Below are 103,480 nucleotides of genomic sequence, written 5' to 3' on the forward strand. Positions count from 1 at the left end.
TTCATCTACCCTCCGTGATAAGGAGGAAGCAGAAGTTCTTACTTCTGCATCCCCTCTAAGGTCAGGAATAGGAGCAGAGTAAAAAGCCATGCCATTTCCAGAAATTGGGCTGAGACAAGATGAAAGCACATTAATTCTGTGACTGAAGTTTCACCACACAAGGCTGCACTAAAGCCAGCAATGTTTATGGTAGCACTGTTCAGCTATGGTCAGATCTTCTGTATTTTTAGATGCAGGCACACCATGCCACTCTCCCCAAAACGTCACAAACATCTTCAAAATCCCTTGGTTTCCAAAGGGATTAACCACGTAGAGACTTCTGCTGTTTGAAGATGCACTCTACTGAGCTGAAGTCTCCTTTCAGCTCTCATTCCCCTCACTCAAGGAGTGCCTCAGGTCTCAGCACCCTGCAGTGAGCACCTGGTGGGGCACAGCTGGGGCTGGAGACCTCGACTCCTTCCCGTGCTACCTGCACCCCTCAACAACATCATTTCTCACCAGATCTTTGGAAGAAGCTGAAGTGTGCTAGAGTTAGGGAGGATTGAGAGCCAGCTTCTTCCAAGTACAGCAAGATCTGCTACTGATCACTGGTTGTCACCTCTGGAGCCCACACAGGTGGCAGGCAGATTCCCAAAGCACCTCCTAGAGAAAAGATGCAAAGAGAGGCTGAATCTGTGGTAATGGTCCAATTTTTCTCAGCTAAAGTTAGGCTTACATCTGCAGGTTTTAATGGGGACAATTTGTACGTTTTGAGTCAACATGTGTTTTCTGGCTGTTGTGCTCAGCTGTTCCCTTGGGCCTTGTATTTCTGTCATACTGCAATTAGCCCAGCCACATGGATAGGGTCACTGTCTTCATCATTTTGGGCTGACTCTATCCAGAATCCATGCAAATTATGGAATTTTCCTGTTAGCACACGTATCACAACTCTGAGCTGTAAAGGCAGGTCTCACACCACCCAAGAATCACGTGAGAACAGATGTCCACGTTGCTGGGGGGAAAACCCTCAGGGATGTTCTCCTATTTCCAGATGGAAGAGGACGAAAAAATAACCAAACTTGGAGAGTACTGGAGGTTAATGACAAGCTCAGAGTCTTGTTCCCATCTGCAGGAGGAGCTGGAGGCTGTTAGCCCGTTGCTGAGGGGAGGAGCACATACAATCACCCCTTTCTGCATCTGGAGGATTTACAAAAAAAACCAAACAACCAAACAAAACAACCCACGTGTAGTATATTAACATCAGGTGGTATATGCTATAAATTTGTTCTGTATACAGAACAATCCTCATATGGTTTGAAAAAAGGATATGAAATTAGCAGTGTCCTTTGTCTGCATTCATGTATATCCTCAGAGGGACATGATCTGGCATCTAAAGACAGCAACCAGCTTGTTCTTGCAGCTTCAGAGTTGAGATAAAAAGAGAGGATGGGTTTGTTCCCTCCAGGTTTGAGGGCTGCTCCATCTGGCAGGCAGTGCAGCTCTTCCCAGCTATCTCAGGAGTGCATGGATTCAGGCACACCGCACGCACAACACGCCATCAGAGTTCAATAAAATAAATCGGAAGGAACCAAAGTAATTTTCAAAGTACAATTCAAGGGAAGCACAGGATGATTTACAGAAGGCAGAGGCTTCAAGCAGACAGGAAAAAAGCTCCTCACAAATTACTTATCTTTCAGGTCAGTCCACCGAGAGAAATATAGGCTGGTGAAGAATCACTACCCAAGGTGTGATTTGTATGCAGAAAGGCTGCTGCTCATTTCCCTGCTCTGTATAGATTTGCAAGCCAATACTTTATGACTGAAAAGGCCAAAAACTCAGAAAAAATGAGTATATCCTTTTCCTCTGCTTAACAAACCAATTACATCAGTGTATTTGCCCCTTTTCCACTCAAGTTACACAAATTGGTACAGGGTATAACTTGTTTTTTGACCCTTCTCTGTGAAGGGTTCTCAAAACATTCCTAAGAGTCATAGTAAATAAAAGTTACAACACACAGAATAAAACAGCAGCAAAAACCTGTAGCAAGGGAAAACACTCATCTGACAGCCACCAGGGGAAAACGTACAACCTCTGCCACAGAAAACTGTGCCTGAAAAACAAACCTCGGGCATTTCAACAATCAAACACAACATGGTGTTACTAACCTGGGCATTCAGCATCCAGGGCTGCACCTCTGCTCTGCAGCTCCATTTGTCTCACTTTTCAGAGATGACGTTGATAATAAAACCAATATTTACCTTTTCAAATTAAGAGCCGGAATATCTTATTTTGGCATTATTTATAGCACATGTCCCTTCAAATTTAGAGACAACAGTTCACTTTAAAATGAAGAAAAACAAAGAAACAGCTGCAATCTTCACTGATTAACGTTTATTCAGGATTTTCTGAAATGAGCAAGAATTTAAGACGCCCATAAGCAATCAAATACAGCCACAAAAACCCCATACTGATCCTAAAGAAGAAGCACTATGAGAAATACACAATATTTCATGAAACAATACTGTACAGCAACAACCTTTAGGAAACAAACAACTTAAACCATATGCTTAGTTTACTCACAATATAAAAAACTTTAACCTTTAAAGAAAAATATAGATTCAGTCCAATTGTAGGATCCAATCCCATGCCCACTGAAGTCAATGGAAGTTGTCTCATTGATTTCAATGTTTCAAGGATCATGCCCTTACTTTGCCTCAAGAGGCACTTTAATTATTATACAAGGCCTAGCCTGAATAACTATTACAAAAATGTCAAACATCAACTCAAGAGTATGTTTTAGCAACTTTCAGGAAATAATGGAGAAATAGGTTATCTATCCATGCATGGAATAAGGCAAAAGCTAATTCATTCAGATTAGGAATAATAATTTTTACTAGTTTCTTTTTCACAACACAAACATTTTAGACTTTTTTAATTAATGGATATATTATATATCATATTATGCTTCACATTTTTCCTACCTCTACTGAGAAAGCTGGCACTGACATGTCATAAAGAACTCCTCGTTAATTATTGTTTTCTGTTCTGTAACAACCACAAGAAACTCATCTGGGTTTAGTAATAGTGTCTACCAAGAAAAAAGCACACACTATCATAAGCTTATAGTTTATAGAGCTCAAGGTACATTAAAATGTAAATCATGAAGTTCACAAATTCTGTTTTAAAATATTTTTCCAAACTAAAAGCTGCAGAAAATCGGTTCTTAAATATTCTACAGAAAATTCTGAAGCATCTAATGGTTTAAATTACTTATGCTTTCTTCTTAAAAATATTTAAATAAGGTTAGTAGCCCATCCTTTTGAAAAATAATCCAAAAAAAGATACACTAGATTACAAATCTTTTGTCTTGATCAGTGTAACCAAAGGTTTATCATCTGGGCTGTAATCTTCATAAGCAATGGGGGTTGCATCATACATTGCAGGTCGTGATTTCTTGCCAAACCTGGAAACAAAAGAAAACTTCTGGTGACAAACAGAAGTGTTAATGAGTTCGTGGCAACAACGGACTGAGCTATGGAATGTGATCAGAAACAAAGCCAGAGACCTTGGATGAACTCTAAAATTGCATTGCAACACGCCAGAAGCACAGAAGTTTAAATATCTGAACTAGGACTCTTGAAATATATGTACCAACTAAAAAAAACTTTAGAAATCTTCTTGCAAACAAGGAACAGATTCCAAAGCAAAGGCTACAGGAACTCTGCTGGGGAATTCTGCAGTATCAGAATATGGGAAGACTGTAGAAGATGAGAGGGCTGGATTTTATTTTCGAGCCTGCTCTGACAACCAATGTTGTTTTTCAATAAAAAGAAAACTCAAACAAACAAACAAAAAAATCACGGGAAGATGAGGCAAAAAATAGTCAAGTATTTTTTCTTATTGACCTGATGCAGGGAAAACAATAACACAGAAAGACTTATTTATGCAGCCATCCACACTAAGGATTTTTATCCATTTATGTGCTATAAAAGGTCTCTATTAATTTAAGCTGTGCACACTGGGAGGTAAAATCCTGAAAAATTCAGATTTTCAGGATAATATTTAGCTCAAACCAAAATTAACTTGCTTTTCTTCTAACACATTTATGCAGCTTCCTGACTTCCAATTTAATTCTTGAGTGTTTTCAGTGATCTAGAACTGCTGACAAAACTGAACTGGGTGAAAGCATTATGATATATATGGTGAACATTTCATTTTTCAAAGTACTTCAGCTGCCAGTAAGGCCAAACTAGATACATTCCCATGCATGAATGTCTGCCTTCTTCTATAGTTTGTTTTAATAAATACACACAGAGCTCATTTTCTCATCAGCAACAGGGCGGATAAACCTGATTTTCAGCAAATGAGATAAAAATTTCAAGAACTGAATGAAGGAATCAAGTTAATGACATCTTACTAAACCAGAGGCAGCACCGAATTCTGAATCATCCTTTTCCACCGTCATTTTCACGGATTTAAAAGAAACGGAGCTCTGCAGAGACACAAGTGATGATGAACATTCTCCAGAAACGTAAGTCAAATTTTGCCCTTTCTGACAGGTAGAGAACACGTGGCTCGTTGCACACAGTGAAGTAGCAGAACATTTATTCTCTTGTACAGGTCAGGGTTGACACGTGCCCCTAATTAAAAGAGGCTGAGAAAAGACCACAGCACACGTGCAAGCAGCTTGTGGCCCGATGGAGCCATTGACCACACTGCTTTATCGGGTGGCTCCAAAGGCAGTTCCTGCTCACAACAGTAAACAGAGTCAACACAAACCTCGGGGGTTTATGTTAAAGACAGAATTGTTAAACGGGAACTCTTCGTTCAGTGGGTGTGCATCTGCACAAGGACGCTTTGCTATCATTTAATTGACGGCATAAAAGAACGCGTAAAACAATTACCAGCACAATCTGCAAGAGGCAACGATTCCAGGGGTAATAAGAAGTGAAAAGGTGCAGGTCCCTGCCAGAGTGTGTGCTGCATCAATCAGTCACCTGCTTACAATGAATGCACATACAAACAAGTGAATAAAGATTTCTTCCAGGGCAATCAAACGTAAAATTATTCACCTAACAAAGGGTATACACCTTGAGGGGAAATCTTAATCCTGGTAAGTAGTGAGCCTGGAAAAAGACTGGAGGAACAAGATGGATAATCATGCTGACATTGGCTTTAGTGCCATACTGTGTCTGGAGAGCAATTCTCTGCTTGGATCAGTAAAGAGGGTGTAGCAGTAGCTCCAGGGAAGTTCTACAGCCTCTACATTTAGATTTGCTGCGTCCATTCATGGGAGATGATGATGTTCCAACATCTACATCAGAGATACCAGTGGCACAGGGATCATCACAAACTAAACTAAATGAAATAAGAATTGGAAAAGCACTGAATAAGAGCGACCTCTGTGTAGCTTGAGAGAGATCAGGGGTTGTGTGACAATTCTGCGGACAGTACACATTCCTTATAGGAATTCTTGGCACAGGTAGCTCTGCGTGTGCTTGTGTGACAGAGACTGCAAATCTGCTTCACGTATGGAACAGTCTTACTTACAGCAAGTACTGGATTAGTTAATACCAAATTTTTAAAAAAATACTGAATAATATGAAGAAATCATTTTAAAATAACTTATTAAATATGCAACAGGCATCCACGCTCCCTGGACACCTACTGACTTTAACAGAAACCTTGCATTTAAAGAAAATAATTTACTCACTTTTCCTTAGGTCTCCATTTTCTGAAATTACCAGTATGTTTGGATATCTCACTGTGAAGGGAATTATTTCCAGAAAATGCTGACTTTTCTATTATTGAAAGTAGATTTTTTAGATGCAGCAATTCTGAAAATTCAGATCTTGGTATTTATATATGTAGATTTAGGAGTTTATGCAAAAAAAACTATGAAAGTTGTGTTCCTTGTCCTGGATTGAATTTACCAAAGCAGTGGTTTATATCTTTCTGAAACCAAAATAAACGCAACAATCTTCACACTAAACCTCTGTGAATTATCTGACTTGGCAGCTCTACCTTGGATTTTTATAGGACATCCATTCTCTGAGAGACACAGAGAATTATTTAGAATGAAAACATTCATTTTCGTTTGCATGAGGTAGAAACACCTTTCCCGAGATAGGGAAACCATTTATTGACAATAATGTAATTTCTAACTGTATAATAAAAATAAATAAAAAAAAAAAAAAAACATGAATCTATCCCAGCCTAAGAAGTTTAACTTCCAAGTTTATTTTACCATGATGATAACTTGGGGTTTTTTTAAACTTTTGCCTTCAGTAATAAGCAGAGTTTCACTCACAGTAATCTAGACAGCAGCGATAAAGCCCTGAACTAACCCAGCTGCCAAGATTAGAAAGGTTTCCTACAGGAAATCTTTTATCACTTTCATTATCTGCCAGTGAAACTGTAAAAGGCAAGACAAATTCTGACTGCAAAGAGCCTGCCTTGCTGGTACACTTTTCCTTGGGACCCTTAGATAGAAAGCTGTCACATTTGCTTTAAGAAATCAGTTTAAAAAAAAAAACCCAAGTGTTTGACACTTTCTCAGAAGATGAATTCCAGCCCTTGGGGAAGTGCAAAGCACAACTTCAACCACTGGTAAGTGAAGAGGACTGGCACGCTCAGCCCTGCTGCAGGAGCAGAGGGAGGTGTTTCATTTGAAAGATGAACAGCACAATTTTGCACCTTGCTCTCCACCCTTGGAGATGTGTAAGACATAAATGTAGACTTTCAGAAGGCCAAATAATAATAAAAAAAAACTTTATATGGGTGATAAAGTCTGTCCTCTCCCAGTACAGTGCCAAAGGAAAAAGGAGTTCCCAGGGTGAGTACAGTGTGGAGATGCTGAGATTCTACTGGGAAAGACAAGACTAAGTGACAAAGGGGCCTTCAAGGAAAACTTCAGAGATTTTACTGCTGTGCTAAAATAACTACACACATCTTTCTTTTCAGAATATTTACCGACTAATGCATTTTGACAATGAACAAATGTTTTACTGTAAACCTAGTTGGTGCACTTTAAAGAGCTACTGCCCAAAGCTGTGATTGTGATTAACTGAGTCTGTGGGAACATCTCATCCACTTCAGGTGACTGGCAATTCAGGAAATGAATTACCAGCCATCACCAACCAACATGCACACGTTCCTCCAATCAGTGCAAAGGAATGTGTCTCCCTCTGCTCTTTTAAGAGCATTTTAATGGTAGCACCCACAGACACTGCGTTTGAATTTGAAGTGATCTTGACAAACTGAAGAAATGGGAAAAAGAAGCAACAAAAATGGAAGTTCCACCCTATTAAGAGAGATGTCAGACACTGACAAAACAGACCTGACCGGGAAGCAAAATGACACAGAGGATCTTGGGGAGAGGAAAAAGCTGTCATTACTGTAATGCAAATTAAAAAAAAAAAATAAAACAAACCAACAAGCAAGTTTCCTTTTCAGATGTATGAAGAGGGATGCCATAAATAAGGTGCAGAAGGTGATTATTCAGTTTATTTAGTTCATATAAACCTTCATACAGAGAACTACTTCTAGCATTTAGGGTCCCCCCATCCAAATTAAAACAAGAAAGACAATGTGTGTGTATCCAGGAAGACAGTGAAGAAGCTGAAATTATGCAGGAGGAGATACTGGAAGAATGGGTTATTAGGTCCAGGGAAGAAAAAAATTCTTTTGCTTTTTATTATTAAAAAAAAAAAAAAAAAAAAAGGGCGGGGGGGGGAGATCATCATCTGATGTACAAGTGATACAAATAGTCATAAATTCTTCCTCCTGGCAGCCTGAAGAGCAGTAAGAAAGAAGTAATCTAGTTCACAGCAAAGAAAATCCAGGTTGGATTTTAGGAAAGCTTTTTTAACTCTATTCAAGTCCTTTGGAGATTTTAAAAGACAGTTGTTGGCAGGGAGCTAGGTATATTTAATGTTATATCAGTGCAATGGCTTACACTTCAGCTCCCAAATCCCTTTCCAGTTCTACTTCTGTATAATTCTGACACCCAATGCTCTGTCTTGCAAGTGCTCCGTTAAAATTAAGAGTTAAAAGAATTTCCGTCTCTAGGAAAGCAAGTAAGAAAGGCAAACAGGAGCACAAAAATCAGTGAGGTGAAGAGAGTCTCACTAAATAATCTGGTAAATTAGTCACAAAATTGAACGTGCCTTTGCTATCTGATCATGTTGCTTGTGTGTATCAGCTAAAGGATCTGGCAGGCTGAGAACCCTGCACCTGTCCCACTTTACCAGTTACACCACACAAATCCAGAATAACTCCGTCTCTTTTTAAGGAGTTTTGCTGTATTACCACACTTCAGATGAGAACAGAATAGGGATCAAAAAAGAACTACCAGCAATGCCAGTGATCCCATCTTCTCCCAGTGATGCTGCCCATTCATTCTCTGCCAGCAGCAGTCAGATGCACCGTGCGTGGACCGAAATTACCCACTGCAACAGATTTCTCTCAAATCACCGCCCCCAGAACGAACCTGGCATGTCGGATAGAAGCAATTGCACTGCTGAATTCACTGTCAATGCTCCTGCAGTTGTAAAATTCTTCATAGGCGGGTCTGGAAGAGCCCTGGTATTCGATGCGGCTGATGCGACAGATCCCCACAATCAGGATGATCAGCATCAGGACAAAGGCCACACACAGGGCCCCGATGATGATGTAGAGGGAGTGACGAGGCATATTTGTTAGACTCTCTGCCATGTGCCCAGATTTCCACTGCAGATCTGCCAGGAAGAAATAAAAGTTTACGGTTAATTAGTATTTTACATCCATCCTGCTGAATTGGAAGAGTTTTATGGCGTTCATTTTCAATATTGCTGGCTTTTGAAGGTGGGGGGAGATGGAATTTCTCAGGCTCTGTTACTGATACAGCACCATGCCTAATATGCCACAAATTTGAATAGGACTATCCTAAACCTTCAATCATATTTTTTTGCAGATTTTGAGGTAATATGGGAACACCTGTCTAGTTCCATATCCATCTCCTGCATAATGCAAGTCAAAGAAAGTCATGCAGTTATGCTTAGATTATGTTATTTTATACTTCAGGTTCTCTAAAGGCAGGTTAGTTTTATGCAAAAGCTTTTAGTAACCCAACAATTCTCTGTGCAGGTTGTTTTAATTGTGAAGATTTCCACTAAAATCTTTTATTTAACCTGCATTAAACATGCTTGGTATCTAATTCGAAATGCAGGCTTTTTTAAAGCCTTTCTCCACCAGGGTGCAGAGACTTCAAAACCAGCATTTCAAGGATAAAAAGGGTATCCCATCAGGTCCCACAATAGTGAGCCCACCAGAGTCTTTTCTCAAGCATAATTTCCCTGAGAGTCTCAAAGCAGACCTCAAAGTAAAGCCAATGTGGAAGAGGCTTCTTGTATTTATGTATTCCAGATCTTCTCCATAAATATTCTTCATCCTCAAACTATTGCCTACCAATGCCAAACAGATTTTCTATCAGTTGCTAATGCTCTCAGATCTGCTTTTCTCCAGCATGGGTCAATGTATTTCTAATTAACCTGTACTTCCCTCTAGGGTCCGTTTCTGGCAGCCTTTTAAGCCTGTGGACTCATAAATTATTTCAAACTAGGAACAGAATTGAATCCTACTGACTACAGAAATCTGACACTCTGCAAAAGTTATTTCTAGCAGGTGACTGTTCCCTTTTCAAATGTTCTTCTGCTTTGCTCTAGTTTAGAAACTCCCTGTACTTAACCACAAACACTCTGGGAACAATAAATGCTCTGTACTTGTGCATGCTCTGGGACAGTTAAGATATTCTCAGAAGGCACCTCTCAAGGATGCTGATGATGGCAGATAATTGATTCAAGCACCTGAGCTGGAATCACCAGTTTAGTGGCATCTACAGACAAAATCTCCATCTACTGTGGAGATACAGGGGGATGTATAAAGATAGAAAAAGAAATCCATTTTAGAGGAAGGCAGTGAGACAGTCTGAAGCTGTAACACACCCAAGTGGTGTGGAGAAATGGCTGCTCTTTGTAACAACAATAAAGGCTGTCCCAGAGCACCTCTCAGCTTGGCTTGCTTAGACTTTTTGTCCAGAAACGTGAGCTGAGCTTACAGGGCTGGCTGCTCGTTTGGGTTATCTCCTTCAGAGATCAGTAAAGTTGTGATCAGCCTGAATCATTCAGTGATTAAATGCTTCCAAAGCGCTGTTGCTGCAGTTTGCCCAGTCGGGATGTGAGGGAGAGAATACAGCTGTACTGCGTGCAGAGTTTGGGAAGGGTTTCTATTTCTGTTCTGCAGCACATTCGTCACACCCAGTGGCTTCTGTCAGGTTGTCAGACTGGGCTGAATTCAGATCTAAAGTGTTCAGATACATGGCAAGACAGCTCTGATTTAGATTCCGTGTCTTCCATCCCTGGATGACAAAGATGAAGGAAATGTCTTCCCTTTTTCCCTCACCAGATCAAAATACAAAGATTAACAGTATATTAGAAAATATTAGAAGGAAAATATGACAGCTCAAAATCAGAGTATTTTCAGTTGTCATACAATGTTTGCAGAATTAAGAATTAGGTTTCAATGCACACCACACAGTCTGTAGTGGAAATTCTTCATAATGTTAGTTTTCAAGTAACCACGTGGTTTGGCATCCCTCAGCAATTACATTAATAATTACAAAAATGGCAAAGGTAATTATATAAACAAATAAGCAGCAGGAATAGGAGAATTCATATGAGATATTTGTAAGCATTTTTACAGCGAATGCTCCATTCACTTTTTAGGCAAATGCATTTTGTTGTGAAAGGAAGACTATCCTCTTTATAATTAAGACCAATTTAATCCTATTTAATTTGAATTACTAATACAGGGAAGGACCATAAGACAATATAATAAATATCACAGTTCATCCAGGCAACATACATGTCGTGCTCCCCACATCCCACTGGCTCCCTGCACACGGGGAAGTGTGGGTGCCATTTACAGAGGCAACAGAAAGGCAGTGCTGTCACCACCTCTGAGCCAGCTAGCAATGGTCTGCTGCAGTCTTTGCTTACTACAGAAAGCACTGGAACTGAATTTACTCGTTCAAAGTAAGGACTAACATCAAGAACTGAATCAATTTTTAAAAGCTGTCAATATGTTTAAGTAAAGTTTTAAGCAGCAGAAAGTAAAAAATAGAAGCTTCCTATGGTTCTCATGTAAATGAGATATAGAAAACATTTTTTACTCCAGTCTTTGTGTTTTATTAACCTATCAGCTATCCCTGCACCATTAACTGTGCTAACAAACTTGTATCTCTGTATAATGGCTCAAAGGGATATATGACCACAGTGCCTGGAGCATTCAAGCAGTTAAATACACAGCTAAATTCCCCAGTAGAGACAACATCTCTAGCCCAGGAACAAGACATCAGGGAAATACGAAGCAGCTCTGTGAGCAGCAGAACTAATGAAGCCTAATTTCCGTTTTAACTCTTCCACAGTTCATTCTTTCTGCCTCTCATGGACTCTCCACTGCTCCACAAGGGTGCCCTTACAGGGAAGCTTCTCTCCAAACTGAGAATCAAGATCCCATTGAAGCTGTTCCTTCCCTAGGCCTACCAGTGGAACCTCTCTAAATCTTACTAAATGCTTTGGAAATATTTTGGTTTGGAGCCCTTCTCCTTTGTAACAAATTTGGTAGAAACTGGCCTGTGGTTGGAAAAGTTATTCCTGGAAGAGTTGGTAAGTGCACAATTACACAGAATGAGTTTCCCTAGGTAAGCAAGTTCAAAGTTGTTCTGCTGAAACATCACTAGAACTGCAGGTGCTCAGAAACTGAAACAAATGTCAGGACAGTGCTTATAGTGCTATGAAAGTACACTCTACCCAAAGTATGAAAGTAAGCTCTGAGGCACAAACACAATTAAAAGGCAAACTGCTTTGTGCCCAGCTGTGAGACAGCATCTCTGACAACCTAGTCCAACACATCTCAAAATAGGATGCCCAGAAACAGAATTTTTTAACTTTCACCACCTCTTCTGAAATGTTATGGCCTACAACAAAATGAATTTAACATGATTTCGATAATTTACACATGATTCAGAGTATGTGTGCAGATAAGAGACAAATATAAGTTTCTTTAAAATAACCTATAATTTAAAGGCATTTTCAGAGAACGACAAAACTTACGTATTTCGCAGTTTGCACCGACCCACCCATGAGGACAGTGGCAGGTGTAGCCACCAGGCTGATCAATGCAAGTTCCACCGTGGTGACACGGGTTGCTGTCACAGTCATTCACATCAACTTCACATTCTTCACCTTACATAGGAAAAAAACCAACAAAACCCACAGTTTTATAAGGCAGGTGCCTGACACAGCAAGTTCATTGTCAGCCATGGAATTCCTCTCTTGTTGCAGAACACCTTATAGTGCAGCAGCATCTTCATTCTCAAAACATCAAAATGCTGTACAGTAGAAAGCTAATTCTTTCCCAAAGAATGCCCTTTAATTAGCACAGATCAAACCCCACAATTTGATACCTATAAAAGAGTTATGAACGGGTTTATCTATTACTATCACATTAGATATCACCTTACATGATTAACAGAGCATCAGGTTGTAAATTATCTTAGCAGCAGATATTTGGATTACACCAACCATGTCGGTCTAAATACAAGGCCAAAGAATTAAATGGGCTTCTTACCAGGACTCTGAAAGTGTAAATTGATCCATAAAAAGCACTTTAAGGCTTTTAGCAATTGCATATTAAGGTAATGGAGTGAGTTGTTTCTTGAGTGCAAAGTAACTAAGGTTGATGTTAAAACATTTCCCAGTTTTGACAGTGTCCAATTAGTGTATTGGCTTACCTGGAAGTCTCCAATATTATATTTTTAAAACACAATCTAGTCTCAAGTAGTAAGGTCGCAAGGCACATTAAACAGCTGTCAGCTCAGGAAAGACTCTTTAGTAACGGGCTTTTTTTTTTTTTTTTGCTACAAAGTTCAAAGCAGCTGTAAGGAAAACCAAGAATTTTTCATTCCCACTAGACTGATTACAATTCAGCAACGTCCAAATTAACGTGTTTCTTGAAGAGACGCAATCTTACTTGGTATTTGTCCTCTTTTGGACCTGGTGAACACTGACAGCTAGACGTGCTGTGTAACACACAAAGCACTTGCCTGCATATCCAGGTGCACAAACACAGGTTGCATTTAGACCTTCACTGTCACAGGTGCCACCATTCTGACAGTTCATGTTAAGACAAGGATCTTTGTACAGTTCACAGTGCCTTCCTGGAAAGGAAAAACCAGGAACTGCCATTAACATGAGTGGTATCACCAGCACAAAATCAGTACGTGCAATAACGTGATTTCACCTGCACGAATGTGCAGTCTCCAAACCTGCCCTAAGTCATAAGACTAAAGCCATGTATTTTATGCTAAACTTTATGTATTTTATGCTGCCTAAACTTTTTACACACTCTCTGCCCTTCCCACACAGAGGCTTTGAGCTAGGAGAGGTAGGGCAATTTCTGCTAAGAACTGATGGATGTCTGTGAAAAACCAGTGATATAATAAAGTATAATCTGATCACTTAATTACCTTATATTCTTCAATAAAATGTAAAGAATAACTGTCTTGTGCAAGAATTTTATGTAATAACTTATGTAATAAAACACACAAGCATTCTGATGCCTCTCTCTCTTAACTTTTTCAGGAAAAATGAGGAATAGAACTAAGGCAATAAAAAGAAACTAATTTATTCAAATGGCTAGTCAAAAGTGAATAATTGGGTGGCTCTCCTTCATGTCACTTTCTTCATTCTTCCATGCTCGGTGTAGGCTATGTGAATTCAGCAGCTTTGCCTTGCAGATGACAGTGCAAGCTGCATCTGGCACACAGAACACAAAACTCAGCAGATTCCCACCAGGGCAAAGGCAGAGAGACTCCACTGCCACATGCATCGACCTCTTGGGATCTACTGCTCAGATAAAACTAGAAAAATCAATACAGGAAGGATCTAATCTGTGCACAGATGGCACTGAAACACACACGTGAATAATGAATGATTATTGGGACTTCATTTATAATGTCTCTACTACCGTGAAATTAACTTTTACTTAAAATATCGGCTTAAATTTATCCATTAATTTAAGTTTTAAGTCTAAATATATCTCTTCTTATGATTCTCTGCTTTGGAATGAATCCAAAGTGACCACAAGGTGACTACTCAGCTAAAATCCTAAGATATCTTCAAGTTTTCCCATTCTTATACCTCCTGAAAGAATTTCAACAAACTGGAGAGCAGGGCTGGGTTCTGAACGCTTCCGTGGGGTAATGCTTAAAAATTACACACACACATTTTTCACTTTATAAGGTGATTCACGTTTCTAAATGTTTACAGTCCTGCAAAGTGTAAGCATGCACAACCCAAAAACTTCTGTGATTCTATGTTGGTCAATAGAAGCCTAAACTCATATTGTTTATTTTATATCAAAACCACAGCACAGCTTTGGCATCAGGAGAATGTTTCTAACAATGAGATGGTGAACGATTATGATGAAAGCTCTGTAATCAGCAAGGAGTGCTCCCAGGAGCAGGTCCCCTGCTTTCATTTAAAGCATGGTGTGCTGTGTGATTTCAGCTGCATGGACAGGTTGGACGAGAACAGAAGATGAAGTCATAACGTTGTGGTTTAAGTGCTGCTCAAACTGCATGAAAAGCTGAGGGTCATTTCCTCACAAAGCCTCTGAAATGATGAATTCTGCATCTATTGTCAAAGAGCAGGGCAATCACCAGCATGAAATACATATTTGGCCTCAAGCAGCTGTTAAGTGAGCATTACTTGTCCACACAGCTAAGAATGGATATGCTTAATGAGAAAATCCTAGAGCAAAGTTCCTTAAAACATAGCCATTCTGTGTAAAATATAAGTATTTTTTTAAATGCTAAAATCATATAAAATTACATTAAAAATGTTCTCACAGCATGACTCCAAACAGAATACACCAAAAAAGTCTCATTTCAGCCCTCCACAGAGGGATGTCACAGACCAGTGACATGTGTTAATGTGTTTACAGCTGAAATCTACTGCGAGATAAAAGATTTTCTACAGCCAAACATATACTTTTCTCATCTGTTTAATAAATTACTTAGGAAATGTCAAAGACCAATTCCATTTGAACATAAGTAAGAGTAGCTGCAGTTAACATGGGAAACCAGTCACAGACCTACTACTCTCTCTGGGCTTTCCAGTCTTTTAAATGATCAATCAAGATAAAATTTTTATTTCTACTTCTCTGTGCTAATCTATTTTAAATACTAATCTTTTATTGTTATTTTGGTTTTAGCTCACTTCGCTGGAGAAAATGAAGAAGAAAATAATTTGGAAAGCTCTCCATGTAAAAGCCCCTAAAAATAACTGATGAAGAAGACTGTTTTCTTTTAAAAACTCATCACTTTCCAACATATCTTAAAACCAGCAGAAAAAAAAGCTACACCTACCAAGAACAGAGAAAAGTCATTTATCCCCAGACAAGGACACGCACTCTCCCAGGCAAGATAAATACGAGCCAGTCATTTAAACAAAGACTACGGGATCAGGATCTAAATTAAAGTTTGTTCATGTTAATTTGACACGAGGGATTTATTTCTGCTCAATGGAGGATGTCGTCTACCCCTAAAAAACGCAGAGAACGATTGAAAAGCCAAGAGGCAAAGCCCTCCTACCTTCGTACTCAGCAAGGCACACGCACTCGTAGCTGTTGACGAGGTCTCTGCAGGTGGCTCCGTTCTGGCAGGGTGCAGAAAGGCATTCATTGTATTCCTCCTCACAGTAAAGGCCATGGTAACCTAAATCCCACGTAAAGGGAAATAAAACAAGCCATGAAACGCTTCCCAGGTAAGATTTACAGTTGGGCAACTACGGGCTGTGGGCAGATGCTTTGCTAATTGAAATACGCTGCACAGACAGACACGTGGCAAGACAATGGTTTTAAAGGAATCTGTTCCCAGGGTGAAAATTACCAAAAAAAAATATTGGAAGCACAATGTTCTGAGAGAACCCAGCCCCTGTGACAACCCACAGGGAGGCTGCAAGGAGGGAGAGGCCACGAGCAGCAAGATGGATACCCACACTCTGATGGTAAAAAGGACTAAGGGAATATTGACTGATCTCCCAGTTACCTTGGATCCTTGCATCAGAGCCACTTCTCATCAAAGAGGTGATATAATTGTATAACAGTAGTTAGAATGATAACATGTTTTAACTTTAAAGCTGTACAATGTCAAAACGCTGTAGAAGCAGTAAAGTGTTTCCATTTTTACAGTGTTGCCAAGCCATAGGCAGGAATCACAGCCTGATCAAGCAGACACAGAAAGCAGAGGCAGAGAAAAGCTACCTGTTAACAGCCACTGAGTCATTTGTATCACGAGGGAAGAAAAAGGAGTTAATCCACTTGAAACAGCACTTTTTTCATTACTTAGTGGGCCATACAATCATTAGTTTCAACAGAAATTGAAGTAGTCAACATACAAACCACCAAAATCAGAAAACTTAAAAGAAAAATAGATGGGAATTCCCAGTGTTCGAAGGGAATTTGTGACTGAATACTTGACTGGTTTCCAAAATCGATATGAACTATGGTATCCCCTGCTCAGGCTGCAGGCAGCCCACGCTGCCAGACACTGCGCACAGCAAGGGAAAGATGTTTTCTCTCTCCACGAGAGGGCAGGTCTCGCCCACACACCATCCCACCCTCGTGGTGCTCACCCTGGGGCCAGCAGCTTCGCTCTGCTGGAACTGCTGGGATGGAGGAAGTTCTGCTGGTGGTCCAGGCACCAGAGGGAGGGTCTTGCCTCTCCTCATGGGGCTAAGAGGGACTGTATCGCTCATAATGAGCATTTCTCGTTGTATTACTGCTTTGAAATTATACTGATACATAAACCACGTAGCATACTGAACTCAGATATGTATCTTCAAAAAGACTACACAAATAATTTCTTTTCTTCAAAGGATTTAGACTGAAACAGGCAAATTTTTCATCAATAACTTCAGAATAAAGGATTCTGGTGTAGTCACTTCCTCCCTTTCTAAAAACATTACAGTTCTGCTGCTTTTATATTCCCAGCCAACGTCAAACACAGCTCTTTTGTGGTGTGTAACATTTCTGTGGACATATTCAGAAAGAAAGAATCTATTCCTACATTAAAAACACTTCTCCAGCTACTGTGTCCTGAATAGGGAAAAAAAAAAAAATGCATTAGGCAAAGCAGCTTCAAAAAGGGCAATTTCTTTTTTCCAGGTCACTTGAAATTGGAAAAGCCTTCAATAACATCCCCTTCATGAACTCAAGCAGGACTCAACAATGAAGGTCCCACTCTGATTTGCTCTCTTCAGAGTCTGGGGAATGGACAGGGAACCTGGGAAAAAAAAACTAAAATAAAGATGTCCCTACGTTACCTCTTTTGCCTCTACGTGACTGTCCCCTGCTACTGGTCTTTACAAGGGCACAAACAGATCTCTCCTCTCGATTCCCAAGTTCTTCCTCTTTCTTAAGCAACAGGGAGGCTGCCTTGAAGAGGTCAGGTTATCTTCCTGATGCTCTCTGGCATGGCCCTCAGAGAGCTGCCTGCTGAACTGCACTGCCTTTGCATGTGGCTCTGAAAAACTGCAGGAGGAGGAAACGGCAAAGGAAGCAGCAACCTGTGTCATCATCAGGCTGATGAGCAGAAGCCATGGGCTCTGTCAAAGCCTTTGAGAGCATGGAAGGTTGTCTTGATGTAGACATGGAAACAAGACGAGGAAACAGAAGCAATAAAGGGCTCGGCTGGGAAGACAGTCAGGAACTGGAATTCACCTGAAGTCACTTCTGCTGGAGCTTGCATACCCTGCCCCAGCCCCAAAATGTGAGAAGGGAAAAGATAGAGAGAAAAAAAAAAATTCCTACTGCTACAGACAAACGTTACACTGGCCTCTGCAAAGGCACTGAGATAAACCAATGTTCCAAAAACACCTACTAAGTTGCAAAAAACCATTTTTTAAAAAATTTCAAAACATGGATCTACACAAAAGAGTTCAACTAAGTAAGTGCTGGATGCAACCTCTACAGAGCTTCTCATCTGGCTAACTTTTAAATGCACAAATATTATTTAAATAAGTTCCTGTAACCTGGGAGGTCTAAGACTACTTTAAGTCCTGAGAGACACAGAATTAATTTGAACAAACCTAACCATCAGCTTCTAACCAGGCTTAGGTGAAAAAGTTAAGAAAAAAAGGTTTTATTTCTCCAAGAAGATTTAATTAGCTTTTCATTGTCTGAACCACAAGCAAAGAGTGTGCTAAAGAACATTATAAAACTTCCCTGGTTTACTTGTAAAGAGTTATGTCTCATTTTTCCTCCTGTGGATGAGTGGGGAAGGGGCACTTGTGCTGGACAGCTCCCAATGCTACAGAAATTGGGAACAGTTTTCAGAACAGACATTCAAAAGAAAAAAATTTTTTATACCACTTCAGAAATTCAGGTTTCTGTTGACTTATCTTCCCATCACTTATACAGGTAGAGTATCTCCTCCTGTGTTTTGATTTTTACAGTTCAAAGCACGTGAATCCTGACAGTTCTTTTCACAACTTACCAGACCATACACAGAACTGGGGATCTTAGAAATGCTCATCACCAGCCTGGTTTTTACAGTCAGGTCTTGTTTCAGCCATATATTAAAAACTGCTTAAAGATCAAGATATATTGATACATTCTGATAATTTTCCTTGTTGTCCAGCATTAGGCAGCTCCTCAATTTGTTTGTTTTTCTACCTAGCTGGAAAATGGCAGTTTGTCCTTGTCCTTTTCTCTAAGGATTCCTCTATTATGCAAGCAAACAGCAAAGGAATTAAATATTTAAAAAAGGAAGACTGAATATTTGCAATGAAAGATTTATCATCTTCACGAAATACCTAAAACAAACCTCATATTAGGAAATACACTTCTGCACTACACAATGCCATTCTTCTCTTGAGATGGAAAAGTGTCCCCACAAATATTTGAGCTGAAAACATTTGAGGTCACTTTAAACATCTGGACCTGTCTTGTCACAAACATCTACCTACCCTCTGGTTTCTGAAAAGTTGCAAGCATGCAAGAAGAAGAATTGAGGGTGATGCTGTCCATAAAATAGAGACTGCTTTTTTTCCTTGTTGATGTTGTGGTTCAATACATTAATATGTTTCAATGATTGAAGTTTTTAAGCGAGATTCGTATAATCTTGTATGTATAAATTCACAAAAGCTGTCAACAAATTAATTACAAGATAACACTACTGTGGTATGGTCTTGCATTTCACTTTCTTATTTTTCTCCTTTATAAAGATGTAATTTCACCATAAATCTGTCCAATCCAATACTAAATTCCACTGGCTTCCTCTCATTTGTGAGTACCTCCAAAAAAACTTCTGAAGGTCCCTTGAATGTCTCTTAACAGCAGTTAAATTCTGACACCTTCAAAAAATGTTGCATTATAAAATTCCCATATTCACAAATATACACAAATATGAGATTGGATCCCTGCACATCCCGTAACTGAGAAGGAAGGGATGGAGAATTTTGACTGTTTTCCCACATGACAACGGAGATTACTGGGTTTCACTCAGCAAGTCCTTAAGCAGAGGTGGATGTAGCACAGGGTACCATTCACTCCAACTGCTACTTCAGCGATTAAATATCATTTTTAAAATGCATAAGGGGAGCTCTGAGAACCCCAATACTCTGTTACATCGGTACAAGAAGGAAAAAAACCCTTGGAACTGTGCAAAAACGCTCCCCAAACCACTCACTGCCAGGCTGAGTTGCCAAACAAGTCCCAGCTGTGCCCACCTCAGCAGCACCACTGGAACTTCTGAAGAGAGACAATTTATGGAAACATGGATGGCAGGACTAAACCCTTTGGAGTAACCAATTTTTTTCCTTCCCTACCTTTGTTCAGCCACCTTGTTTGTTTCTGCTCCTTCCCTAGTGAACAGTGTCATATTTTCCATTCTCTGCACCAGATTTTGTAATCCCAGTGGCACAGATACCTCACCTTAAAAAGATTTATCCTGCAGGCTGTGGTTTTGTAATACAGCTGTAGTGATTAACCAAGCCATATGGATCTCAGTGGGTATTTTCAGTGCTCACTCTGCAATTTTTGGTTTTCCAAACGGAATGTGTAATGTGTAGGTTCCTATCGTTACTCCAAACAGATAAAACATCTGTTCAATGTGTTTTATAGACCAAAGAGAAAAAAAAAAAAAAAAAAGTAAATAATTTCAAACTATATATGGAAGCTACATATAAAAATAATGCAAAATTTACAAAGCATGTAACTGTTTGTACAAACCAGGGATACAGAGGCATCTGTAGCTGGTTCCAACACTGCGACAAATGCCGTGTGCACACGGGTTCAGGGCACAGAAATCAATCAGCTGAGCACATGTAGGTCCTGTAAATCCAGGACTACAACTGCAGGAGAAGGCAAGTCTGTCTGCATAACAGGTCCCATTGTTCTGGCAGGGAGATGACGCACAAGGGTCTATTTTGTCTTCGCAAGAGGTTCCTAAAAACCCTAAAAGAAACAAAGGAGTAAGCACTTTGGTATGTATACAAGTTTAATAACTAAATGATGCTAAAAGTAAGCCGTTGATATATCTATATTCCTTTCTTTTTTAATTCTATCAAAATTACAAAATTCTATGAAAATTACAAAATTACAAAAATACAGACTTCCTATATAATAAACTCTAATTTTGCCCACTAAAGATGCTTCAGGTAAAATCATCCTCTGATATGATTAAAGCAGTGAATTGAAAAAAATATTTGTTGACACTGACAGTGCTTTCCTGCCTTCTGAGGGGACCTGACTGGAAAAGCAGAAGAGATTTTCTAAAGATCAGGAGCTGACTAGCCTGGAAAAGAAAGAAAAGCCAAAACTGACCTTTTTTTCGGATCTGTTAACATGCACATTAGTTATAACAACCTCTTAAACAGAACATGGGTTTACTTAAGCCTCAATAATTTAAACATCTTTTATAAGAACAATCTTCTCATTAGCAGGAGAGACAATGATTTATTGAAGCAACACCAGGCAAAAAAAGAGTCATAATATCCTTGCAAGGAAGCTTTTTTTAATCAGATGTAGAGAAGAATAATATTTGAGCACTAACTACAGTTTGTATCCATACATACACACACATCATATGTGTAGTAAGACAAGGCATGGTTATTGCACCCAAAAGCAAGTCAGAAAAGCACCCTTCCAAATAAAAGACCAAAATTTCCTTTCCAATCCGTTCTAATTTTTTTTTTTTTTTTTGCTGAGTAGTTGGTCCATTTGTACAGACCCATCATTTTTCAGGCTTACAGTTCCCTGGGTTATCTTACATTGTAGAACAATTATTAACCTTACAATGGAATATTAAACGAAGGTGAGTGACCCACACAGAGAGTACTACAGGGATCTACTCCCACAATTAACAAGACTTAGATTACTGTAACTAAGAGAATGTGGAAAGGCCACAACTCTTTGTGAGTTTCAGACAAAACTGGGGCGTTCTTGGCCACTGTTGGCAGCAGAATTTTAGTGGCATCTTCAAAATATTAAGTCCTGGACAAGTGACTTAAAAGGTCATGTTTCCCTCATATGTCAATAAGTATCACATCAGAGCTATGGAATGAAAAACATGGGAAAAGTAATCCAATGAACAAAAACAAACAAACCGAAACAACGACAACAAAGAACCCAGGGAATTCAAAATGTTTAAAAAAAGAAAGAAAGAAAAGAATCAACGTACAGCTTGACCTTTTAACAGTTTAGTCGTACATAACTCAGCAACAGATCAGGAAAGGAAAGCAGGTCTGGCAGGGCACAGGAGAAGAACAGGCAGGACCCTTCTGCCCTCTCCAGGCAGGATTTCGCTATCCTATGGCTCTAATTCCTTCATGGGCTTTGTCAGGACCACCTGCTGACCAGTGTTGAACAGACAAGAGCTTAAAAACAGATACTGGGATAAAACCCCAGATACTGCAATCCTGTATCAGAGGTCCCTCCTGCCAATGATAACTAAGCATCAGAAACTGCAAAGAACAGAAACCCTCAGATCAAGGATCTAATTCCAGCAACGTTTCACTGACAAATTAAAAAAAAAAAAAAAGCCTGTTATCATAAAATCTTGGTCAGATTTAAAAGAACCTGTGAGGGCTTTTAGGCATTACCAAGAGGAGGTCAAGCAATGAGTCCAGTGAAATGTCCATATTAACTCTTCAAAGCGGATTGAAGAGGATCAAGGAGATCTGAGGTCAGCCAAAGACATTAGTGCTGCTTCACTACAACCTTTGCAGTAATCTTGCCCACAAAGAGGAGCTCGCTGGCAGATGGCTAATGTTTCAAGTGACAAAGCACTTCAGGAACATATGCAGGATTAAAATACACCAAAACATGTTGCCCTTGTGCTATCTTTGACTGCACTGTGAAATGTGTTTTGTTGATTCTGGAAGCTGAAATCCTTGGTGTGAGTTAACTATCTGAAAACGCTCAAAGCAGCAAATCTGGAAATCTATTATTTTGGTGTTTCTGAATGTGCATTTAAATCCACACCGGTACAGTTGTTGAAAATAAATAGTGCAAGGAATAACTTTAAAAATCAAATGCAGAGGTGTGTTGATTGAAAAACAGAATCAAATACTGGAGGAAAAAAACATCAGTATTATTTATCTGCAGATAACTATCCCCTGAACTGCTCTTCAACCAAACCCTGCACCTGGGTCATTGCTGGTGTAACAGGGACATGACTGAAATGCAATCACTGCTGGTGATTTAAGAGATATACCGAAGGAATAATGCAGAATGTAAAGGGATTTTAATTACTTCACTATTGAAAGCAAAAGAGCCAGGTGCAAATCAAGGAAGTTATGCATTTTATGAATGTTGTGTTACACCTAATTCCAAGCATTCCAAAAATGTGAAAAATTAAGTCTGTGAATCGCTAGTGCTTGGGATTACAAAGCCTTTTAATGTGAAGTACAGGGATAAGTAGTAAAAGAAATACAGGCAATTTATTATTTTCCCTGTAGAAATCTGTCTGGTGAGGAAATAGAAATTGAGGGTATTTCACCAGAATTCTATAAAGAGAAAAAAGATGCTCATCAGATGGATCAAGAAATCATTAAAATGTAGCTGTGAGATTTTGATTGAAAATCACCCTTGCTAAGTCTTTATGGATAAAGATGAATCGAGGCTAAATCCACTCAAGCATTAAGGAAAAGTCTATTTAGAATAAGAGCAATCTGGGAAGGTGCCAAGTAAAAACATCAGATTAACAGAGAGTACCAGAAACTAAACTGCCATAAAAAATTTTAATTAACAACAAAATGTTCTTCAGGTAAATTAAACTCTCTTGTGGCAATATGAAGAATTCTGCATTCTAATCACCAATAACCTTGGGAAATCTTCCACGTACATCAGCTGTGTGACCCACTTTCCCAGAATCCAGATAGTAAACAGGTTTATTTAATGTAAACCTAAAGAAGGTGGAATCACATCCTCAAGATGTACCAGAGACAAAGGCTTTCACGTGAACAATGAAGGACAGAAAAAAGCGAAGACCTTGAAACTTAAAACTACTCTAAACCTGGGCAAATAACTTGTGTTCTGCCAGTCAATTAAAATTCATGGTGACAATGTGCATTTTCTTGCTGCTATTGCAAATCAACACGTATGAATCACAACTTAGCATCTTCCACAGCCGTCAAACTCTTGGGTTTTTTTTTTTAAACCACAGAATCTGTAATAAGAGCATTAATAAATTTCTTGCTTTCCAGTATTTTCAGAAATACCTGCAGGTATTTCAGGACACTTTTGCTCAGTGCGTTGCCAGCAGTTAGTTACCTGCAGCTAGTCAAATCAAACCGTCAACAGTAAAATAAAATCCACCCTGAGATGTTAATTTCGAGTAATCTGTATGTTAAACTCTTAATCATAAGCATGGTTTTCTCTCTCTGTCTTCTCCTAGGGGATGGCTCCGAAATCCATTATTGCTGAGGACCATTTCTCACAAAATATTACCCTGAATGAAAATATCTCTGCCCTTCTGTCAGAGCAGGTGACCTCACACACAGCAAGCGGCAACAGCCCAAGAAGCCAAGCCCATTTTCTGTGGTTGGCCAGCTGAACTCGTGCCATTTTAAACAAAGATTAATATCTTCCTGGGACACTGGATGCAGTTCATCTGTACTCATTATCAGGACATTAAACTTGCATGGAACACAACTTCACAAACATCTCACGACAGAAGTTTATTCTTTTAATATAACTGAGCTGCACTTTGCTCATTTTTCCCTGGTTTTGTTCAAAACCATCGTCCACTACCAATTTATTTTAATATTATCTCCTGAGCAAAATTAACAAAAGCTCTCCAGATGCTTAAAAAACATAAAACCAATATATACACAAGAACCAAGTCTTTCACTCTATCTAATTTTACAACACTTGTGTGTGGAAGTAACACATTTTCCCCCCAGTCAGGCAATTTCCATACAAGGGTGGTTTTTTTTTCACTTTTAACAAAGATTTGCATGAATTTGATAATTACATAAGCAAGGATAACTAGTTCCTACATTGTTGAGACATTCTTATCAATTTAATAGCATTTGGTTATTAATTCATTGTAATGACATTTGCTTATTTCAAGCAGGGTTTTTTTATGTTTCCAAAAAATTTTTAGCTATATTTAATTCCATTTCAGGGTACTTTGGAAATATATATATAACTTCTCAGTGACATAAAGAAAACGAAAAAACCAAGTTTATAAGTTGATAATAATATTTGCTAAATGTATGTTTATTACCATGAAACTTTTGAGAAGCCAATCAAAGATCCCCACCCCACTGTAAGCACAAGATCCCAAATACCCTTTTCAAATTAATAGTGTCAGAATTTTAAACAAATTCTTTGGTCCTTAGTATTGCTTAAGCAATAAATATGAGTGTAAAATCCAATTTTCTCCTTAGTAAGACTCAACAACTTCAGGTAACAGTTTATTTTCTGATATATTTTGAACATTAAAACCTACAACGAATCCCACAGAAAATGGAATCTGCAAGCATAATGGAATTCTCTTTACTAAAGGAATCTTTAAGGCGGCAAAATTTTCTAAAGAATAATCTTGAATTGTTCACATCTGAGATAAGCTGCTTTTTCAGGGCCTCAGATCTCACCTTCTGTCAGTTATCACATCCTTCTCTCACGAACCACAGATCTCACTTGTAAAAGAAATGCACAATCTCCAGATCATTCCTCATTGTTTCCATCTCATTCCCTATCTGCCATCTTTTCCTTTTCCCTTTGTGACACCATATTTTCTTATCCTTCTCTGCCTAACCCCGTCATATCTCCACTCTGTAGCTCTTACACACACATAAGCTCCTTGGCCCCCTTTCTGCAGAGTGCTGAATGAGCACTGCATAAAGAAAAGCCTTTTCTCAACAAGCAGTTACTATCAAGCACAGCAGGAGAACAGCAGCAGGGCAGGAGACCTTAAATTAGAAAACTGGGGGGCTGGTAGGGGGGTTTTTTAATGGAAAATTTGAAGAGGTGCTAAAAATAGCAAATGTGCAAGTTGCTGCATCTGCAATTTTCAATTAACTATCCTTCGTTGTATTTACAAAAATTACCGGTTTTCTTCAAAACCCAAACAAAAGCTCTCACAATATGCCTCTAGGAGAGGATAACCCCTGAAAAGAAGTAAGAAGGATCAAGGGACCATCACTAGTACATGCAGATAATATATTTCTTCCTAAGGGAAAAAGGATCCTGGAGAGTCCAGAAAGTGATTCCTGAAACACTCTGTCTCCTCCAAAGCCTTGCTCTGTGTTAGTAAATAATGCAGGTCAATACACAAAACCTGACTTCAACAAGAGGTGTAGGTGTATTTCAGTAAAACTTTTGGAAATTATACTGGGAGACCAGGACTGATAACTCTGCAAAGGAAGTTTCAGAAAGATGGCCCAAAAAACGTGTTTGCCTACCAACAAAGCCTAGAAGCAGAGAGGTACTTCTTGAAGTTGCTAACTTTCAGCTTTTTCTCTCCTCTGGAAGAGTCAAAAATCACAATATGTCTTTAAGGAAAGGCCATAGAAAACCTCAAGATTCCAGGCAGAAAAGGGGTACAGGGGTATAACAAATAATAAGTATGAAAGTACCAACAAACAAAAGGATCAGACTACTGAAAAAATGATCCCACTGTGCTCAGAAGGAAAAAGAGCAAAGTGTAAACATTAAGACAGTACAATAACTGCCAAAGTAAGGCCACTCAGAGCAGAGCACTCAACAGAAACAACTGGAAATTTATCAATCACAAATATGGATCAGTGGAAAAGAAAGGAGCAGAAAGACTGAGGAATCAAACAGCTCAACACAGAGAGAGAGCCAAACACGAGCAAACAGGGACAAGGAACGCAGGTGACTTGGTTCTCCTGCAGCAAAAAAAAAAAAGCTGCTACCAGTGGGAACGCTGCACATCAAGCACTGGCACATGGAGGAACCTCTCCATCAGTCTGCCTGGGGAGGGAGGTTTTGCTGCCCTGTGCTGCAGGTCTGCCCTGGCACAGGGGCACAGCGAGGGGCCCTTGGCACAGCCAGCAGGGGCGTTTACAGGAGCAGCACGGGCTGCCTGCAGCGCCAGGGCTGGCAGGCCAAGCAGGGCTGGCAGCCTCCCCACTCCTCTGATGGGATAATTGCCACTGGCACCAGCTCCCTGAGCAGGAAGAGCAGCCACAACCCCTGCAGTGACCCAGGCAGGAATGCCATTCAGCGGCACAGGGAGCAGGGCACTGCATCCCAATCACAGCCCCACAGCACAGGAGGGGGAATGTGGCCATCCAGGCACCTCAGCCCCACCAGCAACCCCAGCCCAGGGCCAGTGTCACAAATGGTGGTAGGAGAGAAATCAAGGCATGGTCAGCACATTCATTGGCAGCTCATCAGAACCAGCTGAGGTACACCACACACAGGAACAAACGGGACTGAGCTAAAGCAATCCAAAATCCCAACAGCTTTTTTTCCTGACGTTTATTATTGGAAAGATAATTTCCTACACAGCATCCTTAAAGACTCTTGAACAGATTTCCTAAGGAAAATGCAAGCAAATTCTTCACCAAGCCTAACATCTGATATTTTTCTGGCTGAATTCTGCTACTAGTTATAATGGAAACAATCCTCAAAATTCTACCAAATGCAAGATCTGCACTGCTGTCAAGATGTCAGTGTCTGTGTTTCAACACAGCTGTTAAGTGTTAAAGCATGACACTCGAGAAAAGCAAGGAATCAGTCTAAAGAATCACAAATAATCCTCATTATTGCGTGAGCAGATATTACTGGAGCTGTCATCAAAGACTTGGACCCCTGCAGCAACCATAAGGTGCTGGCAGAACAATAACAACATCCCCAGATCAAGCAAGGACAGAAACACAATTAGTTCAAAGCTCTAATCTTAATTATAACTAACTAATGGAAGGCTTCCTAATTGAAAGCTTCCACTCACGATAATTTTTTAATACGCAATTTTGACATCTGTCACTGCAGTCAGCTCAGTGTTACGAAAGCACACACACCAGCACTGGGGTGTCCTCGTTTCACACAGTCATATTTACAGAGTTTACCAGTGACAATCAATGACAGGAACTGGAAGAAGTATGAATTCAAACGGGGGACTGAAATAATCCCTTTAGTTTTGAGTTATTCTTACACATATTTTAGCCAGCTGGTCCATGTACAGAAATGTGCAAATTCTACAAGGGAAGCATCTTTTTCTCACGCATTTAGTGGACAACATAAAAATCAGATCACATCCTAGATCTCCTCAAATTCTCCTTTCTCACAGTGCTGGAGCCTGATTTCTCCTGTGGAATGAAAGAACATTTCTGCACCACATATCCACTGAAACACTCAGCCCTTGCCACACTTCATATCCTGTTGCTGATTATACAAAGCATTTCTCATCTGGATTCTCATTTTTTTCTGCTTACAGTTACGGGCTAAGGCACGATTTAAAAAATATTTAAATACACACATCAATATGACTGGAAATTTGGGCTGAGTACACACCACAAAACACCAGTTTGTGTGAGGTACTACAGAGGTGTTTGCTGTTTTACCTTCTGGGCATTGACAGGTGAATCCGTGGATGTTGGATGAGCAGGTACCTCCATTCTGGCACGGCTGCTGGATGCAGTGATCAATCTCTGACTGGCACAGCTCTCCAGTGTAACCTACAAAACACACACTTTATTCAGAAAACTGAGCAAAAATGAGGGTTTACCATCAAATGTTTTACCAGTCATCCAAACAGTAACATTACTTTTCTTGAATAAAACTGACCAAAATAAGCAACAGAATTCAGGACAGTCTTCTAATTCTTTATAAAATGAGATTTCTAATTAAAATGTATTCTTCACTGGAGAAACATAAATAAGTAGCACAAACCTGGAGGTTATATCAAGCATATTTTAATTGGAGCAATATTCTAACAGCACTAATAATAATGGAGGTAGGTGCTCAATCCTCATCAGCGTCCACATAACCAAAAAAAATAAGTAATTTTGGGAAGATTTTCAAACACATCTTGAATCTCAAGTCAATAATCTTTAAACAGAACTTGACACTACAAATTATTTGTGCATATGCTGAATGACTGTCATTTGCTCCTACTTCTGGGCTTCAAAAAGAGTGTTTATTTTAAGTGGGAGCTGTGAAGAACTGCTCAGCACAGTTGCAAACTCCTCCAAATAAGCTTCTATAAGTTCACAAGCTACAGATTGTGTGTACTGTACTATTTGACCATAAGTCTGCTTTGTTCCATATGTCTGATGTCTGTGAGACATCCCCAGAAAATGAACAAACTTAAAAATGCAGCCTTAATTATTATACACTCTAAAATTAAATTCCTTAGCAAACACCACACATTCCCCCTTTGTAATTTTTATTCACCACCAAGAAACTACCTTGAATGCATGACTGAAGAAGGAACTAAATGCTACACAAGGACAATATTTTTTTTTAAAGGAATCCTACATGAAATTGTAAATATCTTCCATAACAAGCACAGTTAACTCACGATCTGGTGTTGAAGACCAGCAAGCCATGACCAGGTGACACTGTTAATACATTGCTAGGAATGGGTATAGAAGACAAAGACCCCGAGGGGAAAAAGAGGACATACCTGGACAAGGATTTTGCTGATGCAGGGGAAAAAAAAAAGGAAAAAGAAGGGGAACCAAACCAAACAATAAGGGGGGAGGGGGGAATCTTATTATTTTTAATGCAATCAAAATTAAAATTTATGTGCCTTTTTGGGGCAGGTTAATACCCAGACCTGTTCAAACCCACTGGTATTACCATAAAATAGCTGTCAGCACAGATTGTTATATTTGGAGTTGCTAGAGGACTACTGCAGAAATCTTCCACTTTTATATGCTATAGAGAGCTGAGTTATAAACCTGCTCTCTGCAATGCAAAACCTGAAGGAAATAGCTCTGTTGTGTGTTTCATGTCATACGATTCTAGGAAATCACCTAAACTGGAGAAAAATAATGAAGCTGAAAGGCAGAACTGTGGTCTCATCAGGCAGCTCCTCTGCACCAGGTTGAAGCACTTGGAGGGCACTTTCCAGCCTCACTCTGGAAAATCAGTGATTTTCTGCAATTTCAGTTGGTCTCCAACAATGAAGTGTTACAGAGGACTACATCCATGGATTTCTTTCATCTGTAGGCTTCACAGCTTTTCAAGTTCTCACATTCAGCTGATTATTTTTGTCAGTCATAACATCAGAGTATTGAATATGCTTAACTCATTATACAATTTTTTTTGCATCTTTTAACATTACCGAGTTTGTGAAGGTTAAAAATTACCATGGAATTCAACAGGTATCCAAAAGAGCACAGCACAGAAAGGCAAAAATCATTGTGCTGCTCCAAAGCCTGCTGCAAGAATCCTGACTTCCTGTGATTGCCATTGCAGCTGGCAGCAAAACCCATCAGAGATAACATTTTATGACAGATTTGCAAAAATAAATACGTCCTATCTCGTTATTATCTATAGGGTATGTTTTGTCCTTTTGAAAGACAACAGGATTCAGGAATATCACAGCAATTATGTCACAAGGGCTAGAAAAGCAGAGGTGCTGAGCAATCACCATGGGGAGGAGGGGAGAGGGGGGGAAATTTCTCCCATTTGATTGGTGCAACATATAGGAAGAGTTTACTAGTTCCAATGAAAGCATGTTTATTCAACAGCTGGTTTTAACATAAAATCTGAAAACCAGGAAAAAAACCTGATTAGCAAAAAGCTGATGTAAACAACATTTTGCTTTTGTCTTCTTAATAAAGTTCTTTTAGTTCCAAACAATTCACTCATTAGGTTATGGTTTAAACATATGCTTTTAAAGGTGTTTTTCAGATGAAGAAAGCAGAAGTCCATCATTCAAGGTGTGCCACAGAACCTACCGGGCAGGCAGCTGCAGGTGAAATTGTTCCTGTCGTGTTTCTGTGCCACGTCGGTGCAGGTCGCGTTGTTCTGACAGGGCTGGCTCTGACAAGCATCAAATTCTTCACACAGGGAACCCTTATAAGCGTCTTCACACTCACAGAAAAACGTTGCCTAAAAACAAACAGGATATGTTTTCAAAGGTTTTGTTTCATTTCATAGCCTACTGAACGTAGATGTTTGGGGTTTTTTTCCAGTTCAGAACAACAACAGCTGCCACAGACACATCAAATACCAAACCTGCACTAATTCTTCAGCTGAAATTTTTTATGGTGTCGGGTCACTTCATCCAGGCAAGGAGCCTGGGATCAGATCCATAATATCTAAATCACTATAAATTTTTTTCTTCCGTTCCAGAAACTGGATTTATAGGCTGAAATAACTGTCAGGAGAAGTAATGTGCAGATTTACTGCAAAAAAAGAAAAATCCTACTACAAATATGCACCCTTTAAGGGAAGGGCAGGACTGGCTCCCAGGGGGTCACTTCAGTGGTGCTTCAGCAGTAACACCCCCCCCCTTCAATTTTGTTTAAATATGTCTTCTTCCAAATGTATTCATTCCTTTTTCCAAACCCTGCAGTTTAATATAAAAACAAGACCACTGCACTTGCTAAAGGTTTAAAATACCTGCAGAGGGCACGATATGGCACGTGTTTTTTGGTAAGAAAATAATTAAAATTAGATTTAAAAAACCTTTAGGTCACTGATATTGCCAAGGCAGGTTCACAGAAAGGAAGCAAGGCGAGTTCTCTCATCTGTAGCATAGATTTAGATTAAATATCTACCTCAATTTGCTCAAGAAACACTAGATGGCAACATCACTCACTCTCACGTTTCAAAGGCAGATCATCAGGGCTGGAACGCAGCTGTCCCGTGCACAAACATTGTAATGCAAAGTACAGAATGTGCATGGAAGCAGAAACAAAAAGAGGGGGGTCTTCTATTTTTTTACTCGTGTCTGCTTCATACAAATAAACAGCTGTGGCTTAAGGAAAAAATAATCATCTTCACAGAAATAAAAACTGCACTCAGTGAACCCCGGATTTCAATTTTCCTCACAAATACCTCACTGGGAGAGTTATGCAAGGATCAATATGATACATCCCTAAAATTCAAAATGATGGGCACGGTATTTATCGGGAGTGCAAGTCCTTGCTAAGCGCTCTAAAAGTACAGTCTATAAATGTTCTGGAATTTACCCAAGCCTCTTCACAAAACAGCTCTGAATATCTCCCATATTAGGAATGACAGGTTTCCAAACAAGGCTGCAGTTCAACAGAAAGTCAGGCAAGCAAAGCAGAGTCAAAATTATTATACTCCCGTAGCACAGTAACTTACTTTAAAGATAATAATTCATATGAACTGCCCACAGAGAAACAAGCAGCACTAACATCCTGTTACAGCAATATAAATATCAATACATTTAAACAATGCAACAACCAGTCAGTGCTTCACCAATATTGATTAAATAGGAAGCGAAGAAAAGCTCAGATAATATTGATATCTCTCTCTCTAAGAGTCTCTTAGAGGCGTCAATTTACCATAAAGAGCAGTTAACCAAATGGGGTTTGAAAGCTGCAAGAGAAAAGCATCGTAATGCTTCAGGCTGAAATGTCTAATGACAGACAGCAGTTCTGAGACGCTGACAAGTTATTCTATAGGGAGGATTAGGTGTTATTGTCACTCCCCCCAGCTGATAGTATTACTTTTTCCCTGCATAGCTAACGCATGCTAACATATTTGAGGAAAACTAAGTCAAGAAGCAGCTCCACACTGCCACACCACCGCTATTAATGTCACTATCTAAGAACTCTAAAACCATCTACTATCAGTAAACAGTTCATCTGTGTATTTATTTGATTAAGAGAGTGCAAATCTATCATATATCACTTTGGATGGCAATGAAATAAATTTTTTAAATAATCTGCTATTATGTAACATGTATCATATTATAAATATAGTTGGAATATAGTAATTTTTTTCCCATTTTAAGTAAGCAGAGTAATAATTTTTTGAGCAGTAATTTTTTTGACTATAGTGAAAAAACTGTTAAGAAGACCAGAATAAAATTAATGACTACTCTTTTACTTGCTGAGAAAGACTTTCAGTATTTATTACAGCTCCCAGTGAGTTGCTGTAATATTTGAGCAAAACATTGCTGTATGATAATTACATACTTTGTATTTAGGAGTATACTGGACTTAGAAAAATAAGTCCATCTGCAGGGCAGGTGTACATAAGGGTTTCTTATAATTTGTTTTTTTAAAAACTATAATCAGATACATCTACCCCAAAGCTTCTGGCCCACAGAGAAGACATGGAAACCATTGCTATTCCTTTCAATTATGTGATTTCTCTGTGCCAGCAGAGGGCAGTTATTTTTGTGTAAATCTCATGGGTTCTGCATCTAGCAATAAAATTTCATGTTTCCACAGTCAGCTCTTCCATATTTTACATGGCAGAGCTGGAGTTGTGGAACAGAGCAATATCTAGGAAAGAAACAACTTCATCCCCACTTGCAAATAAAGTTGTGGCATTCAAAATGAATGGGTGGGCAAAGTTCACTTCAAAATCCTCCATGAAGTCAGAAATTCACACCAGACAAACCTTTTCCCTTTGGGTTAATACAAAGATCTTTCTTTTCCATTAACACCTAAATGGTTTGAGGACAACTTACTCTGGTGTAAAGCTGAATATACGAATCTGAAAGTCTTATTTATATTGTAATGATACCAAGACAGGGTTGTACTTCTGACACATTCCTGCCTCCCTCTTGTGGACAAATGGCAAGCACGGCAGGAAAACAGAGGTACAAAGTTCATACAGAGCAAGGAAAAGGCATCACTTGGACTCAGCATCACCTCACAGAACTTTGTTCCAAGTGGTGAATTTTCCGTTGCTTTCAAAAGCCACAGTAATTGAAAAAGGAACTCTGCATTAAAACTTTGCTTTTCATACCCACAGTCTATAAAAAGGATCTAGCTGAGTAGAAGCCAAGTTATGTATCAGTAAGGAATGAGTAAAGGCTGTCCAAGACTCCCAGGTTAGACCACAATTCATTTGTTTACAGTTGTATGCACTCCGTAGATAACACTTTGCCACTGCGCTCATACCACTGCAGATTGTTAATTACATCCAGATCTCCCATTAAGCAGATGTGTTCCTGCACTCTTCTACATTAAACTAGGTTTGAAATAAAACTATGAAGTGCATAAAACCCCAAAGACAACTCTATAAATCTTCTTGGCACTGGAAGCAACGACTACAGCCAGCAGAGCTCTGAGATTGTTCATGGTATTAGGTCTTTTATGCATTCTTCTAAAAAGTTCCTTTGCATCCTGCAGGATTAGATTGGGCAAAACAGAATGAATTATAAATAAAACTAACAGCAGATCACGAAGGACTCGCTGTAAACTTAAAGAAAATTCAAGTTTGAGTTCTGCAAAAAAGAACTGCGTCCTGGGAAACCAACACAACGGTTGTACATGTCAAGTGTGTAATTCTGGCAGTTGTTTGCTCCATCAGGGAAATCATGGAGATATTTTAGGGTATATCTCGCAGAATTTGAGTTAAACAAAGGCAAAAACATCCTGCTTAATGAAATACCCACCTTCTATTTTTATCTTAATGCCAGGCATGAATCAGTTTCTCAGCTGAGAATAAATTCTCTTATGCAACCAGTAGGCTGAAAAGCAAAGAAACCTCACGGATCTAAACAAACCCCATGGACAAACAGACAACATGGCATTTTTATTCTCCTTGGACGTAAATTATGTACATTTTGGTCACTGTATCTGAGGTTTTAGTGAGCTGGTTTAGCTCAGCAGGCCACCTGGCACATGTTTGACGGCACTCGAGAGGATCACTGGGGACATTCCTCATTTGTTCAAGTTCTAGAAAACTCAGGAGCAGTTTATAACGTGTGAAAAATAGAAAAAATTGCATTTCTTAAAAAAAGAAAATAATATTTGAAGAGAAAAGGTATTCAGATTTCTTCGTGCAAATATATTTACGTTAAATTTTATGTATTGTTTTATATTTAGAGATATTGAGAATGCTGCTAATTGCAGATGTCTGACTGCCATTAATCGACAGACACATCTCCAGAAGTGAACTTCAACATCCAAAACACTGCCTTGATAGAACTTCCTGTTATGAGATTCAGAGAAGGAAAAGTGGAAATGCAGGAACAGTCCTACATTTTTCTATTCATTTGCCAGAGAAAACAACAAATCCCACGTGCACAACTAGCTCTTCCAGTTTTAAAACATGAATTTTTCAATGCCAAGGTTACGAGTACAGATACATAAACACTGATGTTTGTTTGGGGTTTTTTGAGTGAAATAATTACTCCTCTTTCTTTTTAAAGAAAATTTTACTTTACTTGCTGTTTCTTAAATAATTATAACACATGGATAATTATTAAAGGCCATATATGCATTTTCCCTAGTACAGAAAAGCATTAATTCTTCTGCATAGATGCAGGAAATAATTTATTTTTATTTTGAGACATGTGACATGCAACAAGAGAAAAAAATTAGTCATAAAAATGGACAAACAACATGAAAATATACAAATTAAGGCTATTTAGCAAAGACTAACTCTCAAATTGACAAAAAAATGGAAAAAGACTAAATTTTGATATGATGTTATATATAGTAAAGTTGAAGATATTATTTACATAGGTGAAGTTCAAGATGCCAAATTTACAAAATAAAAATTATAAATATGGTAAAGCAGAAAAACTAAACTGGACCACGAAGCAGAACGCTGTATCTGAATGAATAATTTATTTGGATACCAGCCAGCTGGTATAGCAGAGTAGCACTTATTGCTAAACACATCTTGCAATAATTATGTTCACACATTACCTCCAGCATTTTATAAAATTCATTTTTTGAGAAATAAAACAGATAATTATTCCAGATGTTAGCACTGCCTTGTATATAGAGATTACTGTAGCAATTTAATTATAGTTGTTACAATTCAAAACACCATTTTTCTATCAAACACGCTTATTGAAAATTTAAATCAGAAAATGGTAGCAGATGAACTAAGAGTGAATTCACTAAATATGCCAAATTTTCTGTGCTCAGAGTAGGCTCACAGCTGTTAATATTTACTCAACAGTTACTATGGCTTTTATCTCCCAAATGAATATTAATAAAACCAAAGATTAACTGCGCATATTTGTGCTGTAAATTACTTTTAATCCATGAAATAAAAAAATAACATGTATAGAAGGTAACAGAGTACACAGGATCTAAATCACTGAAGGCCGGTCTGGTTTCATAAAAGCAGAACACAGGATGCAAATTTAACAGATCTGGTTCTTATTTCCTCACATTACTGGATCCCACAGAAAATCCACAGTGACCAGTGGCACTGACATTGTCATCTCTCAGTGCAGTATTAAGCAAAAGAGAAAGAGGTACAGGAAAATTCCCAACCAGTACCAAATTACTCTGTTCTGTTTCTTCTCATAATTACGCTCAGATAATTCCACTGCACTGACCAGTGTGTTCTGAGTCACCAGTTGTTAAGATGGGTAGAGATGAGCACCAGATTAAATCAGACCCAAGACCAAAACAAGGTGGAAGACTTAAACTGAGACACCTTGGTCTGGAGATCGGAGATCCCAAGTGGTTCTTTTCTACAAAGAAACTTTCTCCTACAGTGCCAGTAGGATGCAGTACAAACTACCTTATACCTGACTGGAATAATTGTTTTTACTGCCAGGGCAGGGGAAGAAACTTTGCATCTATCTGTTATTTCCTCACTTCAAGCCCTTTATTTCTAGACACAGCAAATAAAAATATTGTTGTTACCCAGTAACACCTGTGGGCTTTAGCAGGCAAGGCATGCACACACTCAGAGGACTGTTTATATTGTGGTGGAATTGCCACGCCACAGGAAGGTCTCGGTAAGTTCACTTTACCTCATCTGGTTTGGTGATGCATTTTCCTTTCCCCGAGCACTGCAAGGTCTCTGAGTGGCTCCCCACAGGCAGGCAGGTACTGACTTTCACTACCACGGTCAAGCGCAGAGCCACGATGCATTTGGTGACTGAATCGTTCAAAAAACCTTTAAAAAAATAAATTAAAAAAAAAAAAAAAAAAGAAAATATTCTCACTATATGACAAAATACATTGATATATATTATTGCTCTACAGCTGGGCAAAAAAATAAAAGTCATTTTTCATTTGAAATAAACTGTCAATCAAGAATGGCACTTAATACAGACCCATCTGACTTCAATGCACGTAAATACAAATTAGAACACAATTCGGAGACAAAGCTCATTATACTGATTAACAAAAGAAGGGCAGGATGGTGAAACAGATACAATTCCAGACCTCTAATCTGCAATCATTTTTTAGGTCTCGAATAACCAAATGCTTACGCCTGCCATCTTTTTGACAAGTTAAAAAAAATATATATTTTTTAAAGTTTTTAAATGACAAGGAACATTACAATCAAATTCTGTGGAGGAATGCATTTAAATGAATTCATAAAAGTTACTTCATAGTTCAAAAGCACACACTGGTAAAAGATGCAGAATCCCTTTGGCTCTATTTTATATGAAGTTTGTGAGAATATTCATACAGAACTTGACAGCATTTCCTTGTGTATTTGCAGTGCAAGTATTATTGAATGCCTGATCTGATCTGATCTCTGTATAAGGTGATACAGCAGGTGGAGATGAACACAACAAGAAAATGGGAACATTTGACAAGGAAGAGGGAAATTCATAAATAAATCTCTGGCTAGCACCTGTAATTGGGTGGAATTATAAACATTGCTGGTTGGAAGCTACTGGAGCTTAACAACAGCACTGTCACCCATATTTCTAACAGAGATATCTGGAAAATAAAATAAAGGACAGCAGGAGAAATAAAACAGTGTACATGCACAGCTCATGGCATTTACAATGAAGTCAGAGCTCTTTTCAAAGCACTCCAAAGGGTATGAGAGTGTAGCACCTGTATGGAACGTTACAGACACAGCACCACTGCAGGATTATTCTTTTCTTTAGAAATCAATACAGAGAGAATCTAAGCAAAAAATTGATTTTTTTTTAAATATAAATATCCTTAATTTTAAAGAGAATGACAGTAACTAGATGCAAGAAGTGTATGACACAGAATGCTTGTTTCTAACATTTTTCACTTTAAATTCTAAAATCCTAAACCTCTAAGGAGCTCCAAAGATGCAGTCTACCTTCTTGCATTACAGGCTGGAAATAGCAAGACGTTTAGTCAAGCAGAAAAAAAAAATAGCACAAAAAACATTCATTATGAACAGGAATAAACAAAAGTTTTGTGGAACACTTAGAACTTCGAGTGGATTTTCTTTCAGAGCAGCTGCTAAGCATTATTACATCCTGCACACGGAAGTGCCAAGCATGACTAATTCTGCAAATTCCACAGAAAATCATATGGAAGACTTCCATTCTTTGTCCTTCATTTTTTAGATCTCACTTTTTGAAATGCTGCCTTCTTTCAACAATCAGTTGTCTACGATCCCCGAAGCCCATCTCCAAACAGAAAAATCCCATGTCCAACATTGAGATCACCAGCTTGAGTGTAGCCTTTATGAGTTCGCTAAATATTTTAAAGGATCGGATTAAAATAAATAAATAAATAAATGCAGATGTTTTTGGTATGGTTCCAAATGTCTAATGGTCTGTTTTTGCTAGTGAAGATTATTGTAATCTGATGCCCTCTCCAGAGCTGGCCAATTTATTCTGGCCTCAATACATACCCCGTTTTTACCCATCTGTTCAAAGATGCAGCCAGAATTATCTTCTTTGACAACTGAATGCAATTGTCACTGGCAGTCCTGCAATTATGTGAATGCTTGGGAGAATGTGGCATTCAGGAAATGTCTTTGGGTTCACATTTGCTTGTCTGAAGCAGATTGTTACATATTCTTCAGGACAGTTCCCTAAAGAAATACTAAATCAACCTTCTTTGTACTTTGAATCTTGTTACTATTTTGGTATCAAAAGCCCTTTGGCAAACCACTGAAAAAATCATTATTCTCACTGGAGTGCCACGTATCTTCCTGTAATCTCCAATTATCTCACCTGATTTCCAAATACTAGAAAAATACAAACACGGATATTTATTTTCACTCTACAGAAGTTGCACACAACTTTCTGAGATCTCTAGGTTTTAAGGCTAAGAGAAGCTTGTCAGACCACCTAAATATAACTACCTGCTTAACTCAGGTCACAGCACTTCAATTAATTCCTTCCCCAATTCCCATATCAGCAACTGAACTTGAGGGAGTTTTAAGTTCCATTTTTAACTTCTAGGTAGGAGAATAATTTCAGAGGCGTATTTACAGCTGCCTTCATCTACAGTCTGGAGAAAAACACGACAGCAGTTTATATCAAAAGGTAATTTTGTTCAGTTCGACCTAGCTGGTTTTCTGAAGCTAGTTAAAACATAATGACATCAAAGCATTTTGAGTTGCAGAATTCAGGCTTGAGTTATTTACAGCAACGTTAGGGAAACAATTCTAAAGTCTAATAAATCACAGTGTGACATGAATAGTCATTTAGATTGCAGAGGAGGCATTTTCAGGCTTCGTGCACACACATTTGATGGTGTGAGAAAGGCCTGCACGATTTCACCGGCAGTGTGTGTGGTAAAACACACTACAGCTCATCCCTCCCTGGTAGTTTCATCTACCTATATCCAGGAGCAGCAAATACATATGCTCCCGTTTCACTCACATCAAGAAAGTTCAGAATGAAAAACAAGGAGTAAAGTCAAAACTAAAGATGAGAGGTGCCATCATTACGCCCAGGCGCTTTCAGTCAGGTCATATCATGCCACTCAGATTGCCACTGCTTGAAATTTCTAGAATGCACAGACTGATTTCCTTCTTCACAAGCTGCGTTTCTGAACAGCACTCTCCTCCTAGGCACAGCAGACTGAGGTCAGCAAGCTGGGCCATACTGGACAGCCAAACTAAGGAAGACTGAAGCCGACAGACCACCAACTGAGATCATTCTCTTATTGCACATAACGGTAATGGAAGGCACAACACTTCCCTACAAATGGTTAGGTAACTCTTGGGGTGTACCCAAAGCTCTGACACACACAAACACCTGTCTTTTGCTGTTGGCTCAAATGTATTTCTCTGTATTCTACACAGTGAATGGGAGTATTCCAACAGATTACTTCAACCTGTGGTTGAAATAATAGATCATCCTTTCAGTTTCATTAAAGTTCCAGTTCACAAAAATATAGGTCTTTCAGTCCACCTAGAGATTTTCTTGGATGAGTGAGAATGACTGCCAAGGGGACTGGGCACTCACTCACAATGAAGTATCAGTCCTCAAGTTTCCAACTTATTTTTAGCCTGGTTTCCCAAGGAAATGAGACAGCAGTGGGATGTCTATCAGTTTCCATCTGTTCTCTTTTTCTCTCTCAACACCTTCCCACACCAAAAGCTTTTGGGGTCAGTAGCCGACTTCAACATTTTGCAAAGAAGTGAAGTTCTTAAAGACACCAAGTGCCTACAGCTCCCCTGGGCAGGATACAGCCCTGGCACCAAGGGCATTGGCAAGTCAAAAAGGGGAGGAAAACAAAAAAGGGCCCCAGAATAAGGTGCACGGTACAGTCAGCTCTTCACTGTTTGGGAAATGGGAAACTGAGATATATTCAAATGGAAGAAAAGCAGATACTATCAGGCTTCCAGGAGCAAAGCAGCAGTGTTTGGTGTGCCTGCACCACACTTCAGTTTATGTTAGAGCTTCACAATGAAGCTACAACACTTCCAGATCAGATTTCAGCTTCTAGAAACAACACTGCTGTCATCAGAGCATACTGAACCATAGTTTATAAGCTTCAGGATAGAAGCTGCAGGACAGTTCATCCACAGATGATGTAAAGTCACAGAATTACCCTAAAGTGTAAAAGAGTCAAGAGGAATTTTCTGTTTGACCATATCTTTCACATCACAAGAGAAAACATTATCCAGCGAGCTAAACAAGAGTGGTCAATATGCTCAACGTTTTGTGGTCACTGAACTTTGCAGACATAATAATTTAAAGAAAGGAAGCTGGAAAAGAAAGAGAACTATATCACCAGAAAAAGAAAAAAAAATAAAAAAGAAAAAGGGATACCTGAATTCTAGTTCTTTCTCCTAAAATGTTTCATGTCCAAGTTTTATCCAAAGATTATTTCATGTCCATAACACTCACACTGTCCAAGAGTCATTTGGCTACCATTCAAGACAATGACAATTACTATGAAAACAGGAGTCCGTACTAATCATCACCAAGCTTCAGTGCCTTCTAGGAATCAAGTAGTAAATTGATTTTAACTACATAAACCAATTTTCCTCTCTTATGGCACTGCATATCACAATCTAAAATAGTTATCCATTGAGCAAATCTAAGCAGGTTCAATCCTTCACTTGTTCATGGATGTCACGTTCAAGTCCTTTTAGAAACCTAACAAATTAAAAAACATAACAAGATGTTCTCATGATGCAATCGATTCTGAAAATTCGCCTTTACGTGCTGAAGTAGTAGAGACCTGCTTTTGATTTACAAATGGACAAACACTTCTCACCTTTTCCATGACCCTAAAATTCAGGGTCATTAAGGTCTATCAAGACCCTCAGCGCCCTGGCACCAATACTGCTCTACAGAATTGGGAAAATGGGTCAGGAGTCCTTTCCTTGTCTGCTCAGGATTATTATCACACATAAGCAGAAAACCAGAAATGAGAAGCAGGTAATCAATGCCATTCTCAGTCTTTGAGGCAGTACTTCAGTGCCATCAGCACCGTACAGAACCTCTGAGATCATTCTCTAACGACGCTGCTAGGCAACACAGCATCTGGGGACACAAAAATACAGCTGCAGTAAAGAGATTGCTATTTTGTCCACAAACAGCACTATTTATAGGTGGCACAGCTCTCCCAAATTCTATACAGATCAGCATGCTTACGGGGTTTTATCACAGATATTGCTTTTGAAAGTATATATAGATTTTAGTGAGAATCAGTTCAAGACCTGTTTCAACTATTTTGTTTTTCAAAAATTCACATTGAAAAAGCAATTTAAAGAATTTTTTTTCTGGTTGCTGGCAAGTGACTGAAAACCTTCTTATTGCATTTTTTCTGTCTTCTCCAATTTGATATCATAGTCACAATAATCAGTTTAAAAATAGATATGCTTTCTTCCTTTGCTATTAACACTGAAAACTCAGCCTGGGCTCCTAAAATCGAACATATAACTTTCTTCTCAGGCATAACCACTTGAAGGTACGCAAGTTGCTGGTCAAGTTAAACTCTCAGTAACATCACTGCAATTCCACCAGAGGCAAGTTGACAAGGACAGTGTTACACTGGAGCAACAGAAAGCAAAATTTGGATGTCAAAAAGCTATTACCAAAATTTTGGGAAGAAACAGCAGACAGCTTGACTTTCAAGCTGGAGCTCAGTTTTGCAGGACTGGCAGTTTAAATGTGAGCAGATGAACCTCCAGACATGGATTAGAAAAATATTTTCCCACTGTTACTTGCTAGAAGTAGCAGTGAATAAAAATTAATTTTGATACTTTCCCAACTGAAGATTACTCTAAAGACTAAAAATTATTTAAATTCTAGCTTAAAAGATAATACAATGTAAATAGTCTAACGTTTACATCTACTTACCTGGGGGATGAGGTACATGCAACTTGATCATGAAGGACAGGATATTTATTTTATCATATTTATAAATATCATATTTATACCAGATCATGGCACTCAGTGCCACATCCAGCCTCGTCTTAAAAACCTCCAGGGGCGGTGAATCCACCACTCTCTGGGCAGCCCATTCCAATGCCTGATCCCTCTCTCTGGAAAGAACTTCTTTCCAATATCCAAACTACTTCTTTCTAGTAGTTTCCAACCTGTCTGAGCACTCCAACCAGGGCACGTGCAGGACAGGGAGAGTTAATTTAGTCCCCGGTGAAAGAAGGTTGAGTCAAATGACTGCACATACGCCACGGGCTGGGAGCTCACACAGACGCTCTGCTGACACAGAGCCACTCGGCAAAGCTGGAGTAACTTGATTACGTGGCTCTCGCTGAACTCAGCTCACACATCTCCTGTTGTGGAATAAAATTGGCCTATTTAAATTTTTTTGTGTAAGTGAAAACAATTTCAAGACACAGTAAACTGTTTTCTTTTGATGTGCGTTTAAAGGCAGGCAACAACACAAAATGCAACATCCCAAAGCCCCAGTTACAACCTGCCTCCTAATCTGCCAATCTACATCCTGATCAAAAGAGCTAGACAAGGCTGACTTATTTCAAAATATAGCTCTAGATAATTTATTTTTCACACCACATTGTTTACACTGTTTCATGTTGCCTATTAAATATCACTGCAGTCATACTAATGGTGACCACTTGTTCATAATGCATGATGAGGCCTTGCAAGGAAAATTCATTAAATAACCACAGAGGATCAAAAAAGTAAATAAATTTTCAGGGCAGAGGTAGGAAAGAAAATACTTGGTTGCATTAGAAAGGCAGAACAGCATTTTGGACGGCAAAATATTATACTTTCTGACACAGAACCATATTGTTCACACACTTATTAAAAAGCAACAGATCTCTTGTGTTTCAGAAGCCAAGAATTAGTTTTCCTTTTCAAGCAAAAAGCTCCAAAAAGTTTTGTGGAATTCAAGCAAGCTGCCTTACAGGGGCTGGCATTTGAGTGGCACCAGAATTCATCTCAGTGTAAAGATGTTAGAGCATCCCTTTTCCAGTGAATTTGTGCAGCTACTGATTTTATTTAAGGAAATACTTCTGAAATACTTGATATAAGTGTCGTTTAAAACTGATGGTTATGTTGTATTGATCTAAAATGCTGGGCATATCGGATAAAAACCAGATTTCACACCTGGTCTACATCACGTTTTGTTTGCTGTGATGAAAATAACCATTATAGTTTAAAGATTGTGCTGGAGGATTTATTTTCTATTCCCATAAAAATATTAATTCATATAAATGTTAAACCTTCTGCCTTACTATCTGCAAGGTCTTATCTGAGAAACAGAAATTTTGCTTATAACTTTCTTCCTCTGATTTTATAAGCAGACAATCAGCTAAAAAGCTAATGTACCAATATCTCACGAAAGTTGTTTTTTAAGCAGCATCATGGAAGAACTAAATAAAGCACAGAGACAGAAAGCAAGTAGTTTCAAGCTACTTATAAGCATTTTTTTTACATTTATAGATATATAAACTTTTTAACATATTACCTAGGGGAAATGAAGGTAAAATAATAATTCTGAAAGAGCTCCCACCATTGCAGCTTCAGCAGTGGGCACACCAAGGCAGAAAAGCAATTTTTTCCAGCATTTTATCGTGAAAGCTGATGAGAAGCAGGTTTTTTTCAACAGAAAAAAAACATCCTTAACAGACATGATAAAGACCTGAAAACATAATTTCATTTTTTAATCTTGTTAGGAGAAAGAAAGGAAGTAGGCTGTGTGCATGCAGTCAGCACTGCCAGCTTCACACTCTACGTTATGCCCAACCCCCCCCCAAATAAACCCTCCTTAAAACTAAGTAATGATCACACAATATGTAATTTTGTATTGGTATGAAGAGGAAAATGGTGTCAGGGGAGGTCTGGGTTGGAAATTAGGAGGGTGGTTGGGCACTGAACAGGCTCCCCAGGGCAGTGGGCACAGCTCAGAGCCTGCCAGAGTTCAGGAGGTGTTGGGATGATCCTCTCAGGCCCATGGTGTGACTCTTGGGATGGTCCTGGGGAGGGTCAGGAGCTGGACTTTGATCACTGATCCTGGTGGGTCCCTTCCAACTCAGGGTATTCTATGGCTCTGTGAATGATTCCTCAATCTCCAAACTCACTGGGGAAAAAAAAAAAGGAGATCTGGTGGTTTTGTTTATGAGCTGTTAACTGGACTGTTAAATACAACCTGCTATCTGCACAGCCACACAGGTGTATCCATACCAGCTCTCCAAGGAAACTGGAAAGGGTGTGAAATTAGAACAGACTGACTGGAAGTCTCTCAGCCACAGGTGTGTCATTTGATACAACTGAAGCACAGAACTGTTGCCTTAGTGAACAGGTATATTAATTTAATACCAGGAGGAAATAACTGGCTCGTAAAAGAAACAGATGGTCTACAATCGCTGCAAAACAGCTAAAACCCAAGCGTTAAAATAAAGGCATTAAAATACTTTTGTGCATGTTGGGTTTGGGGTTTTTTTCAGTATTTGTGCTCTCATAACTAATGTTCCAATTTTCAATCAGAGTGTGATTTGCATGCAAAAAGTCACAGGATATCTATGAGAGAGCAGCCATGTCCTTCAAAGCCCTTCAGCAAGGCCTTTTTTACGTTTTGAAGAAAAATGTTAGTGCACTATTTTTCTCAAGAGAGCTAATATTTAATCAAAATAATAAATTTTATGTGTAACAAGCTTGTCTAGAAAAATATATCCATGTTCCAAAATCCAGTATATTATTCCCTGAAAAGGGAGAAGTTCACAATGCTGAGTGGATCAGGATTCTCCCCAAAACATGTAACAAGCAGCACTTTCAACTCACCGCAGAGATGCTGAGCTGTAACCTATCAGCATTCATGAGAACTCCAGTCAGAAAGGTTTCTGCACAGACTGACGGTGCATCAGGGAACTCTTATCTCATTTTTTTTCAGACTCGTAAAATCTATTTCATCTGATTTCAATGTCTCGAGATGTATTGCAATGAGGAACAGGTGTGTGACTCTAACAAGGTAAAGTTTGGCAGTTAACTCATTTCCAAATGGTCCAGTACTGTTGTTGCAAGCATCAATACGTGAAGATCCCAAATTGAAACAAATACGGTGAGACATTTTATAAATATGATAAATAGTTTATGCAGGAATCACTCATTAACTTCCAAGAACATTGGGACAAATAGTAGGAATCTATAACTCTACTGATGTAAAAAGCAAACTTTCCACGAATTAATGTTTTAGATGTTGAACCCTTAATTGGGATCCCTTATTTAAAGGTATCATTGATTCCCCCCTGCTTCACTTTCTAACTCTATCTTTGACAAATCTTGATGCCCATCCCTAGAACTCCACAGAAGAGAAATTCTTCTGTACAGATATTTAAAAGCCACCTTGGGATATGGAGTGTGCTTCACTGTACCCCTAAACCACCTAAACTACTGAGTGAGTCAATACTTTCAGGGGTGTTTTCACTTCAGAGCATGAGCCATATTGGTCTTTTTTTTTTTTTTCCCCCCATTGGCTAATAAGTACACTTGCTAATAAAACATTATTAATTATTTTAGAAGACTGACATGTAGTATCAAACCTTCCAAAAAAACTCTACAAATCCTCTAAGCAAAGCACAGAAAGAATGTGTTACAGAAGGTAAAAGCCCAGTCTTCAAGTTAGTCCTCTTTGCCATCCACTGGGGCTTATTTTAACAGGGTAAATGCTGTAATTTACCAACACAATCACGCTGCAGAATCACAGCACCACAGCTCTTTTCCTGCACTTCAAAAGACGGTTTGGCAGCTGCAGCAGCCATTTCATAAATCCCATTCCAGGACACACAGATTGCTCCTTTCCCTTCAGTTGTGCTGCATTCCCTCCTTCATTCTCACCCGCTGCAGGTCCTGGCTCTGGACTGGAGGGGTCTATTTTTAGCTGTCAGAACAGCATCCTTCCCAACCTGCAGACACTGTGCCCTGGCCCACAGGATCAGCGAATCAGCACATCACTGCTGACTTCAGTGCCTTTTCGATCTTGTCTGAACAGCTTTAAACTCGTGTCGCCACCAGGTACCACAAAACAAATAATATTTCCCTGAATGTTTTACCTTCGACGTAAATAACTTGTTTGGAAAGATAAATTACCTTGCTGAGTTAAAAATAAAAACTTGGAGGCAACACAGTGAGAAGTGACTCAAAAGTGACTCAAGATGTAGATCAAAAAGACACATACAACCAAAAAAAAAAAGAGAAAACATCACTCAGACCTCCCTCATTTTTCCTTTATAGTTCTCGTTAGAAATTTTTTAAAAGACAACAAAAAATACCATTGTACAGAATTCATAACTTAAGAGAAGAAACCTTTAAAAACTCATTTGAATAAACAGAAAAAGTGGGGGAAGGAGGGAGAAATTACAAAAAGTAAATAAATTCACTGTCTTGGTCCACAGTCTGACTGTGTGACTCTGTGTTTACAGCATCCTACAGTATCTTGTGGCCTCCTATTGCTCTATCTTAAACAGCATCAACAAAAGCACATGCAATATTATTGGGGTTTTATATATAATAATCCAGTTTAATTTATTGTACCTTAGCACAAGCTTGTCATGCATATCAAGAAACACATGGAAAGCTCTCAGAAAAAATATATTCACGTGACCTCATTGAAAACTAAATGACTGAAATCTGAAGACCTGGGAGGCACCTCAACTTCACAGACCACTGCCATGCATCTGCATTGTATCAGAAGTAAAGATTAAATTATTTTCCTGTAAGTCTTGGCAGAATTGCATTTTTTCAGTTAAGATAATATTCAGCATTTTTCGCAGCAAATAACTGAGTTACTTTTAGGTTTTGCACCCAAGACACTTCACTGGAGAAGAACTGATGATGGGAAGTAAGCAGAATATTTCCATATAATTGAGAGGGAAATTCAGAGGCTATTCTGTTTTCTCTTTCTTGAGCTAACAAATTCATGTTTCAGTGTCTTCATTGCTTTAATATTTCACCCTTTTTCTGCTGAAGTGTTTTAATAAAAGAAATAATTCTGGGAAAAGCTATAACTAAATTAAGACAATACAAAATAATTCACTCTGGAAAACAGTTGAGTTACCTCATTACTTGATTATTTGATAGTGCAGAGTTGCACTATCAGGAAATTAAAAAGAAAGACCAAAGAAAATATCAAAAGCCACATGGAAGTAAAACAAGAGGTCTCAGAAAACTTGTACTGTAGGAAATAATCTATTTTTATGAACTAAATTTGCATCTAAATCTTTTGAAGAAAATAAATAAACATCGCTAAGAGAAACGACCGCTGGCAGTAATTAAATTATTATTCTAAGAGGGTTTCAGCAGTATCTTTGCTAAGTGATAGCTCAAAAAGGAGAGAACAAGGCACTACTGCTGCATTTGGGGTTTTCTATATTAGCAACACACTTGGATTTTGTCCTAATGTTTCTACAGCAGAATGTTTTTAATTTTACATTTTATAAGCACGATAAGTTATTGAATAACAATTGTGGCAGCTTATAGTTCATTATAAGACATACAGTATTTCTAGCATGATAATAATAAATGCTGTTATTACAATGACTTTGGTTTCATGTCACTGGTATAATAAAACATCTGCCCAGAAATCTCAATTTAATTAAGTCTATTGCATCTATGCATAAATATTGCATTAAACCAGTATTATTTCCCATACACTTAAAAATAACGTATCAGCCTATTTTCACTACACTCCTTCCACAAAGATGCTTAACATTTAATTGCCCAGTGAAACAAATAGGATATTTCTAAGGTTTCACATTCACAGAGACAAAACTAGAAAATAAAAAAAAAGCAGTGCAATTAAACATTGTTAAAATATAATAGGAAATCTGATCTTCTAATGTAATTTTTTTCCAATTTTACTGTGTACAGGCTTCAGCTTCTTCCCAAAGTACCCCAAGTACTCTAGTGCCTGACAAAGGAAACACCTCATGCAGTCGGTTATACGCTGTAGCATTTACCAAAAAGCTTTACAGTTATTAAAATAGAACACATGAAACATCTTGCATCACGCAAAGGTGTCAGGCCAAAATGACCATCTGCATTTTAAACTGCATGGTGCCACCTGTGCACGAATCCAGTGCGTTTCTTGGCTGGTTTGAACGGACCCCTGTCTAGAGCATCGTCCCAATAGCCCACCTGGATCTTTCAGCAGCAATTAAATGAAAGGAATTACTCTTGTTCTTCCAAAAGCTGGGTAAACCACTGGCTGTCACCTGCAGGTGATGAACACCGAGCCTGTCACTCACCAATAAAGTAGTTGTTTCCCAGTGCAAGCATTTCTTCAGAAAGAACAAGTCCACCCAGGGCCTGGAGCAGAGTGACACTTCTGCCATCGATGAGTGAACACTGCTTAAATCCAGTGCTGGTGACTTTCCACAGCAGAATGAGAGAAGCAGAAGCATCTTGCCTTATTCTGAGGAAAGAAATAACGAGAATATTACACCGAGGGAAATGTGTGTTACTAGGAAATACATCACCCTAGAACAAAAGTTTATCAATACAGAAGGAAAAGTTAAATCTAGCAAGGATGGAATCAGAAAAGACCTGAAGATTTTTAGCACGTCCACAAGGTTAAAAAATGCTTCAACTGTAAGATTTGCATAATAATATATGTAATAGCAGATTCAATCATACAGAGTCCCAATTTCCAACACTCAAAGGTCACCATCTCACTGCCCAAGAAGACTTTTACATAAATACCACGTAATAGTAAAGGATCCTTATTCAGTCTTTGTATTTATGCCTTTTTGAGTAGTACAACCCTTCTACATCTGCAATGCCATCATTTTCTGCAGCTGAAGCACATCCAGGGCTCTTGTTTACTGAGGAACATTCAATGTTCACTCCATACAGGGAGACAGATCTTTGCAGAAACCCCCCTTTGTTTGACACACCAGATCGAAGAGTCAGGACAGTTTATCCTTGTCAATCAAATGAGTCATGCAATGCTCCCAAGGTCACTGAATCCATGGGGTCTTCCTAAATATTGACAGATTGGATATAGGGTTTACTGTCCATGTGCACTGTCAGCTCCATTAGGGAGCACTGGACTCTATGCCACTGTTTCTGTCCTCTCAGGATATATTTTTTCCAGCTTACCTCCAACAAACAACAAAAACCTGTCATGTTTCTGGCAAGTTCCCAGATACTTGGGCATTAATTTCCTCTGAAGGAATGTGAAATGAGTTTAAACAATCCTCCAAAAATTCAAACACAACTACATCCAACTGCTAAGAACTGATAATTCCCTCTTGCTGAAAGCAGACATCCAAATACCTAGAGATGTTCTGTTCCGTAATTTTCTGTAATAAAATTATTTTAATCCTGCTCAAAACACAAGGCAGTTTATCCCTTGTCATTTTTTATTTGACTTCAGAACAACAAAGTTTCGTAATCGTGCATGACCCAAGCTGAAAAAAATGTTGCAACTAGACAACATAAGAAACATTTTTACAGTATTTTGGGTCCTCTTTAAGGACAAGCCCATCGCTGACCATCTGACTTTTAGAACAGGATAGAAATAAGTTTCACAGTTTAGGTCTACCTGACAATCAAAACAAAACTTATTAAACTGAAATGATTTTCCTAAGTAGCCATTGAACAAAATATGTTACTTAGGCCTTTAACACAGGAAATAAAATGAAATAAAGATAGTTTCCTTGACCTAATCTACCCAGCTAAAAAACACTACTAAACATTTACAGTGTAAAAACGATCCAAAATGACTGTGTGCTCTGCAGCCTCCTTTAAAACGGGGTCCCTCCAATTTAAATAGAGCTTTAGAATCCACAAATGCCAGCGTTCTCCTGATTCCAAGAAAAGCCACTTGTTTGGCTTTCAGATTCCAGCCAGGCAGAGCCTCCCCACTCACAGATCTCTTCCTGGCTGGGGCTCATGAATGAGCAGAATTCAAAGTGCCGTGGGAAGGGCAGGACAGCTCTCACATTTAACAGTTACTGCTCCCAACTGTCTGCAGCTTCTCTGCTCCCACAGGTTTGTTTTTTCCTGTCAGCGTGGCCTTTTTTAACAGAAACCTGGGGTTCTGAAAGATAGGATGACAGTGTGAGAAAAGAGGGCTATTTTGGGAAAACCTGAGCCTAAAATTGCAGTAAAGCTGTGAGCCAGAGAGCTACGTTGGCAGATTTTTATTTAAAATCAGATTTCCAACAAGAAGATGCCTCATCCCAGCTGACAGAATCAGATCTTTCTAGGAAGTCAGGTTCTGTTAATTAAAAGTAACAAAGCAAATATGTGATGGAAAAAGCAAGAGTTTGAAGAGCTCTTAGAACAAATTCAAATTTTTGAGGAACATGGTTTTGTAGGATACACAAAAAGCTGATGATGACACCCAAAGCAATAACCCAGCAGTCGAGTACAAATGCACAAAATACCTGCATTTATATAGTCAAAGATGACACTTTCTACCGGCAAGTTCATCTACTGAGATTAAAGGGGATAAAAAGACCTGTTCACTGCGTGGAGTAGAGAGGAAATGTCACATCTTCTTCAAACTGACATCATCAACACGTCTGCCCTAATTTCTATTGCCTTCTGATAGCCCAGAGACAGCTTACACACTTACATCTCCTAAAACATTAAATACCTGGGGAAAATTATGCCAAGCAAAGTCTGCCTGCAGTTCTCTCTTAGCCGTCTGACAGATCTGCCTGTCTGAAAAACTGTTGTCTGAAATACCCAGTCCAATGAGGAGAAAAAGCATTTTTGCATTTCGTCCCACAGAAGGAATTTTCTTACTTTACTGATGTATTCTGGGGGACTTCAAAGGAGATGAGGCGGCCTCCAGCAGAGCTGTTGGAACTGGCGTTTCCACAAGCCACATCCGGGGTTATCTGAAAATAAAAATAGCTTGAGTTAGCACTAAATGAGGAAATCTGACCAAATAAAACATGAAAGATTTTTTTTTTACAAGTGACACAAATAGTCCAGCAGTCGTCTTTTAAAAATCCTCAGGAAGGACCAAAACATTCACCAAAACCTTTGCCAACAAATGTTCTGAGAATTTACACAACTATCCTTTTAGGTCTTTATTTTAACAAAAAATTCCTGCACATAAGCATGAATATGTTTAGAAAGAGATGGATAGGCTTTTGGTCTTTTAAAATAAAAATAGATCTATAAAAATTTGCCATATCCAAGAAATACTGTGTCATTTATTGTCAATATTATTGTCGATTATGTCAATTTATCTGATGTATGCCATCTAGGAGGATTTATAACAGCAAATAAATCGTCTTTCTACTACACTGAAATATGGGGTTTTTTTCCAAACATGTTTCCTTTAAAAAACACTCTCCCACTTGCCCATTGCTGCTCTTTGCAAGTGAAAGTTGCCCAGACAAACACCGCTTTCAGATGGAAAAAAAATGACGATCACAGTTGAGAGTGAGAGGATGTGTTTGCCAAATCCAGGGATGCCTACCAGGCACAGAAATCACTTACTTCATTAACTAGATCAAGACACCAGAAAAGATGTCACACAACACAGAGGAATCACAGACAGGCTCATTAATTATTCAGATCTTCAAAAGGAGTAATTTCCTGAAAGCGGTTTGAAAATCATTAATGTTTCCAAGGATATATTTATTTCAAATACATAATATTTTATGTGGCATAACTGAGTCTTTTCGTTACTTAAATTAACATCAGCGGTAGTTTTAAAGGGCTAGTTTTCATGTATCTTCATCAGCTTGCCTATGAAATATCCCCCTGTAAAAAGAAACCAAATAAACTCATTTAATCTTCAAATTCCTAGGAAGAGTTTGCCATGTTATATATTTTTGGTCACCACGAAAATGTGTGCAAGCTTTTTACATCAACCTTGCTGAAAAGGCAAAAAAAATGCAACCTGACACCCTTCCATGAATTATTTTTACATCAAAGAAACAGCCAGAATCCAATTTGTAAGGTTAAATAAAATTCAAATTCACATTCTGCACATTACTATGAAACAAGTGTAAAAACATGAACAACAGAAGTTCCAGAATACAATGCAAGTAATAATTTTTTAGGAGACTCAGAGCTTATTTTGATTCAGGCAAGACAAACACACAGTATTGACATTTCCCAATGTGAATGATTTCCCAACGTCTAGATTACATAATTCATTGCTGAATTCCCTGGAACAAATGATATGAATACAGGTAGCTTATGAAAATAAAGTGAGATGCAATTTTATTCTATTTGTTCAAGTGAAATTTGAAAAAAAAAATAATAATATCCATTATAATTATTAAATCTCTTTAAATCCCCTGTGCCAACAGAAGAAATATCCCCATTTAAACTTCCAAAAATACAGTTCTTTTATAGTATTTCTATAGTTTTACAATTTCATGCACCTATTATCTTGGAGCCCAAGTGGGAAAACTGTAATTTATAAATTTCATTTAACTTACTGTTTAATGTCAGAAGTTTGGGAAGTAAAGGGTATTGATTTCTTTGAGACTCAAATTAATAAATAAATAAATAAATAAATAAAAATATAGAAGCAAGAGCTGAACAAAGTGGCTGCATAACAAGAGCTGAGATTTGACCTTGAGAAAATGGAAAAAAAAAACAAACAAAAAAAAAAATACTGAGCAGAAAACTTTAGCTTGCAAACACATCAGAATTTCGGATTAATCAGCAGGAAAAGCACACATAGGAAACACTGCAATGATAATCAGAGGAGTGAAAGGCAAAATGCAGGACTTTGACTCTTTTATTAAGAGATCTGTAATGTTTGATGTCTTTATCTGGGAACTCCATTTGTAATTGGCCCTCACTTCAAGCTCTAAGAATCTGATGAAGTAATCATTTAAACTAGAAGGACACTAAACCCAGGATTTTACAACAGCCAAAATTCTGATTTTTTTTTTTTTTTTTATATATTAAAAGCCCTGATCCTTGGATCAGACAAAAAAAACACAGGCAGAAGCAGCAGCTCTCATAAGGAACAAGAAATGGCCCCAGCAGTGTCCTATTTCAGGCAAATATTATGGAGCCAAAAATGACAGCTTTGACACCTGAATTAAGAAACAAATTGCACAGTTTTTCCACAGCTGTGAGAAGTTTGTATAAAGATTTTTAAGTTTGTCATTTCCACGTGTTAACAGAGCTCTCTGCAAAACTAAGCAACTGAAGAATGAGGTCAAAGACAACCAATACATCACAAAAATTAAGGACACTCAGAAGGTGAGACCAATCTGTAATTTTCATTCCCAAAAATAAAAATAAATATTAAAAATAAAAAAAAATTACACGTAACTCCAATGACATCAAACTCTTCTAAAATTCCTCTGAAGTATTCAATAGTACAGAACCTCTAAGACAGCAAGGAAGTTCCTTGGAGAACAGACTTATATCTGTAACACAGATGATGCAGTTACTTAAAAAACAGTCACCAAAGAAAACAAAATCTTCATGCACCTGCCAGAGCCTGCAGAATGTTTAGGAGCTGATTACAAAGACAAGTTCCTGTGTCAACAGAGAATACATTCAAGAGCTGTTCTTGACTACCTTACTTAGAGTTTAAAATTATTATCAAATTGTTGATTGCAAATATAGAATTCATCTCTACATAACTTTGCTTCTAAATGATTTCATGGTTTTAAAAAGATAACATATAAAAATTAAATTTCTGCTTCAAATGTTTTAAGACTTTACAGAGGTGAAAGGGCAGCATCATTTGAGAAAGCAAGAGTGAAATCTTGAGAAGCAGAGTTCCTCCTACAATCTCGAGGCACCACTGACATTTCCTCACCAGGCCATAGCATTAGTGTAGATGGGATTGCAAAGAAAATCAGGCGTGGCACCTAAAAAAGAGAGCAAAGGAGTATTCTTCCATGTTACAACTTTCCTGAAGAAATTAAATAGTGTGATTGGCACAGCCACTCTCCTGCCTCATACAACCCAGAATAATGAGCTCTACACTTAATTCAACAAGTGCTGAAATACATCCATAAATCCCAAGGCAATATTTTTACATGAGTGAGTGCCTTTATTACACTGATAAGTGTACTAGACTTTAATTCAATGAGGTGAAGAAGAGTAGCACACAGACATTAAGTCTACATTTATGCAGCCTCTCAGTACTCGAAATTAGTCCTTTGAAGACAGGTGTATGAAATTTCATAGTACCCTTCTTGAAAAGCTGAGCAGACATTTGTCATTCTACAAGAACTTATCAACGTGGGCAGACTAATCCTGAACGGTGCAAATTCTGCCACCCCAGCACGTTTGCATTTCTTTTGTATCTCCACCCCCCGAGTTCACAAAACTGCAGAAGGCTTTTACTTCTTGCAAAATGTGCCACACTTTCCTCAAACTTCAAAGTGGTCTGTATGTAAGTGGAATGGCCGAATTCATGGGAGCTTTAGAAATTCCTCGCTACCCTATTAACAAGATGCTAAAGATTAGTTCTGAAATCAAACAGATACTTCCAAACGCTGAAAGGGGCTGCCCAGGTATCTTCTGGACTCTTCATCTTTTGAGTTAAGGCTCAGCTGAACACAATTCTGAGCAACCTGCTCCAGCTTGATTTGAGCAAGCAGTTTGGATCAGAGAGAGAGAGATCCCAGAGATGTCCAGAGATCCCTCCAACCTCACCTACGCTGATGATGTGAGTGAAAATTCCCCCAACGAGCCAGCTGCCCACTAAGTCTTAGCTGGAAATTGCCGTTGTAACGTCAGTGACACCACAGCTTTCACAAAACCCCACTCCAGCACACAAGAAGAGTGTTTCATTTCACTCAGATGTCCCCAAAGCATACACCACTGGGTCTGTGTGCACACTCATGCACACACTGACAACACCTGGGTATTTTTAATTGAAACCTTCCTGTGTTAGCTGAGAATGTTCTCTTTATCTCTTATCTTCCCACCTCAAGAAGCTCTTCTCCTGTTTTTAACTCCTGATGAGGCAAGAAGGAAATCTGCGTGGTCTTACAGTCCAAATGGGCCAAATTAGTCTGGAATTCAATAGAATACATGAATGCACACATCATTCTTGAAATAAATAAAAGAGATGGATACAAACTCATCTTACAGCAAAGAAAAGAAAAAAAAAACTATGCTTAAAACGTTAAACATATTTGAAAAGACATTATGTTAATGGAAAGAGCAGGAAAATGAGCTGAGGAAAGGGGTGGTGTCCCATGAAAACTGACTGACTTGTTCATTAAGAAAGATAACCTTTCAGTTCTTCAGTGGCACAGAAACTGTCAAGATAAATGCATTATCAGGAACGGTCTTGTAAATGCTGCTTCTTTCAAATCTTCTTCCAAGGGATTTCACGTTAATTTTCAATTCAATAAAGCAAGTTTCATCGTGTGCAATTCGGCTTTTCTGAACACAGAACCACTTTTCTATCAGGACAGGACCTGAAGGATTTATTCTCTCCCAACCCTCTAAGAGTGGCAAGAAGTACCCCTAATTTTTTAAGAAATATGATGTTTGGCAGTCTTCCTACCTTTTAGGTATGGCTGAATTATTAAACTGTCTTTACCCCCCATGAGTTCTTGCGCTTTCATCCTTCCAATTCTCGTTGGATGGAGGAGTGAGCAAGTGGCTGTGTGGGGGGTTTGGTTGCCCATCCTCTACTTCCATCACAACACAGTCACGCAACAAATATTACTTCCATGAACGATTAATAGTCATGTATTATTCCAAAGGGTAAGGAGATAATAAAGGTAAACGCTGTATGAAGAACCTCATCAAGCAAAAATTTCAAGCAGTCAAATCTTTCCATGCAGTGCATGAGCTCAGGCCACTTGAGAGTAAATTGGGATGTGCATTTCAACCAAAGACTGTCAAGTCAGCCAGAGATATTTCTGCACAGAACTCTGAAAGGCAGTAAACACATCAGGCTTTTTGGTAATTTTTTTCCTCCTCAGACTCTCAAAGACTTCAAGACAGGATGATTCCTGAAGGAGGAGTTAAGAATCCAGCTACTTTTTTTTAAAGGCATCTCTGGACAACCAGAAGTCCAGAGAGAAGTCCTCCCCACCAACGTAGCTTCAGACTTTGGTATCTTGATGGAATTGCACTCACTGGAATTCCCTATAAGGGTATTTCTGTCCTTAAAGAACTTTGATTTTAGGAAAGCTAGTATTTATGACCATCTAGTAAACATCATTTAGCAATGGAACATAATAAACTAATGCTTTGTGAACTTCATGTATGCTTTATTTTAGCATACTGAGCTTTTAGAGACATTTAGGGTTTTGCTTTGAAAATAATTATAATAAAGACTACCACTTATCCAGAGATGCTTACATCAAGTTGTCTGTCAGAATGGTGTTTGTAGAGAAAATTCCATAAACAAATATTGTAGAGAGTGAAGTTACAGATTTATCCTAGCAGAAAGTTAAAATGATTCTAGCAAAATCTGTTTCCATCTGTCTCCTTATGTGTCTGTAGGATATCTTTTTCTAAAAACAAACAAAAAAAAAGAAAAAATAGAGATTTCTAAAACAAATCTTATATACAGGTAGAAGATCTGTCTTAAGTCAAATCAGAATTATACATGTTCCAATACTTTAACAGCAATCATAAGAGGGAATGTCAAGAAAACCGGTTAAGAAAAGGGCAAGCATTTATACTCCAGCCTTCACCCATTTCCATGACAAAGATCTTCCTAAGATGCCATTCCTACAGATGGAGTTTCTGTTCTGTATTTAGCAATCTCAAATGGCTCTCTCTTCCACGATTCCATTCAGATTCTGTTCTGTTCCTCCTTCTCTACCGACATCATACCTTGTCAAAAAGTGCACAAACATTTACCAACACATAAAGTAGTCAAGATTCAAAGGTTTCAAGCAGAATTATTCCTTGACCATATTCCATTGTTGCAGAGGAGGAGCACTCCTTTTTCAGGATTTTCCACTCCACTCAGCCATACTCCTTTTTAAGGCTGGTAATTTACTGAATAAGGACACATGAAAAACAAATGCTGTCCCCACTGCAAGGGGAATTAGAAGTTTATTGTAGCCTCTAATCAGTAGTTCCAAACCCTTAAATCTGAGCACAGAACTGCAGTATAAATAGAAGGTTAGGCTGGGACTCATGTGCTCAGCATTCTAATTCCTGGCTGTGCACCTGGCAAATCACTTCGCTGTTCTGAGCTCCAGTGACTCCATCTGTAAAATGGGAAGAATACTGCTGATTTCCTTTGAAAAGAGTTTGAAATCTACTATGGAAAAGTCATATATAAGAGTATGGACTATTCTTGTACACAGAAACCTTTGCTAAACCATTAATTGAGTCAGATTAATGAGATGGTTTCTTTTTTCTTCTACTATTGGCTGATACAGTAGATATTGTAGATATTGGCTCTTCTACACTGTGACAAAAAGATGATTGAACTGGAGAAATGTGGACTGTTAGTTGGATTTCTCTTGCAAGTGGAATAAGGTAAATTGCCCCAAATAGGCAAAGGAGTTCTCTTTCAGTAGCTGAGCACTAAGACAAATTCATATTATACTAAAGAAATCAACCGAGAGAAAATATTCTTGTCTAGAATCTGTGGTTTTACTCCTTAATCTGCATAGCAGGAAAAGATTAATTTCCTATACCGAGACCTCTAAGAACTCAAACTGCATGCAAACAGATCTGTGTGCTGTCTACTGCTCCAGACAATACTGAGACAGTTCATCCAAGCAAACAGTGCTAAATATATCCCTGGGATCAAGGCATGCCCAAAACCTGTCCAGCTGTAAGAACACATCATGCATCTCCCAGACACTCTGCTTCTCTCTGGCGCTCATGTTTTGAGTTGCCAAAACTTCCTGGAAAAGCTTCCATGCAAACTTCGTCTTCACAAGGTAGCGAGAGCTCTCAGTTGCAAAGATTCAGGCACAATTTCTCTCTGAGACAAAAGAGTCCGAAGAACAAAAGTTCACCTGCAGTGTCAATATAGAATAATTTGGAAAACAGGCTGTTGCGGAAGATTTAAAAAACAAACAAACAACAACAAAATAGTATCAGCTTTTGTTGTCCTCTGAATCTCAACAAGGATCAAAACGGTACATTTTTGCAGTACGAAATCTACAGCTACTTTAATTTTTTTCCTTTTAAGAGAGCAAGAAAGGATAAGCTTTGCAAAGCACTTAAAGCTATGAGGAAAGGCAGTTTTTCCTTATTAACACTTAACTTTTTACTTTTGAAGCCTCCACCAAAGAGGCTTTGGAACACAAACCTTCAGGCAAATCAACTCTCTTCAGTTTAATATAGATCAGAGAGAATGCCTTGAATCAGTAACTGAAATCCCTTTGTTTCAGATAATCATCCCTCTCACTGCAAATTCCAAAGAACAAGGGTAGAAGGTCATTGTGCCACACTGGAGAGCTCGTGAAAAACACAAGACCCATCACAATATATTAAAAACATATTAACCCAAGCAATTTAATAATAGGGCAACAAGAAATTTCCATTTTAGTGCTCATGGTGCAATTGCAGTTGATAACCTACACGTGTTCCTCAGGAAGAATACAGAAGACAAGCAGAAGGGGGACCTTGAGCTTTTAAAAAGCACGCTTGCAAACAATCTGCTTGACTGAAATTCTGCAGTGAACCCACCCAAAATGCAAACCAGGCAAAAAATGTTACTTATACAATACCAGACCACAGATTGAGGGCGACACACCAAGGAAATGTGGTCCAGGGAAGAGCATGCCCTTAATTGATCAGGACATATGGAGCCACCATGCAGAGATGAGACTGCATTTAGAGACTAAGCAATAAGAGCAGATCATTGTTTGTTTCTGCTTCAGTGCTCTCTCCAAACTCCATTCGTGGTGCCTGACATATGTTCTACTGAAAAATAACAGATAGGGGAGCTGGAATTCCAAGAAATACAGCTTTGTGCTCCAGACATTGCCTACCAGAACTCCTACTGAAATGGGAGACAGCCCTAGAAATACTTACACCTCAGATATAACCTGAGGGTCATAACACATCAAATATATACTTTACATATGTTGATTCTACTTTGAAAAATTGATTTAAATGAATCTTGCAGCAAAAACATCTATACATTTGTTTGGGCTAGCAAAGAATGATGCAAAACACACTTCTTCCAGGATCAAACTCATGCCTGTTCACTTCCTCATCAGGTACTGTGTGAAAACCACCTCAGGAGCATCAAACTCATAGAAACACGTGTCTTCAGTCCTCTCACGTAGACACCAACGAAACGATGCAGAACGACAACCCAAAAATGGTAACACTTTCAAGGGGTTTGGGGTTTTTTTTTTGTGCATTTTCATTTAGACAGAACTCCTCTCACCTCTGTTTCATCCCATTTCAGCTCCACCACCTTCTGTCCCGCTCGTGGCTGCCACGTGGGTAACGTCACGGTCGCTCTGGAGCGAGGCAGAACCACGTCGGGTTCGGGGGTGGGTGAGATGGGGCTGCTCTGCCGTGGGGATGGGGACGTCACCTCTGTCCCTCCAGACCCTGGAGGGCTGGGAATTGAGCGCTCACAGTTTGTTCCCTCGTAGCCTTCGCTGCACAGGCAGAGGTAGCCATCGCTGCTAGCGCTGCAGTTGCCATGGTGACAGGGGTTGCTGGCACAAGGATCCGAAACAAACTGGGAAAAAAAAAAAAAACATATCATATAGGTCAATTGCTGATTATAAAGGATTTATTTCTGAGTTTTAAAAAATACCATAGAACGGGATTCTTTCGCCCTACTGTATTTATCTTCTGAACGTATTTATAAACCAAGCTCATCTTTGATGTATCTTCAAGGAGGTAAATTCAAAGGATTAAAGGAGAATACAAATCAATCTATATTAACTAATTTCCTCAGACCATTTATGCTAATTCACTGTTGCCACACTCAAGCAAAGAAATAAGCATGAAACAAGAACATGGCCACTGTTCATTATCAGGAATTTTCAGAAACAGCCTTAAGAGGGTAACCTATTCAGGGAAAACAACAGACATCTTGAAACTCGAGGGAGTAACAGAAATAGGAGTGGGGCACAGAACTCGTACAGACCTCCAGGTCACGAAGCAGCTCTGTGTGCTCCGAGTTAACCACATCACACAATCCTATTCATGGACACAGCTTCCAAAGGAAAACAGCCAGGCCTCTTCCCCACACCTCATTTGATGGACAGCGGTTTCAGAATGCAGGTCATTTTGGTGCTGAAAACTTTCAGGAGTTAGAAAGTAGGGGCAAAAAGGGGCCTGCTCTTAAAACAGCATTTGTAGTAGCTGAGTGATAGAGGAAATATCCTGCCCTAGCCTTGCATGCCTGTAATTTCTAGGTTAAATTTACCTACAGCTCGTTTGTACTCAGTTTCTTACATCATCATTGACTTTCAGGTTAAATGTCTTCCCTCTTCTGTGCTGATTTTTACATCCATAATGTATTTATAGAATACAGGTATAAACTCTCCTCAAGTTTCGTCTCCCAGAAAAACAAGCCCTGCTTGCCCAGTCTCCTCTTGCCCACTCTCCTCCTTCCCTCCAAACACATCCTCATTTTCACACCTGGGACTCCAAAGTTTAGCACTGCCTTTTGGAAATGCACACCTTATATATCATAAATGTCATAAAAACATATATTGGGTGGGTCTACACTAGGAATTTTACCTTTTCATCAGTCCAAAGGTCCCAAGTCAGGGATAGCAAATCCTAATATTACACTTTCTTATTTAAAATAGTACTATTATTGACCTCAGCTTCTAGACCTCTTCTCCACGAAATAATATTTAAGTGACAGAAAAGAACAATTTCCAGGAAGGAACAAAGCCAGTTCTGTTCTATGGTTTGGCAGTTACATTTCAAGCTTGTTCCACTGCCAAGGACCAGAGATATTCACAGAAATTTCCTCTTCCTTTAAGAGTAATGAAGATAAAAAACGTTGACATGTGAACAAAGCCCAGCTCAAAAAATTATTTGCAACAGTTTTTTCATATTCTAGTTTCTTGGGCTGGATTTGAGTTTCAAAGACATGCAGATATTCTATTGTTGGATAAGCTCCTTACTCACGCTTTCACAATGAAGCCAAATTCACATTAACCCACTTTTTGTTAATAATTTAATTGCTCTTGTCACACCTAAAATGTTAAGGTTATTATTTGCAAACCCAGGAAAAAAAGAAAGTAAAAATAACATTTCAAACAATCACAAAAGGGCACTTTTTCCCATTAGTGAATGCCTCCATCCACTTTACCAGTAAAATAATACAAAATGCTGTGTGAAATATCATCTATTTTTGCATATGCATCAATTTATGAAAGAGATGGAAACAGATTTAAATCTTTTACTTAGCAATTACAATAAAGATTATCTAGAAATGCAATCTCTTTGAAAAAATGGTTTAATTATTTTCCAACTATTATTTAAATTCATTCTCATTCAATCTTTTCCACAGTGGAGCTGTAAGTCCCATTCTAGCACACATTAAATATTAGTGCAAATTAGGACATTAAAGGCAAGGAAAAAAGATGAATTGAATAGAAGAAAAAAAAAAACAAACAGAAGTTCCAAAAAGTACCCACAGAAAAATCACTGATATGACTACATCAAATAAATGCATTTTCTTCTGTTTTGAGAAAAGACTGTCTTGTGAGTCAAGCAACATATCTGGGTTCAATTTCTGGCTCTCCCAGAGACATCCTGTGTGACCTGAGAACAGTCAGACTCTCTCTCTGCCTCTTTCCCAAGTGGAAAATGGAGATTACACTTCCCTTCTCACACTGCCCGTGTTGTCTGGTTAAAAAGCAATTTTTATTTTTTTTTTTCAGTATGGGAAGCTCAGAGACAGATGTAGATAGGAACTCTCAAGCAGCAGTGAAATACAAATAAATACAATCAAGAAATTCAGAAATTTCTTTCCAGCAAACTTAAAAGTTAAGAAAAAAATCACAAATTACATCACCTCTTCTAATTAACCCATAAATGACAGAAAAATAATGCATCTTTAGACACTGTATTCTTCCTCAAAACAATATTTACTTGAAAACAAGCAGGTTGAAGAATATATTAATTTTCCAGCTGTGACCAAACAAAATACACTCTGCTGTGTAAGCAGGACAAAATATTTATATATAACATAAAACATCAATATGGCAGCTACGTCCATTTCAGTTAATAGGAAGTAACTACAAGCTGCAAGACAGCAGGGGAATTAATCAAGATTTAGAAGGCTAAGGCCAAGAACTGTGTCATGCTGAAAATATAGTGTAAGCAACTTCTGTCTAGAAGTAAACATTTACTGTTTTCATTTAGCAGTTCGACTCAATGCCCCAACCCATCAAGAAAGCCATCAATAAATCTAATAAAGTGCAACCTTTATCAGATAATTCAGAATAGGACTCTTTGAAACACCATTAACAGTGAGAATTTTGGATTCCTTCCAAGCTGCAATTCTCATTCCACGAGTTTTGAATATTCACAGTAATGAAACTGCCAGTGAACGTAATAAAGGGATATAAACCATTTTTTTTTTCTTCAGTGAAGCAGCAAAAAAAAGGCCTAAAGAAATTATCTGTTTAATTGCGAGCCAAAGCATGGCTGCCCAAATCTATCTGAACAACCAGCAAACACAACAAGGCAAAATTTGAACAGCGTGATGGATTTTAAAAGCAGAGCTCCAGCAAATGGCTAATTTACCCTCGTGTAATAGGTTACCAGTCACCAACTGCTTTGCTCTACCCATCCTCAGGCACACTGAAATAAGTGCCAAGTAAATTGAGATCACTTGCCCTCAGCAAAAGGAAAATCTCTGCTTCACACCAACCACACAACTGTCAGATGGCAGCAGGTACATGAAGTTATTGATAAGCACCTTACAATTTTTCCTCAGCTCTTCTCATCAGAAAACTTTTCATCCTTTCTTTTTGATACATATTTGCCTTTTTGCTGTTGTGAAAGGACATCCAAATTGTTCCATGTTTGCCTAAATACAGTGGATTTATAATTACACTCCAAGTAGGCAAACTAAGCCAACTTACTGTGATTTTAAGCAAAGACACTTTTTAAAAAGTAAAATGGAGTCAGAACATCCATCCTGGAAACAGTCAACTGCTTAATTACCAATAGATACGTAAAGATTAAAACATCGAGATTTTTTTATTGCAGCATCATCTCATTTCAGTCCCAGTAAGGGTTGGCACAACTGTCAGATGGAACCCCAGTGGGCCTCTCGTTGCTGGTGGCAAAACTAGGGGGTAATTCTGAAGGCAGAGCATTGCATCTGTTACAGGGGCACAGTGCATTTGTTTGTTTAGATCTTATGCTATTATTTCGTTATTAAAACATCACACAGTGAAAGAACTATCAACAGTGTCTTTATTAATATTGTTTTCCGGTTTTAGAAGCAATTTTTTCTTGAGCAGCAGCAGGGTGCACAAAATATTTTTACGAGAGGACATTAAGATATGTAATGATATGAGAACTAATAATATTTTTTTATTTCTTGAATGAACTAGTGAAAAGCTGAAATTAAGTAAATATGCTCCCTTAATTATTCTAGAATCACTGACCTAAGAAACGGCAGTAGAAATCCATAAAAAACACACGAACAAGTGTTGCACCTTACATGCAAAAGATTTTAATTTTTTTTTTTTTTTTTAACAGGAGATGTATTAATTTGAATTTAATGAATTTAAATTCACATGAACTGAAGTTTGAAGTTAAGTAGATGGGTCACAGTCTAATAAAAGGCTAATAATAATATTTCATCATCTTAAAGTTCGGCCATGAATACTGTAAGTTATGGTGGGCTCAGGACTAGACCAGGCAGGAATACAGTTCAAATTCCATTATGAAAAAAAATAATCCCAAACAATCTGCTACTGGAATTTTCAAACTCAAATAAATTATTTAACCCACTGAGAGTAAGATTTTCTTGAACTTCTAAATCTTTAGCTGTTTTAAAAGCAGTAATGTGTTACAGCCTCCACAGTAATGCCAAGTTTTACACTTTATCTGTCCACCCTTACAAATACTGACCCCACTGACCAAACCTGATCTGACAGCTTTCTAGACATCTCAAAAACAATTAAAATTTTAATTTTGTTGACCAGGTAGAGGATCAAGCGTATGTAATTGTTCTGAGTGTGCACAAGCCCACACTGGATCACACACAGGACAGAGCAACCTCACAAAGTTCAGCAGTGTGTCCTCATTTCCTTTAGCATCAACATCAATCAACCTCAGGACACAAATCCACCTAAAATAAGACTTTGTTAGTTCAAGTGCTAATGGCATTTCTCGATTTATAAGTCTGAGGCTTCAGACATTTTCTAGATGAGACACAGCAGAACTGACACAGCTCTTGTAAGAGCAAGAGTGGGACTGAATAACACAGTGAGTTGTGAATAAAACTACGCAGCTGAACCATCAACACTGCACCAGATCCTGAAAAACTCTGCATGTGTGACAAGTGGCTACCCTCACAGCCTTTTGCCCACAAGAGGCTGTGAAAACAGGCAAAGAATGATAAACACATCCATAAGGTATTTAGGAGATGTGATATAACCAGCAGCTCACGGATGTCACATTTTCAAATCAAGTATATAAAAAAAAAAAAAAAATTAAAATCTGGGGAGTTTCAAAAGAAACAGTTGTCTAGTTGGAGAAATATGGAAAGAAAGATGAAAATAACAGTGACCACAGTGACCACCCAGTACACTCTCTCTGGTCTGCTGTGCTGGGCAGTGTTACTCCCCAGGATGGGCATTTTAAAAACTCTTTCCTTTGTATATTAATATAGACTTGATTTTATTTGTTTGAGCTCAGGATTATGGAATTCCAAAATCCAGCTACATTTTTATATGGTTACTGGGGGTCACATCAAGAACTAAGAACACTTAATTAATTAATACACTTAAACACACTGTGCAGAACTGACACCTAAAGGGAATCAATGAAAAGTGACGCCAGGGTGAAGCATCTGCCTTCAGCTCTCTCATTACAGCAGACAAGGACTCACAGCCTTCCTTATTGGATTAGGAACCAAACAGCTTTCTGGTCACAGGTGATTTTTAGATTTAAGACAGGGTTGAAAGCATCTTTATCTCAGAACAAAGCACTGGCTGCACATACAAAGGAATATCCAAAGAGTTTCAAGTCAACATCCACTTACTAATCCCCGAAGAATTTATCACTTTCCTGCAAAATAAGTAATTGGATTAAATATTTGAACAATGTTAGGACAGAGATAAAAGCCCAAAATTTCTCTGCTCCTCCTTGCTTAAACACCATCCCTCCCTCATCCCATTGTCACACCCTCCATCCCTGTGACAGCACTTTAAACTAACATTATACCTCATGTTTCATGACAGGGGGAGTGATCTCAGCTACTTCACGGCAGCTCACCCCCAGTAACTGGTTAAGGTATGAAAACATCAGCATATGCCTGAGCCTCGAGAATAAGCCAAGCTTCAGATGCATAAAATAGGTCATTATATTCAGTGGTGAGAGGCAGAGCAGCTTCTTTTGGCCTCATCTGAAACAGCAGTTTTGCCCGCTCAGCAGAAAAAACCTTTTCGGGGTTATTTTTTTTAAAACCATATTGATCTTGTGGTCCAAAAGACCTTCTAAAATTGGTACTAGAATAGGCTGGATTATTGTTTTCCCCATGCCATCCAGTAACAACTGCTCAGGGTTTTGCCTTGCTAGCCTGTGCCAACACCATTTTGCTCATGTCAGGTTTTGATTATTTCCTATTAATTTCAGCTACTCAATCGCTCTCACAACTTCTAATCATACACACAGACTTTTAATTTCCTCAGCACAGAGGACTGTGCTTTGCTGCCAGGACAATTCAAAAAGGAAACTACCCCTAAAATCTCTAGGTCTAGGGAAATAAAATCTGGAGTACAGCCAGTCTCTCTGGGACAGTTGCACACAATCTCCAGGCCTCTTGAAGTGAGTTGCAGGGAGCTTGTCATTACAAATAAGGAATTACTTCTCAGTGGGTTTACTAATTTATTTTTTTTCACATCACAGATACCAAGCAGAAAACTTGTTTGTTGTAAAATCTTTCTGGTGTCTCCCAAGATGTCACGCATAATCATTGTTCAACATGAAAAATACACGCAGGAATATAAAATGAGTGAAGTTTTAGCCCAGCAATGAACTCATTATCTATCATTTTAAAACTGCCCTAAAGACCCTAGCTGTTATCAAATGCATTACAATGTTAATGAACAGCTCCTAAAAGAAATGACAGGATTTGTGTCCCCTCTAGATGAAAAGGGCACCAGTGAAAGGACCCTGTCCCTTCAGGGAATAAACTTCTTTCGCTCAAGTCTCTCTTTCAGTTGGTCTAAACACTGGAATCTACAAAATCAGCCAATACCAGGCAGCCCATTTCTCTAGCACTGCAGAAAGCAGGGGTGTGACCTCAATAAGCTCTCCTATGGATCTCTGAGATAAAATATCAAAAGCCTTTGTATCTGCCATCAAACGACACTGTGTGTACACTGTCAGTTTGCTGTACCCTGTAAATTCAACAACTCCTGTTTAAACAACACCATTCTACAGTTCCTCTCACTGGCACAAAATTCTCTTTTGATGGTCCACCCTCATGAATTACTCTGTATGCAGATAAGTGGGTATTTACATCACAGCTCATTTCCCATATTATTTTCTTCTCCAAATATACCATGACTATCTTTGAATTACTTCAAATCTGCTGTTTTAGCTAATAATACCAATACTAATTTATGTTTCTTGGCCCAGCCTCTTAATGGTTTAACGCTACAGATGAGATCTGTGATTTTCTGAACTCAGCAATGCTTCACTGCATTTAAAAAAACCTTCGTGGCAATAAACAAAAGCAGAGATGATCTGTCTGATTTAAATTGGGTCATTTTCTTATCTATCCCTACTCCCCATCCTGCAATATTTAGCATATGTGTTGCTCTCTTCCTCATACCACTCATGATTTCAGAGACTTTTATCAAAGTGTGTTTGAAAAAGAGGTGAACAACGAAAGTCCAGATATTCAGAAGCTGTTTCATACACCTTGTTACCATTCACTGCTTGCACTAGTAATAGTGTCTTGTTATTTTTTGCAAGTTTCCATTAATTCTTATGAGAAAAGATTCATTTTTGGCCGCAAACACTGGGGCTTTTGAAAGGTGCTCTGCTATATCAGTTTTGGATATAATGGATGGCAAGACACACAAGAGTGTCTGAGAGCACTCCAGAGGGAAGGAAAAGTGTTTATTGATATTATTTTCCTCCAGATTATCAAGCTTTCAGGGGCCAGAGCCCTTACCTCCTTTTGAAACAGATAGAAGAATCCAAGGGAGTATTTCCTGCTCTGTAAAAGATACGAAAACAAACTTTTTTTTAAAAAGATGGGAAAACTATGGGGGGGAAAAAAAAGTGACAGTTTTAAACCACTGCTGTGGGGATGCCTTGCAGGAAGTTTCTGGTGATGGCCAAAACAATGGTCATTAAACCCCTGCAGTGTCCTGTCCCTTGTATCTCGTGCTGTCAGGTTACATGATATTTTCAGGCACCACACAACTGCCATTCCCTCTGAGGACAGAAAGTGCAAAGAGCAGATTCTTAACGTTTGCCGAGTGGTAAAACACAACACAATCTGACTTGCTTCAGAAATTGTTCTAATGAAGAAATTAAAAGGATAAGAAAAATACGGAGAGTAAAAAGAAAAGTCGAGATAATTTTTTTTCTCTTCATTTGTCTTGCTTCTTTATATGCAGGAGACCCTCCAGAGTTACAATGTTCCTTCAAGATTCCACTGAAAGTCAAAACAACTCAAAAGCCACGATGTGATTAGCTATTAATCCTGGCAAACCTCTGCCCATTAATTTACTTGCCTTTTGCCTTATGGAAATTATTTTTTAATTAAAGACTCAATTAAAAAAAATTTTTCTGGGAAATAAAGGTGGGGGGTTTAATTTCTTTTTTTCAAGTAATTTCTTATTTAATGTAGAAGGGGGACAACTCTGAAATAGGTTAGGAAATAAATACTGGCAGAGAGAGTCCAGAGAAAGAACAAAAGAAGCTCAGAGAAGTTGACTGGGACAGAAAAACAAATTTGGAAAGTACAAGAGAAAAAAATATTAATTAATCAAAACATCTAGACACAGAATCAGTCTGATTTTCTAATATTTCCAGATGATGCAATATGAGACAGGATTCTTTTCCAAATAGCAACAAGACACTGAGTTACAGATGAAATAGAGGAAGAGATATGGCTCGTGCTACAGTTTTTAGCCCCCCAAAAATAGATTTGTGTTGTAAGGACAGACAGAGCACAAGTATTTTTACAGAAGAATATGCAAACATTTACAAAATAAGTCAGCTATACAAAATAAGTCCTCTATCCTTAACCCCCCCCAAAGATGCATTCTTCAAGCATTCAACTGATAAATATTTAGAATAATAATGCACTACTTGCTGAAATGATAATCTAAAGAGACAATGAGGACAAAATAGCTAAAATTCCAAAGTGCTAAAGTAAAAAATGTTATTTATGCACATATATCATATGGCATGTCCATTATTACTTTTACATACCAGGTGAATATGTAGGAGGAATACAAAAATCCATCTATTGCAGGGCACACAGCAGCAAGAATTTTTAGAACTACTGAGACCTACATTTTGTAACAGAAACAATCTGATGATGATCTAGTCCCTGTTCTCTCCCCTGCTCTGTAAAAATCAGGCTGTTGCTCAACTTCCAGAAAACTTTCTGCTTAAATCCTCCATCATGCCACTATTGCTTCTTGACCAAATTTTCTGTTAGTTCTCTGTAAATGCTAAAATATAACGTAATTGGAGTACCATCATGGGAAATCTACTCCAATTATACTCTTCAAGACTGCAGATTTTTACATCCTCCTATTTTTATCCTTTTTTTTTTTATCGAGTTGATGATCAAACATAAGTTGGAACGGAGCCTCCAGTGAGCAATGGACATTTATGTGTATTTGCATCCTTGAGTAAAAGCTATCAGCTGCAAATTCAAAATAAGATTCAGAATTGGAGAATCAGTACATATCCTAGAAAACACTGTTACCCCACCTGACAGGTATCAGGAATTAATCTGTCAGCAACTCTGATGTGCCTTCCCTGAAGTTCTGATGGAGATTCACAAACATGATGAACTTGCTAACAGAGCCTGGGTTTCTGTAGCATTTGCTGTGTCCAGTTTCCCTCTTGTCTCTCTGGGTTCAAATCCTCAAGCACGCATTCACAGGCACCCCCAGCATCTCTTCAATCTCCTGCTGAGAGGACGCCACCATCCAAATATCCACATATTTGTTTTGAGAGAAACTCTCTCACATCCTGTGACGTATCTTCAGTGGTGTTTTCACTGTGCACTTCTTTAGCTCACTGTTTGCCTCTCACAACGAAGCCAGTTAAAGCTCAGCCCCTGAGATTTTACACATACTCCCAATTTTTTTTGGTGAAAACAAAAGAAAAGAAGTGCAGCTGATGGGAACCCAACAACACGTGAACAAAATCCCTTTCCCACTGGGCAGGCAGCGTTAGGATACTCAGGTTACAAACCAGCCCAAAAGCTTTCTTATGATATTTAGGCTTGTAACATCCACTCTCCTCCCCAAAAACCACTGGGGAAAAAAACCAAAACATCTCTCCTTTACAACCTCAGAATCTGCTTTGCTAGTTTAGTGAATCCATACAATTTTCCCTCCCTGCTCAAATGATCCTCTGCTTAATTACAAGCTCATCTGGAAGGATCAATAGCTCTTGGCAGTAAACAACTCGTTATCCCAACCTTCCTTCATCTGGTTCAGGCAAACTCCAGGCAGGTTTTGATTATTGTTCCTCACATGCACCCTCTCTCAATATGTCCTTGATTTCCAGGACCAAATGCACACATTTCAATGAAAAAGAAAAGGGAAGAGGAAAAAGGAGAGGGAAGTAAAATACCTTTTATGGTCTCAAAAGACAAGCACAGGCACACTAAAACTTCATAGTCTCAGTCTCTGAAAGAAATAAGTCTCCATTTGTGAAATAGGACTGAAATTACATTCAAAGCCTAAAGGATGGAGAGATACAGTACGTAAAAAGTTACTTTATTCTTACGGTCTCCCTTTTCCAAATTACTGATTTCCTGTGACAGCAACAACAGAAAAGAGTAAATGAAACATTTAATTCCCCTTTAAATCAGATAATCAGATACATTTTGCTCATTTTGCTCATTGCTGAATAAATCCTGTTTCACTCTCTGCTTCTGCCACATCAAGGGAAACAAAGGGACAGACCACCAGAAAGCTTAAACACAACACACACAGTAAAATGAATTATTTCAATCACAGTGTCAACATCTGCACAAATAATCAGCCAGGAAAAAATGCATTTAAAACACAGGTATATACACAAAATATAAACGAATTATGAACTTAATTATACCCAAGGTTGTCCCTCCTCCAGTGGCTTCACTTATATTTAAGGTCAAAAAAACAGCTCACCAGGAATGAACTGCTGCCCACAAAAGTTTTTCTGGAATTTAGTGACTGTGCATTCAGGTTAAATGCCAGGCCAGTCCTGGCAGCCACACTGGCCCCCAACAGATTCAGAGGGAAAAGAGAAGCCTGCAAGTCAGAGAAGTTCTAAGGGATCTTCCTGGTCTTGTAGATTAGCAGTGAATTTGGGAACAGTGAGAGACCAAAAGGTAAGACAAAAACATTGTTTTGCCAATATATTTCCAGCTTGATTTGTCACACTTCTGTTACTTTTCTATTATCCATTACTGGAACAGACTGCATATTTGATGAAGACATTCAGGAATAATTTCTTGCACACAAAAATGTCAAGGAAGAACAAAATAATGAGCAATTTCATTTTAATTTATGACCTTAGCAAGGATTTGAATCGTGATAAAAAGGAGAGGAACAACCTCCTGACTGCCTGAATTATGATTTCCCTGCATTGTGATTCTAGTCTTATGTGGAATACAATCAATGTAATTTATGTCTGAAATGCAACTAAAAAAAAAAATTGGCTGTATCAACTGAAACCTCCTCCTTCATGAGGCAAGGAGGGAGCAATGACAAATGAATGACAACAAGAAATGCCTGCACCCCCTTGCTGTGGTATCTAGTACACAGAAAACAAAGCCATTTCCCACCACAAACATGTTCAGAGATCTGCCAGGTAAATATTTGCAATCTGAAAGGCTGGTATTACCAGCAGATTGAAGCATGGCACTCTCCCATCCCAAATTTCTTTAGGGTGCATTCCTTCTGCCCACACTTTGATTGCAAAGACAGAAAAATAAAAACAAAGCAAAGTAATGCCGTTTTCAGATGACAAACCATCTGGTAAACTGCCTACAATAATTACCCTGTTTCCTTTAGAAATAACTTTCCATATGTTGGTGACTAGCTGGATTTTCTTGTCCCTCAATACAATCAGCTTGGAACTAAAAATGCACTTTGAGTGCTGAAATTAGACTTATAGTCACAATTTAGGATTTACCCTACTGCAACTGTGCTTGTTCTTTTATTTAAAGAAAATTATGCCTGCTGATTTACTGTGGCTCTTCCTCACCCACCCTTATTAGATTTCAAATTGCAATGATCTTGTGAAACAAAGCACAACTATACTGGGTTTTCATTCTTTTTCTCTCTCTCTCTTTTTTTCCTTCTCTTTTTCTTTTTTTTTTTTTTTTTTGAATAAAAGCTACCACATCTGTTTCACCTACTTATCTGCTCTGCTTATTATAGAATTATTTCCAAAAATAAATTTGTCTTTTTATCTCCATCCCAGTAGGCACATTCTGTACCCTCATCGGTCCTCCTATGGACAAGATTTACTACCCCAGATCGGCAAATCCAGAGCACTGAACATTTTTTACACTGATCTTCTAAATCCCAAAGAATACTTCAACCTTTTCTTCTTGTAGTTTTTATTTCTCATAAAGAGCTCTTGCCAAAAACCGCATATTACTCCATATTACATAGAATTACACTCCACAAACTATACAATTTATCCTTTGAATGGTTCTATTAGAAGCAATCATTAGCTTGTCTGCATTTTCCAGCTATATCAAACTCACCTAGCAAAATGTACCAGTTTTGTTTACAAACCCCATCCAACTAGCAGCAAATATCTCTATATTGCACGAAAATTGAACTAAAGCTGCCAGTTACAACCTGCAAAAAAACAATCAAGCCCTGAGACAGAATAAGCCATTAATTGACAAAGCAAGTGGTTAGGTGCTTAATGGTGTGCCAAGGTGGCAGAGTTTGTTCTTTAAGAAATATCGACACCCTGCAACTGGAGGAATGCATGACACCTGCACTGTTAACATCCAAGCACACACACAACTAGAGGACAGAAATTCTCTTGATTGAGCATCAAATCTTTTCTCCATAATTTGTCACAGTGTGACGAGCTCCACCCCACAGCAGCTGGCAGGGCAGAAATGACCTAACAATGCAAACAGCCCTGAGGCTGGGGAAAGAAATCCTAGTAAACACACCTCACATTCTTTAAATACAGTAACAGCCCCCCAAAATTGATGGGAAGAAGTCAATACTCCTGGTAAACGACAGAATCACAGATATTTAAAATCCATCATTTTGCACGGTACTTAACACTGCAGATTGCCTGATTTCTGCAGAGGAGAACTGAACCACACAGGTCATAATTATTTTTCTTACAATCAATATTTACCCCCAAGCCAAAAGCCAAGCACCAGACAGTGTGCATGGGCACGGTGAAATTGCATCAGGGGTGGAAGGGTTGGGAGTAAATAAACTGAAGGACAGCAATTAAGGTTGTTTAAAAACAAACAAACAAACAAACATGTGAGAGAAAAGGCAAGTTTTGAAAGAGAAGCACTTAAATTATAGAAAAATAGCCTCTGTAAGATCCATGGTGCAACAGCCCCTCTACTTTTATAAATATAAAATAAAAGAACTCCTCTTTATATACACAGCATTCAAAAAAGATCCCCTCAGCCTGAACCTGTTAGAAATGGGCCACCTTTCTGGGATTTAGTGTCAGTCCATCCTGTAAAGGTTCTTGTAGACTTACAGTAGAAATCTGCTTAGCTGCACTTTAGAAATGTGTCTTTATCTTCATGCAAGAAAAGGGGGGGAAAAAGAAGTGGTGAATCACAGCAGATATGTCAGATATGGTCTCTCTGCTACTCCAGGGGCAAGAGTGGATGAGATGTTTCTGTCTTTCTGACACTTGGTCTTTCCCTGCATCAGCTCCACTCATTGCTCCCTTTCTTAGATTGTTGCATTCACCCTCCCTTCCCACCTCGATCAGACAGGAGAACCTCACATCTCACTGCAGTGCTTGTTTAACTGAACAGGAATTTATCCCTTTCACAATCCTCCGATATCAATGGAACCCATTAACACGTGTCTTGCTAATTAGGGAACACGCCACTCTCAGGCAAATGATTCTGTGAATCATTCTTGAGTTCCAAAATCTTCATTTCAAACCAGTTCCACTTTAGACATAAAGCAAAAAAAGCTTTGTTTTGGTTTGGGTTTTTTACTATCTGTTCCCAAAAAATATTCCAGTTTAAAATACTTTCAAATCTACTTTTTTTTTTTTTTTTACTCAGAGACCCTGTATCTTTCAAGACACAGAAAATTATATATATTTTTTTATACATTCTTTATAAATAGAAGTAAATTTAACATTTCTTCCATTTCCTGTGAAGATAAATTAACTTTTAGAGAAGGGTAAGCCAGAAGTCATACATAGCTTTGGAGGTTAATCCTTAAATTACAGGTATAAGCAAAGCAAAGACTTGACAGTGGGTCTGTGCATCCCATATTTACATCCCAAACTTGATATTCATCATCACACATTTCCACCGTTTCCTTTGTTAAATCTGGTACGTTTTTCTGATCGGTTTGTTGTCAGTGCATGAAGACAAACATTTAATTGGGAGTTTCATTAACATAAGCACACACTTATCAGAATTCCCCTCATTGTTGGTATGTCAACTAGTTATAATTACACCAGGCTTAATTTCTGGACTATGTTCAAAATCTCTTTTTGTATTCATCTAATGTTAAATCATAGTTTAATCCAAGCCTTTTAGTGCTACCATCAATTATTTTGCTAATGATCTGCCGAATTTGATTTGGATCCTCTGTTAAGTGGATCATCATAATTTTGGAATTTCTCAAAAATCAAAGAAAACTCTTCAAATTAATGATACTAATCCACCCTTGGTTCTACAGAGATTTTTTCCCACACTGCAGGATCTCCTGGCTGTTAAACACCACATCTCTAAGTCAACAAGAAGATGCTTAAAATGAGGGAGAGACCATCTTCTGCATAGTGATTACCCCTGCAAAAATGCTAAATATTCGTTAACACTTGTTTTATCTGGATTCTAGGAAAAAAAACCCTGACATGCACGGTGAACTTCTGCATTTTAAAGTGCTTGAATCCTTGAACTTCACCAAAAAAAATGTCTTCCATCCAGAAACGAAAGGTCATAAAGTATAACGCCTTAAATGATAATGGAGGCTTTGCTAATCAAACCTCTGGATTAAAAGTGGTACCCAATTAGCTCCCTGTGGAAAGACAGGGTTACTAAATTTTCACATTTCCTTTCCAATCGCTTCCTCTTATCTGATTCCTCTTCTTGGGTCCTTGTGGTGACCTATATAAAATGACAAAGTCTCATTATCAGAATCCTGCAGCACCCAGAACTGGCTGTAATTGCTGAACTGAAGCCACAGCTGGAGCAAGAGCCTGGACATTTTAAAGTCAAGCAGGAAGGTGTTTCTTTGAAATAAGACAAAAATGGGCTGTCCCCACCAGGGCTTTGAAAGCAGGGGTTGGTAAAAATGGGAAGTTCTATTATACAAAAATAAGGAGGATTTGGGGGGGGGAGGGGGGGGGAATCTCAGCTTGATACTTTTATCCCCCTAACCTCTTCCTGCTCATACAAATGTGGAAAAATCATCTGAAATCCAGGCAGTCATTCAGGAGCTCCATTCCCCACAGATTTCATGTGCTTACAAAGGAGAGAACAAAAAAAAAAGTAACTCCTGTTGACATTGTTTGTGAGTACATGAGGGGATACTTCATACACCGTATAAGAATTAATGAGTAGCCATGGAAAATCCATAGAATTCCTAGAACTCTAGAAAGGGCATATTCAGATATCATCTAAAAATAGCTGATGGATTATCTTCTATTCCCACATCACACATCCTCTGACAAGATGGGCCAGCACTGACCAGCACAGCAAGCAAACTAAATTCAATCTGAGAGCACACAAAATTACTATGAGCATTTCCCTCACCTTATAAACTGAAAGCAGAGCGGGAAGACAACAGTTCAGTCCTCCTCTCTCATTCTCTTGAAATCTGGAGCACCCTGGAGCACCCTGCACTGTGCCACCACTTTCTTAGGGGCATCAAACATGTTGACCTTCAATGTTTATGATGCCACGATCACCTGGTGTCGCTGCCTACATTTTATCTCCATCGTGACAGAGCTTGAACATCAGGAGTTTTATTACACCCCACCCCAGAGATGACTTTCCTCCACGTGTAATCCAGGGAAGGAAATTTAAGAACTCCTGGTGAAACCTCTCCAAACTAAGCTCACCTGAGTTAAAGAGAAAAGGATCAATACTCGTGTTCCTGTTCTTATTTTAATTTGCTTGTTTGTTTGTTTTAGCTTTAAGAGGTTTGTTCAATCTCTGTCACGACTGACCTTTGCAGTTACAATTTTTCTGAACTCCCAGTACTGGCCACTCTAATGGGCCTCCAGGGCTTGGACAGCAGGAAAGGATTTGTCAGAATTTCTTGGTTTACCTCCAACATTTCAGTTGTCTGTAAACACGAGCCTTCTTGTTCCTGCACCTGACAATAAAATCTCCAATTACAGGCATTTCCATTCAGAACCATCACAAAGCTCATCCACGTCAAAACACTCGGGTTTATCTTTAGGTAAATTAAAATAGCGGGATTTTTGTTATCTCACATTGCAGGTAGAAACCTTAGCCCTGTCCATAATCTATGCTTAAGGGTCATAACTGAGGGTCAAAGAAAAAAAAAATTATTTGAAGGATATTTTAACATTGTCACCGTTTCAGAACAAAACAGTCCTGACAGGAACAACCTAAAACCATCAAATTTCAGCCCAAACAGGCACGACATGTATTTTGTTTCATAGCCTTATACCATGTAATACAAATGTCATCTGCATGGGTGCTGTCATAAAACACTGAAAGGCAAGCTTCTGGGCCTCAAAAAGATATCAAAAGATATTAACTTGATCAGCTTTATTTTGTATTTTCTCACTTAGAAGCTGTTCTGCTTGATAAGTGGGCTGAAAAAAAAAAAAAAAAAGCAGAATTCAGTTCAAATTGTGTGTGTCAAGTAGAAGCAATGGTTTCATAACATGCTCTATGTTTCATTTTTATTTTTTATTTTTAATTTTAAAAAATCATGGACGAATTGTTCTAGACAGAGCTACTTCTTGTAATTTACAGGTATAAAAAACAGTGGTCCAGGGACATGACCTTTCAAAAAATTCATTTTTAATAAATCAATGTAATTTTTACTCTCTGCAACCAAGAAGGGACTTTTCCCTAATAATGTTTCTGGAGGTTTGAAACCTCTCAAAAATGTGGACTACAACAACTCTGAAGTTCCTGAGGAAGAAAAGGAGGCTTGAACAACACAGTTTTTGCATCTCACACTGAAATTCGCAATCACTATGAATATTTTTTAAAACCCTTTTAGAATCCACTTTGTCAGCATCTCAGATTGCAGCAATTAACCTCAGCTAACTCATTAACTTGATCCAGCAACCTGTTTGTTCCTTGCTTTTGCTGCAATCACAAAGCATCCTTCAGAACTGTAGTAAGGGTTTAAAAAAAAAAAAAATAAAAACCACGTGGGAAAAAAGTATTTCCTGGTTCCTTCAAACAGGTGCATCCACACACTTAAAGAAAAATAATTATAGGACATCGTAGATATACTTTATAAACAAATGTAGTTCCAGCTGTACCCCTCCTGCACCTGCATATGTAATTCTCAGAAATACACCCCTTCTGAAAGAAAGGCACTTACCAGTACATTTATCTGCCAACGCCTCCAAAATGCATCTGCAGACATGAAAAGGTGATATTTAAGTGTAATGCAGGAAGAACTTTATCAGGACTGCAACACGCAGGACTGGAACATGCAGCATCACCTTTTCTTTGAAATTAAAAACGTGCCTGCCTTTTTGGGATGTGCTCCAATTCCACTGATTTCATCAACAAATACATTCCCAACTACTTTTACTAACAAGGCTGTAGCATCCTTAGAAGACACTCAAATACGTTTTTCTATTTCCAGGTTATGAACTATTCATTTACACGTATAAGATTATATAAATCACGGCACTGTCTCACATCATAAACAGGAGCTGCTTATTAGAAATGCATATCCTTATAAGAAATGAACATTCCTAAAATTTAATGAGCAGCGCTGCAGTTCTTTGGGTCCCACGTGGAAAGCAGAAAACACTACAGCTCCAAAATTAAACCCAGTGGTTGTGAATTAGTTCTTTTAGGGCTCCTCATCCCTTGCCTGACAGGGGAAATGGCTGTGAGAAGACAGATGCTGTGAGCTCACTTCATTACTACCAGCTAGGCATTATTTCCCCACCTTCCTGACAGCATGCAGATGGATTGCTACTCCAGGAGTCACGCTGCTCTGATTGTATTTGGATTTGAATAAAGGTTTTGTTTTCTCTATCAGATGTCAGAAATTTTAATATTTAATTTTTTTTCTCCCGTTTCCTTGCGTTCGTGGCACGTTTTGGGTATCTCTTGTTTCACCACACTCTCGTCAAGTAATGCAACAAAAATCACCGGCAATCTTGACTGCATTGTCTCCAAAGCAGCAAATGTTTCACACGGGGAGAGTAGTGCTGCACTTCCCCAAAACACCTGCATTAGCTCAAGAACAGTGGCCAAAACAAAGATTCTCTCATGATCCATGATGGGGATGATTTTCACTGAAGATGTGTGTAAGAAAGATGAGATCAAAGCACTCCAAAAAGTGTGCAATATAAAAAAAAAATGTCTCACAAACTCTTGACCCTTTTTAGCAAGCAGCTCATTTAAAAGCTCAGTCTGTTTACTAAACTGCTCAGTAAAATATTAAGGTTACTAAGTTAATAAAACAATCTCTTAAATGAAAACAAAATTATTGTATTCTGGTTGTTTGGGTTTTTTTTAAGTTTACCTAATTGCAGTTGAAAGAAGTCTGCTTTGTCACATTTGAAGGCCGCGTAATGTAGTTATTTCATGTCACATACGACTTTAGATATCTCTGACTTGCCTTATCTTGCCAAAGCGGTCACACCTTTACGCTTTGTGAAGGTAGAGGGGAAAAAAAAAAAAAAAGCATCAGGTATTTTTACTAAAGGTTTTCATCAGCTCCTTTTGTGAGGTTTCCTTTGAGGATACTGAAGGAAACAATGGTGGATGCACGTTTCCAACGGGACAGCTACTTTGCTCTGTATTTTTCAGAACGTGTATTAATCCAAATGTGGACAATAATGCCAAAAACGACATTTACAAGAAACCTTTTATAACTAGAAAATTATGTTTAGGCAGCAACCATGAACCACTGAGACAGGGTGAGCAGAATGCCTGCAATGCCCATGGAATCTGGTTGCTGAAGCCATGCCAAGTCCACTGAAACAGATTTTGTTAAACTAATACATTCTTTGTGCAAGGACTCTCCCATAATAGGTTTTCGAATAGTTATTTCAACTTAAATTGTGTCTGCAAAGTTGGGCCATTCTCATTTTACGAGAACTTCATATAATCCTACTAAAAAGAACTCTTGCTTCCAAATCCCACGCTTTCATTGCTGCAGGCAGACGTGGAGAGGGGAGATAGGGCAGGAGGATTATTAGGCTGCAGACAGGCAGCTTTCCCATTCATTTCCAAAGACAGCCACAAATATTTCTCGCTCATGTCATGTTAACCAAGCCTTTAACACTCCTTTTTTTTTCTGCACTGTCACGATAAACCAGCCATGGAGCAAACACTGCTAGGTCTCCATGTCACACCATCCATTTTCCTCTGTGACAAACTGGGGAGCTCTTTCACTCAGGAATCCTTCTTTCCTTCCATGTTTAGACAAGTGCAGCAGGATCCTCCTTCGTGGCTTGCTGTCTAGATGCTACAAAAACATTTAGGAACTGGCATAAGCACAGTGACTTCCGATGTTATATTACATCTTTAAAGGCTGCTGAAAATTTAACCAGCTGGAACCCAAAACTTGTGACCCTAAGTTGAGAGGCTGTTAAATAAAACATGGAGGAACACACGCTCAAACCTTTCATCTGGAATTCTACTGTGGCCATGCTATATTTGGAGCTTAAATGTCTCAAGAATTACCTCAGATAACCCCTAAAAAAAAATCTGCAGGGGAGGGGGGAAACATCAGTGGCTCAAGGAGGAAAAATTTTAAAAATCCTATTTTTTAACTAAATATTTCTGCAGCCTGCATCAAATGCAGAAGAGACCAAGCAGTATAAAGCTAATAGTTTACCTAATTAAATTATTTCTCTGTTGTGATTGAGCATTGTTTAACTCTTGATTGAACAGCCAACTGAACAAAGGAGACAGAGATGAATGTTAATGCATGCTGGAGAACAGAAGTCTAGAAGTTTTTCTGCCACATTAAGTTCTTACATATAAAAACACATTATTTCCCCTTTTTGAGAGTTGAAAGTTCACAAAATAATCCCTCCTTTTATGACTTTTTAATTAACATGAGGCAACTACCACAATTCTAGCCAACACTGGGCAAGGGTGTTTTTTTCCACTGTTAGGACATTCAGTTAATTGACCCAGACATTTGATCCCACACATACAGGAGAAATCAAACCCTGATAGTCTGATAGAAGCAGTAACTGGAGACACACATTTCCTAACAGGATCTGCTTGATGAGCAAGAACAAGACAACGCTCCATTTACCAGCCTCTGCTCAGGAGCTTCCCAGCTCAGAAACTTCTCCTCGACTTTTCCCCGACGGTAGAACTCAGTTTTTCAGAAAATAACACCAATTTCTGTAACATCAATACTATGTGGGACTCCTGTTCAAACATTCCACACTGTTGGGCACTGTAATACTCATTAAATTAATTTTCGAAATGGAATTTTCACCAGTCCAGTATCGTTACATTATTTATAAGCTGGTTGCTGTTTTACAAGTTTTATCCATTAAACCAAACGAGTCTTTTCAGTGACACTTATCTGAGTTGAGGAATTATGAGCAAAAAGCATCAACAGCAACATAGAAATCCCTGGGTGACAGTGGGGTTAGTTTCTTGTTGGAAGAGTGTGGCTTACAGAACAAAACTCTTTGAGAAATATCTTGCTGTGTCTTTGTTTTCACCCTCTGTCAAGCCCAGTTAAAAAAAAAATTACCAAAATTGTTATACATTTTTCCTTATGAATTCTCCAATGGACCTAAATTTGAATTCTCCCATCAGTGTAAACCCACGTGTCATCCATATGACGGTGGTAAAAACCAAGGAACAAAAAATTAATCCAAACTTTCTCGTTTGCATCCTAATAATAAAATTATTTCTCTTTTGACTACAGCAGACAATTTTATCTACCCAGCTGCTGCTACTTTATGCTAAGCAAATATTCACTGTTTCCTTCAGAGTAAAAAAAAAAAAAAAAAAGTGTGCCATCAAAATTATCAAGATTTCAATGAAAAACAATGCTCACTGTTACTAAAATATTAGGTGAGAAAAAAATAATCATCTAAAAGGCAGGTTTTGGTCAGATCAGAGTTTAGTTTCAATGTACGTTCTCAAGCTGATTGGTAAGACAAAGCAGGGAGGTTTTTTTGGTCAGCTGTGGGTCTTTTCTTTAACTACAGAATAATTAAGGGTAATAACTACTTACATTTTACTGAACCAAATACAGGCTGGTCCCGACTTTGATATATTTGGATTCAATTTCTCCACAATTCCAAACTCCCCATTTCTATTCAAATTACAGCCCATAATTGAAAATTCATTATCTATTGAATCTTATGTGTAGGACCATTTACTTTTTAATGAAACCAAAACAAAACACCATAGCAGCAAATGTTCCCTAGCTCCCAAACATACCTTCCTTAAACTTCCATTTTTAATTAAAAATATGATATGAAAGTCAGGTCTAATGTAACTTGCACGATCTAAAACCCCATTCCAATACCTTGTTAAAAAGTTATTAAAAACATTTGTTACCACCTCATTAACTTCTGGGCTTGTCAAACATGTCTATTAAAGAACATTAAAATTTAATGCCATGCCTATCTATTAAAAAACAGGTAAAAAAAAAAAAAAAGAGAGAAATGAAAGAACAACACATTATTGCTAAAAGCCTGAAGCAATCAAGGCGGTGATAGCCATCCAGAACTGCAAAACAAAACCCAAAAAAATGCAAATTTTACTACCTCAATAACATTGAGGCATCTTTACAAGGAGGAGAGTCTACTTTAGAGGGCAGAAAGAGATGAGTGAAATAATACACTTCTAGAATTATTGCAAGTGTCATCATTAATATAATATTAAGCAAGGAGTGTTTCTTAATATTTTTTTTTTATTTTCTATCGAAAATGGTACAAGATTTAGAAGTATTTTTAAGGTGGATAAGCAAATCCAGAAATAAACTGAGCCTAATGAGGAATTACCCCTAAACACCACCTTAAAAACCATTCAAAGTAGGAAACATCAGAAGTGACACCAGACTGTACCACCACACTGGCACAGAAGAAAAGAGACATCGAGGTAGAAGAACACATTTCAGAACTAGAAAAAAAACTTAAGACCAGGTTTCAAAATCAGAAAATTGCCTTTCCTGTAATCCAGGAAAAAAAAGAAAACCTTGTTTGCTGTTTTTAACATAATGCTGTTTCCAAGAGATGCAAACCCTTTAGATTTAATTCCTTGCGTACAAACCTGGGTCATGTTAAATGCAATAGAAATTCCATACTCAATGGAATTCAGCAAAGCACCTCACCCTTCCTGGCAGCCCAGAATTGAGGTGAGGTGAGAGAGAGGCTGGACAGCCAGCTTGGCATTCTAATTGTTTGAGTTTGAGCTGCCAATGTAAATTCTTAAACTAACGTTTCTTCCTCATCTAACTTGAGTGCTACCACAGTAATACCACAGTAAGCAAAGTCTAAGTGAACCTCCCTCGCTTTCTTTTTTCATTCCCCCCTTTCTTTCGTCAGTGCAAGGGATGATCAGGTTGAATGGAAGGTTGAAAACAACTTTCTCTGCACAGTGTCAAGCATAGGCCAAAAATTCCTGTTGTTGAAATTGGTAGATTGAAGATTAAATGGTTAAACAGTTGAAATCTCAATCCCTCGCATATTTGTAAAATTAAAGTAATATTTTCTTCTATTGTTACATTTTTACTATTAAAGAGACTTGGCAAAACCACTTTTTTCCTCTTCCTCACAGGTAAGTTCAAAAACCTCCAGGTCTAACCACGTATTTCCCAATTCGACAAACCTTTGTCCACTTGATTTTCACATAAGAAGCAGCAATAAATTTTGCTTTGCTGATTGTGCACATCCCTAACAGCTGTAAAACACAAGCAACGCGGTGCGGATATTTCAGAAGGTCGGAAAGAAAAGATGCAGATGACGCTGCAACGGGACGAGAATTTGTGCTACAGAGCTGAAAACGCTTCCTGGGCTGAAAGCTTTTGTTAATCCTGGAATTCTGACAGCCAGTGGGGTATTTTTATCCGCTGTCCCCCGGGACAGTGGCTGTGCAGCAGCAGCAGCAGCAGCAGGCCAAGGTCAGAGGACACTGCCCACAGCTCTGGGTGCCTTTTGGGAATAGCTCTTCCTACAGGATTGTTCCACCTTATTAAGTCTTCCCATTACATGTTCTTTATGATTAAGCTTTAAGTTCCTCTCCAGATTTTCCAACACAACTCCACAAACAGACTGATTCACATTGATAGTGTGAATTAATTGCTTTGCATGTGCGCTGGTTAATGCGTGAATGGTCGGAACAATTAAGACCCAGAGGTGCTGATTAATTTCCACTGGTTTAGAAGTCAAGAAAATCTACTGAAATAAAGCACTGACTCTCAGCTGGGCTCAAGGCAGTTGGAAATCATCCCATTTGTCTTCTGAAGAAAACAAAGCACATACAAGGTGTCCACAGTCCTGGGGTTTAATACACAAACAAGGTATCACTTTTACACTGTTGCACTACCAATATGAAACTCATGCTTTTTGGAGCTTATTTTAGGACTGCAAGAACAGTTACTTTATGGGTGGCTCTATATCCAGAGCATTTATAAGCAATTCTTCCCATAGATGGATTACAACTGAGAAAGTTTATTTCATTTAAAACAAACAAACAAACAAAGAAAAAACTAAGCATTCAACCATTCAGTTAAGACTCCACTAATAACTGGCCCAAAGAAAACCAGCATAAGACAAGAAGATACAGTGTCCATTATTTATGTGTCCAGTGCAGGAGTGTTTCCTTGGAGAAACCAAATTGGTTCTGCCACTTTTTTATCCTCATATGCATCTATTTCCCACAACAACAAAAAAATAATTTTGCTTTCAGGATTACATACAGGTGCAAAATGCGAATGTGGGTAAAACAATATCCTTTTTACAGGAATAGGATGATTCTGCATTCCTAACAATCAGAGTTCAATTATAGTTCAAGATAAACTGAACATTGCTTATCATCCAGTGCTTTTACACTGTACTGCAACAACAGTTTTATTATAGAAATTATATACAATATGAAAGAAATCATTTAAATTTTACAAGCCATATAAACAGGTTACAACAAACCCAAAACCTTTTGTTTCCAAGGTCAACTCGTTGTTATACCTATACAAATTTCTTCATCAAAATAGTTACATTTTACATACACATATTTCGGTTCCTAAATTTTGCATATTTTGGGTGAAAGTCATGAGACATTTCTCATTCCTTAATGAATAAACAAATCCTTTGTGAACCTATACAGTGTCTTCCAAGGTTCACTCAAAATTCTTTTTCTAAGGCACTTCAACAACCCAGACACTTGCAATTAGTTAAACTGCGGAGGAATGGAAATTTGAGCAAGATCTACCTTTTCCAGAGGCACTGTGTGTCTGATCTACCAACCATGGAGCTGCTGGAGCAGTCAGGCACCAAGCCTGACTGCTTTCAGATGATGGACACATGACCTGTAAGGAGATTCTCCTGGAGAAGGCTCGAGCTCTGCAGCAGACCAAGTCACAGAAGTCAACCATGGCATGGGAGCCAGAGTGGCAAGAAGAAATGGACATAAATATTAATTTTTTGTTTCCAAAATTATTTGTAAATAAATAACTGTTTATACAGGAATTATTTGTCAAGGAAAAATTTCTTGACTTCAACTTCAGTGCTGACATTCAAATATTGACTCGCAATTTGTAGGCAATCAGCTGGGGAAAAGCTGGATGTGCATCAAACCTTATAGCAGCTGACCTGGCAGCCAGGGAACAATGAGCAGAAAAAGATTTCTGCATCTGGAGGTTACTGTAATTAGTAGAGAGCATTCTGTGAAATCTCCTAAGACACAAAATTAGAACTGGCTCATATTCATCCAAATTAAGAGGAATTTCATGTGGACAATTTGATGACTACATTCGGCTTTCAGTCGTTAGCAGATTTTTCAGGGTGGAAAATAAGCAGAGTACAGATGGGGAAAACACTGGAGCTGGCTCAGCAGGGTTAATTCTGGCATGATGCTGCATTACTCGTCAGCTGCAGTGCCTCAGCACCACACTCCAGGGACGGGGTAATTGTGCACGGAGCTGGCAGGGAGTCAGGAGCTTTGTTAGCTCCTCATCAGCATTAACCACTCTAAATAAAGCTCAGCTCCACGCAGCCAAATGTAGGTGACTCCACGTGACCCTCCTCATCGCCCTGGAGCTTCCTTCCATGTGCAATATTCTATTCCCCCAAGAGCAGATAATGGAAGGGACTACCAGCAGAAGAAAGTACAAACTTCCCAAAAACACGGACATGAAAAGGAGGAGATGAGTAAAAGAACGTAGACTTTGTATTGCCACAGGCACACAAACAAAAACCTGCAATAAAGTAAAAAAACAGAAAGTGCATTTGGTGTTCTTGTGACTGTAGAGGGAAAACGCTTCATTACAATAAGAGTTTTAACCGTCACTGAGCACTCCCGAAGGTTACAGTCCACACAAGGGAACACTTCCAGGGACACGGAACCACTCCACAGAAATTAAGGCAAACTAAATAGACAATTCACTAAAATAACATCCTGTTACACGGTAAAGTGGGAAAACTAAAAGGGAGACCAAATTAAGACCTCGGTACAACCAAATATAGGGCCAAAATCCACAAGACTGCTGGACAATTTACCAAAAGACTTCTAGGAATGAATCCGATATGGACTATAATGAAAGTAAATTGGTATCAGCAGGTAAAAAACTGCATTTCCTATCGGCTCTGAAGAGCACCCCCTATGAGCTCTGAAAGGTCACCATATTGTTAGATTTGAAATGAAAAGTACTGGTCTCCATTTTGCTGTCTGAAGGTCTGCATTTTCTCAGAAGATCAAGAGATTTCCAAAGCGAAGTGTGAATGTGAACGTATCTTTTTCCAGCATTAGAGAGAGAAAGAAACTTCTGATGCTGAAGAAAAATTGGAGGAAATTTCTAGGGGCAGATTATAAGCCAAGCCGTGCAATATCAAGTTTCCAAACTTTTAGATCAGAAAAAGAATGTTAACAGATCAGGCAGGAGACAAGGAAGAGCAAGGAGTGCGGGGGCAGGATTTTTTTCTTATGTCTATTAATTATTTGGAGGCAGAACTATTTTATATGAACAGACCAATAATGTGGTCTTGCAGCTCTTAATCGCTGTTGCAGTCTATTGAACCAACCCACAATCAGCTGAATGCAGTGGAAACAGTCTTTAATGAGGAATCAACATAGAGCTCATCCTATAGCACTACACAACAAAAGCACTGACAATTAAAATTAAATACATGAAATTAAATAATAACTCAAGCTGCACTGAGTTATCACAAGCACAGAAGAAAAAGGAAGTCGCTATTTAGCTGAAATAGAGCAAGAAGATGAATTGCAACACTAGTAAGAGTTCTTTTGTCATCTGATTTTCCACGAAGCATTTTTAATTTTACAGTAAAATATTGAAAACAAATCTATTCGCAGTGATGCCTTTGTGCTTCACGGGATTTTCAAGTACAACTCCCACTCTCAGCTACCTTGGTTGGAACCATCTACTTGCTCCAGAAATACCTTTCCAGAATAAAACAGAAACAGCAGAACAATTGTAAACTGTAATTACAGCTGGAAGAACTCATTTAAGGACTTAGCGACTCAGAAACTCAACCTGAACAATAAACCTAAAAATTATGGGCAGTGAAGAATTTATAAAGACTGACTCCCAACATATCTGACAGAAAGGAATTTTAGAGAAACATCTTCTCTAGAAGAATCCTCTCATTTGACCTGGAATAAGAAGAGATGCAATTTACTCACACTTCCAAGTTGATGCAGATGGTTGTGCAAAATGACCTTACCAGAAAGGTCTGTGACCTCCACATTGGTTACAGGCCAAAGAGGAAATAAGATCTAAATAATTAAAGACCTAAAAACCATTCTGAAATGGCAATATAACTTAACAGTAGCAAGTAAAAGACTGGGTTAAGAAGTTAGTCAAAAGCAGGGAAATGTAAATTTGTCAGGTGTTTAGCAGGTTTTAGTAAATTCTTCAGAACTGAAAATTTAGAAAATATTTCTGTTAAGTGGCTGCTGAGGTTACTAATGCTGAGCAATAATATTTTACTTATGATTAAGTCCATAATTTTTCTAATAGCAGTAAATGAAAACTGGATCACTGTAGTTAGTTCTCCAGCATTCACTGTGGAAATGCAAATCAGATTTGCAGCAGGGGAAAAAAAAAAAGGAAAGGAGAATAAATATCATTATTATATTTGGAAAGTCATCAGCAATGACATTTGACTATTTTTCCCTAAATTATCTGCTTCTTGTATATTCCAATTCATACCTTGATGCCAAAAATTACTACTTATTATTTCTGTCCTTGTGAAATCCTACGCCAGATGTCTAACCATGCCTGCTCCTGTATTACAGAGCAAGAGGAAGCAAAGCAAAACTCAGAAATCCATACAGATGACTCAAAATAATTTGGGTTGCTGTTATCCAAATGAACAATGATACATAACATACAATAGGGTATATATAGAATATAACAGGACTAGAGAAACTCATCATCCTCTCCTACCTGGGAGAGGGCTGAAGACACCTGGAACACTGTGCAGCATCATTAATGCATTTATTCAGACCTGGAACACAGGCAGGGGCTGAAGAAAAGACCAACAGTCAAACTCTGAGGTATATAATGTGAGTTCACCTCGCTGAGACACAGAAAATTCAAACCAACTCTCCTTTCACTCAGGCCCAAAGAGCTGTCAGTGCTGCAACGAAAAACCCACAATGCCATTGAAATGCAAGTCAAGCAAGAAAAGAAGCTATCAGACCTGCTCAGCATCTAAATCCCCTTTGTCTAAGAAGAAAATAAAAACTGTTTGGGAAGCCAACTTTATTTATGTGACTCAGAGTTGAAAGGCAGCAACAGAAGCTACAGAAATTACATTTCTGCAACTACAGGGCAAAAAAAAAAAATCTTAGGCATTGAACAGATGCCTAAGCATCAAACGAGCTGGGATTTGAGCAGATGTTATTCTGATAAAGGTAGAGGAAAACCAGGAAAAGATACATAGAAATCATTTCAAACAGATTGCCTTCTAATGGTCCTTTGATGTGTCCAGTCACTCATCTCGCTCGTATCCCCAGAGTCATTCCAAACACTGGGAAGGTCAGAGGCAAGGGCAGCTTTGGGGTTCAGGAGCAGCAGTGCTATAAATGTGGGGGTCAGAGCAGGACCCCAGCCCAGTTCCTCCTTCCCAAGCCAGCCAGCACAGCAGTGCACACTGCCCTTGCTCAGAGTCCATTTTGCACATTAAATCATAATAAACGCGCATAAAGACACGAGTGCTCTGTGATTAAACCAGAATACCTGGATTTCCTCATTCTGGTAGGAATGTTTCTGGTAAATATTTGAGCTCATGTGTTATACAAACTTTACATGCGGTTCCAAAAGTTTAACTTCTGTTCCGTTTTCCCTGATGCTGCCTGTATTTGATGTCTTAAGTCAAGAAGTGCAAACACACAACATGATATTCCATATCTGTCTTCATCCCACTTACTTCGTGAGGTTTAAGCAACTATAAATTACTTACTATTCTACTCTTTCCACAATTCAGTGGCTGCAACAATATTGCTTTCTGCTCATTCCTACATTAAGTTTGGTTTCCTCTGGATTTGACACAATTGTCTTTAGAATGAAAGCAAATTCTTCCGAAATGAGGGATACAAGTTTCATCAGCTTAACCTGATCAGCAATCATCCAAAGACCTTTAAAATTCCCTTGGAAAACAAAGAACCTCACCTGTGGTATTTTAAAAAGGCAGAAAAATAAACCATGCAGATCAACGATTGATACTCCAGAGTTCCACAGTTATCTCCAAAATTAGATTAGATAATGGCAAAGTTCACATCTAAATCAATGTATCATTAAACACTCAGGAACCTTTCCCACTAGACACCACAATTGGTAGAAACCTCTGGCTGAACACAGGGGTTCTCAGAAAACGACAGCTCGTTGATTAAAATGAGTTTTGTGCCGGCCCCTCTGATCAGAAGAGGCCAAATCACAGATGTGTTTCTGATGGGAGCTCGCTCTCCCTGGCGCAGCAACTCCTGCTCTGCTCCAAGATCAGGCAACGCTGCACCTTGAGACCCCGAGCTGCAGCCCCATCCAAAGTCGGAGAAGAGAACTTCAAAGCCATCAGAACGCAAGGGTAACTCAAAACTTTCAGGACCTCTCAGCTCAGCCCTGTCCTTCTCACTGTCAAGAAGCTTGAAGAGCTTCTACCAGGCAGCAGCTCGCAGAGCTCAGCAGCTGCTTGCACCAAAGGCCCCACCTCCAAGTGGGGTAGACTTTCCCACTGTGGGCAAGGAGCTTAGAAAAAACTGAGAATGCAGAATGGAACTGGATGCAACATGAAATATGGTTCAATCACTCGCTAATAGGTTACACTGACAGAAAATCCTCCGTGTTCCTAAATCAGATACAGAGAAGTTTGGGGCCAATACCCTGGTTTGCTACTGCTACAGGACTTGATAATCAGAGGGCAAACCTGTAACTGATAAATCTGTCACGCTGTTCTTCAGCAGGCCCTTGTGAAAAGGCAGAATTACTGTAACTGTTAATCCTTCCCTTCCCCCTCTCCTGCAGAAAGAGTTAAAGTTGGGTGTTGCAGAGGAACCTGTTTAATCAGGGAGAAGCGGCACAGCTGATCTTGCTCCTCCGTTCCTTCACCTTAGAGAATTTCTTTGCAATATTTCAAGAACCCAAAGATCAAATTAGTGAAATAACTAGTTCCAAATTTATATTTGTTATTTTAATAGACAAAGAACTGACCATGAGTTTACTTCACCTTTAAGTGGTATCACAGTGGAGTCCTAAGCAGCCCTCTAAAGATGCTCCACGTTTTTTAGCGTGCTCTGTACAAGCCAGGTCCCCACACACCCTCAGAAAGATTATCAAGAACTTCCACAGCGTCCACCCGGTACCTTTCCATTACTTTTAAGAGGAAATAGTTAGAAAAAATTTTAACATTGGAGTCTATCACAGTTATGTAAATTAAGTCAATCTGTCCTTCCTTCAATTAAACATGTTAATTTCCCAGGGGGCTCAGCACCATTTTCTTGGGCTGTCACGTATGCCATCAGCACACGGCGAGCTGGAGCCTTAAAAAGAATTAATCAAGAAGCTGATCTCACAGCCCTTCCCTGTGTCAGTAAACCTCATGTAACCCAACTCACTGCAATTCAAAGACGTTCTCAAATGTGAAAGTTCCTCAGATCCCTACACACAAGAACCCAGCCTTGGCGTTACACAGTGACAGTGAATGCCAGAGAACAACTCTCTCGCCACCAGACAGCAGAATCAGGAATCTCAACACAAAAAGGCATTAATCTCATAAATTATTAGACTTTTCTATGGCCTTCTTCCTTCTTTTAAACTTTCAGTTCCCCTGAAAGCTGCTGAATTTGCCTGAATATTGGATTGCAACAGAAAGACAAGTATACAGTCAATCACAAGTTATTAATAGGCTGCTAGGTGTGTATGAAACCTAAGAAATTTGGGTTGGCTTGCCATGACAGAGGTTCATTCATTAGTTTGATTTTGATAAAAGAGATGTAACCATTTGCCCATTTCTTCAGCAGAAGAAACCATACATCTGATAAACCTTTAAAACACATATACACATAAAATTTGTATTAATTTTTACAGATTTGCAAATTTAAAGCACAAATCATTAGGGCTGAATAAGAAACATAAGAACTGTCACGCAGTTGACAGTGATAGTGGCTGTTCTTATTGACAAACACAGATAACAAATACTTCAAAAGGAGATCACACCGATTTACCAACTTCGGAAAATTACAAAAAATTGTTCGTATATTTTCCTCAGCCACATTGTTTGATTAACAGCTGATGCCCAGAAGAATTGAACTGTCAGATTGGTGTTGATTTTTAAAAGGACTGTCCTTGTCACAAGATTACCTTCACTCTCTTCTCATTTGTCTCTGTATCAAAGTGAACAAGTAGTCCACCCCAGGTTATTCAAATCTCCCCATATCTCCAATCTGCTAATCTTCCTCTGGGTGGTATCTATTTCTGCCCTCTCTATCTTGTAACCCAAGTTACCTGCACTTGACTTCAGGGGGCCAAGTACTCCTCATTCAGAGAAGGGAACAGCATTCTCCAACAGCTTCTGTTCTCTCGTGGCATCACCTGCACGTCTTTAAACTGCATTTTGAGCACTCAGTGAGGATTATACCACGTACCCCCCCTAAAATGTGTGGGTCTTCCTCCCAGAGAATCAGGGTTTATTTAGAATATGCATGGTTGACCGAAGCTGCTCCTTCTCTTGCACATTCGTCAACAACTTTGCTTGTTGCTTGTTTGCAACAACAGCTTTGTTAGGTCTGGTACAAAGGGCGAGACAAGGGCAACCTGGGCTGAAGAAAAGTCTGGTTGTAAAGAAAAAGAATCATATCTTGTTACTTTTTTTTTATTGTTCCTACAGCTACCCCAAATTCTTCTCAGGCTGGCAATACAGCTGCTGTTGTAACTAATACCTGAGGCACAGCGAAGTTCTCCAAATCATTAACATTCAGTGACCTTATCTCAGTATAACAATCCTACTTTCGCAGTCAAATTGAATCCCGTTCTTGCCTCACTCAAGAGCACCTTGTTCACAAACACCTTTGCTACAGAAGTCTTTGAAATACTGATCACTGATCTATTGCCCTGCTTCCAGTGGGAAAGAACATTGTGAAACTAAATTAATCTGTAAACTGTTAGCCTGAATATTTGCCAGAGACAGAAATAGCCCACATGGTTGATTTTTTTTTTTTTTTTAATAAGAAGGCTTTTTTCCTTACAATTTAAATATATTTTGATAGGCCACTATCAGTGTGTAACTCAGAACCTGGTATTTCAACACTGTGATTCCTTATAAAGTGTTTCTCACTCAGCATTCTTAGAGCCTTCATATATATTCATATATTCATATAAATTCATAAATTAACCTTTTGAATACCCAGGATTAACTGAATTTATGGAGAAGAAATGCAAGTAAGAAGGTGATAAGAGTTTTTGCCCAGTGTGACTCAGCAAGGCACTAAGAATTCCAAGCATCAATCCCTGATATTCCTATTCCTACTCACAGTGTATCACTTCCAGGCCTTTCTGCAGAGTTTACAACGATTTTTTTTTCGAGTTTACAGCAGAACATAATACTAAAAATACAGTACAATCGTTACACTTCCTACAGCCTGTATAACTGCAAAACAAACTAAGGTGAACTTGTAAATTAATAGAGGGCAGTGACACGTATTGCTGAACTCAAACAGGTTATAAATGCAGCACACAAATCAGCTTTTGAATGCAAGAGTGCTTCTTTGTAAGAGACTACACTCAGCCAACAGAACATATTAAAGAGGTTTTTTATTAATTAAACATGGCTTGATAAACGTTTATCTTGCTGCGCATTTCCCCCTGTAACAAAATCGTTGGAAAACTGCACTTACAGTTTATGCTTGGTGGAAGACAGATTAATTGGAACACACATGTGATGCAAAATATCACAGGGGCTTGATATTTAATGGGAACAGAGTGAGATATGAGAGCAGCAAAAAATCCACCCCAAAACCAAAAAACCACCAGCCTGTGTTTGCAGTCAAGTGGCCACTGTTTTCAGCAGACCCATATCTGCCTATTAAAAGGGAATTTTAATGAATCATCACCTAAGATTTCTGGACTCATGACCCCGTGATCAAGCAAAAAGCCACTTCTGAAGTTATTGATCTTAGACCAGACCTTCCCTGAAGGGCAATATGTGCAGCATTTTATGAGAGCCCTCAAAAGGAGGGGAGCAATTCCACCTCCTGTGATACTGAGTCAAGTCATACAACTCCAGTTATAGGAAATTTTGGGAATTTGCTCCACTAAACACGATTTCCCGAGCTACATAATATACAAATTACAATTTACAAGTCAGGTGTTTCAAAGGAAAGGGAAACAATGCTGGTTTTTAAGCAGATATTGTTCAAAGTGATTGTCTTAGATCAAAGGGCATAAACTGCAATAAAATCCAACCTATGAAAAGTTGAACCATCTCAGCACAGCATATCTCCCACTATTATTCAGTTACTTTACACCTGATCCAGCTCTTTGCAGCCTTTAATCACACAAAAAAATTATTAAAAACCAACACTTGAAACTTTAATTTATATGATGGAACTCTTCAGGATCAAATTTCTTGCTCTAGGTAATGACCTAACTAGCATTTGCTGGTTAATTAAGAAAACTGCAGGGCATCTGCTAAATATACATATTACTGCAATTAAAGAGCAAACAGAGTGACCACATCACCAAACTCTTGCATCACAACAGCCACATAATCTAAGTATATACCCTTCATTAATGAGCACAGAACGAACCAAAGCATTTTAGATATACCAGAGAACTCATTAGGAATTTAAGGATTAGAGACCTTTCAGAAGCAACGTCAGCATTTAATAGGAAACGGGATCATGTGAGGAATTAATCAGGATACTGCCATGAAGGTGATTTACCAGTTAGATTAAAGGATGTCCTTTTACACTGCACTGTCCAGTGCAACCTGAAATAACCTGGCCAATGGAATTTGTACCACTGCCTCTGGAGGATTAGAGCAGAGAGTCAGGAAACAACAACCCTTCTTCGTGCAGCTGTTTGCTAACTCTGGAGTTCTGCATTCAGCACCAAACACCACATTGTCAGAAATCTACTGAGAATAAAAATAAATTCAAGGAAAAAAAAAAAACACAAACCCAACACAGGATAAAAACAATAAAAGCAGGGGTCACAGAGAGAAAAAATCTAAATCACTGCAGTGTAGTCTATAAACATTCAAATGCCAGGATCAAAGACAAGAATAAATTCATCCAGCCTTCAAAAGTAGAAAAAAAAAAAAAATAAGGGGAGAGAATGAAGAAAAACCTAATCAGGCAGAAATTCAGGAGGAGAAATCAAAAACAATTTAAAAAATAAAAAACAATTTAATCTATAACCTACTGTCCGGTTTTTACAATACCAGTTCCTTCACTGACCTTTTTAAACCCAGGCTACACCTTGCTAAAATTCCACTCCTCCCCAAGACCAAAGAGATCCCTTTGCCACTAAAAGAACTGCTCGAGCACTGCCTCAAAAATGCCGTTGCATCAGTGGTGCCAACGTCACGCTCAGGAGTGAAACATCCAGTCATCAACTCACCAATCAGACTGGGGAGAAGAGAACTGCAGAGTCAGAATTTGGGTTAAGAATGCTCAGACACCAATTGTTTTCTAGCTCTGATTACTGACTCTGTCTATAAAATAACTAAAACCCAACTAAAAAGAAGCAAGGGAAAAGAATTAGGGAAAAATACCAATCAAAAGAAAGAAGAAAAAAAAATTTGAAATTAAAAAGAAAAACAAACAAACAAACAAGAAAAGGAACTGAAACAAAGCATGTATGATAGTATTCTAAAATACATTAATAATTTAATATTTCTTCATGTGATAGCCTTTTAATGAAATTAGCACCAGCACAGGATCAAATAAACATCATGCAATTCAATGCAATCAGCTGAGTTCAGTTTCTGTATTTTAAGCCAATTACCAAGTCGATCACGAAATTTTTCATTTCCCAAATAGTTATTTTGTATCATCTTATGTCTCTAAAATTATCTCCTAAGCCACAAATACAAATTAATTTTTGCATAAAACTTTCCTGATAAAGAAAAACAGTTTTACTGGATTACATACATCATTAGAAATAACAGAGTAGTCATTACACTAGTCATTAGAAATGCAGGTTAAAGATTGCTTTTAAAAGTAGAATATAAAGAAAAATTTAGGGATTATGAAGTTCATGTAACTTTAATATCTGTTACTCAGTTCATTTCAGTTTATTTCATCAAATTCTCTCAGGGTAAAGCTGAAGAAATGCAGTTGAATTCACTATAATTTTTGTACAATTCTCTTGGGAATACACGTGATTTCTTTGCTCAGACCAAAGTTTAAGACACCCCAACACAGTAATTCTATTTCTTCTTTACAGAGACTGGCAGTATGGTAAAGGGAAGGAGGAAAAAATTCACAACCTCGAACAGAAATTGAGGTAAATCAGAGCAATGCCCCCCAAGATGAATCCAAACAATCCATAACAAAACATGCCCCGAGTTTGCAAAGCAAAGTATCCTCAAACCATAAATAATGTGAGATATACAGCCACGTGCATAATTCATGGGATGGATGTACTAAAAGGACCTGCAATTTCTGCTGTTCAATAAATAATGAGTTGCTAAAGGAGTTTTAAGAAGAAATCATGGAATTGGCTTGTCTAAGTTAAATACGTCACTCGGTGATAGGAAAGCTCTGGACGTGTAGAAGCATCTCACTTGGATGTGACCTCAGTTTTATTCCTTCTCCATGCCAGCACCAGCACACACAGACGCATCAAAGCCAGTTAGAGTGGAACCTTCAGGAGCAAAATTTATGTGCAATCTCCGAGTTAGTCTCGCAGCAATCCTTCTGCATTAGCAGCTTCCCCACACCCAGTTGACTCATGGGCACATTCAGAACATTTTGTCTTCATTCTGACATCTCAACACATCTGAACAGAATTACTGAAATATTGCCTTCAGTGCAGGAAGTAACGTGAAAAGTATCTTTGTCTTTTTAGGGAAGGGGGATTCCCAAAGAAATCCAGCTCCATCACAAATTGCAAAAACTCTAACATATTTTCCTTCTCTGAGTATTTCAGCATAATATTTTCTATGTTTCCTTTTTTCCCCTCTTGGCATTCTCCTCCACAAGTCCGATTGTTCAGTAACAACTTCAGCATTAAGACAAAAACCTCTGTCTAGTTATATCCCATTGATCTCCTGATCAAGTCAATAGTTTTCCCATAACTCTTAGGAATACACGAAAAAAATCCCTATGGTTACTTTTAAATCCTTATGATTGTTTATTGTCAGTGAATCAGAAAACATGACTGTTTATACCTTTCTTTGTAGGAGTTTAAGCCATTGAGTATCTGCTAAGGTCTCAGGCATGTAAATGACAGAGCAACCCAAGAAATAACGCATTTGTACAATATTTATTTATTCCTTATTTTGACAAAATTAACAAAACCTCAGAAATATATACTATGTTTATATTATGCCTTTAAAAAACCCCGCCTGGTCCCCAGTTAAAGTTACATTTCAAAACTGTATTAACTTCATAGCTACCTGGTATCCATACTTCAACTGCTGCCTTGAAAGCCAGAAGTGGCATTTATTTATCAGTATTCCTTACAAGGGTCATTAGTTGGTATTTTACAAAAAGGAAACAAAAGGTATAACACTGTAAGCCTCCTCTTATTAGTTAATAAAAAGCATAACTGCCTGTGAACATACTGAACATACTGCCTATCTCTTTTATTAGAAAAAACAATTAAACCCAGTTCCCCAGGCACAACGCTTCACAGGAGGTGTGATGGCACAAGTGTCACATTTTACTAGGTCTTCAAAAGGGTCATTAATCTTTCAGTCATGGATCTCACAACAAGCAGAAGCAAACACACAGAGCGCTCTCTTTCTCTCCTAGCAGCAATAGAAACGTAGTAAACTCTTAAGCAGACAAGACCTAAAATTAGCCAAAGAGAAATCTACTTAATCCACTTTCATCTCCCCGATTTTACAGGATCTTATTAGTGTAAATATTTTCACTTTCATTGTTACATTTAACCAGCTGAGGCGTTCCAAGGCGAGCACAGAACTCTGTGCTCCTACTTTACAATGACTTTTAGACTCACCTACACATTAAGTCTTCAGTAAACGTATTATCCCTTTCATCTATTCAGCAGTATAATTTTCAGATACTACTTGACCAAAGAACAATAAAATAAAGCCTAAAAAGCAGACTGAAATTACTTGAAATCATTTGCTTCTCTGTCAGATACACTTACAAGCGAGAGCACTGACAAAGCAATGGTGGCCAATTCATCCAGCCTTTTGTACACTGCTCACAGAAAGTAACCCAGCATTTACACATGCAGGAAACAAACCTGGGTCCCTGAACCTGCTTTTCCTTATCTGGAGAGAGGGAAGATTAAGTTTTTGTGAATTTCTGAGCATGTTATCAAAGACTGACATCTTTAATGCTGGGGGGGGTGGGGGGGGATCACAATTTCATGTGACAATAATTACATTCAATTATGTTATCACAATAAATCCCAATATGACCAAGAACGTTAGAGAGAGATTGCTTATTGTCTCTCTGTTATTTTAGACCACTATCCCTGCTCCGAGCATTCCGACCTCTCCGAATTCAAAATCAATGCAAAAGGGACCCGAAACGTGGGAGCGAGCCTTCCTAACCTATGAAAATGACCCCCCGGAGACGGGATTTCAGGATTAGCACTCAATGCAGTGCAGCATCCGCTTGCAAGGACCATCCCTTTCACCTCACAGCGAGTCGATGCTGAATAAACGGCGAGGACCGGCTGTAGTGCCGGCATTACCCTGCGAGGCACCGGCTGGGCTCAGCCCCATCCCCGCTCAGCCCGGCCGACCCCTCGCACGCTGCCGCTCCGTGTGATGCCCGGAGTAGCCCCAGGCTCCGGAGCGCTTCCCACAGGGCCGGCAGCCCCTCGGGGAGCGCCGGGGCCACCGGGACCGGCACGGGCAGCGCAGGGAGCCGGCGGGAGGAGCGGCCGCAGGCGGGGCGGCAGCGCCCGCCGGGGACCGGGACCGGCGGGAAGGGGCACCGCGGGTGCGGAGCGGGGCAGGGCGGGCAGAGCCGCCCGCGGACGGGGCAGGGGCGAGGCGAGGCGAGGGGAGGGGGGACAATCGCTGTGTGCCCGCACAGCGCGGGGACACCCAAGGGCAGGGACGGGCGCAAGGACGCGCGGCGGGCGGCGCCGGGCGCGCCCCTTACCTGGCAGGAGTCGCCGGTGACCCCCGGGGGGCAGGCGCAGCTGTATCCGGGCGAGGGCTGGGGCAGGATGAGCTGCAGGCGGCGCGGCGGCGGCAGCGGCGAGCAGGTGCCGTTGTTGCGGCAGGGCTGGCTCAGGCAGGGGTCCCGGCCCGGGGGCGCGGCGCTGGCCGGCGCGGGGAGGCAGGCGCGGCGCTGGGCCAGGGCGAGCAGCAGCAGCAGCAGCCGGACGAGCGGGGCGGCGCGGGGCATGGCGGCGGGGCGCGCGGGTGCGGGCGCCGCTCGGCTGCGGGCGCCGGCAGGGAGGGAGGGAGGGAGGGAGGGAAGGAGGGCTGGAAGGAGGGATGCGGGAGGCGGCGGCCGCCCGGCTGCTCCCGGCCCGCGGTTCCCCGGGCAACGCGCGGGCGGGGCCGGGCCGGGCCGGGCGGGGCCGAGCCGCCTGCAGCGCCAGCCGGAGCCGCCAGGGGGCGCCCGCGCGCCCTCCCTCAGCGCGGCGCGGCGGGGCTGGGAACGGGAACGGGGCCGAGCTGAGGGCGGGGGGTCGGGAGGAGCCTCGGCCTCATCACCCCGGCCCACCGGGCCGCCCAAGGGGGCACGGGCACCGGCACCGCGGCCCCGGCACGCCGGGGTAAAGCGGGAGCAGCGCGTTCGTGACCCGCCCGCGGTACAATGAACCTCCCGCTCGTGTGGCGGGTGCGAGGGACGGTCAGAGGCGCCCGGCGGGATCGAGCGCTGCCCCGGCTGAGACCGAGCCTGGAAAAGACGCTCCTTTGTCAGGACAACTACACCGTTTGCTGCTTATTTACTGTGTCACGAGTGTAATCCGGTGATGTTTAATTTAAAGTTCTAAGGAGACCAAAGCAGGGGCAGACGAAAAGCAGAAACGTTAATCCTATCGTTTCTCATAGCGCAGAGAAGCTGTGTGTTCTCTCAGTTGAGGTTATCTACGGCTGATTTTTTAAAAAATCGATTTATATTTTGCTAGGCTTCTGGCCGGTTTTTTTTTTACTCACTCCTATTAGAACTCAGGTACAGGATCTGTAACTCGGATACATTCTCCGGCCTTCTATTCATTTGCTCCTGCAAAAGTGAGGTAAATTTGCCATAACTATCTCAGGGTACAGGAGGATTGCTGGCTACAATTTTCCTAAACCTTCACCCTTCACGTAGGGTGTCTCCAGCGCAAGCAGAGAGAACTGATGGCGCTGATTTGAACCGAAAATTCACCGGGGTCTCCCTCAGCCTGGCCACGATCCTCTGTCCCCGCGTTCTCCATCCTCCTCCACCATCCTGTGGTTGCTGTGGCTGCTCCTCCGGCCCGCAGCCCCGACCGGTGCCGCTCCGGCTCCCTCTGCTGCCGCCGCGGCCCCAGCGCTGCAGGGACCGCCTGCAAACCCACCCCCTCCACACCGGACAGGATTTGCTCTCAGTAAGCCTACAGAGCCTGCCCCTTGTCTCCTTGTTATCTTCCAAGTGCTCTGAAACAACCTGTAATTCTCTCTGTCCTCTTCCTCAGTGGCGATGTTCGTCCCTTTCCGGGCTCCTCAGACTTTACCCATTGACACAGGGTGTCCAAATTGTTAATAACAAGCTTCATCCAGTTCTCTAAACATCTCACAGAACCAGACAATCTGAAAAAAAAAAAAAAAAAAAAAGTTCTGCTCTCTGACCTGACCCATCTTTTCTTCCTGCTCAAGCTCTTCTGGCTGATGCTGGTTGTGTTGACCTGCTGGCCAACTTTCACAGCAAAGAGGAGGCCCAAACAGATGGTCATGTAGTGACCCTGCTCTCCAGTTGTTCTGGTACCCCCAGGGGCTTCAATAACTCTGGCCTAAAAAGCTGAGGCTTTTTAGCAGTGAGGCATCCTAGGTAAGTATTGGAAAAGATGGTTTCAAGACTGACAGCTGGACCAGGCAGTGAATTCTGTTCGTGGAGCAGCCTGGTATTTGCAGAAAAGAACAGCTTTAAAAATAAACTGGTCAACCAACAGAGCAGGTCATAACACAGCACTCTGAGTCAGACTGTACATATCTATATCACAGTTTCCTTGACATTTTACAGAATAGGTAAGCAATGTTTGCATTGTAATCGCCATTTTCAGAAGGAAATACCTAATCTTAAAACAGAAAATATTATGCTTACCTAATTAGCTAGTGGTTTTTTTTGAAATGCTGTTCCTTTTTATGCATATTGTTACAATATGCATAGTTTAAATAATTTTATAGTCATCTTTCCTTAAACAAATTACTAATCTTAGTATTCAATAAGGATTCAAGCTGTCTGCCCTATTTACACTTGCTAGGATTTGAATTGTATTACCAGTCTAATAGCTTATTAGTGTGGCTTAGATAAGCTACATTACAGTTTAACTATTTATTTGGATGGGGAAGTACTCATCCTCCAGTGGCTTGAAGGAGATTTTGCAGAGATTTTTTTTTTTTATCTGTTCTGATTAAATATTTAGTGAGGAACAAAAATCTCTCTGATTTCCTAAGAGAAAGTTCCATGCTTTAAATATCTCCCACAACAACAATGATGTTTTCAAATATTGATGAATTCCTTTGAAACCACTATTAGTTACATTTTTCCTTATTACCACAGGAGTTGCTTGAGATGATAAAGTTACTGTGTTGAGCCTTTTCTGAACAGTGACTGGACTGGGATTCTTTTTCTTGGTTTGGGTCAGGCTGAAATCACCTCTCTGTGGTATTGGTTTGCAGAGTACAGAACTGACATTTTCCCTCATCTCTCCCCCAGCTTGTGCCCTGCTGTACAGCATCCCAGGAGTTTGAATTTCAAACTACCACAAGGACTGGCATTTTAATGTCCTTTGAGAAACTTCAGAAGGGTCTCATTCACGCAACTGAAGTCAAATTTCCAAAAATGCCCATCATCTTCCCAATCCCATATCGAGTAACAGCCAAAATTAAGCCAAATCCCTTTGAAAATCATCGCTGGAATCACAGAAACCATTACTGTTTGTTTAGCATTGTGTTTCATACAGATTAAGGTGCATTTACCTCAAATGTTTGCTACATGTATTTAACTTCTTTTTTTCCAAGCACATAGAGTTTGCTGGAATAGAAGCTATTAATATAACTGTTTGAATGACCCACACTTCAATTTATCAAAATGTTGGAGTACACAAGGAGAAAGATAATTAAAATATCCATGGACACCTTGCCCTACCTCCTTGCTTCCCCCCAAAAAAATCACAAGGTAATTTACTTAGATGTTTAAAGGCTTATTATTTGTTATTTTTCCTGAGCACGACAAAAAAGGTTATGCTTTAGTTTGGTTTGTAGACACAAAAGAGCAGTACTTGGAATTCTCAAGGAGCAGCCAGCAGTAAAAAAAAGAAAAAAAAAAAAAACACCAAATAGAGAACTGCCTATTATTGTTTTAATTTCAACACAAAATTTCCCAGCAAATACAAAACTGAAATATGTGTTGGTTTTTTTCTTTCATGAAATTTTTCTTTCAAACCTTCTTTTTCAGGTGCTCATTTCTTTTCAAGTTTTTGCAGTTTATTACTACTCAGTAACATCACCCTCAGTAGAATTAAAATTCATAGATAAATGTCACCCTTTTCCTACCTTCTGTGTTCTTTCACAGGTCTTTATGAGTAGTAGACTATGGCTCAGTCCAGGAATGTCTTTGGGACAATTTTCATGAGGCCTCCCACACAAAGAACCTCTCCTTTATTTTATGTTCTGACTAGAAACAGGCATAGATTACAGTACCCATTCTTTATTTGAAGATCACAAGCAAATATTTTTCTCAAGATTTGAAGTCATAATTTTAATCTGAATTATTCTGGCTTCATCAGTCACCCACTGGCTCCAGTTTTACCTTTTTTTTTCCTCACAGATTAAGGCGCTACAAACCATTAGAGTGATTTACACAGAATTTTTACCTTGTAGATGATTCTGCACTAAATTCAAGCCATTTTTTAACATGCTTCTGGTCACTAGATTTATTAAGACTAATGTGCTATAGCTCACATGGATATTTTGTGGCAATAAAAGCTGAATCTTCACCGTTTCTCCTCACCTAATCCAAAACACAAAATACAAGCACTCCTAATCTGTGCCTTAGTTCATGCTCTTATACAATTTAACAAGTCAATAATTCAAAATAGAAAATGCAGAATCATTCATCTACATCCCACCTTCAGCTTTATGGCTTTTTTCCTTTTATGTTTTTGATTTAAAGTGCTTGTGTGTCTGTCAACCCCAAGGAATATGCTCACACGATTCTCCAGGGTAGAGACACACATATCGAAGTCCCTATTTTTGCTCAAATAATGAGAAATCTAAGCCATAAAAGCTTGGCATTCTATCTCAAAGGTACATGTCTAGTTATCTCAACATCTTGCACACACACTTTTGATACAGGTGTTACAAATCACCTCTCTCAGGCAGGCAGGCAGGCGTTTCTGCATTAGGTGGTACCTTTATAAATGCAGCTTTTGCTTTTGGCAGGGAGGGCCGGTTGGTTTGGCAGAAGGAAATGTCAAAGCGCTGATCACTTAAAAATTGCTTTTTCCCTCAGCAATTATCAGTTCTGAGGGGGAAAAAAAAAAGTGGGGTTATAAAAAGCAAAGGGACTGAATTACCGATACTTAAAAGTTCATTGAACATTTTTAAACAAAGAGACATAAACTGTGAACTTGAAAACCAAAGTGCTCCACCAAAGGAAAAATCAGGCAGCCTCTGGAGAGGAGTGCTTAACTTGAATTTACCAGTAAATTTCATAAATAGCCTTGGCCAAGTAAGAAGATTACATTGCACTGAGATTAATTTTACTCTAAAACCTGACTGAGAGGTGCAGATTCACCCTTTGGAAAGCTGTTCTGCTGGTATTGTGCAACACAAAGCAAATATAGCCTAGACTTCTTAATGCCTTTTGAAACCATGTGATCAGAATGTGAACTGTAAAAGACATTATTACATAGTAGCATATATTGTTCACACTGATTCAGGTGTGAAGAGATGCATTCTCATGATTAAGAATCAAATAGGTAGGACTACTAAAAGAAATAACAGAAAAAGCCATATTATCTTTAATAAGAGTGTTTATATGGACAACTAACTAACGAGAATTGCCTAATTCCACTCGAGAATTATTTTAAAGCTACAAATTATTGCTATTAAATTTACTTCCCTTAGATAACAATCAAAGTTTAATAGCTAGATTCCCTTTTTTATTTATTTTCTCCCATAAGATTAAAAAGTAAATCTCTGGCAGCTGGTAATTTTTTTTTTTTTTGCTTTTATTTCCAGACTGTATAATACTTCTGAGATCTTGGTTCTTATAACCACGTTCTGTTTAATGCTGGGCAGAGAAAGGACCAAAAAAAAAAAAAACAGCAGCTCTTTTTTGGAGCACTGGAAGAGAAGAACTTTATTGCGGTGGAGGAAAGGGAACTAAGAAATACAGATGGAGAGAAGAAATGATTGACATAAGCCAAGCCACAGTCTGTGTATTTGACCCCTGAAAGGGAATAAGCAAAGTTATCT

The 103,480-nt window shown here is 39.0% G+C and overlaps 1 protein-coding gene across 1 annotated transcript; it reads right to left on the reverse strand.

Annotated features, from left to right (window-relative positions):
- Nucleotides 1–2,351: 2,351 nt before the first annotated feature.
- Nucleotides 2,352–98,210, reverse strand: DNER (delta/notch like EGF repeat containing). The gene is made up of 13 exons (XM_027900905.1): nucleotides 97,962–98,210; nucleotides 59,595–59,897; nucleotides 51,068–51,162; nucleotides 48,559–48,725; nucleotides 36,446–36,591; nucleotides 30,468–30,621; nucleotides 28,122–28,235; nucleotides 20,314–20,538; nucleotides 15,674–15,796; nucleotides 13,124–13,237; nucleotides 12,132–12,263; nucleotides 8,471–8,717; nucleotides 2,352–3,442 (listed from the first exon to the last, which is right to left on the reverse strand). The coding sequence occupies exons 1-13, from the start codon at nucleotides 98,208–98,210 to the stop codon at nucleotides 3,331–3,333; spliced, it is 2,181 nt and encodes a 726-aa protein (XP_027756706.1). The 3' UTR covers nucleotides 2,352–3,330.
- Nucleotides 98,211–103,480: the final 5,270 nt, after the last annotated feature.

Source organism: Empidonax traillii, unplaced genomic scaffold, assembly GCF_003031625.1.
Source record: "Empidonax traillii isolate 1590-97213 ecotype Southwest subspecies unplaced genomic scaffold, ASM303162v1 scaffold755:size778197, whole genome shotgun sequence".
NCBI classification, from domain to species: Eukaryota; Metazoa; Chordata; class Aves; order Passeriformes; family Tyrannidae; genus Empidonax; species Empidonax traillii.

Coding starts and splice junctions, on each gene's coding strand:
- DNER (XM_027900905.1), bottom strand. CDS start 98,210: ATGCCCCGCGCCGCCCCGCTCGTCCGGCTGCTGCTGCTGCTGCTCGCC. Junction 28,236..30,467: donor CACCTGCAGCTGCCTGCCCG/GTAGGTTCTGTG, acceptor TGTGTTTTGTAG/GTTACACTGGAGAGCTGTGC. Junction 12,264..13,123: donor TTGTGCACCTGGATATGCAG/GCAAGTGCTTTG, acceptor TTCCTATGTAAG/GTGAAGAATGTGAAGTTGAT.